We start from the raw sequence: 121,896 nt of genomic DNA on the forward strand, positions 1-121,896 counted from the left end.
AACATCACTAATCATCAGGGAAATGCAAATCAAAACCACGAGGTATCTCCTTCCACCAGTCAGAATAGCTATTATCAGAAAGATAAGAAATAACAAGTGTTGGAGAAGGATGTGGAGAAAAGGGAACCCTCATGTACCACTGGTGGGAATGTCAATTGGTGCAGCCAGTACGGAAAACAATACAGAAGTTCCTCAAATAACTGAAGGTAAAACTACCATACAATCCAGTAATTTCACTCCTGGGTATTTAACCAAAGAAAATGAAAACACTAATTAGAAAAGAGATGTGCACCCTTATGTTCATAGCAGCATTATTTACAATAGTCAAAATATGGAAGCAACCTAAGTGCCCGTTAATAGATGAATGAATAAAGATGTTGTGTATATATACAATGAAATAATTCCTAGCCATAAAAAAGAATGAGATGATGTATTTGTGACAACATGGATAGACGTAGAGGATATTATGCTTAGTGAAATCAGTCAAAGACAAATACTGTATGATTTCATTACACGTGGAATCTAAAAAACAAAAAAAATGAACGAACGTAACAAAACAGAAACGAAGTCATAAATACAGAGGACAAACAGGTGGCTGCCAGAGGGGAGGGAAATAGGGGGAAGAGAGAAATAGGTGAGGGAGATTAAGAGGTACAAACTTCTAGTTGAAATAAAGAAGTGTCACAGGTATAAAATGTATAGTGTGGAGAATATAGTCAATAATTATGTAATATCTTTGCATGGAGACATCGCTAAATGGACTTATTGCTCTTTTTGAAATGCATAGATATATCAAATCACTATATTGTGTAACAGGAACTAACATATGTTGTAGGTCAATTATACTTCAAAAACAAGCAAACTAATTCATAGAAAAAGAGATCAGGTTTATGGTTACCAGAGACAGTGAGTGGGGGAGGAGGAATTGGATGAAGGCAGTCAAAAGGTACAAACTTCTGGTTATAGGATAAATAAGTATACTAGGGATGTAAAGTACAACATGATAAATATAATTAACACTCCTGTATGTTACATATGAGAGTTGTTAAGAATAAATCTTAAGAGTTCTCATCACAAGGAAAAAAATTTTTTCTTCTACATCTTTAATTTTTTATATATATGAGATGATGGATGTTCACTACTCATACTGTGGTAATCATTTCATGATGTATTTAAGTCTAATAATTATGCTGTACACCTTAAACTTATACAGTGATGTATGTCAATTACACCTCAATAAAACTGAAAGAAAAAAAAAGAATAAAGCCAAGACTGGGCAGGATGACAACCTAAGCAAGTTGGAGAAATTTGACTTTGACCACAGATACCCACTAAAATGACATGCAAAGGCAGGTATGATTGAAGGTTAAGAGTGAATTTACCTACCCCAGCAGGAAACTACAGAAACCTATCTTGCTATGATTCTCAACTCTTGACTGAAGCAACAGTCTGCTTCTCACCTCTACCCTCTCCCCCACCCAATCTCAAAAGGCCATCCCAGTTTTGCAAATTCCACATGGACTAGACAACCACTTTTTCAAATTTTACTCAAGACATATTATATTTAAATATGAACCATTCAACCAAATAATTCAGGGAAGTAGGAAAAAACATCTAAGCCTCCAAATTGTCTTATGCTATGTCTAAATGCATAGACTAAAAGAAGTAGAAATTGTATTCCATGATTATGGAAAAAAAAAAAACAGAAAAATTCTCATCCCCACCTAATATTAAAAACTATTCCTTTTCCAATTAGATTTTTCTGATATTTTTTTTTTTTTTTTTTTTTGTTTTTTTTTTTTGTTTGTTTTTTTTTTTTTGATATTTTTAATAATACATTTCTGCTTGTTATTGATAATTGACCTCACAATCATAGTCATTTGTAGTTTAGGCGACATAGAGTCACTGAAATTGATTAAAACTACATGTTTCTTTTCATTCTATGGCAGTATCCCTCCTCATCGCTGCTCTTTGTCTAAGATTTTCTTTGTAAAAATCACAATTTCACTTCCCACCTGCAAAAGTGTACTTAACTGATCTCTAAAGACACAAGTTTGTTTTTTCCTTTTTATTGTGTTTCATTAAAAAAATTAGAGATTTTGTATAAATTTCCATCAAAAATCTTCATTGCAGTTTAGTTTTTTTAATTATTAGTGATGGAAAGTGGTGCCTTCACACTATTATCAAAAATATATTTTAATTAATGCTGGCCATCTGGAATGATCTTGGAAAATATTAAAGTAAGGAATAGGATTCCTTTAATCAGCTCCATCATCTTTCCCCATGTGTTTACGAGAGTTTCTTAATTTTTCTGGTTTATATTTTACTTAAATATTTTCTAATCATTTATTGAACTTTTCTTTTAGGCCTAGTATGTAACATTTGGCATTTAGGGAAAATATTCCATGAATACATGAAATTTGTATTGATTACACCACATAAAATACAACACACATCTAGTGGTTCTGCTTATTTACTGAATTATTTATATCAAACTAATTACATAAAGATTATTTTGGTGCTTATTATATGGCAGGTTCTCATTTAAATTTTATCTACATGACCAGTCACAGATTCAATTTTTTTAGTCTCCAACTACAATTATATACCTGTATAAATTCTTTGTTTTGTTTATAAAAATTTTCATCTTCTATATTTTGATTTTATGTTATTCAACATTAGTACTTCTATTTGTTATTACATAATGATTATTGTTATTGTAGTTTATTACTTGTTATCCATGCTGTCTTTAATTTTAGTCTAATTGAATTCAGTTCACTATATCTTTCATTGGTATCTAATGTTTTTGTCAAGATCTCTAGCTTGCAAATGCCATGTTGTTGAATTACACTGGTTTTAAACAGTCAAATCTGAGATTCTTTACTATCAAGCAAAAAAGTGTGGACCACTTATACTCTCATTACTATAATAATTACATTAAGATTGATTTCAGTTTTCCCATTTGATGCTTTTCCCTTCCATGTTGACGCTTGAAAATTTTTGTTCTCATTGTATGCACTAGCATATATTTATATTTGTTTTTATTTTTCACAAATATTCTAGATTTCTTTACTAGTGATAATTTCAAAACACATAATTCACAAATATTTTAATAAGCTGTATATTTGTAAAAATCTAATAAGAAAAATGACTTTAAATTTACTTTTATAAAGGGCCACTATAAAGAAATGTCTTGACTAAACGTGAAGATGGTGGAGTAGAAGGACGTGCTCTCACTCCCTCTTGCGAAAGCACTGGAATCACAACTAATTGCTGAACAATCATCAACAGGAAGACACTGGAACTCACAAAAAAGATACCCCACATCCAAAGACAAAGGAGAAGCCACAGTGAGATGGTAAGAGGGGCACAATCACAAAAAAATCAAATCCCATAACTGCTGGGTGGGTGACTCACAAACTGGAGAACACTTATACCACAGAAGTCCACCCACTGGAGTGAAGGTTCTGAGCCCCATGTCAGGCTTCCCAACCTGGGGATCTGGCAACGGGAGGAGGAATTCCCAGAGAATCAGACTTTGAAGGCTAGTGGGATTTGACTGCAGGACTTCGACAGGACTGGGGGAAACAGAGACTCCACTCTTGAAGGGCACACACAAAGTAGTGTGCGTATTAGGACACAAGGAAAGGAGCAGTGACCCCATGGGAGACTGAACCAGACCTACCTGCTAGTGTTGGAGGGTCTCCTGCAGAGGTGGAGGGTAGCTGTGTCTCACCATGAGGACAAGGACAGTGGCAGCAGAAGTTCTGGGAAGTACTCCTTGGCGTGACCCCTCCCAGAGTCCGCCATTAGCCCCAACAAAGAGCCCGGACAGGCTCCAGTGTTGGGTTGCCTCAGGCTAAACAACCAACAGGGAGGGAACCCAGCCCCAACCATCAGCAGACAAGCAGATTAAAGTCTTATTGAGCTCTGCCCACCAGAGCAACATCCAGCTCTACCCACCACCAGTCCTTCCCATGAGGAAACTGGCACAAGCCTCTTAGATAGCCTCATCCACCAGAGGGCAGACAGCAGAAGCAAGAAGAACTACAATCCTGCAGCCTGTGGAACAAAAACCACAATCACAGAAAGACAGACAAGATGAAAAGGCAGAGGGCTATGTACCAGATGTAGGAACAAGATAAAACCCCAGAAAAAAAACTAAATGAAGCGGAGATAGGCAATCTTGCAGAAAAAGAATTCAGAATAATGATAGTGAAGATGATCCAGGACCTCGGAAAAAGAATGGAGAAAAAGATCGAGAAGATGCAAGAAATGTTTAACAAAGACCTAGAAGAATTAAAGAACAAATAGAGATGAACAATACAATAACTGAAATGAAAACTACACTAGAAGGAATCAATAGCAGAATAACTGAGGCAGAAGAACGGATAAGTGACCTGGAAGACAGAATGGTGAAATTCACTGCTGCGGAACAGAATAAAGAAAAAAGAATGAAAAGAAATGAAGACAGCCTAAGAGACATCTGGGACAACATTAAACGCAACAACATTCGCATTTTAGGGGTCCCAGAAGGAGAAGAGAGAGAGAAAGGACCCGAGAAAATACTTGAAGAGATTATAGTCGAAAATTTCCCTAACATGGGAAAGGAAATAGTCACCCAAGTCCAGGAAGCGCAGAGAGTCCCATACAGGATAAACCCAAGGAGAAACACGACAAGACACATAGTAATCAAATGGGCAAAACTTAAAGACAAAGAAAAATTATTGAAAGCAGCAAGGGAAAAACGACAAATAACATACAAGGGAACTCCCATAAGGTTAACAGCTGATTTCTCAGCAGAAACTCTACAAGCCAAAAGGGAGTGGCATGACATATTTAAAGTGATGAAAGGGAAGAACCTACAACCAAGATTACTCTACCCCACAAGGATCTCATTAAGATTCGATGGAGAAATCAAAAGCTTTAAAGACAAGCAAAAGCTAAGAGAATTCAACACCACCAAGCCAGCTCTACAACAAATGCTAAAGGAACTTTGCTAAGTGGGAAACACAAGAGAAGAAAAGGACCTGAAAAAACAAACTCAAAACAATTAAGACAATGGCAACAGGAACATACATATCAAATGTGAATGGATTACATGCTCCAACCAAAAGTCACAGGCTCGCTGAATGGATACAAAAACAAGACCCATCTATATGCTGTCTACAAGAGACCAACTTCAGACCTAGGGACACATACAGACTGAAAGTGAGGGAATGGAAAAATATATTCCATGCAAATGGAAATCAAAAGAAAGCTGGAGTAGCAATACTCATATCAGATAAAATAGACTTTAAAATAAAGAATGTTACAAGAGACAAGTAAGGACACTACATAATGATCAAGGGATCAATCTAAGAAGAAGATATAAAAAATATAAATATTTATGCACCCAACATAGGAGCACCTCAATACATAAGGCAACTGCTAACAGCTATAAAAGAGGAAATCGACAGTAACACAATAATAATGGGGGACTTTAACACCTCACTTACACCAATGGACATATCATCCAAACAGAAAATTAATAAGGAAACACAAGCTTTATATGACACAATAGACCAGATAGATTTAATTGATATTTAAAGGACATTCCATCCAAAAACAGCAGATTACACTTTCTTCTCAAGTGCGCATGGAACATTCTCCAGGACACATCACATCTTGGGTCATAAATCAAGCCTCAGTAAATATAAGAAAGTTGAAATCATATCAAGCATCTTTTCTGACCACAACGCTATGAGATTAGAAATCAATTACAGGGAAAAAAACGTAAAAACAGAAACACATGGAGGCTAAACAATACGTTACTAAATAACCAAGAGATCACTGAAGAAATCAAAGAGGAAATCAAAAAATACCTAGAAACAAATGACACTGAAAACACGATGATCCAAAACCTATGAGATGCAACAAAAGCAGTTCTAAGTAGGAAGTTTATAGCAATACAATCCTACCTCAAGAAACAAGAAAAATATCAAATAAACAATCTAACCTTACACCTAAAGGAACTAGAGAAAGAAAAACAAACACAACCCGAAGTTAGCAGAAGGAAAGAAATAAAAATCAGAGCAGAAATAAATGAAATAGAAACAAAGAAAACAATAGCAAAGATCAACAAAACTAAAAGCTGGTTCTTTGAGAAGATAAACAAAATTAATAAACCATTAGCCAGACTCATCAGGAAAAAGAGGCAGAGGAGTCAAATCAATAAAAGTAGAAATTAAAAAGGAAAAGTTACAACAGACACCGCAGAAATACAAAGTATTCTAAGAGACTACTACAAGCAGCTCTATGCCAAAAAAATGGACAACCTGGAAGAAATGGACAAATTCTTAGAAAGGTATAACCTTCCAAGACTGAACCAGGAGGAAACAGAAAATATGAACAGACCCATCACAAGTAATGAAATTGAAACTGTGATTAAAAATCTTCCAACAAACAATAGTCCAGGACCAGATGGCTTCACAGGTGAATTCTATCAAACATTTAGATAAGAACTAACACTCATCCTTCTCAAACTCTTCCAAAAAATTGCAGAGGAAGGAACACTCCCAAACTCATTCTATGAGGCCACCATCACCCAGATACCAAAACCAGACAAAGATACTACAAACAAAGAAAATTACAGGCAAATATCACTGATGAATATAGATGCAAAAATCCTCAACAAAATACTAGCAAACAGAATCCAACAACACATTAAAAGGATCATACACTATGATCAAGTGGGATTTATCCCAGGGATGCAAGGATTCTTCAATATATGCAAATCAATCAATGTGATACACCATATTAACAAATTGAATAAAAAGCATATGATCATCTCAATAGATGCAGAAAAAGCTTTCGGCAAAATTCAACACCCATTTACGACCAAAACTCTCCAGAAAGTGGGCATAGAGGGAACCTACCTCAACATAATAAAGGCCATATATGACAAACCCACAGCCAACATCATTCTCAATGGTGAAAAACTGAAAGCATTTCCTCCAAGATCAGGAACAAGACAAGGCTGCCCACTCTCACCACTATTATTCAACATAGTTTTGGAAGTCCTAGCCACGGCAATCAGAGAAGAAAAAGAAATAAAAGGAATACAAATTGGAAAAGAAGAAGTAAAACTGTCCCTGTTTGCAGATGACATGACACTACAGATAGAGAATCCTAAAGATGCCACCAGAAAACTACTAGAGCTAATCAATGAATCTGGTAAAGTTGCAGGATACAACATTAATGCACAGAAATCTTTTGCATTCCTATACACTAATGATGAAAAATCTGCAAGAGAAATTAAGGAAACACTCCCATTTACCACTGCAACAAAAAGAATAAAATACCTAGGAATAAACCTACCTAAGGAGACAAAAGACCTATATGCAGAAGACTATAAGACACTGATGAAAGAAATTAAAGATGATACCAACAGATGGAGAGATATACCATGTTCTTGGATTGGAAGAATCAACATTGTGAAAATGACTATACTACCCAAAGCAATCCACAGATTCAGTGCAATCCCTATCAAACTACCAATGGTATTTTTCACAGAACTAGAACAAAAAATTTCACAATTTGTATGGAAACACAAAAGACCCTGAATAGCCAAAGCAGTCTTGAGGGAAAAAAACGGAGTGGAGGAATCAGACTCCCTGACTTCAGACTACAGTACAAAGCTACAGTAATCAAGACAATATGGTACTGGCACAAAACAGAAACATAGATCAATGGAACAGGATAGGAAGCCCAGAGATAAACCCACACACCTATGGTCAACTAATCTATGACAAAGGAGGCAAGGATATACAATGGAGAAAAGACAGTCTCTTCAATAAGTGGTGCTGGGAAAACTAGACAGCTACATGTAAAAGAATGAAATTAGAACACTCCCTAACACCATACACAAAAATAAACTCAAAATGGATTAGAGACCTAAATGTAAGGCCAGACACTATAAAGCTGTTAGAGGAAAACATAGGAAGAACACTCTTTGACATAAATCTCAGCAAGATCTTTTTTGATCCACCTCCTAGAGTAATGGAAATAAAAACAAAAATAAACAAATGGGACCTAATGAAACTTAAAAGCTTCTGCACAGCATAGGAAACCATAAAGAAGACAAAAAGACAACCCTCAGAATGGGAGAAAATATTTGCAAACGAATTAACGGACAAAGGATTAACCTCCAAAATATATAAACAGCTCATTCAGCTCCATATTAAAGAAACAAACAACCCAATCCAAAAATGGGAAGAAGACCTAAATAGACATTTCTCCAAAGAAGACATACAGGTGGCCAAGAAGCACATGAAAAGCTGCTCAACATCACTAATTATTAGAGAAATGCAAATCAAAACTACAATGAGGTATCACCTCACACCAGTTAGAATGGGCATCATCAGAAAATCTACAAACAACAAATGCTGGAGAGGGTGTGGAGAAAAGGGAACCCTCTTGCACTGTTGGTGGGAATGTAAATTGATACAGCCACTATGGAGAACAGTATGGAGGGTCCTTAAAAAACTAAAAATAGAATTACCATATGACCCAGCAATCCCACTACTGGACATATACCCAAAGAATACCATAATTCAAAAAGACACATGCACCCCAATGTTCATTGCAGCACTATTTACAATAGCCAGGTCATGGAAGCAACCTAAATGCCCATCGACAGATGAATGGATAAAGAAGATATAGTACATATATACAATGGAATATTACTCAGCCATAAAAAGGAACGAAATTGGGTCATTTGTAGAGATGTGGTTGGATCTAGAGACTGTCATACAAAGTGAAGTAAGTCAGAAAGAGAAAAACAAATATTGTATGTTAACGCATATATGTGGAACCTAGAAAAATGGTACAGATGAACCGGTTTGCAGGGCAGAAATTGAGACACAGAACAAACATATGGACACCAAGGGGGGAAGCGGCGAGGGGCAGTGGTAGTGGTGGGATAAACTGGGAGATTGGATTGACATATATAGACTAATATGTATAAAATGGATATCTAATAAGAACCTGCTGTATAAAAAAATAAATTAAATAAAATTCAAAAATTAAAAAAAAAACAGCTGTCTTGTCACATATTATAAGAAAAATGTCATCAGAAATATAGTGTTGAATTCAGGCTGACTAAATTTAAGACTGTGTGATGTGCATTGTCATTGATCTTTACCCTTAGAAAACAATTCCATTTCAATAGCAAAAGACATGTGCATTAGCATTACAAAGAACTCTACCTCCCCCTTGTGTTTACCATGTTTTTTGATGAGTAAGTTTATTTACTTAGTCATGATGCTGGACACAGATCTATGGCTTCATCGTGATTCCCCATGTATACTCTTTCTCACAATGGTTGCCATATCCTTGTTACTTCTCTATTTCTATCTTGATTAGGCAGCTGTTGCTAAATTATCTTAATTCTCACTGTCATCTTACACAAAGGAAATCAAAAGTGCTCTGAACTTTACTTCAAGCAGTTTATATCATTTACAGTCTTATGATGTAGATGGCTACCTTTTCCACAAGTGCAAATAATCTTTCCACTGTTAAAATCGAAAACAAATGAGACCAGCCTCGAAAATTCCCTGAGCAGACAAAACCAGTTTAGTCATATAAACAGCTTAATTTAGCTTATTTTGCAAGACTACCTTGAACTGGGTCATTACTTGTTTGTCCCTCTGGAAATCATAAGCAAAACTTAAACAGTTTCCCAAGACTGATATGAGGTAACCACTAACCAATTCCCTATCATTTAAGATTCTAATATCATAACCAATCACTGTGAATAATCAAAGTCACAGCCTTCTTACTATGCTGCTTTACAACAATATACCCTTCAGCCTCATTCCAATTTTTAGTTTGCTCCTGGTTCACGAACTGCCTTTCGGTGTGTGCAAAATAAGCTTTGATTAATTACTACTTCGTTGATTCGCTGGTTTTACTGTTGTTTTTTCTGAACTTGTGACACCACCTCCTCCAAAATTCATGCTTTAAAAATATCGTTGTAGGACTTCCACCTCTAACAGAGGATTAAGTTGTATCAGGTCAACCTTCCTATGAGTAAAACATTTCTGACATCAAGGACCTACAATTGCCGGCAAGACTTGGCGTTCTAACATATTTGTGGCAGACCGATGTCAAAAATGCCCCCAGTTTTCCACTCTTCCCGTTTGCACCCACTCCCTTTGCATTTGGACTTTGCAGACCCTCCCATTAAAGGTGGAATCGTGTCCCACACCCTTGGGTATAGAGGTGGATTTGGGACTTGCTTTTGGCCAAGAGAATGCAACTGAAGACGTGCTGTGCCGGTTCCAAGCCTAATCCTCCAGAAACTTTTGAAATTTTCTCTCATGGGTGCCCACCACTGCCACGTTAACGTCTTTAATGAATGACACACACGTAAGATGAGACACGCGGAGAACAGCTAAGGTGCCCAGGCTCTCAGCCAACCAACCTTCAGAAGCACAACTGTCTAGTTACTTGTAACTGTGTAAGATAAACGAGGAAACCCAGCTCAAAGAAAAGAAGTCCTCCGCAGAGTCCAGCCTAAACTGCAAGCCTACAGAACCATCGTTAAATAAATGTTTGGTATTTTAAGCTGCTAATTTGTGGCGTGGTTTGTTTCACAGCAGTTGCTACTAGTGTGATCCTGGAAGAAAGGAAAGTACAAAAACCGAGGTCTAGTGAAACTATCCTTCAACCAGAAAGGAGAAATAAAGATATTCTCAGACAAAGGAAAATTAAAAGAATTTATCGCTAGAAGACCGACCACTGAAGAACGGCGAGGCCTCCCGGACGCCCAGGAGCGACCCTGAGCCCCGCGCCCCGCGCTCTGCGCTCCCGCCCCAGCGCCGCCACCCGCCTCGCCCACCTCCCACCTGTCCTCGCGCCTCTCCGGGGCCAACGGCGCGGTCGCAGTCGCTGTCCCGCTGCAACGTGGCCTCGTCTTTCGGCCTGGCCCGGCCTGCCGCCGGCGTCCATCAGGCTGGATCTGAGCTCTCCGCGCCGCGCACCCACGGGAACGAGCCCATCCGCCGCAACAAGGATCAGCTGCGGGGTCTCCGCCTCCCTTCGCCCGGAGAAGCTGCACCACCTGGAGGTGCTGAACGTTAAAAGTTGCCTCCGAGAAAACCTCCCAGAAAAGAGGAAAGTTTTGAAGACGTATGTACTTAGTACATCTTAGTATGTACTAAGAAAACCGAGAAATCAAATATAGAAGAAAGCACCATTTCAAGTCAAAAAAAAAAAAAAAAAAAATAGAATTCTCTTGCTTAAAAAAAGTTAATGCTTGAGATGGAATGATATGCATTTGACTTGTTAAACAGCCTGTTCCTGAACCAAAACACCTGTCACCACTATGTCGTAAAAGTTTCAGTCTCATAGTTAGCATTGAATACTTACTTTCTCTAATAAGAAAACCACACCTTAGATTGGAGCAAACTGCAGTTCTAGGGCAATCAGAGAAGTTACCTAAGGATACAGCTCTCTCCTCTAAAGCTCAGCTTCACAGCAGCAGATGATTCAGGTACAGGGGAAGTGCAAACTAAGGTGCTTAATCTGTGATCACCATCATTTGCTGTGAATTAAAATTAAAATCTATATTCACTCACTAGACCCAGCCCTTACTCAGCTGTATAATCTCACTACCGAGGATAAACCAATCATCCACGCCTGACACTGTTACTTACCAGGGTTCTTGGCCTCCTTAATCAATAGAAATTGACCAGAGGCTGGGCAAGAAATTCAGGCAAAGCTTTATTGGGGCCCCTGCTGCAGCAGGGGGGAGCAGAGCAAGAAACAGTTTCCCTTGCTCTCTGGCTCCCCGGGGGAGTGGGGGAGCTTATTCCTTATACGGGGTGAGGGTAGGGGTGTGTCCAGGGGGTCAGCCGGAAGGGTGGCTTAGGTGGTCTGCCCACCCCTTAAGTGGTGTTGTGTGCAGGGGGCATGTGCAGTACCCACAGGAGGCATGTCACTTTCAGTCAGTCAACAACTCCAGAAAATATAAAAAAGAAATCTTTCTTTTTAAAATCCTGTAATAAACCATAATGGAAAAGAATATAAAAAAGAATATATATATGTATATGTATAACTCAATCACTTTGCTGTACACCAGAAACAAACACAACGTTGTAAATCAACCATACTTCAATACAAAATAAGAAATCTTTCTCTTTTCTAAGAGTCTTGCCCAACAGTTTTCTCATTGCTACAAAGTTGGTGGAGTGTCTCTTATCTGCTGGAGAGGAAGAGATACTCATACCAGAGAAGAGACACACATGCTCCTACTTGCATGCTAGGAAGTAGATTCTGGACAGCTGACTTTTCATCTGCCCAACTGTGTAACAGCTGCAGTGCCCAGTGTTCCAAGTATGCCAAGTTGACGCAGGATTAATTCTGTCAGAGTCACTTCTACCTGAGCTAAGAGTTGCCATGTCTCTGTCACACATCTCTATTAAAAGTTCTGTGGTGATAAGGTCGTGATACTTTTACTGAACTTTCTCACCCTAGCACATGCTTCAATAGTTCAAGGAACTTGAAAGATACTTTTCACTTCTTCCTTTCCCTTACTCCATTCCCATCTTTATTCCCCACACTTATGTAAAACATTAGTATAATAAGAATTAAAAGTCACAAGAATCCCCCCCACACACAAAAGAATGGCTATAACAGTTCTTCAAAGAGAAAGCAAATGATAAAAGAAAGAATCCTGGAGCATCAGGAAAGAAAGAATAGTGGAAAGAGCAGAAAAATGGGTAAATGCAATAGACTATCTTTCTTCTCATGAGTTTTCTAAATCATATGTGATGACTAAGATACAAATTTTAACACCAACTGATACTCAGGACAGTGATACTTAAAAATGGAAAGAGTAAACATCCTCAGTGGAAGTAAGTTTTCCACACTTCACTTGAAATGGTAGAGCGTTGATACTGGTAAACTCTGATAAGTCACACATGCATACTGTAACACTCAGTGTAACCCCTAAGAAAACTATACAAACTATACACTCAAAAACACTATAAATAAATCAAGATGGAATCCTAAAAAATGTTCAGTTAACTCACAAGAAGGAATGAAAAGAGTAACGGAAGAATGGGAAAAGGAAAACAAATAAATAAATGGCAAACTTAAACCCTAACATATCAATAATTATCTTAAATGTAAATGACTTAAATACACCAATTAAAAGATAGAGACTGGCAGAGTGCATTAAAAATAAAACAAAGAGAAACGTGACAAATAACATTAAGGTAACATCAATTGTAATGTTATCTTAATAAAATGTGAAGTAAATGCCACATTACTTCAGTGGTATTTCTCCCCCAAACCCATAACCCCAGTCTTATCTTGATTTTTAAAAAAATAAACATATCCCAATTGAGAGACATTCTACAAAATATTTGGCCACTAATTCTCAAACCTGTCAAAGTCATCAAAGGAGGAAATTCTGAGAAATTCTGAGAAAATATCACAATCAAGAGGATCCTGCCAACAAACACATGAAAGGATGCTCAACATCACTAATCATCAGAGAAATGCAAATCAAAACTACAATGAGGTATCACCTCACACCAGTCAGAATGGCCATCATCAAAAAATCTACAAACAATAAATGCTGGAGAGGGGGTGGAGAAAAGGGAACCCTCCTGCACTGTTGGTGGGAATGTAAATTGATACAGCCACTATGGAGAACAGTATGAAGGATCCTTAAAAAACTAAAACTAGAACTACCATATGACCCAGCAATCTCACTACTGGGCATATACCCTGAGAAAACCATAATTCAAAAAGAGTCATGTACCACAATGTTCATTGCAGCTCTATTTACAATAGCCAGGACATGGAAGCAACCTAAGTGTCCATCAACAGATGAATGGATAAAGAAGATGTGGCACATATATACAATGGAATATTACTCAGCCATAAAAAGAAACGTAGTTGAGTTATTTGTAGTGAGGTGGATGGACCTAGAGTCTGTCATACAGAGTGAAGTAAGTCAGAGAGAAAATCAAATACCGTATGCTAACACATATATATGGAATGTAAAAAAAAAAAAAAAAGGTCATGAAGAACCTAGGGGCAAGACAGGAATAAAGACGCAGACCTACTAGAGAATGGACTTGAGGACACGGGGAGGGGGAAGGGTAAGCTGGGACAAAGTGAGAGAGTGGTAGTGTATATATGGACATATACACACTACCAAACGTAAAATAGATAGCTAATGGGAAGCAGTCACATAGCACAGGGAGATCAGCTTGGTGCTTTGTGACCAGCTAGAAGGGTGGGATAGGGAGGGTGGGAGGGAGACGAAAGGGGGAGGAGATATGGGGGTATATGTATATGTATAACTGATTCACTTTGTTATAAAGCAGAAACTAACACACCATTGTAAAGCAATTATACTCCAACAAAAATGTTAAAAAAAAAAAAAAGTAGAGGATCCTGAGGAAACATGACTACTGGATGATCCTGGTAAAGAAAACAACATTAGGAGAAAACTGAGAAAGTCTGAGTAAAATATAGATTTTAATAAATAATAATGTCACAATATTAGTTCATTAATTTTGACAAATGTACCTTAATAGTTTCAAATACTAATAGGAAAGAGTGAATGGAGGATCTATGGGAACCCTCTGGTTTACTTGCAAATTTTTTTGTGCAAAATACTGTAAATCTAAAACTGTCCTGAAATTTAAAAATTTTAATAATTGAATAATCAAATGATAATCTATTGAAATAACTGTCTTATATGCTTCCTCCTTAATATCCTAGATCTGACTGTTTTATAGCAGTCCTGAACTAAGCAGTGCTCATGTTTCACAGCAGAATGTTGTAATGCAAACTTCGTTGTAAGCTTCAGCTTGATATTTAGAAAGGAACACTCTGCCAAAAATCTTACTGCAATATGTTTCACTGTACATTTGTACATCATATGTCATCGTCAATATGTCAATAAAGCCAAATGCCACACGACTCCCAGTCTCCTTTCTATGAGGCAACACATTTATAGTTATCGAAACTGAGTTCATATTAACCACCAAATAAGAATGTGTCTACTAGCTTCTCAAAGAACCCACTTATAGTTGGAATGAAGTCAATTAAGTGATGCCTGGCCTCAACCCCTTTGAATGGTTTTGTTGATTTTACAGTTGGGTTAAATTTGAGAGGGATAATTGATTTATATGTTGTCATGTCATATGTATCAGATCTGCAGACCATTTCTTCCTCTTTCTTTGTGGTTTTAAAACCAACAGCACAAAGTGCACTTGGGGTTTTGCTTTTCATAGCTAAGAGAGGTATAAGACTGAGCTGAAGGGGTGGAGTTCATGGCTCATTTCACTACACATTATGAAACACTTATAGGATAATAACCATTTTCAATTACACCCAGTCAAGCAGCAATATTCAAAAATGATTTTAGTAAAATCTCATTCCTATTCTTCCAAATAAGCAATGCTTTTAATCTAAAGTCATATTTTTCAAAATGGAATCAAAACTTCCAGGGACATATAAGTTTTTGCCAAGGTACAGAGCTCTGAGACAGGCATAAATCTTTTTTTTTTTTAATTTATTTATTCATTTATTTATTTTATTTTTGGCTGCATTGGGTCTTCGTTGCTGCGTGCAGGCTTTCTCTAGCTGCGGCGAGCAGGGGCTACTCTTCATTGCGGTGGGTGGGCTTCGCATTGCGGGGGTTTCTCTTGTTGTGGAGCACAGGCTCTAGGCACATGGGCTTCAGTAGTTGTAGCACGCAGGCTCAGTAGTTGTGGCACATGGGCTTAGTTGCTCCATGGCATGTGGGATCTTCCCGGACCAAGGCTCGAACCCATGTCCCCTGCACTGGCAGGCGGATTCTTAACCACTGTGCCACCAGGGAAGCCCGGGGCCTATATCTTGAATCTGTCGACAATTCCTATTTTTTCTCTCTCCGTCATTTCTTTCTTTGCTGCCATGCAATCCTTATTGCTTTATCGGTTCTTTGGTGTTGCCATACTGTCTTTTCTCTCTTTTTTCCTCCTTGCTCTTCTCTCTTCCTCCCTCTACCCCTCAAACACACCCACAGGCATCCTTTACTTCCTCTCTCTCTAAACTATAGCGCATAAAGAAACCAAAGCTGGACTTCAAGAAGAAGTTTGTTCCGCTTACACAGGGTGACCTTAGGGGCAAAGGAAGCTACTCATAAACACGTAATGACACTTGTGCAGCAGCAGGGATTCTTATTGTGCAGATGGTCCGTGGAGGACAGATACGAGCAAGGCACCTCACCCTGCAGTTCACACACAGCCAAGAGTAGGGCAAGGAGCATAAACCAGGTTAAATGGAATCACGCCCTGGTGAATTTTCTGTTGCTGTTGATGGAAAAAAGCTTCTTCCGCTCAGGACGTGCACTAAAAAGACACAAACCCAGGGATGCTTGAGGCCAGGCTTCTCATCCAAGGAAGAAGCCTGAGGGCATGAAGGTGGCACTCTGAGAAAAGAAGTGATGAGATGCAAAGAGAGAACCTTTGTTACATACATTTCCTAATTTGAGTCTATGAAGAAAAAAGGGCTTTGACCTTGCACAGTTCTGGGCAGGAATAACCTGAGACCATGAAAACCTGCAAAAGAAAACATGAGAGGTTCTATGGGAGCTAAAGGATTAAAAATACAAATCATGAGGACCCAAAATAAAACAACTAAAGAAAAAGATCACTAAAGGAAAATGAACATTACTCTTCCATTTTAGGGATGATTTAATGATTGAAAACCTTTCATGGTCTTTACCACTATGTTAAACTCTAAATAATAAAATCTGAATTCACCAAATAGGGTTATTTATATTTTTCTAAAGACTTCTGCACTTTCCATTATAAATTATGATTGAATTACTTTAACAGTGAAATTTTCTTGTGTGTTGAATGATATAAAACAAAATATTAAAGTGAAATAAAATAATGTATAAGTAAGTACTTACTGGACAGATGAAGCGTACAGTACTTTACTACATGGAGGATGATTATAAGCAGCTTCTTAATTGGAAATAATATTAAGATATGAGGTTAAAGTAGTTACTTTTTATAGTACATATGGTAATAGCCACAGGGATGAGCTATTACAATAATGAAATTTCTTCCTCTTTAGTTTTTAGAGCAAAATATGTACTCATTTTTCACAATGTTGGAGATACTGTTTTGTTACCTGCAATTCAGTTCTCAACAGATACTTTGCTTTTCAGTTTTATTTCTTTCATGCTGCTTGCCTCCCACTTTCTAGTCTAAGGAAGTCAAGGAGAAATATATGAGAAGTGAAATAGTTTTAAATGAGTCACATCATTTAAGATTATAGGAGGAAATAAAGTCAAGAAAGAAAATCAGAGTTGTTAGCTCATTGCACTCAGAGCAGACCATATACCTGGAAGGGATTGAGAGTCTTCAGGACATTCTCAGAAGTTCTCCTTCATTGATTTCTCCACCTCTGCCTGGGGCCAGACATCAGGATGATTCACCTCAACAATCCAAAACCTCATCAGAGATCTAGTAAAGAGGGCTTTGTGTTTCTCATTATTTTGATTCATTTCCAGCAGAGAGACAGATCATCCAGAATAAAGTGACATGTGTAAAAGTATGAGGATGTAAGTAGATTGGATCAGAACCATTACTGTCATCAGAGTGAGGGGGCAGCCTAGTATATCAGAGCTTTTCATAAAATGCAGGTATTACACACTGGGTGTAATTGTGTGAAGCTATTCTTTATAGTGGGAAAGTTATCCTAAAAAAGTAGAAATTTATTCATTAAATGCATAGATTGATGGCCCACAATTCATACAAACTTTAAAGTGATAGCCCACTGTTGCATCTTACTTATTATATTTAGGTCTAGAGGTCTTATCTTCCCCAATGTAATGTAGATGAAGTAGTATTTCTTCCCCTCAACTCTACAACTTAAATCACTTAGAACACAGAAAATTATTATTGCATGGAATTGTGGTCTTAAATCCTACTAGGGTTTGTGGTAATACCCAAAAGTTTTCAATCTATAGTCATCCAAGTCATAAAAACAATCTTGTTTGGTGAGTTCTCATATATGTAACATCAGAAGTTAATAAATGTCATCACAAATGACTGTCCCTTCCAAGTTTATTTTCCTGCTTTCACCTCACTCTTTACTCCTCAGTTAGCAGATTTACTTGAAGTTTTTATAGTGAATTAACCAAATTGAGCTGAAATACTGCTCCAGGTGAGAAGCTCTGTTGTGTGGGCCAGGGTGGCAGCAGTGGAAGACTTGAGAGTTAATCAAGTTCAGGGTATATTTTTGAAGATTAAGATTGACAGTATTGCTCGTGGTTTGGACATGGTTTGGTTGTGATGTGGAAGGTGTCATTTACTGAGACTGAGTGACTATCAAGTTTGTGGGAAAAAAGGGGTTTAGGATAATGAAGTTTGATACAGAGGTCTATTAAACATTCAAGTACAGAAGTCAAGAAGGCATTTATAGTTATTGAAGCTTGAGTTCAGCAACACAATGAGTGCCTGAGATATAAAGTGGGGAATTACAGGTATAGAGATGGTATTTGAATGTGTGAGATCAGATCAGGTCATCCAGGACCTGAGTGTAAATTTAAAAAATTAAAAAATAAAGTGCAAGAATGAGTACCAGGTGCTCCAATATTTAATGATTCAGGAGAGGAAGAAATCAGAAAAGGAGTCTGAAAAGGAGCTACTAGTGGGTAAGAAGAAAAGTGTGCAGGGTTCTGAAGAATGTTGTAGCCCAGAAGTCAAGGAAAGAAAATATTTCAAAAATGTGAGATAGATCAATGGTGTTAAATGTTATTAAGAGGTCTAGTAAGGGAATGCTGTGGATGGTCCATTGGCCTTCAAAGATGGAGATCACAGAGCACTTACATAAGAGCAATTTTAGTGGAAAAATGGAAGTGAAACTGATTGGAGGGGACTGAGGAGGGAATAGGAAGTGAGTAAAGGGAGAGAATGAGAATATATAATGTCTTAGGGGGACTTTTGCTATAAATGGATGAAGCAAAAGTAGCTAGAGGGCCATGTGGATCTAGGAGGATTATTTTTAATGGGAAATAATATATTACATATATATATATGCATACGTATAATTGCTGTATAATATATAGCTAATATTTACCCAGTAGAGAAGGAGAAATCAAAAATGCTGAGGAGTTATGAGATAATTACAGAAGGTTCTTGATGTTAGAGTGCATAGTAGCCACTGGTCACATCACGGGCAGACTTGGTTAGGAGCTCGGACTATTCAACCAAAGTAACAAGAGAGAAAGCAGAGTAAATACATAGTGACACAAATAGGTGTGCAGATTTGCAGGTGGAAGATAAGATAGTTTTCTTTGGATTGCTCAGATTTTTTCCAGGGAAATAAGAGATTAAATTAGCTGAGATTAGGAATGGGGAGAGTGAGTAGAGGTTTGGAGTGAGATGAGAATAGGGGAAACAGTTTTCTTGGAAGTAAGAGACAGCATGGATACCCTACCAACTCTTCTGTAAATATGGTTGAGGAATCCATGCTCCTGCCCACATCTTGCCCATCACATGACCAATGGATACCATCTACTCTAATATCAAGAACCTCTACCAATTATACCATAGTTCCTCAACATCTTCAACTTCTCTTTCCCTACTAGGTAATAGTTTTGCTGGACAGTCCCAAGGACTCACTTGAGATTTATGGTCATAAATTAAAAACAAGACCAGTAAGTTGGATATTTTTCCCCAGCTACATTTAGCTGGTTGGGTGCAGGTACTGAGTGGGTAGAAATGTGGATTTAAAAAGGTTGGTATTTGGCTAGATAAGTACAACTGTGAAGAGAAGAACAGGGGAGGAAGGTGGGCTTCTGCTTCAGGGCCTCTCAGTTAATCATCACCAATACTTCTTGCTATCCTTGGAGCTCCCTGCATGTATGCTCCCACACATGCGAGAATGCACACACACACACACACACACACACACACACACACACACGATAAACACAGAATTTAGGGATCATCAGAATCCTCATAAATTTGCTGCACACTCACCCTTACTGAGTACAAACGTCTCAAAGTCTTTAAATCATTGTAAGTTGAATTATCATGAAGGAAACAAAGATACAACATTTGGCTGACAAATTGAAACAGCTCTTGATCAGCCCATGGAAAGTCTAGAAACCAGGTAACACATATAATTTCAAGCATACAAAGAAGATGCTGTGTGAATAATTTCTGAGGCACAAATGATCAAACCCTATGCCTATGAATAAGAATAGAAAATCAGTGAATCCACTTTTGTAGGAAGTATATTAATATATAAATGTTTATGGGAGAATATAAATTACAGATTTTAAAAATATAATGCTACACAAAATTCCTAAGAATTCACTAAAGATGTATTTAGCTAAAGATGTATTTAATTTAAAGAATGTGGCTTAGACCTAATATCTGTGGATGGTGGCTTTGATCTTCACAGTAACGTAAAATTATAGTGAAAAATAAGTACATATCGTGGCTACTAGGAAAACCTAATTCAAATGTTTCCTAAATGTTCTGAGTCAAAAACAAACATGAATAAAGATATTTACTATCCTCTGAGCACTGAGATATATTATATTATTATATAATGACCCTAAATGTTGTTGAATGTCCACTCCCAAAGTGTATGGAACTATAGAATTTAGGGTTGATAGACAGAAATAAATATAGAATAAATATATATCCAAACGTGTGAAGAATGGAAATAAAGGAGCTGATAGAAGTCTATGTGTGGTATAAACAGAGTTTGAGCAGTCTACTTGGTTGCTAATACCACAGTATTATTCTTAATATGTCTTTCTGATTTATTTTTTGCTTATCTAGATCATTCATAATCATAATGTTTTACTTAATTTGAGAAAAAGAGAAATAATTCATGTGAGTATTAGCATTACTAGGAAAAACAATGTAACACTCGACTCTTCAAATGCCTATTTACTGTCATTTATTTATATAAGTAGGAAAAGTGAGCCACGTGAAACAAGTACAATGTTTGTTGAATACCTCCTGATTTACACTCTGCTGTTTGTAAGCTTATTTCTCCCTCCCAAGGCCAACCTGCCGGTAGGATCTCAAGAAAGGAAACAGAATTAAATACGATTACAGAAAGAAGAGACTGATTTAAGAGAATTCCTAGAAGACAAGAAGAGAATGGGAAGTGCCCCCAAGTCCCCTGAGTCCCTTGAGATAAAAAGAGGAGACATGAAGGTGGTAAGAAAGGTCAACCTATGCCCTCATTTTTCCTTTCTGGAAAATTCCTGCTGGGAATGGTAGATCCTGAGAGTAGGAGAGGGGGAGAGAGGATGGTGACATGTTTACCCGGGATACTCAGAGAAAGGCTGCAAGGCTGTAGGGCATGAGTCAACAAATCTTTTCTGTAACGGTCCAGATATTAAATATTTGAAGCTTTGTGGCCTATATCATCTCTGCTGCAATTACTCAACTCTGCCCTTGTAACATGCAGGCAGCCATGGACAGCACATAAATGAATAAGTGTTGTGGACCAATAAAAGTTTCTTTACAGTATCAGGTGGCAGGTGGATTAGACCTAAGGCTGTAGTCTGGATATCTCTGCTCTAGGGAAGCTTTGCATGTGGCCATGTTCAACCTGGCACGTCTGGAATCCTATGTCAGTATTGGCAGAGGGAAGCAGTTAGAGAGATAGCCTAAGGTAGCCCCCCTTCTGGCTCCCCTCCAGCTGGGGTGCTGTGGAGGAACATCAGTTTTGTTACACCCTGGTAAAGAGATAGACACAGGATACCATCAGAAGCATGCACTTGGATGCTTGGATCAAGAGAATGCTATGTGTAGGGACTTCATGGGGCCGTGCACCCAATAGGAAGTTTCAGCACAATGCCGTGTTAAATTAATTAAACAAGAAGGCCATTAGACTGAAGTGGCTCTAATGCCCTGGCCGCCTATGTAAGCAAACCAAAATTTAAGCCTATAAATGCCTCAAGTTTACAAAATTGAAACTTAAGGACAACCAATCACAAACAGACAATAGGCTTTAAGCTACAGATAATCAATAATTTCCTTTCTTTGTGTCCACCTTTACTCCATAAGAATCTTTCCCCAAGCTCCTGTCAGTAGAGCAATCCTAACCACTTCTAGTTTGGAGCTGCCCAATTGGAATCAATTTTTGCTCATATAAACTCTGAAAAATTGTATTATGCCTCAGTTTATCTTTTTAACAGCCCAAACATTCATGGAACCACCACAGCGATCACAAATTCAAGGAATATATATATAGGACTAGTCACTCCACAGCAGAGATCAGAGAAAATCATAAGAAAAATCACTTGTTTCCACAGACCTTGTCTCCTGACATCACCATAAGGTCACATAAGCCCCACGTCTCATGTACCAGAAGGCATCTTGGCAAACAGCTGGGGATGACAAAAATATTTTTTTAAAATATCGAATCATCTCTAAGAGAATGTTACCAAATTATGTAGAGAAACAGTTAAATTGCTGAATTTGAATGAGTTTACTGTCTTGTAAATTAATAATAGTAAGGGAGGAGAGGGAGGACATGAGACTTGTGTTTTACCTTACAGTCAAGGCATTGCAAGCAAAGCCAGACAAATTATAGGAAGTAAAGAGACACTTTAAGTTGAGCAGATCAGTATCAAAAATAAATATTCCACCCTATTATACAATTTCACACGGAGTATTTCTTATTCCTTGAAAATTTATTTTGTGGAAAAAGGATGTTAGTCTAATGCCTACTCCTCGCAATTCTGCATCCTGCCTACGTATCAACATAGAAAAATAATCCCTACGCAACTTTTCATCTTTAGATCAAAGACTGATACAAGGCTTATATAGATACAGGGCTTTTTTCCCTCTAATAGGAGGAGAAAAATTGAACAAACAATGTGAGCCACAGAAGAAGAAAAAATATTCAAACAGCTCGATTTATTTGCAAGCTTAGGAATTTGCTTTACTTTCTCTTAATACTAGCTTCTCCATTCTAAATTTCAAATGATAAAATGCAAACTTAGGAATACTAGGGAAGATCAAATGGATTTGTAAAGTACATGACTCTAATCAAAGCTAGATGATACATTAAACTGAGAGACAAAGTTTGATTTGGTGAAAGTAGCTTTTCCATTTCTCAGCAGGCTTGGTCTTGCTTTTATGACACTGACGTACTGCCTGCTGCACTAAGAAGGCACTTGGCCTTGCTTTAGATTAAGCGAGTCTGGTGCTCACTCCTGATGGCTCTCCCATGTCATCTTTGTACCATTGTGATGTTATGGAAGAAAATACAAAGTTGGTTCATATCATTCTAAAGGCAATCTTTCTTTAATTATTCATCGATGGGCCAGTTTCTAAAATATTATAACTGAAGATGGAAATTAAGATCCATTTTTCCAGATGACTTGTAAAATATCAATGACAGAGATAAGCAACAAGAAACTGGAAGTATGACAATGCTTTATAGCTAGAATTTTGTTTTATTTTTTCATTATTTCTAAAGCTTCTCTATTAAGATGTACCTTTAAAGGCTTAGTCAATGATGTCAAGAACTTCCCAGAAACCCCATGTCCTGTAATTTTATGACTATAACAAACTTTTTGCAAAGACCCCTGCTATTTATTTACTTATTGATTTTTTTTTTTTTTTTTTGCCACAGAAGAGACGGCTCATTCCTGAAAGCAGAGATTCTGACTTGATTTTTCTAAGCCATCAGAATATTATGAAAAATAAAAATAACAGATCCCTGGATCCCTAAACTTACAGGTAACTAACAGTATATGAAAGAACAGGACCAAATATTCAAAACAAAAAATAAATACCGTATTATTATGGCAATTATTATTACAAACAAAAACTTATACTATATTGTTATGATAATACCACATTTAGTTATATAAATCCATATCTCTTCTCATAATTTCAGCCTAATTGAAGGTTGAGTGGCATGCAAGCATCTAGGTTCTGATCTATGGCCACTCTTAACAAATCCTTTAAATCTCACCATTAAATCAAGAATGATGACTGCATTTAAGAATTCCTTTTAGGGACTTCTCTGGTGGCACAAGTGGTTAAGAACCCACCTGCCAATGCAGAACACACAAGTTCGATCCCTGGTCCAGGAAGATCCCACATGCAGCGGAGCAACTAAGCCCGTGCACCACAACTACTGAGCCTGTGCTCTACAGCCTGTGAGCCACAACTACTGAACCTGCGTGCTGCAACTACTGAAGCCTGCACGCCTAGACCCCGTGCTTCACAACAAGAGAAGCCACCGCAATGAGAAGCCCATGCACTGCAACGAAGAGTAGCCCCTGCTCGCTGCAACTAGAGAAAGTCCACGTGCAGCAACAAAGACCCAATGCAGCCAAAAATAAAAAATTAAAATAAAAAAAAGAATTCCTTTTATTTAAGGGCATAGTTAATTAAAAATAAAAGAGTACCCTTAATCAAGATCTCCATTTCCTCATATTTATTCCTCTTAACTACATAATTCCACAGAGTATAATGTGTCTAATCATGAGAAAAGAAAGACAAATCATCAGACCTTTCTTTTCAAGTTTTGAATTTGGAATTTTCAAGCAATTCTGTTCTCAGGGATAAGGAAAACAGATTCTTCTCCAATTTCAAGGCTGTAGCCAGATCTTTAGTATTTTCTTGCTAAGAGAGTTTTGCAGGGTAGGAAGACAAAATCTTGTTGAAGCCAAGCCTTTCCTCTTTCCTTTGAGAAATGTTAGTCTCATAAAGAGACTATTTTAAGTGTGATGAGGTGGGGAGAGAAAGAGCCAAATCTTCCAGAGGGTTACGATCCTCAATATTGGGAAGTAGTATATTGAGAAGTAAACCTAAGGAAAAAGAAGTCAAAGTAATGGAATTTTCTTCTAAGAAGACAACAGTCCTGCAGAGTACCTCTAAGAATTTTCAACATTTTCCAACTCTTCACATTTGTCATATGAAGCAATAAAAGCCAAGAGAATGGACTGAGAGGGTAGGGAAAAGGTCACTTGGAGATTAGGGGAAGATGAAAAGGTTTCTGGCAGAGAAAGTAGCATTCCTATTTCCATTCTAAATTCCCTGTGTGTGGCAATGGCTGGGTTAGTTATCCTTGATGTAATACAACTTCATTTTGGATTAATTTTGTGAAGAGAAGTGAAAGTTATAAAAGGTAAATAGTGATTACAATTGCTGCACCTCATATTGCTATTTCTTTCAGTTTATCAGGAAAAAAATGTCAAATGTGAAATAATCTAAATGATTTCCTGTGGTCTTCTACTTACCCAGGGTTTCTGTTAGTATGCAGTAAAGTTAATGATGTATGCTACTATTTCTAAGTATTAAAACTCATTTCCTGAACTATGCTTAGTTACAGAGCTGTTCAGAACAATTATTTACTGGATTTAAGGCTGCCCCATAAAAGATACCTTTCATGTGTGTTGTGTGCAGGGAAGAGAAAGTGACGTCTTCACGTTACTATGCCGACACAGCTCTAAAGTGTATTCATTCATTCATTTTATAGTGGTTAGTTTGAATAATAGTCATTTAACCTTCTCAAATCTCTGTTTCTTCATTTATTAAACCCATCTCAAAAGGTTCTGTGGACTAAAGGAGTTAATATACGTGAAGACACTTTGATTGGTTTCAGGAGCGTACAGGTTCTGAATTTTTCTAAACTTTACTGATTCATGAAGTAGCAACTATGAGACAAGTGATTTGAATGCATGCAAAGAAATATATGACGTGTTCTCTGCCCTAAGTTTCTGAGGCACATTCATGACTGGGTCAGTTGCAGAACTTAAAGCATGACCAATAAACTTGGCACATACTAGCATTCTGTCCCTGACAATGATTTATGAGGGGCCCCTTACATACTTCCTGCCTGGGCCATGGGGAGACTTTCCACCAGGAACCCAGAACTGTTTCAGCACTGACTGGCCAGCAACAGCAGTGTTCTTTCAGTACAGGAAGACTCAAAGTCACCTGGGCTAGAAGACTGTGTAAGGCACCTGCATCAAGTTCCACCATGCTTCCCTTCTCTCAGCTCATGGTGCTCCATCATCGTTCTAGTCATGACCTTGCTTTATTGCTTAGGGAAAGATTACTAACAGGTCATGGATAAGGTGTATAGAAAATAGCAAGCTCGTAATAAATATGCCGTGGAAGAAAATCACTGGCAGACAATGCCCTGGTATGGGAAGTAGGTGGATAGAGGACCCGTTCACTAGATCTCTGTGACAAGAAATGTAATTTTTATGATTTAAGGCAGGGATTTTCACATCTTCTTTAAAAGAACAAACAGTATGATCAAAGAAATGCATGTTTTATGCTAGCACTATGAGGACACTTTGACATTTAATTTCCTGACAAATGTTTTGCAAATTTCTCTCTAATATTTCCATAAATCAGTAGCTGAGTATATAAAATTGTGATTACATAGTCTCTGCAAAATCAGAGAAAAACTTCTTTAGGTGACTAACTTCAGGATTTTCAAAAGTCTGTATATTTTACACATTTTAGTTTAAATTATAAGCAATCAACTCCCTGGCATTTCCATCCTGCTCCATACCTGGGTCAAACCTGCTTCCATGACCAGAGAATTCCCTCAGGATGCCAGCAAGTAAGACAACGGACTGTGTGTAAGCAACTCGGGGTAAGCTGAGGGAGGTAGCTGGGCACTGACAGTATCCTGGTGCAGTAAGGATGGTAAAGAGTCCAAAGTATTTACGATGGTTTGAATTTGTGTGACTTGAGGCAAGTAATAGAATAAGTATAGTCAGAAAAAGAGCAGTGTGTAGACTCTAAACCCAGTTTTGGTAGCACTGGGTTTGTGATGCTAATGAAACAATCAAAAACGTGTGTCTGGGACTTGAGAACTGATTTGGGTCAGTATTATACAGCATAAACAAGAAGACAGGCTGGGGGGGAACTCCCTGGTGGTCCAGTGGTTAGGAGTCCATGCTTTCGCTGCCAAGGACCCGGGTTCAATCCCTAGTTGGGGAACTAAAAAATCCCATAAGCTGCGCGGTGCAGCCAAAAAAAAAAAAAAAGGCTAGGAACAGGAGAAAAATTGGCATCTAGGAGACAAAAAGAGCTGCCCCCTAAAAAAAGAACAAGCTTAAAGGTTGAGGAGGAACCAGATATTAATGAATTGGGTTTTATTGGCATTAAACTAATAGTATTATGCCAATTCTGCAATATTAGAATTTTTTATCCAAGATAATTTGCTTCTAATATTAATTTGGAGATGTACCAAAAGTTTATGGAATATTTGGTTTTGCAATATTAAGTTTCATCCATCACTGATGTAGGATTGGCTATAAGAGGAAATGTGCAGACTAATTTTTACAAAAGTAGACATTGTTTCCTGAGACTTGAGTTTTCAAAGATTGCTGAATAAATATTTCTTCAACTTTCAGAAAAAATACCCTCTGGAAAGCCTAAGAACAAATGTGAAAAAGTTATGTCAAAACTAAGTTTTATTTTAGTTAATTCCAAGTGATTGAAAATAAGTATTCTGTTGAAAGCTAGTTTGTAAACTTAGTTATTGTATTCATTATCACATACCCCATAGTAACAGTCATTTGGTCCAAATGACTTTCCCTTGCCTTTTTTTAATAAAAATGCTGTTCCAATTGTTCCTTCTTCAAAAATAACCTGTAATAACATTGCCACTGCAAAGTCGGCCACTGTTGGGATTGCAAGGGTTGCTCTCCTGATCAGAATCAAACTTCAAGTCCAGATGCCTTGCATTTCTGTGACTAGAGAAAATATGATGCAATCAAAGCATGTCAGAAATGTACCAGCAGGTAGAAAGAGGAAAAAGACTATGAGGTCCTTTTGGGGAGATTCTTTAGGCTTATTATCTCGCATGATAGTATCTTAGAAGCATAATGAACAGTTTTCTTTTTATTAGTTTAATGATAAATCTTCTGATATCTAGATATTATGTGAATTCAGTGATGATTTTAGTAGATTCTCATTTTCTCAGCCTTAGAGCTTAAGGCTGCTTATCAGTAACGAAGAAAAATGATTACTTTGATTTTCAATTTTAATGTTACTTACACACTTTTTTTATTAACAGAGTTGTGGAGCACATAACTTTAATGCACACATTGAGCTAAAATTTATCCCATGTGAACAAATCACAAAACTTGCCTTTCTCACCAACTCCTGATTATTTTCCTGCCATAAGCTGTCAGTATTCCATCAAATAAATTTAAGGTTGTGCTTCTGAGCATAAAAATGAAGTATTCTATTTCCATGTATTTCTATTACTGTGGTCAAGAAATTTTTTAAAACTCAGGATTTGAATTCTATGAGGGAAAGAAAAAAAGTGTGTGTGTGTACGTGTGTGTGTGTGTGCGCGCGCAGAAGTTTGGAGGTCTATTTAACCATTCCATAGCAAATGCATTTAAAACTCATTAGTATAAATGCTAGAATGCACTTAATTTGTATCTATACAAGATGGAAAACACTTGGCAAAGAGTCAAAAGACTCTTTGCATTCCCTTGACTGACTAAATTCTTCCCTTTTTAGCTAATTATTCTGGCATCCTATGCAGACATAATGTATCTATTCCAAATTTTTAGACAAATAAAAAATTTCAGAAAATCTTCAAACTGTGTGTTTTACTTTGAGATCCATCAGTCTCTGTGCATCTTTTTCATAAACACACAGGAGAAGCAGAATGAGAGGATACAGTATGAAAGTTCTATCAAAGTTTAGGTAATTGTACTGAAGGAAAATTTTAGACATTCCATTGAAAAACCCACAAAACTCTTCGTAGGTCAACTGTTTTTCAAAAGCAATCGGTTTTCCCGTATGAATCAAGAGATTTTTAACTTTAATCTTTGTATACGTAATATATACACAGAGTTTGAAAGGTCAAATAGTGCTGAAAGCTTAATAAAAACAAGAGTTTTTGTGAAATGTCAGAGAAAGACAGAAACTGTATGATTTCAGTTATATGTGGAATCTAAAAAACAAAACAAATGAACAAACATAACAAAACAGAAACAGAGTCATAGATACAGAGAACGAACAGGAGGCTGCCAGAGGGGAGGGAGCTGGGCGGAGGAGAGAAATAGATGAGGGAGATTAAGAGGTACAAACTTCCAGTGACAAAATAAATGAGTCATGGGTAGGAAATGTCCAGTTGGGGAATACAGTCAGTGGCTGTGTAATATCTTTATATGGTGACAGATGATAACTAGACTTACCATGGTGATCATTTTGAAAAGTACAGAAATACCAAACCACTGTGTGTAACAGGAATGAACACAGTGTTGCAGGGCAGTTATACTTCAAAAACAAACAGGCAAACAAACTCAGAAAAAGAGATCAGATTTGTGGTTACCAAAGGCATGGGGTTAGGGGAGGGGGAATTGGAGGAAGGTGGTCAAAAGGTACAAACTTCCAGTTATAAGATAAATAAGTACTGGGGATGTAATGTACAACACGATAAATATAATTAACAAAACTGTTACATTTGAATGTTGTTAAGAGAGTGAATTCTGAGAGTTCTTAACACAAAAACTTGTTTCCTATTTCTTTATTTCTGTTTCTATATGAGATGATGGGCGCTCACTAAACTTACTGTGATAATCACTTCATGATGTATGTAAGTCAAATCATTATGGGGCTCCACCTGTGTTATGTTTTTTAAAATGCTCTGTGGTCAATTTTTGGCAAACACTGTCCTGCAAGGGAGAGTATCTTTCATGCTTTTTCAAAATTAGTATGTTCTTCCGTGATTACTACTGGATGATTTTTAACGCCACTATTTAGTCTTTATTCCAATATAATCTTGTCCTCTTAAGGTTCTGCTCAAAATTTGTTATTCCTTAGGAATTTTTCTAAGATTTCAATCTCAGGTCTATGAAGTTGGATGACATGGTTTCAAAAATATTGGCAAAGAAAACTTTTTATTTTCTTTTGATTTCCTTCATTTTTATGTTCTAAAATCACTTTATGTCCTAAAGTACCACATCTACCAGAAAGACTGTATTGTATACCACCATGTACAATTGTTTATCTCTTGGTAACTGATAGACTCAAATTTATCTCCTATGTCTGATGCATCTTCTACTGCATTCAAACCCATTTAAAGATATTGGCCTGTCATATTATTTTTCATAATATGGAAAGAAAGAGTAAATTAATCATGAGAGTCATACATTAGAAATCTATGAGGTTGTTTAAAAACTAGGTTACATCTATCTAGAGAGGCATTGACGTTGCCCATGATACAGTAAATGAAAGGGGGGAAAATAGTGTAAGATTCATTTTACAGTTTTATAAAATTAAATTGACAAATAAATAAGAAAACCCTCTGTGAATGTGTGTGTGTGTGTGTGTGTGTGTGCCTACATGTAGGAAAAAATTAGAAAGCCTATGCTCTATTACACTAATTAATTAGGGGAGTTAGATTGTGAGGGGTGGGGAAATCGAGAAAAGAATGGTGAAGGGATGGAAAGATTATTTGATTTGTGTCAATAGCCATATAAAAATGTTATAATTTAAACTAGTACAGAACATATCAATAAAGTATAGTCTCCTGAAAGGAAAGTTCCAGGACCTTACTTGAATGTGATTTCTAATGTCTTACAAATTTTAACACACAGGAAGATTTTTTTTCTCATAATTGAACCATATTTCTTCTTTGTTAGTCTTTTTTTTTTTTTTTTTTTTTCTGGCTGGGTTAGAGCTTTATTTATTTATTTATTTAACATCTTTATTGGAGTATAATTACTTTACAATGGTGTGTTAGTTTCTGCTTTATAACAAAGTGAATCAACTATACATATACATATATCCCTGTATCTCCTCCCTCTTGTGTCTCCCTCCCATCCTCCCTATCCCACCCCTCTAGGTGGTCACAAAGCACCGAGCTGATCTCCCTGTGCCATGCGGCTCCTTCCCACTAGCTATCTATTTTACATTTGGTAGTTTATATATGTCCATGCCACTCTCTCACTTCGTCCCAGCTTACCCTTCCCTCTCCGTGTCCTCAAGTCCATTCTCTACATCTGCATCTTTATTCCTGTCTTGCCCCTAGGTTCTTCAGAACCTTTTTTTTTTAGAGTCCATATACATGTGTTAGCATACAGTTTTTGTTTTTCTCTTTCTGACTTACTTCACTCTGTATGACAGACTCTAGGTCCATCCACCTCACTACAAATAACTCAATTTTGTTTCTTTTTATGGCTGAGTAATATTCCATTGTATATATGTGCCACATCTTCTTTATCCATTCATCTGTTGATGGACACTTAGGTTGCTTCCATGTCCTGGCTATTGTAAATAGAGCTGCAATGAACATTGCGGTACATGTTAGTCATTTTTTTTAAAAAAAACCTTCTTTCATGAAGTTGTGGAAAATGTGATGAGATACTGAAATTTAGGTGCTGAATTAGACTCTCAGGTAAACCACATACTCGGAGTTTGTTAAAATAATGTAAAAAAATAGTTGTCATACCCATTCTAGATACTAACCTTGTCCTTTTTCTGGCAACTCACATAATCCTTGTTAGATTCTTCTTTGTCTCTAAAATCAGTTTTTAAAAAGGAGTGTGATATCTGCCTTCTAACTTGTAGAAGGTTGTGGTAATGTTGTGGGATACGAATGATCTCTTCAACATGTAAAAAAGTGAAAATGTCTATAAGTATAAATCTATGATAATCATAACTTGTTTGTAATATTTGAACCAGGTAAAAACATGGAAGACTACAAACTTTGCATCTAGGATCATATTCTGAAACTAAGCCCAAAATCTTAGAGAAATATAATTAAAAATCTCCTCCCTACAGGAGAAGACAGAAGGAAGCTACAAGTTTTCTAAAGTATTAAATGCTCTTAGAAAAGGGAGGGAAAAGAAGTCTCTTTCCTTATTCCCCCAGGGAGAATTAACCATCTAATTTTTAATTTGTATTTGCTCTTTACACCCCAGTATGCCACAGCAAACTCACAAAGGCCCAGTGGGATATTTAAAGTTTTTAAGAAAACAGCTCTACTCAGTATCTGTTGTACTCTGTACAAACTGCCAGCTTGAGAAATTCAAAGTTTTAATATTTGATTGTACTATATTCCTTTAGATGATATTATTTGCAAAGATGGGTTTTCAGCAATCACTATGATAATAAAAGCAAGTACCTGTGAATATCAGTGTAGGAAAGGAAACAAGGATGACAGTGTCCAATCCAATTCCAAGCTTTGAGAAGGTGTGCAGTGTCCAACAGGTGCACACATTAGCAATTGTGATTACTGAAGAATGAAATAAAAATATAATTGTTCTTTAAATTTATGTGTGTTGTGTTTTTCAAATAACTATTAAACTTTTAGGAAATAAATAGTTATTAAATTTTGGACCTATCTTCCTATCTAGTTAATAAACACAGTTGTTAGCTGTTTCTTTGGGTCTAGATGTGCCATGAAAAAAATTACTGAGATGCTAAGTTTGCCGTGAACTAAGAAAGTTTGGGAACCTCTGGATCAGTACCTAATCTCTGCAAAACTACTGTGTAATATAGGAGTACAGTAAACTCACCTCAGTCTATGCCTCTTTTCCTCATAACTTAAATGATAGAAAGGAAGATATTTGCTCCCTCCCACTCTCCGAGAGTTAAGTCCATATTCATTAAAATGGGAATAATTCTAAGATAATCTTAATCTTTTTATCTAGGACAGATCAGAGATGGCACCAAATTTAAGTTTTATTTCCCCTCCCTAATGACAGGGACCACTGTTATCTTTTTTTCTTTTTCTTTTTTTTTTTTTTGTGAATTCTTTTTATATATATATATATATCTCTCCTCTCTTTTTTTTTTTTTTTTTTGGCCACACTGTGCACGTAGCATAGGCATTCAGGATCTTAGTTCCCCACCAGGAATGGAACCTGTGCCCCCTGCAGTGGAAGCACAGAGTCCTAACCACTGGACCACCAGGGAAGTCCCACTGCTATCTTGTCATAGGAATAATAAAGCATATTATTCACATTTATATGTGCATGAGAATGAATTAATGAAAAAATTACTTTCCACCAAAATGGAGACATCCACCCAACAGAGGGCCAGACTTCTTGGGCCTAACAATTCACTGAAAATTGAGAAAAAGCCCTGACAACGCATTATTTCATCAATTAAACAGCTATTAATGTGTAAATCCAGCAGTGTTTTGACTGGTGAAGAGGCTATAACATTGGAAAAGTCTGTCTTCACCTGGATAAGCATAGCCTACTGCATCTCTATTCTTTAAGGTTTCATGTGTACAGATTGTAAACCTGCAATGTAATTAATTATCTAAGCCTTAAAGAAAAAAAAGGAAAAGGAAAGAAACAGAGAAAGACCAAAAAAAAAAAAAAAAAGACTAACCTGTATACCACTCATGTGTATGTGTTCTCTTATAATACTGGATTCATGAACCATTGCCAACCAAGGTCATTCACTTCAACTGGAATGAAACACGATAGCAATGTAATTTTCTTAATCTCCTATGTGACTTTCCTTCCATGTGTTACATTTTCATCCCTCATTTCTTTTGTCTCATTTCATGTCTTCTTTTATAGTGGCTTTAATATGCTTACTCCCCAGTCTCTTACTGGCCCACATTCAAACCACTTACTGTAAGTAATTAGCTTAGTGTCTGAGCCTGTGTTATCTCTGCCTGCTCTGTTCACAGCAGTCTTTTATGTGTATTCTTCTTATATCAGAATTTTAAAGAGTCAAAATAAGCCACAGTGTCCTCAGCAGACATTGGTCCTATTTTTTTCAGTTCCTAGCAACTAACTGCTCTGTTACACTCTTTGAGTAAAAACACAAATCCATTGACAGATGTATTGTTTAATTAAAAAATAAAAGGTTAAGTCAGACTAAAATGTATGAAGGGCTATTATATTACAGAGTCCCTAGGTCCAAAATGAAATACCAAGCAACTATAAAAATATGCTATATAAAATGTGCTCAGAGAGGATTTAAGGAAGATTGAAATGAAGTCAAAGAATCTGTATCCTTTTGACAAATACATCCTCAACATTTCCCTCGCTTGACTGATCTTAAAAAAGCTTCTTCCTGACTCTAGGCCCTGACTTCCCTTTTCCTAGAATATTTACTTTTAGAAAACTGGTGAGTGTAAATTTTCTCTGCCCCTTTGAGATGTAAATTTTTAAAAAAGCTTCTTGCCTATTTTACAACCTTGGGATGTCTTTTTCAAGGACTTAGGAGCCTTTCCTTTGAAATGCATTATCAAGGAAGATAACAGCCCTATTCATCCCTCCCTCACCCATTTCTGTGTAAGGACAGGAGATTAACTTCAGTGGGCTCCTTGCTCTGAGTTGTAAAACTATCTCATTCATGAAGAGAAGAGAAAGTTTACTTTTCCTTGGGTTAAATAAAGCCCATTGGCAAACACAGATGGCCTATATCTTCCCCTCACCCCACCTCTTACAAACCACACCACCTTTTCTTTCTGCAGAGCTGAGTTCAGACTGAGTTTGGTGTCTGTCTCTCTCCTATTGCAACAATCTTGAATAAAGTCTTCCTTTCCTGTTTAACTTTGCTAGAGGAATTTTTGCTTTGATACCCTAATGCCTGATAAAATTATTTTAAAAATATTCAAAATCATTGATTTTGTTTCATAGTTTTTTCCCATCTCTGGCCAACCAGCTGGGCACTGTGGAGCTGGAAAATAAGAATTCAAGAGAATAAGCATTTCCACTGACAGTTTATATCATCAAGTAATTCATATTTCAGATTATTAAATTATACATTCATAAAATGTTTGAAAATAAAAATTAAGCCAAGAAATTAAATTTAGTGTTTAATCATTCTTGATTGTCTAAAATTCAATTGTCTCTTGACAATACATATAGATAATGAAGAAATAAAAATTTACTCTAGATGTAGACATAGCATTTTGTTTTTTCTACTTTCACATAGTATGACCCAATACATATTTATTGAAGAAATCTAAAACTGTGTTTGTATGTTATTCTTTTTCCTCGAAATTATAGTCATATGCACTATTTGTTGCTAGTTTATAATCAGTTGTAGAGATAGGGATTGTTTATGGATTTAGAAAAGGATGCTGACAGGTTTACAATGCAAAGGCAGGTGTCTGGGATTCAGCTGTATCCAGTCATCAATCAAAATAGAGAAAAGGAGAGAGGTAAGAAAAGAGGGAAGGGCAGGGCAGATGGTGAGTTCAGCTGCTGACAAATTGAGTTTATGATGCCTGTGATTTAGCGCAAAAGAGGTGTCCACTAAAACCCTAAATATTTAATGGCTGATCAGGGCTGGACTTGGGCATTTGGAAAGCAGGAGGGAGAAAGATAATGTCCTACAGAAGGGGGAACTCTGAACTCTTTAGATGTGAAAGAAATGGGAACAGAGAGAGATTGATATATTCCACAGAACAGAGGGAAATTGAGCAATGTCCTAAGAAGATCAGGGGGCTTCAGAATAGAATGGACTAGGTTGGTAGATAACTGTTAAAAACGACCTCTTTTCCACTGAAATGGAATGAAAGATAGATAAACGTTAATTTGTAAACAGGGTGTAACGAAATGTAAACAGAAGCTGAGAACAGTCCTATTTAATAGTCTCTGTCTTCTCTGAAAAGCAAAAAGCACTATCACCTGTGGAAAATGAGGTTGGGATGCACAATCAGGGCTTTGAAATGTCTGTTCCATTATGGAGACAGCTCTAACTGACCCAGTTGGGGCACAGAGCGGTGCAAATCATTTGTGATCAGGCATTGCTTTGTAAAGTTACATCAATCCATCACCTTCTGAATCACTAACACAGCGGTCACTGCCCTGCATGACTTGTTGTGTCGCTCCCATTGTGTGTTCTGATAACAGTTTGAACACCGTATTACACTCCCATAGATTTATTAACCGTAAGCACTGGCTTGCGAATGGGGGGTGAGAGGGGAGGGGCTCTGTTTCCACGTTATCCGTGCTATGCTTGACGTCAAACTCCTCTACAAAAAACGCCTGGTGATAACATTGAACTGTATTTTAATATAATTGGTTAAATACAGTTCTATTTACAAAAGTCCACAAGCCCCTAAGGAATACAGACAGAGGGCCTCTCTCTCAATCTCTTTCTCTTTCTCTTTTCCGTTCCACCTCACCCCTCAATTTTTAGAGTTCCTGGCATTAAGTGTCAATAAATGTTTCTGGAAGCTGAATGTTCTGACTTTTTGTTTAAACCTTTAATTGCTTTACTTTTGAGGAGAGAAACTTTAGTCACAAAACTGCATACTAAAGCCCCTACTGGCTTAAAAAGAAAACCTTAAGAGGCAGTTTTGTAAGAAAACTACATATAACATAATGCATTTCTTGGCTAGCCAAAAAAGGCTTGAGAATTATAAATACAACTGATATCTCCTTTAAATAGCAAGTATAAAGTATGAGAGCATATTATTTATGTTCTCATCTCAGATTTATTCTTTTTAATTCAATTTTGAGAAGGTCTTACAGATACTGATGGGATGAAATGCCAGCATAACAGTAAAAGAATGTTAATAATTTCAGGATGTACAGAATTCATGCTTACCAATGGAAAGACAATCTGAACAAAATTTTGAAATTTATTATTTTGGGTTTTTTTTTCTATGCTTTTTAAGGATCAAATTCCTTTTATGAAAGATAATTTAAATAGCTTTTTGGTATTTTAAAATAAAATATAGAATAGTATGAAAAATTCACTCTTGGTCAATATCTGGAGACAAAACCCATGAAATCAGAAATATGTGCCGTCGTATTTCTAACCGGGTGAAGTCAGCATAGTGAAAACCGTTCTGCTGCATTTGCCAAATAATTATCGTTAGTTACTGAATAGTATCACTTCTAACTGGAAGTATTTCCAATGATCTGCATGAGAAAAGAATTCTGGCAAAATTACTAAAAGGATAGGAAATGAAAAAATGAAAATGTAATTTTTACCAAAGAGCCAGAAAGAATCCTCCATCAAGAAAACGTTCACCTCTTGCACTGTTGGTGGGAATGTAAATTGATACAGCCACTATGGAGAACAGTATGTAGGTTCCTTAAAAAACTAAAAGTAGAACTACCATACGACCCAGCAATCTCACTACTGGGCATATACCCTGAGAAAACCATAATTCAAAAAGAGTCATGTACCACAATGTTCATTGCAGCTCTATTTACAACAGCCAGGACCTGGAAGCAACCTAAATACCCATCGACAGATGAATGGATAAAGAAGATGTGGCACATATATACAATGGCATATTACTCAGCCATAAAAAGAAACAAAATTGAATTATTTGTAGTGAGGTGGATGGACCTAGAGTCTGTCATACAGAGTGAAGTAAGTCAGAAAGAGAGAAACAAATACCATATGCTAACACATATATATGGAATTTAAAAAAAAAAAAATGGTTATGAAGAACCTAGGGGCAGGATGGGAATAAAGAAGCAGACCTACTAGAGAATGGACTTGAGGACAAGAGGAGGGGGAAGGGTAAACTGGGACAAAGTGAGAGAGTGGCATGGACATATATACACTACCAAATGTAAAATAGATAGCTAGTGGGAAACAGCCGCATAGCACAGGGAGATGAGATAGGTGCTTTGTGACCACCTAGAGGGGTGGGATAGGGAGTGTGGGAGGAGGGAGATGCAAGAGGGAGGAGATATGGGGACATATATATATGTATAACTGATTCACTTTGTTATGCAGCAGAAACTAACACACCACTGTAAAGCAATTATATTCCAATAAAGATGTTAAAAAAAAAAAGGTTCAAAAAGCAAACCACCTTTACTGTGGTAGCCAAGCCAACACTACCACCTGCTGGTAAAAATATAAATTGCAAGCCTGGAAAGGCTATGAAAGGATTTTAACACTTTTTCTGGAGACCAGCTTATTTTCATGTCTAAGTGCTTTAGATTTGCTTACCGAGTATAACTTCATAAATATAATTTTAGAATTATTATTCTATTATTATATTGGGTAATCACCTAACTAAAATATGTGTTTGAGGTTTTTTGTTTGTTTGTTTTTTAAATCTAAGTTAACCTCAGCATGTTCCAATGAAAAAGAAAAAGCCTAAGCTTTGGAGCCAAAGATACCTGGATTCGAGTTCTAGCTCTGACACTTATTAGCTTTTTGGCCTTGAAAACTTAATTTCCCAGGGCTTTAGTTGTCTCACATGTGAAACAATTGATAGGACTGTAATGAGTATAAAATGTGTAATATGTCCAGCTCATTTCCTCATACCCAAGAGATAAACAAAACTGATATATTCAATAAGCAAGAGCAGCCTCATTTTCACTAGAATTTACCTGATCTTTGCTATATTTTTTTAAAGTGTTTTCATGAGTAGTGTTACCCAACAGTTTTGCTGCTTATAATTTTCAGAACGTCAAATTCCTTGTCAAAGACCTACAGTAGGGGCTTCCCTGGTGGCGCAGTGGTTGAGAATCTGCCTGCTAATGCAGGGGACACGGGTTCGAGCCCTGGTCTGGGAAGATCCCACATGCCGCGGAGCAACTGGGCCCGTGAGCCACAACTGCTGAGCCTGCGCGTCTGGAGCCTGTGCTCCGCAACAAGAGAGGCCGCGACAGTGAAAGGCCCGCGCACCGCGATGAAGAGTGGCCCCCGCTTGCCGCAACTATAGAAAGCCCTAGCACAGAAAGGAAGACCCAACATAGCAATCAATCAATCAATAAATAAAAAAAAAAAAAGACCTACGGTAATTATCATTACACCACTTAATTATAGAAAGAAGAAAGCCAACAATAACCTGATTTAATCTAACCAAGGCAAAAGCAGGATGTATATAAAGCAAGGGAAAGAGAGAGGAGAAGGAAAAAAATCAGATACATTTGAATCGGTGATGTATTTTTTCCTTTCCTTAGGCAAGCTTCTGCTTTGCTGACAAGTAGCAAAGACCAGCCAGTGTCCTGTCATTGGGAAACCAGATGGATCAGTTTTTTCCATATTCTTTGAAAGATCTCAGGAATATTGCTGAGGAGCATGTGCCAGGATGTCTTTGTTTTATGTCTGTCAGTGTCTTTTGCCTCTCCACTTAGTTATGTCAAATCTGCTCTGTTTTACTTTATTTATCAGAATTTCTCATGTCCCATCACCACATGATGCCATGCACTCAACCCCACGATTCTTGGATCCTTCCATGAAATAGGCTGTAGTAAATGTTAGGTCCACATTATTACTGAAGTACCTCGCTAATACAAGAAAAGGAATTCATCAAGTGCTGTCTCTAATTTTTTATTTCTGAAAGGAATAGCCTTAGGAAAAATTTAGAACAGGTAATTTCTCTCCATTGCTTTCCAACTTACTGGCACCCTTTCTTCCTCAATTCACTTTACTGCATCCCAGAGAACACATGCTTCTGTATTTTGAGAAGAAAAATTGCCCAATTATTTCTTCTCTCTCCTTTACTTTCAAACCAAACTTGTATTTTCTTAGAGACCAAAATTAGAAATAAGAAAACATAATTAAATCACTGAGCACAAAATGTGATTCATGCTCTTCCCCCATCTTCCTCAATGTGTTAGTTCATATTCAGAAGTTCCCAGCCCTGATTTCACTTTAACAATCACCTTGGAAATTTTTAACGCATTTAATTGGTCCTGGATGGGGCTTGAACAGTGTTTTAATGTTCCACAGGTGACTTCAATTATAGTCATCTTAGCCAACAACTCAACCCAAACACTAGTTAATGAATTTCAAAAAGTTAAGAAATAAATATTTTCACAGGTTAGAGAGGAAGAAATATACTAAACACATAATGTTTATTTCCTTTGAATAAGTAAAAGGAGGATACAAAAATAGTAATTCAAAAAGGTGAAACTCATGAAAAACAACATTTTAATCCCATTGTTACCTTCAAATACATTCTGCAGGATCTGCTAGCTCTACCCCTTGAAAACATTCTTGGATAGATTCCATAGCTATGTGGCCATTTTTAGGTATCAGAAAGGTTCCATTTCTCTCTGGCCCCCGAATTAGAACTGACTTGTGGAAAAGAGTCCTAATAAGAGCAGTAGGTTAAATTCCTCGCTACAGACGGGCCCCAATTTACGATGGTTCAGCTTACCGTTTTTTCAACTTTAGGATTGAGGTAGGAGATAGATGGGGCCCTGGGCTGGACAGCTGGTGTCTGTCAAGTGGAGTAAAACTGAAGCTGTGTTCTCACCCAGACACTCCAAGACAAAGCTAGTGGCAGAAGCTGAGCTCTGCTCAAGGAAAGAGAGAAGATGACCACTCCTGAGGTCAAGGAAAACTTCCCTGTCTGCACATGCGCAGGAAGGCTCCTTGGGGGTCAAAAAGGGAGGGGGCGCCACCCCATAATAAGTGTGGACATACCCCAGCAAAAATTTGCGCGTGCATGTTGGGGAGGATCCTCGGGCAGGTCAGATGTGGGGAAAAAGAAACAAGATAATTGGCCAAAGTAAACAAAGACCCGGAAGGACTGTCCTATGTAAGTGATTTAAATCACCTCTTTACTGCGCTCCTCCTTCAGGACGCCCACACTCCTCTCCCGGTGTGTATCTCTGCCTGGTTTCTGACTTACTGAGCTCCTCCTCAGTAGAGAGGACGCCCACACCCTTTCCCTCTGGGTGTGTATCTTGCCTAGCTTCAGTCTTAAACTGTTTCTCTGTGTGCTCTCCCATACATTGTGCTGTGTCTCTAATAATAAACTTTGCACCTGTTTTTACAGTTTTTGCCTCCTTGAAACATTCTTGCTTTCAAATGGGGGAAAGAGCCAGGGCCACTTTGCTTCTAGCCTCCAGCCCCTGGCGGTCTAGTGACTAGGATTCCTGCTTTTTATCCAGGCTATCCAGGTTCAATTCCTGGGCAGGGAACTAAGATCTCTCTTCAGGACCGCTCACTGCCGTCTCTCTGAGATCAGGATGGTGGGAAAGTGATACTAATTCAGTAGAAATTGTCCTTCGACTTTTGAATTTTGATCTTTTCCCGGGCCAGCGATATGTTGTAGATACTCTGCTGCCACGTGGGCAGCAGCCGCCGCAGCTCCCAGTCAGTCACGTGGTCACTGAGGTAACCGATACAACCATTTTGTACTCATACAACCATTCTGTTTTCACTTTGTGGAATTCAGAATTCAATAAAATCAACACTTTATTATAAAATAGGCTTCGTGTACATGATGTTGCCCAACTGTAGGCTAATATGTGTTCTGAGTACCTTTAAGATAGGCTAAGTCATGATGTTTGATAGATAGGTGTATTAAACGTATTTTTGGCTTACAATATTTTCAACTTACAGTGGGTTTATCAGGACATAACCCTGTTGCAAGTCAAGGGAGATCTGTAGTCCTTTTCATCTTCTGTATTCTTGTGCACTGAGGAAGGGGTGGAAGGAATAGAGGAAGAGAGGCGAAAACCTGACACCACCAGGACCTACATAATTTTCTCTTGACTAGCCCTGGCTGACCTCCATGCCCTCCATTATGGCAGGTCTACAAAAGCTGGTTTAACAATGGGGTGCAATTGTGGGTCAATACTGACATCTGAAATTATCAATTCCCAGGCAGGAATTCTTACAGACCTTCCCACCTTACTTTCTTCCTGTAGTAGGTCCTCACAGCAGGCAGCTCTTTCGGGCAGAGTCCCATCAGGGCTGCTGGAGAATGTCGCATTTCATGGCGTCTCATGATCTCATGGCATGGGAAATTCTCATCTTCAGATGTTATGAGTGCAGCAAACCCTCTGAGGTTTCCTCTCTTTGCATTGTGATCCCTCAGCTTAAGCCAGGAACCCAATTCTGCGTTCCTGTCCTGCCTTAACATGTTGGGGTACATACTCCATTCTGACGGGAGGGACTGAACTCAGCAAACATCCAAGTAAAGAGGAGATACCAGCCTCCTTTCTTAGAAATACCCTCATCACTAGCGTGATTCTCTTAGGCTTTCTCATTTGACTTCGAAACATCCAGCAATAGTTGTTTTTTTAACATTGTTTCTAATATCATTTCTTCTTTGCAAATCAACTCTTTGGGGGCATAATTTACATATAGCAAAATGCACCATTTTAATGTGCATAGTTCAACAATTCAAAAATAAGACTAATACTGCCATCATAGTAAATAGTTCTGCCATGCCCTTTTGCAGATGTGGTATTAACTGATTTCCCGGTTTAGGTCATTGTTCTATGGATATGTAAAATGTCAACATTAGGGGAAGCTGAGTAAAGCTTATAGGGGAATTGTATTATTTTTACAACTTTTTAAGAGCCTAAAATATTATAAAATAAAACTAAAAAAATAAACTCAGACAAGTTAAATCTAAAAAGAAAAAACTAGAATGTCAATTCTTGATAATCTTTATAAGCTATATTCATTTTAGTTAAAATTCTAAAATGTTTTGATCCAATTTACCAGATCTGTTTTTGATTTCTTAGTTATTTTTCATCACTCACATGTAACATATGTTAATGTTTATTGTTTGGGGTACAAACAAAAAGGCTAAAGGAACCTGAATGTGCTATAGTGAGGGGAAAAGAATATTACATCTCAAATTAATGTCCAATTTGATTTCTTTAAAGATATTGTACTGAGAATTTTGATAACCCAAGATGAATTAAATATAACCTTTCCAAGACACATTACTTTTGGTGTCAGATACTTCACAATAAACCATCTGTAACATATATCCTACTCATATAAATCCTATATATTCATCTGTCTTACATGGAAAATGTTATATGAAAGAATTTTAGACTATATTTCATAATGAATGGCTTATATTGAATTAAATACATCCATTGAGATAGCAGAAATCACTGGATTAATTAAATTAGATTCACCGACTTCAAAAGTACTCTGATTTTCCCTCTCCCAACCATCAAATGTATGTGTATACATAAACAGAGACAAATCATATTTCAAAACCTGTGACATTTAATAAGGTTAAACACTTAAAACAAACTAATACAAACATTTTGATATTTTTTTAAAAATATACATTTTAGATAATTATTTATAATACAGAAAATCTTGAAAAAAAATAAGAGCCACAATTTTACTTGTATTTTCTGTCACTTTACATAGCTAAACAATTATATACAGTTATTTCCATGTATAAGAGTTTTACATTTGTATTTCCTACAATTAAGAAAATCCAAATGTTAAATTTTAAGACATATATCCAATTATGTACAAAAATCACCATAGTCAACTTACAGATTCAAACTTACTTAAAAATCATTATAAATTGTGAAAAATACATATTATGAAAAATTATGTTCTAAAAGTAGCATAATACCAACTCATATAATCTAGGTAAATCCAAAAGTATAAATGTTTATAAATTACAGTAGTGTCTATACTGCCCTATCATAAGAGGAGGTATTCTTTGTAAATATGTGTTATAAATAAAAGTCTGACTTCTTTCAAGTGCCAAAATTATTTTCACTTTAATCATTTTCATTTAAAGCTTTGTAAAAATGATTATCATCTTTAAAATTGAGTATGCTGAATACAATGAAACCCTTGATAACTAAAAATCATTATGAATGCCAATTATTTAGTGACTTATTCATCGAACTATATCTATGAGTGGGGTGATTTTTTTTCTTTCCTCTAAATTAAGTGGCTTTAGACTAATATGTTTTATAATTATTGTTTCCTCTCTTTCTGTTGTTTCATATCTCTAATAATGAGTTCCTGAGGATTTGCCGTTATTTTACAGCTAGAAAATGTTTCAATTCCCTGCTTCCACGTATAGGATATAGAAAGCCTAAAATCTCCTTTTAGCCTTGGCTGGAAGAGGAATTTAAAATGTGTCTGCCTGGGTGGGAGGGAGACTGCTTCTGAATTGAGGTATCACGTGTTTGTTCCCCTGCCTACCTTGAACTGTCTCTTTGGTTGTTAATGAATTTCCTGCTTCTCAAATACCTGGGTTTTTGACCACCAATCTGGCTTCACTCTCTGGTGTTTATATGTTCCTGGTTTAAGTAGGTCTGTCCCTCTGATTCCTGACCCACTGCTCCTATAATTCTCTAATATTCAAGTGTGCTTGCTTGCCTAACTCTAATTCATTCCTTCTTGCATTTCAATTTATAAATGCTACTCATTTCTTGAATCATCACTGGCCACTAATTACCACCAAACATAATCTCCTAAACTCTGTGAAGTACTAATGCTTCTGATCCTGGTCTCCTATCAGGCCTTTACTCTGTTTGTTATTCTGATCACAGTGTATATAAAACACTGCTTGTAGAAAGCTAACCTAGGAAAAAGCTGATAATGAATCTTATTAAATTAGTAGCCTTATTTTATGAAATTTCAAATGGGTATAAACTTCAGCACTTCTCTTAATCAGTAAAATTCTTGACCAGGTAGAAGTTATTTTTATTGATGTTCACTGATCCATCTCCTACACATTCTGAGTAGACAAAGTTGGCCTAAGTCTGATCTGAAAACATGGAATTATAATGTTATCATATATGTGAAATACTTAATCTTTAAATAAGTGGATCAGTTAAAGAGTAGAGTTCAATGTTTTAATCAAACAACAATAATACATGCCTACTATGAGCAAAGCACTACTGAAGTGCTATAAGGAATGTACTAGGTGATCAGTTTTTAAAATGAGAAAAGTTAAAGTACTGAGTATACAAACATTGATCAATAGTTCATTAAGAAATCTTTTCAAAGAATATCAATAAAATGCATATAAGCCATTAAAAAAAAAAGAGATCTTTTCCTAATTGGCACTTTTCTTTACTGAAGCTGGCACATTCCTCTGGAAGACATGTAATTGAATAATACTATCATAGAATAATAAGAGGTAAGTGTTAAAAATCAGCAATATCAACAAATCACTTTCTGGAATTCTTGAGTTAAAGTGAAGATATGTGCATACAATGCTAATATTTCTGAATTCACTATGTACTGGGACACAAAGAAGGTAATTAACCAATATTCTAATAGTTCAGTAGCTTTCTGTAATAAATCAAGGACAGATTAGTATATGTATATTTAAAATCAAATAATATTATTTAGATGGTTTTAAATTCATGGTCATTCAATAACAGTTCTTGAAACTTCGAACATAAACTTGATGAATTTAAATTTTTACACCATAAATTTTCTAAAAAAGCCCAAACTATTGGCAATGATAATTAAGATAAAACAAGTTGTAAGAGGGATAGAAACATCACTTTGTTTTTAAAATGTAAAGTTTAAACTAATCATTGGTTTTATGGTTCTAGTATAGTTTATTAGTTGGGGATTTCGTACCTAGATGTACCTCTGTGTGTATATGTGTGTGTGTGTGTTTTGAGGCTTCTGATGGGCCTTGAAGGCACAGGTCTGTTTCTTATATTAAAACAAAACCAAATTAAGAGTCCATACATATACAGAAAACACATTTAATTATAAAATATCAATTTTTAAAATATGATTGTCCATATTGTATAGTTAATGCTGCAGTGACAATGTGTATTCTTACAAATGGAGGCCAATTTTCAATCTTCTTTTTTGCTGTTTTACCCGTCATGCCCTGCTTTGCTGAGATCACATTCTAATGAAACCGTAGTCACAACTGAATTCTGATTTTGAAATGGCACGTCCGTGCCTAATGGTGGCGGTTTATACAGAAAGACTGCAAGCCCATTGAAGAAAACGGTGATAATTTTACAAGTAACACCTAAATATAGAAACAAATATAAATCATGCATTTGGGCCTTTAATTATTACAAAAATTAATTCTCATTGAAAAATTCTTCATGAGTAGAAACTCACTACTTAAAGAGAAGTATATAAGCAATTAGTTTTATGTTTTAAATTTTTAAAACTTTAGTGAGAAAGTTGATATTCTTCAATAGAACATTTGTCCATAATTCAATGAACTAGTCCTTATTTTCTTTCTAAACAATGAAAATGTACAGTAATTATTCTATTTTTGGTTACAATAATACATTCTTAACCAAGGAAAAATAGCTTACGACATCCTTGAACCTGAATAGTAAGTTGCAACATTTTCATGTCCATGATGAAAAGTAATTCTAAAAATAAAAAAGGCTTTGGAGTTCTTAAAAGAAAGCTTCTATGGGAATATATAACATTCAATACTCTTCACAGGCTTCGATTTGTCTTCAAAGAACTCTGATTTTAAGCTCAGTTATTTGAAGAAAAACTAGTTCTGGTCACAGTACAAGCATCAAAGTGCCAGCCAAATAAATTAAATGACCTCACAATATGGTTTTTGCAGTAGCTAATTTGTGTTAATCATTAATATTTTACTCAAACTGTGTATTTGAAAAACAGGAATACTCACTGCGCTAAGCATTTCTAGATTTATAAGAAGAACAATTACATAGGTACTACTGTTACAATGTTCTTGGAATATTTAAAGGTATGTATGTTTTGGGGAAAAAAATTCTCATATTCACTACAGAGTAGGTAAAGGAACAATTCATTATCTATATTTTTTGGTCAAAAAGTACAAACATAACCAATAAATAAATTTTTAAGCATAAAAATACACTGAATAAAAAATGTTTTTTAACAGGTAAAAGTGATGGGAAGATTAATTTTGCCTATTCTAGTCAATATTTGTCTTCTCATTATTTTTCTAGATTTATATATTTATTTCTTCAGTGGATAATTTATTATTCTGTCATTATAAATTCAGACAGCATACTATGGATTTAAACACATGTAGGAGAAACAAGCTATCTTGATACATGTGCGAAAATAATCACACCACAATCACAATGAAAATCACACATTATTTTAAATACACACACACACACACACACACAGCTGATTCTTGAACAACTCAGGGGTTAGGGGCACCGGCAACCCATGCATCAAAAATCCTCATATAACTTTACAGACTGCCCTCTGTATTTGCGGTTCCAGATGGCGGATTCAACCAACCCGAAGACTGTGCAGTACTGCAGTACATATTTATTGAAAAAAATCTGCTTATAAATTGACCCGAGCAGTTCAAACCCATGTTGTTCAAGGGTCAACTCTGTATGTGTGTGTATTTATATCTAGAATTTCTCTATTTTTAAATACTCTAATTTCTTAGGTTGTTTTTTTAAATTTTAAATTTTATCATACTCTTTCGAACTAGATGCATTGATCTATTTCCTTATTCTTAATTTTCATTGATTGCTTAACCAAGACTATGGAAGACAGACTACCAAAGGCAAAAAGGGTTAAACATCATGGCTAACCTTGTAAATCATAAAAAGGTTTCTTACAACGTGCCTTAGAGCCAAAAAATACTTCCCTACCTCAGCTCTATGTGCTTTCCAAAGCCCAGGTGCCTAAATGACAATCATTTCAGTTTCTTAGAATTCTCTTTTAGCTTTTTGTTATACTTTCCAAAAAAAGTTTGAGAGAAGTTGTTAAAAGAAAATTATATGATATGTGATACAATGAAAGCTAAAATGTTACTCTCTTCTATTTTAGACTGAGCCTTGCAGACTCCAGGTAAGACCTTTTATAATATGCTATGATAAATGATCTCGGCTTCAGGACTATAGGATAATCCAAAAGCATGGACTGAACATTTCAAAACCTAAGTAAGTAACAATAAGATTTTTTTTCTCTTGACATAATCCATTTATTCTAAAGATATCAAAAAGTCACCACTTACTTATGGCCACTAACATATAGGCCATCTTGATGTTATTATAAATCCAGCAAGCTCCTTTAATTCCACATTCGTTGATATCCCAGAGAATACATGTGCTGTCTATTGTGATGCCAAATATAATAGGCCCAGGTATTGTGCCTAGAAGAATTACACGTGAAATACACATAAGTGAAGATTATAGTTTATAGTTACAGATTTTTTTATATATGATTATGTATATATTTTATAAAAATAGGTATTAATCTGCCCATATGCAAATCAATCAGTTCATGTACAAGTAATAGGAATATAAAGAAACACAGATAAAACACTCTAAAATAATTATACATAATTATTATATATTTCTAATTAATTCAAGAAATTATTTTAATAAACATCTCTGTCATATATTGGGTTAATATTTAGTTAAGTAAATATTCTAATTCACTGCTTTTCTAATTTAATAAATGTCTTTGAAATTAGCTATTATACTTTAAAAAAATCAAAATAAATTATTGATGCACAGAATAAGTCTCCTAAACCACAGCATATATATTATGCGTGTGTGTGTGGGTGTGTGTGCATGTGCATGTAAACTAATGTGGGTGTGTGAGTATACATATTTATATATACATACACATACACACAGTGACATGACTGTGCATGGGAATGTACATATGTACATGCACACAAACATTCACACTAACATGCCTAGTTCACCATTAATTGTGCAACTATGGGCAAATCCCTGAATCTCTCAGGTCCTTAATTTACTCATATAAAAAACTGAAAAGTTGGTCTAGGGGATCTCTAATGTTTCCTGCTTTTGATTTTTATTTTTATAAATAATCTTAATATTATGGGTATAATATTATACATAAAATTATACACACATATAATTACGTGTAAGACATGTTTCTGTCTTATTATTCTTCCTACATCTGGAACCTTAAAAATTTTCTGGCATAAATTATTTCTTCCATCAATTCTTAACTAGACACAATATTCACAGCACAGTTTTTACTGAAACATAAATTCATCATTTTTCAATGCTAATGTAACATAATTATGTCCTAAATGGAGTTAAATACAGGGAGGAAAAGGAATTACAATAGTTATAAATAAGATTTTATCATAATTTATGTTAGTCATAGGTTTTATATGAATAGAAAAAAAATCATGTCTTTTACTTGCTCTATTAGAAATGTGTTGATGACCATATGTTATATTTTAAATAAATATAATATACTCTTCAGGGTTATATTTGCAACAGAATTGGAAACAACAGTTAACCAATCAGGTAGGTGAAAAGTAAAGTCATTATTTTCCTATGTGATATATAAATAATACTACATCTTGAATAGTGGAAAACAGCTTTCTTCAATGACAATTGCAGAAACTAATTGCAGTTCCACTGCAGTTAAACTAATTGTTTTCTTGGCACGTACTATAAGTGAATAAATCAATAACAGTAATGAATAAAAATAACCAACAGTTACCAATGCATTAAGAAAAATGGCATACCTAATAATCGAAGCAACATACACTGTATTCCCAATGCTAGAGATCGCTGCTTTTGATTAACACACCTGGATATATTAAATGCATATAAGACAAAAAATGGTTGTAGAGTATATTTACTCTTTGAGCAAATTCATTTTTATAACAGCTTAGCATTTCTAGATTAAAGCAAATACTATACACATGAAATAAACAAATTATTTATAACAGCTTATATACAGTTCAACCTTTCTGGAATTATAAGAGAAGAAAAATGTTATCTCAACTAAAATACTGCAAATAATACCAAAAAAGAGTCAAATGAGTTTTAACAAATGTATTGAATATGTATGAATTTTAGCAAATGTAAAGAAGAGAGGACATTCATTAACAAGACTTCTTTTTGACTGTCCCATAAGTTACAAGTCATATGGCTTAAGTTGCAAGCAAATAATTCTTATTCTCTTATTAACTTTGAGACAGAAATCATACCTGTGAGTTACGGTTACAAATTGGAGGTAGTGTAAAACAATTTCTGATGCTCAATTTGATTCAACAATAATTCTTTAAGTAATAACTCTCAGAGATGAATGAGACATGATGTTGGCACACAAAAGAGTTAGATGGGAGATAGAAGAGATCAAGTAGTCTTTAAAAAATATATATGTAGGTAAAAAGTGACATAGATGTAATAGGTGTTATGTTAACAGACTACTTAATGTTTTTAGACAAAATCTCTGAAGCTTCTGTTTGTCAAAAAGTATGTGAAAAAGCAGTGAGTATCAAGGAACAAAAATTGAAGACGGAAAAAGCTAGTTTGTTAGGAAAGATATCGAAAGGCTGATGAGCTTATGGAAGGGCAAATAGGAAATATTTTTACAAAGTGGTGTGGAAGGAAGAAGAGCCAATGAAAGGCACAAAACACTGAAGAGCCAGGAGACAGCCAGCATATTTTACTGTTTACAGGAAGGTTTAATATCACAGCACCTACTGTATAAGACAGAATGCACATCATTCTGATTCTGACACATGTGGAATGCACTGCCATTTCCATCATACTCAAATGCAAATGATTATAACTCCAGCTTACAACAAAAGCCTCATGAAAGAAGCAGAGAAACTAGCATCGAGTACATGCCAAGTAGGCAATGTTAAGACACTTTCACAACCATGATCTTGTTAAAGCCTCAAATATCTTGGGTTCAATGAGGTAGCTTTCCCAATGCCACAGAACTAATGCTCTTGTAAGGGCTGAATTAGTATTGGAACCAACAGTCAATATAAACCCCCAATAAATCCCTAAGTCCATTTTTTTTTCATTCAACATGTTGGCTTAGGGATGGCAAATTTCACAATATAACACATACCTTAGGATAGACACAGTTATAGGAGTACCAGCCATGAAGGTAAAAACAATTGCAGCAAAGAAAATGCCAAGGAATACAGGCAAGTTTTTACATTGACTTGAACACTTCCCAGCTTGAGCTTCAAAACTAAAACTTGATGGAGTAGGTGTTGCTTCTGTTTTTCTTTCAATACATGAACAGTTATAATATACCTGGAAATATTAGACATAAACATACTAAAAGTGCTTATCTTCAAAACATATTTTATCATCGCAAATTATGTGAGTTTTAGACATGGCAAACACTTACACAATCTTAATTCATAAACAACAAATAGTGATGAGAAACAGTAATAACCCTTAAGAAATCAAGCAAGTGAAAACAAGGGGCCATAGTTACAAAGTAGAATAATCTGTATTTTACTTTTGTGTCCATTATTTTAACTTGTAACCTGTTATTGATTCATGTCTTATAAAACAAATTGACAAGAATATAACAATTAGATGATCTCACACATTCTAGGCTGCTTTCAATAGATCACAATTGTTCAAATAGTTTTCCTGCTAATTTTCTTCTTTTCCATTATTAGGACACAAAGAAAAGCATGCATAGTGACAATCTCACTATCTATGCTAGTTTGAAAGAACTAACACTCTAATTTTAACAATTGCCACAGTAAATTAACTAATACATTACAAGAGTTTGGGGAAAAAAAAAACTACTTTCAACTAAACCTTTTTACTATAATTTTCTGAACTTTTTGAATTGTTTTACCAAAAGCAAACTGGATCCTTCTTAAGATGACATATTTATGATAATCAAAAACTAGAAGTCATTACATTATCCTGAAGGCTATTTTTTATTAACATATTAACTATTTAATATATTTATATACACATATATATGCACATATGTGTATACATATAAATTAATAATATGAAATATTATTATGAAAGTAACATGTTTAAAAATCACAAGTATTACTTTTGTAGGAGAAGAGTTCAGGTATTTGAAAAGTTAGGCATAATCATTTTTTAAAGGCTTTTTACATCTCAACTCCATCCTTACTACAAATCTTTTTATATGTTTAAGGCCTCAATAAAGTCAGAGCAGAGCTAGAGAAGTCAAAGTGAAGTGGTGCTTTTACTGTCCCAAAGGCCAGAGACCACTGGTACTGATTCAGGAAACTCAAAATATGCAGGTGACATTCCTAAAATGAAATATTACATACTCAGCAATCCGATATGTCAAATAATGAAATAAAGTAGCCTTTAAAAAATTTAAGAAGGAAAACTGAAAACAGTATTTTGTATCTTAATGAAGCTTTACAACTCTCTTACATAAAAAAGTATACATTTGCCTATAATATAGCTAGCTGCTAGTCAACATCTGTTTTTGTAGTTCAGATCACTGGTAGGAAATATATTCTATTTCTGTGAACAAATGTGCATATTTATTACATTATTATCAATGCATTTTGCCTATCTGATATATTTCATTAAAAAATCCTGTGAAAAAATGAGTTGTTTCATGGACTAGTTGGACATAAAAAAGCCAGGTCAAATAGAAAATTTGGAAGTCAAAATAACTTGCTTTTCTGAAACAATCCCTAGAAGACAATTTATTGTTTAAAATGGTAATGATAATATTTGGTGCCAAATATAAATATCGAATTAACCATGTCAGAATAACCAATACCATTTCAAGTGTGCTCTGGGTATTAGATTTTTTATTTATTTACTTATTTATTCATTTATTTTGGTTTCCTTCTGCAGGATGGTATTTGTGTCTATACATTTTGTTATGTGAGTAAAACCCTTCCATTAATTTAATTCCTTGTCATAATCTTCTAATTAGAGTTAGTCAATAGCACTTATTGATTGATATTTTATATACAGGAAAATGCTACCCACTCATCTGCCTCTCAAAGGAATAGTTTACCTTCCAGGTAGTTCTGAGTCTATGATATGTATTATGCTCACTTGTGGAATCTGAGTCCTTATAACTGACACAAACACCTAATTTTCTCAACCTGTTTTGAAACTAAAGCAACCCCAGATGTCCACTGGTTTGAAGGTATGGTAACCCTCAGTTTTTGGATCTTAAAAATCTTTCATTAAATTTTCACAGGAACTTTATGGTAGTTATCTAGTTAGTTTTACTCCAAGGATTAAAACTGCACATGTCAACCAAGTCTATTAAGTCTGCTATGATTCACCACATTTTTTCTGGCATATTTTTCAATGTTCTTAGACAACTATTTTTAAATCTATAAGCTAGGTAATATGAAAAAAAATGTATACTGTTTCTCACATTCTGGTTTACCCCCAGCAGAAAGATGAAATCCTACATCTCTGTTGAGATAAATGTTCAATGTATTTATTACACACAATATCATTAAAGATATGTGTACATATGCACAGACATATATTTATGTGTGTATATGAACATATAAATGTGTATAACCACACACACACATACAGACATCTGTGTTGGTTCTAAAAGAAATCTGAAGTACTGTTACAGATTATTTCAATTAATGATTTCTATTTATTTATGTAAAAATCTTTTCTTGCAATCTTAAACTTATCTTTATATAGAAAAAGGAATGCCATTTCACTAATCCATATTTCAAATATCCAAGATTGTGCTGTTTTGTCATATAATTCTTACATACCTTATTCATTGTAGTCTCTTATATCATATTATATATTTCCCTCAGGTCTTTTTAAAGTTATCACATTATCTATTAATGCATAACATTACCTATTATGTACTACTAGTAATGTGAATATTATTTCTTCCCAGGCTATTAAATTTAACAAAGATAAAATCTTTAGAGTGTAGATGTAGTACAACAAAATTCTATTGGATTTTCTTAAACCATTTAATTGTATTAAAAAGAAATCATATTTAGGTAAACTGATATGCATTCTTTTTTTAAAAATTTTATTTATTTTTTGGCAGTGTTGGGTTTTCGTTGCTGCGCGCGGGCTTTCTCTAGTTGCAGCAAGCGGGGGCTACTCTTCATTGCAGTGCGCGTGCTTCTCATTGCGGTGGCTTCTCACATGTGGAGCACGGGCCCTAGAGTGCGCAGGCTTCAGTAGTTGCAGTGCGTGGGCTCAGTAGTTGTGGCGTGCGGGCTCTAGGGCACGTGGGCTTCAGTAGTTGTGGCACACAGGCATAGTTGCTCCGCGGCATGTGGGATCTTCCCGGACCAGGGATAGAACCCGTGTCCCCTGCATTGGCAGGCGGATTCTTAACCACTGCGTCACCAGGGAAGTCCTGATATGCATTCTAATCCACAACTAGAAGTAAACTTGCATTTGAGAACGGTTTAGTGATTTGTATATATTTTTAATGTGTCCATGGTGTATCAATTAAAAGCAACAAATATTTATTGTGTTTTTATTATATACACTGTACTCAGTAAGAATAAGAGAAGTTCCCTGACTTCGAGCGACATAAAGTATAGTTGAGAAAAAATATAACAATGTAAAAAGGTAAATAATATTTCACTTCTATAACAGAAGTGATGTTATAAAGATGTATGTGAGGAACTGCTAAATTGATTTTTCAACAGTAATTGAATGTGAGGTATAAAGGAAGAAGAATCTTTTTCAGTTGGAGTGGTCAGGGGCCTTTTTTTTTCTTTTAAATTAAGGTAAGAACACAACAAATTTTAAGTGTACGATGCATTATTGTTGACATAGGTACAATGTTGTACAGCAGATCTCTCGAACTTATTCATTTTACTTGACTGAAACTTTATGCCTGGCTTCTGAATGGAGGAGGTGGGCCAGGAAGGAAAGACTAGGCACAGCATGACACCACTAGAGGGATAAAGAAGGGCATCCAGAAATACACAAACATACTGCCTCATTAAGGTATGTAAGGAAGTAAGGTAAAGTAAGGTAAAGACACAAGTTACCTTTGGATGTCTTTTGGAAACAGAATTTGTACAACCTGCATAGCAGGGAGAAAAATATTGGATTCCATTTCCTCCACAGATAGGATAATAATATGATCGCAGGCAGTTACAATTGGCATTACAAGGAGCGGTCAAGTTTCCCAGTTCTCCTGTCCTGTCAACAAGAAATAAAAGATGGGTAAATTATCTATGTTCTAACTTTTAATGAACAGTTCAGAAGCATTGTTATATCTTGCCATTCAATCATTTATTCACTCACTCAACACTTCATTTAATTACTGAACAACTAAAACAAACAGAATGTCTGCCTTTTCACATAGAGCTTAATTAACTTCTTGTGGAAGAGACAGGCAGTAGAAACAATAGCTGTATAATATAACGTCTGTCAATGATTTAAAAAACATAGGCAGAGTAAGCAAATAAAGCAGTTTCTCATTTGGTACCAGATAATTCTTTTTTTTTTCTACCTTTCTTTTTTTTTTTTTTTGGTTGGGGGGTGAGGGAGGGCTGGTTCTGTGGATTGTAGGCTATTTAGCAGCATCCCTGGCCTCTACCCACTGGATGCCAATAGCATCCCCTTAGTTGTGACAACCAAAATGTATCCAGACACTGCCAAATTTCCCTGGGATGTGAGTGAAATTTTAAACCTGGAAGGATGAATACAATTGTAATCTTCAGCATACTCACTTTATCAATGGGAAAACTGAGTCCCAGAGAAACTAATTTACTTTTCTTTCTTTTCCAAATATAATACTCCTGGTTGCCAGGCTCGGTGTTGTTCCATGCTGCCTCTTAATAGGAGGAACATCTTTTAAAATATAAAGGGTTACCCTAGGCAAAGATACTTCTCCAATCCCTTATTTATTTATTCATTAAACCAATATATATTGAGCAAGTGCTAGGCCCTATGCTAGGTATTGAGACTACAAAGCTGATAAGACAGTCACCATTCTCAAAGATTTCACAGTCTAGGAGTAGAGTGGACACAAATTTATACACTAATATGGTTATAGACTGTGGTTCTAGATATCAACAAAGTGTATTTTAGATATCTGCACTGAGGAATGACACTTAAAACAAGCCAAAGTTTAGATAAGAGGGTCTGAAGGAGCATCTGCCTGAGATAAGTCTTAAAGAATGAGTAAGAGTTAGCTGAGTAAAGGGGGAAGGTGAAGGGTACTTCAGAGAAGCTGATGAAAGTCAAAAGGTGAGAAATAGCATTCTATATGGAGAAATATGAATGATGTCTGAGGCAGAGAGTGATAGGAAATGTAGTTGGAAAAGAGTCATGGACCAGATTGTTGAAAGCCTCATGGGCCTTGTTAAAAACAATGGGTTTTAACTTATTTTGAAAAGGTAATCAAGTATTTTAGACTGAAAAGTGGCAATGTGAAAAGTACATTTTAAAGAAATAACCCTAGCAGTTATACAGAGTTTGAATTTGGAGGAAGGGGACTAGTTACAATACCCTAGGCAATAAATTATGATAATGTGTAGGAGAACTAAAATAGAATTTTGATTAAAAAAAAACAGATTTGAGAAATATTTTGGATGTAGAATCAGTATGATTTGGTGTTTGGTTGACTGAAGATAGGAACAGGATGGAAAAGTCAAGAGTGACTCCTAGTGTCTAACTTGGCATTTTGGTAGAGAAGAATTAGTTTTGGGGAAGAGGTGATGGGTATGGTTTTATACATATCGAGATTAAGAGTCTCAAATTTGGTGAAGAAATCTGGCCTGGAGCCAGGTATCTTAATATCCATTTGCATATAGAGGTAGCTGAAACTCTGAGAATGATAAGATCAACCATATAAAGAGTGGGAAGAGTACAGAGAGGTCTTGGGAGTTCATTTATTTCATGAATACGTAGTGAGCTCCAATCATGTGCTAGACTCAAAGTGGTGGAAATATATCTAAAATAAATAAAGAAATAGAAATAAAGATAGAGGAAGGAAGGGAGGGAAGGAGGGAGGGAGGAAGGAAGGAAGGAAGGAAGGCAGGGAGGGAGGGAGGGAGAGAGGGAGGCGGGGAGGGGGAAAGCAAGGAAGGGAGGAAGGGAAGATGGAGTGAGGGAGGAATAAAATTCCCTGCAACCATGAAGCCAAGTTTCTTGCACTGGGGATCAAAAACAGTAAATGAAATTAAAAAAAAAAAAAAAAAAAAAACAGTAAATGAGCGATTTAAGTATCAGAAGATAATAACTGCTATGTTGCAAAATGATGATACTTAAGGAGTAAGTGGAGAACAAGAAGCTCATGAAGGAAATAGATTAAAGAGAAGGATATAAAACAAATGGGGAACAAATCAGTAGGGAGTTTGAAGGAAAGGATGATCAAAGAGTAAATTTTAAGTAATTCGTCTCTCTGCTTAGAGTCTCTCTGTCTTCAAATCTACTCCACAGGCTGCTGCTAGATGTCTTTATCAAGCATGATTCCATTCATGAAAGCAATCAGGATAGTCTCTGCCCACATCTAGTTTACAATATAGATGTAGAAATAAGGTGACAGAAAAACTGTCCCTGCAACTCTAGAAATAGCCTCTATACAATAATTTTTAAATTAAAAATTTCCAATATATAATCCCCATATTACTGATAAATGATTACAAAGAACATGAAAGTTTAAGACAGTCTGAGGCAAACTACAGTAGAAACAAAGAAATATAGAATATATTCCTTATTATCAAGGGTTAATCACTTTAGCCTACACATTTTCTAAAGGTTTATTTCATAAAGTAAAGGGGAAGCTATTACCAGGAAAATAGCCAATGCCTGTGAAGTTTATTAAATTTTCTTAACATATACATATTCTTTTTTAAATGTATAAAATATCTTAAATTTTTAAAAATTGAATATTAAAAGTATTTAAAATATATCATTTTGATTATACACAAAATATATTTAATAATTTTAAAAATACACATAAATGTGTGTTTATACATACATATATGTATATATGAGAAACATGTTTATCACCAATAGCTGAATTTAAACATTAATGTCTTATGTGAATCCAAACTATTATTCTATAATTATGTTTCTACAATAAGCAAAGATTTCCCTAAATCTACTGCAACTCCTTGAAAGACATGCCTCTTTAAGGCGCTGTTTCAGATAAGCAATGAAATTCTAGCTATAGGCCAGATAGGGAAAAAATATTGTGTATACTTACTACAAACCCTGCAACTTCACAACCTCTCTTTCTCCCACTTCACTAAGGAGTTATTCCTTGAGCTTCTTAGTCTGTTCTTTCATTGTACTTTTTCTTATACACATGTTTCTTGCATAAGGTTATTATGACTAAGCTGTCCATGATATGGACATTTTTTTTTTTTACCTTTTTTTTTTTAATAACTATATTTTTTCTTCCCTCTCTTTGTTTTTTGCCAAGTGCTATTTAAATTTATTTATTTATTTTTATTTATGGCTGTGTTGGGTCTTCGTTTCTGTGCGAGGGCTTTCTCTAGTTGTGGCAAGCGGGGGCCGCTCTTCATCGCGGTGCGCGGGCCTCTCACCGTCGCGGCCTCTCTTGTTGCGGAGCACAGGCTCCAGACGCGCAGGCTCAGTAATTGTGGCTCACGGGCCTAGTTGCTCCGCGGCATGTGGGATCTTCCCAGACCAGGGCTCGAACCCGTGTCCCCTGCATTGGCAGGCAGATTCTCAACCACTGCGCCAGCAGGGAAGCCCGATATGGACATTTTAATATGCAGGGCACATAGCTAAATCAAGAATCTGGGACCACAGAGAAAAATGATCTGACAATTTCACACCTCCATTGTGACTTCAAGCCTTATCTCTTTATTAATAGAATCTACACACACCCGCACACACATCCCGTGTGTGTGAATGTGCGTGTGTACATGTGTATACTCACTTTCAGTTTTTTCACCACTAAGAATGTGTATGTAATTAAGCTCTGTCTCTATGTCCCAGATCGTGATATCTCTCGATGTCCAGCCCCCACAGGCACCTCGAACTGACACCACCTCACTTGCTTTCCCTCCTGATTAGGCTAAGGCCACTCATCTGGTAGTGACTCTTGTTTAAGGTAGAAAATATCAGATGGATTCACATCCACATCACCTGTGCATCAAGGTGATAGAGTAGTATTAAACTATCCAGAAGTTTCTGTACTTCTAAAAGGAACATACAAAAAAAGTGGTTTCTTGGGGTACATTTGGGTGAAGTTTATAGGTGTCAGTCAGGTTCTGCACAACTTACCTCTATCTATCTTTCGACCTTTCCAGGTATCTTTCTACTATTTCCAGACACATGACCTAAGTGCCATTCAAACTGGTCCCTGAATCTAGCCTTCACTTTCTAGCATTTATGCTTTGGCTTAACATATTCCTTTGCCATTCCCTCTTTCCCAAATCTTTCTCTCTCAAGCTTTTTGTATACTTAGAGGATATTTTAGCCCTATTTCTCTATTATGCCATGAAGCCATTCCTAAATCTAATTAAAGAAACTGAAAAGCTCTTTTTAATTCCATAGCCTTTTATATCTCTCACCACCTAATTCATTGTTCATTCACTGTTTTGTTTCCCAATCTATCCTGCTACCCTGGAAACTCCTTTAGAGTAGGAATTTTGCCATAAAAGTCTGCCAGAGGAAGCAGTCGATGAATTGTTGAACAAATGTAATGGAGCTGGACTAAACACTGCTTTAGAACATTTTTCATTAATATAAAAGAATGACAGACATGAACAGTAGCTACAAATCATGATAAATGTTATTGGCAAACTTTTCAAAACAAACTTTTCCCTTTATTTAGGTTATCTGAATGCCATATTAATACAAAATTAGCGAGTCCTTAACCTGGAGCACCATCCCCTTCAACAGTCTCAAAGACATATATTCAAACAATTAAAGCAGCACCGTAGGCCATAAAATACACTGCTGGGCAATGTCCTACAGCCTGATCCTCTACTTGTGGCTTAGGATTTCAAAGCAAAACAAACAAGGCAAAGAAAGATAAAATGGTCAAACCAGTTATAGGTAGAAATATGTTTACAGGTCATAACAACAAAAAGTTATTTATTTCTCTATAATAAACATGAACTTCTAAAGTAAACACAACAGTGATTAGTATCACCTAGCTCTAGCTTCATTTTAATTTCTCTACTAGCCTATTTTCAATCCATCTAATAAGAGAATTTCACCATAGGGAGTTTTAAAATTTAAATCAATAGGAACATAAAATGTGAAATTCTCCCTAGGATGTTGAATCCATTATGGACAAAGATTCTGTAATATTAATCTTTGTATCCCTGAGAATAGTACTCAGTATAGAATAGTTGTTTCTTAAATTCTTTCTGAAAAAATATCCAACTGTTAATATGATATCAATTACTGAAACTAAAAATAAAAACTACATATTCTTACATAGGAAAAGCAGCCTTCCAACTTTTTTAAAAAAGCCAATTTCTTATCATTTTATTTAAGAAAGCATATACTTGGAAATACACACATAGTTTTTTACTCTGATATTAATATCAAAAAGCAGTGAAATATATTTACCCATTATATGATTCAGATACACCTGCAAATGGCTCATTTTCACAGTTGGCATAAACAAATACAAAAGTCAGTGCAAGTGCAGTTATAGACGTGAGCAAAGCAAACTTCATTATGTTTTTACACGTCATTTTGAATTTCGAAACAAGGATACCACCTAAAATCTGACCAAGAGCAGCTCCGGGAATTAAAACAGTCCCTAATGAGAAAGAAGACACAGTGAGAAAACATACACGTATACTGAGTAACTTATACCAACAATTGGAAAACATCAAAAGCAAGTAGTACTATGGTTTTAACATCTGAAAGCACTCATGTGATTTAGAAACAACATGAGTAAATGAGTTAACGGTTATATTAAGTAAGAGATTAATAAAGTTAATGTTTTGAATATTAAGATTAATATATATTCGCTTTAGCTCTGTATATAGAATTTGTATCTCTCAAATTCATACAATAGATTGTCTAATGTCAGAAAATTGGAAACTTTTATCAAAATCAGTGTAAAGTTTAAACTTCAAGGAGTGGGCTATCCAAAATTTTATGCTATTTTAATAAATATCTAATGTGGTAAAGTAAGATTATTAGATTAAGCTAGAACAAAGAAAATGTTTTACCTGCAAGGGTAGCTGCAGAGCTGGAAGACAATCCAAACTGATTTTCTATAAATTTAGGTAAAAATGTAGCAAATCCAGTAGTAACTAAGGCTTCTGAGCAAGTTGATAGAACTAAACACATAAAGACAGTATTCCTCATCAAATTCTAAAGAAAAAATACAGTTCACCAAATGAATAACTATGATTATACTCCAAAATGCAGCATTAGAATGGTAGATACCATGATGAAATAGCACATTTTAAATACACACAATATAATTATTTGTAAAATTTCAGCATTTTCTTTAGCATAAAAGTATAAATACTGATCACTAATAGTTTTATACATACAATGTTGAGAAAATTTATACATGGAGCACCTAGAAAATTGACAGATGATTAATCAGTAGGGTGAATGTGCCTTGATCATATGCAAGGGACCAGGGAAAGGAGGTAAAAGCTGGCTTGGAAAGTTCTCTTCCCCAGTCTTACTATATATCTCCATACAATAAACCTACCCCATATTCGATTTTTTTTTAATTGTGTTCTGAATTTCTATGTCCAGTAAATGAAGAATTGACTGTGAGGAAAGATGAGAGTGGTCTCTAAATATCAAACTTTTGGTACTGCTCCACAAGTATTGCTCTCGGTAGTTAAGAACCTTAGGTATAGAGTTAAGCAATTTTCAATAAGGGTCTATATTGCTGGAGTTCTCAGAACCTTATTAATCTACCAGAGGGGAGTATAGTGATTCAGTTATTTCACAATATTTAACCATAAAGTGAAAAACCACAAAGTATAGTTCTAGAATATTCAATGCAAAAAAATTTCATAAAACTGAGCAACACACACACAAAGGAGTCACAAAACGGCAAGATAAGACATTTAGAAGTCAGAGCCAGATGATCGAACATAAGAATAACAATAGTGACAAAAGGAAAAAAAGTACCTGAATGAAGAAATGCAATAATTTTTTAAAATAATGAGTAGAAAATATTTAAGTTTTCAGACTGAAAAAGATAATGGACTCCAAGCAAGGATTAATGGAAAAACGATACATATTTAGGAATAAACTAGTGAATTTCCTGAAATCAAAGAGAAATGAAAAAATTTACAAATTTGCAGATAGAAATAACTAAGAATCACATTAGCTTGAAACTTCTCAACTGCAACATATTTAACTAGAAAAGAGCCAAACAACATCTACAGACTACTAAAATTAAAGGAGTATGATCTGAAAGTATCCATCCAGTCAGAAATATCATTCTGACATTCAAGGATACTTAGATGGCATCCTATCTGAGAAAAACCAGCAATAAAATGCTGTATCTTTAGAGATCTGAATCAGAATCAAGATCTCAAAGCACGAGAACATAAGGATAAAAAAAGCCTTGGTCAGTAATGACTCTTGATACATATAAGAATTTATAAAATAAATTAAATAGAAATATATGAAATAGAACAGAACTACTATAAAAGAAAATAACAGTAATTAGAATTAAAAATTATAAACAATTTCAGCAAAATACAAGAATGTGCCTGTATGGAAGAGGAGGAAGGAGAGTTAAAAGTAGGATGAATGGAGTAAAAACATTTTAAGGCTTTCATTTGAGGAGGAAAAAAATAATGAAAAGTAAATAAGTTCAAATCTTGAAAAGGTAAAATTATAAACTCCCTTATGTACAAAACTTTTATGATGCTAAATAGAAAGAATACTTCTCTGCCGAGTTCAATAAAACAGACCATAACACTTTTGTTTCTTTAACCTCAAATTCAAAACAAGTAACCACTAACCGCCACTTCTTTCACAAGGGAAAAATATTGGTTTGGCATTCTCAAAAACATATTTACAATTCAATGATAATTGATCCATCCATTACACAAGGGAAATGGCATGGGATAATGGACTACATGCTAACGAGGAGCCACTGAATATTGAAATTGCCAGTAAGATAACTCATGTTCTTCCAACCAATCTACTCTGGAATAGTTTTCATTTACTCAAAGCACAATACAATTAAATCTGAAGAGGTTTTTATAAGAGCTAGAACTATAGTAAATAAGCAAGCAAGAGTGCATTATGATAATATTTGTGTGTATGGATATACTGTTTACATATATTTGTAATATATACATATATCTACATATATATGTGTGTATAGGGGGGTGTGTGTGTGTGTGTGTGTGTGTGTACAGTGTTATTTTACCTTTAGAGCAGCTGGAAAATCTTTAAAACTTTGTCCAAAATTCCCATCTGTATGTTGTAAAGAATTACTCTGATGAATCTGGGAAGTTTTTCCATCTTGAATTTCTGCTGTACCTAAAAAAATAGTAAATTTACCCGCTCTATCTTCTTGCTTTCTAATGATTCTTTCTCATCCTTTATGCATTAAACAAAGAATGTTTAAAGCTTTTCTCTTCTACTCTAATTCTAACATGTTTTTTAGATGAAATAATATTTACTACCTATTATCATGTCTTTAATTTTTAATAATAGTACCATGAATAAATCTGAGAAAACAGTCAATACATAGACTCATAAGTTGGATGGCCCAGGGTAGAAAGAAATCAACGAGTCCATCTACTTCTACTCTGCCTACTTTTCTTCTGCCCATTTCCAGAAGTTAATCATCTATCCTGTTACATCTATTCTGTTACATATAACAGAAACAACTAAGTGCCTTCAGCCTGGAGAAAAATACTTCTATAGATATGTATATGAACCACATGATTATAAAGAAACAAAATCTCACAGAGAAAGGAATAGATATTCTTTTCTATTCATCTTTTCTTTTTGGACAGATTTTTAGTATTGAAATTTGGTGAAAATAAGTATACAAAAGCATGACCTTGGTGACAATTGAAAAAAAAGTACATGTACTATCATTAACAAATAATTAACATCAATAATTTAAAGCCAATTGGCTCTTGAAGTTACTAACTGAATACAAACTAATAGTTTAAAAGATATTATATCTCACATAAACATAAAGCAAGATTCCAGATAACACATAAGATACAAATTTAGTATTTAATAAAGAGGTGACTATGTACAGTTTATTGGATATTAAATGAAAATAAAGAAAAAACATGAATATTAAGATTGTTACCCAATATTTCCTAAAATAAAGACAGATATTCAAAAGTTTGCATAGGCAGACAACTGAGATTCTATTAAAAAAAATAGTGAATTTTCTAGGGTTCTTAGTAATCATGTAGAAAGCAATACTTGGCCTAGAATTGGAATAAAACTCCCTGGTTTTAAAGAAAATATTTTTACCTGGTAAGTGTTTTGGAAAGCAAGAAAAAGGTATTATCAAAGACCAGGCAAAGATCCAAGACATAAGAAATCCAATCCACCATGCCCCCAGCCATCGCGGATCATCCTCAGCGATATCAATGCTGTATGACAGAAAAACAAGAGGTAAAAGTCAACTCTATCTTGTTAATTAAAACTCAGTCACGATAATTATATAATTTATAATTCAAATGCATATATAGAGAAATATTATTATATTATCCAAAATTTCAAGTGGAGCCATTTTGAAGAATCACAATGGATAGCAGGCATAAATGAGATCTCTAAGAATAATGATTTACAAAGTATTCCACATGGCAAATACAACACAAGTTTTAAATATTTAATAGTAAATATATGTATGTTGACTATTTGAAAGCATGCATGGAATTTCTGAACATTCTTTATCTAACTTTGGCTACATTTTTCTTCTCTGAATATTATAATATTTAGTATATGTATAGAATACTAAATACACCTCACAGCAAATCACTGATTTTTGTTAAAAGCCCATACACTATGCCCCAATTGTGGCATTCATTTGAATGTAAAATTCTTCTGAAAGTGATAATATATTAACAGTTTGTTATAATGGTTGTCATATTTTTATATCAACAGGCTCTTCCCCAAAACACATCATTTCTACAACTCATTTCACTCCACTGAAATTAAAACCCAGCTTTCTGCTGAAGGGCTTTCTCTGTACACCTTTTTATATAGTCTCTAAAAGATTAACCTAGGGCTACAAACATCAGTATCTTTGTATTGTACCACCTTCTGAAATTTTTTATTAACCTATAGTCTCTAAAAGATTAACCTAGTCTCTAAAAGATTAACCTAGGACTAACAGCTAAAGAACAAATCACGTACTGTGACCACATTTTCTTATTCATTGCTCACAGTCATGCAAAGGACTGTGTAGTTACAGTAAAATGAGAAAGTATGGCCTCAGCAAAGGCCACTAACTTCTCTATTCAGGAAAAGGAGAAGGTAACTAAGTGGGTAAGAAGGGGGTTTTGGAGTCAAAAAGATCTACTTCATTTCATGCCTTGGCCACTTACCAAGTTCTGTGTATCAACTACCTTATAAGATTATTAAGAGGATTAAATAAAATGGCATGTAAAATAAAGTTACACACAAAACCTATGTTGTCTAGAACACAGTATGGGATAAATAAATATTACCTATTATTATCCTCCAGTGTTAAAGCTGAACAATTGTGATCTCTATGATATTATCAGCGCTACTATAGCACTTAGTCTGAGAATCATAAACTCTTGAGACTCTTCAGGCTATCTACCTACAGCTAAATATACTGAAAGCACACCTAATTTTAATTAAACTATTATTTTTGAACAATGCACAGGGTACTGGTTATGTATTTTGAAAAATTTCACCATCTAACTATTAAGCATCCTTATTTGTGAATAAATACACTATACCAAGAGATGGTGTGGCATTAATTTGTGAAGCAATGCAGCCAAAACAGTACATAAAAATTGTGTGTGTATTCAGTTTTGTTTCCTGAAAAATCCTTCATGATATTCTGAAGAAATACTATAAAAATATTCCATCTATGGTACTAACATGATTAAAATAATATAAATCTAAATAAAAGAAAAATAGATATTGCCTTGCCTTTGTCCCAAATCAACATCAATGTACATGGCTAGCAACTGTCCTCCCAACACATAGCCAAGAGCAGGGCCTAAAATTGACATGGAATAGCCAATTCCTAGAAAAAGAACAAAGACAATGAAAATGGTCATCTGTGCAACTTTGCTTTGAATGTCTGACAAGTGAAGAAAGAGAAATATTTTACTATAGAAGAACAAAATGATTAGAATTATATGAAAATTACACATATTTTAACTAAAAAATGCCATTTGAGTGGTATCACTTGTCAAGGAGCTTAAAATACATAATTCAAGGTCAAATTTTTTAGACTACAATAATGATGGCAACAAATCCAATAATTATAAATTTATGAAAGTTATATCATGTTAACTCACAGCAGGGGTAGTTCATCTACTATTACCCTTTGTGAACAGTGATAGTAATTACCGGCTACAATTCTTACAGAAGAAAACAAAGTGAAATGAGAAGCCTTTTATACTCTGTACACATTCCAAAAGCATTCTTTATGCTTTAAGCTGATTTAAAACCTGGATCTGGTTCATTAGTCTGTTTCTAAAAGTAAACCATTAAACTCCTTCTCTTAGTGAATCTCCCATTTTAACTTGCAACAGAATTAAACTGACCTTATTTCTCCGATATTTAAAACTTTGTCATATATAACTTTTTACTTTTTGTTAAAAAACTATGCATGCATCAGTATCTTCATATACTACCACCTTCTGAATTTTTTTATTAATTACTGAGATTCTCATTCTCATACACAAAAGAAAAGGAATATACCATACACAAAGTGAAGCATACATCAATGGTAAAAATGACTTATGTACTAGATCAAGGCTCCAAAGTACAGGTCATTCAAGATGATCTGAAAACATATAAGAACTTTTATTTATCTATCAACTACCCTAATTTATATTATAACTATATTTTTAAATGTAAAAAATGTATTGGTAGAAAATTTTAAGTATATAATTTATAAATAAATAAGTGTATATATATATATATATATATATATATATATATATATATATATGATTCATGCTCAAAAAATTTTATGGCTAAAAGTACATGATTAAAAATGCTGGAAATCAATGATTCCCAAATTATCTTTGGTATAGATCTTTTTATAAATTATTTCCAAAACGGTTTAGACTGATACATTTATAAGGATACCTTATAAGTTTTGTGGAAGTATAAAATTGCTATAGGGCTTCCCTGGTGGCACAGTGGTTAAGAATCTGCCTGCCAGTGCAGGGGACACGGGTTCGGGCCCTGGGCCGGGAAGATCCCACATGCCGTGGAGCAACTGGGCCTGTGCACCACAACTGCTGAGCTTGCGCTCTAGAGCCTGTGGGCCACAACTACTGAAGCCCGCGCGCCTAGAGCCCGTGCTCCGCAACAAGGGAGGCCACCACAACGAGAAGCCTGAGCACCACAATGAGGAGTGGCCCCCGCTTGCCGCAACTAGAGAAAGCCCGCGAGCAGCAACGAAGACCCAACACAGCCAGAATAAATAAATAAATAGATCTATTAAAAAAAATTGCTATAAAAGTTTCTAAAAGTTTATTTTCACTTTTTGACGTTCTTCATGTTGGCACGGATCTATGCAATTCACACTGAATAGCACTATCTACATCTCCTGCTTTCTCAGTCCTCAGCAATTACTCCTCGGTTAACAATAAAGAATGCTTTGCATATGTTCACAAATATGTTCATAAAAGAAATATATCAAGAAAGCAAAGAATTTAAAGTTTTCAGTTGATGAAAGGTGAATTTGCTATGACCCCAAAATTAAAAATTGTGGTAATGGTGGATGGACTATGGTAGACTAGTATTTCCAACCAAACTGCCCACTAAGAAAAACTTTTAAAAACTGTAAAAATTATTTTTAAATATAAGGCAGATAAAAATAGTGAAGGACCACTGTTTCACGATTCTTAAGAAGAGAGAGATTTAACAAAAATTGGGACTGATTTTTTTTCCTGGGTATGGTGGCTAATTCTATAAGAGGCACAGGGAGGGTAAACTGTCCTTTGCTAGTCTCTAGGAAGTAGGGAAACAAAAGTTGCAGTTTAGGGAGTAGAGCTTATAAACTTCCCCTGTCCTACATTCTAAGTTGGCACCTACGAGGCTATACTCTAAAAGCAAGGATGAGTTAGAAGTAGACTGGCTCACAGAGTAAGTGCAGTTTAGCTTCAAATAAACTCAGTCCCTGAAATTAGATAAAGGGCATCCCAGATTGTAGTGTTCCCATGTACGACAGAGGTTGGAAAGTTATTAAAAGACACACAGAGTGATTCTGAAAAAAAATTCTAGAACTATAAAATACATTTGTCACAATAAAAATGAAATGGATCCACAGCAGATTACTCAGAACTGAACTGAGTATTAACTAAACTGGAAAATATATTATTAAGTCAGTAAATATTTATCAAAAAGCACAGAAAAAATACAGAAAAGATAGTAAAGGAGAAAGAATACATTAAAAAAACAAAACAAAATCCACAAAGGCCTACCATACATGTAATTGGAGTAACTGGAGTCCCAAGAGAGGAGACAATAGGGCAGAAGTTATATTAATAATCATAGGAAATATTCCAAAACCAATGAAAAATATCAAGCAATATATTCGTGAAGTCATATAAGTTCAAAACAGATGAAATAAATGGAATCTTGCACCTATACACTCAGAGTAAATAAAACAAATGAAAATCAAATATAAGAAAAGAATCTTAAAAATGGTAAACATACATAAGAAACAGTGGAAGTGAATACAGTAGCATAGCACTTTTAAAGTGCTGAAAGAAAATTAATGGCCAACTAATTATTCCCAGTGAAAATATTCATCAGGGAAAAGGGTAAAAAAAAAAAAACTAGATGAAAAACTAAGAGAATTCATCACAAGCAGACTGTTCCAGTAAATTAACTCAAGACTGTTCTTCAAGTTAAAGGAAAATGATCCCAGACTGAAACTCAGAGTAGCAAAGGAAAGAAGAGCAATAAAAAAAGGTAAACATGTTTATAAGAGTGGATCAATATTTTTAAATAAAACAGTAATACTTATTTCAGGAATTTAAATATAGAAGGGATTACAGTACACAGAAATAACTGAATAAATGTTGGGAACGGAATAAATTTAAAGGGTTGTTTTTTGTTTTTTTATTTTTTTAATGCTATTCTTGTCTGCTTACATTCTTTTTATTTATGTATGTATGTATGGCTGTGTTGGGTCTTCGTTTCTGTGCGAGGGCTCTCTCCAGTTGTGGAGAGCGGGGGCCACTCCTCATCGCGGTGCGCGGGCCTCTCACTATCGGGGCCTCTCGTTGCCGAGCACAGGCTCCAGACGCGCAGGCTCAGTGATTGTGACTCACGGGCCAAGTTGCTCCGCGGCATGTGGGATCCTCCCAGACCAGGGCTCGAACCCGCGTCCCCTGCATTGGCAGGCAGATTCTCAACCACTGCGCCACCAGGGAAGCCCCTATTTAAAGGGTTTTAAGACCTATGTGATGATTAGGAATGTGGTAAAAGTATCAATTAACATTAGAATTTCATGAAATCAAGTTTGCATATAAGGTAATTAGCAGATGAACAGTAAAAGAGCATATACCTAGGAAATTAATGGAGGGGAGAAATGAAATAATAAATATTAAATTATCAAAAAGAAAGAAAAAAAGGGCAAGAAATAAGAGTGTAGAGCAGATAGGAAGCACATATTAAGATGAAAGATTTAAACACAAAATAACATTAAATGAAATTAAAAGTTCAATTAAAGGACAAAAATTGTAAACCCCAAAAAAGCATTTAAAGAGGAAAAGGTTGTGAGGCTAGAGATGCTGTGTAACCACTTTTTTCCTTCATTCTAATAGGTAGCAAATTTTGACTGTTTTCATTTTGCCCATTTTTGCCTTGTTACATAAAATTGTTTCACACAGAGGAAGGCATGCTACCAGTAATATATACTATTTTAAAAGAAAGAAAAAGGGAGGAAGATTTTGGAAATGGGGAAATGTATACAAATATAAAAAGCATACGAAAGGATTTCAATCAACAAAACCTAATTACCCAATGAAAAGTATCAGTTATCTGAAATTGAAAAAAATTAAAATGAGGTTCCCAGTTTTGTTACTTTTTGGTTTTTTCCTTTACTCTCAAAAATTACCATTCAATGAATTCCTACAGTACAAGAAAGAGATAAGGTAGCAGGCCTTGTGGCTGCTATCTTTAGAAAGACCTGCTTGCAAGTTTGGCTCTCGTCTGGCATCTGGGATCTTAAATGTCCAGAGGGATGCCACAGTTCCCTAACTAATAAAGGTGGCTCACTGTGCTCAAACTGTTTGTATAAACAATGTGGTTTTGTTGAACACTTGTATTCCTTCTGAGAGTCTAGAAATTTTCTATGTGCAAGGCAGAGGGTTCCTACGTGATCAACTACCAATAAAATCCTTGGGCGTTGAATCTCTAATGAACTTAGCTGGTAGAAAACATTTCATACATGTTGTCACAGCTCCTGGCTGGAGGAATTAATTTCAATCCGTAGGGCTCCATGAGGAGGGAGTGGACTCTTGTGAGCTTGCAGCTGGTTGTCTCTACTTCACCTCATATACCTTTTCCCTCTGCTGATTTTGCTTTGTATCTTTCTGCTGTGATAAATCATAGCCCTGAGAACTGTCAAGTCCTAGAGAATTTCAAATCTGGGATGGTCTCGTGGGCCTTCACCCCACCCTCCCATGCTTAAATAATTTTTGAATAACTTCATATTTTGTGTGTTACTAAAATATAAAGATTGAAATTGTTTTATGAGAAGTACTGATTAGAAGAGGACCTCAGAAAGAAAATCTGTGAACTGGGAAGAGTGAAAAGCATCACTAGTAGCTAACTGAAATAAAAGCACTGTTAAGTTAGTAAATGGAGAAGTTGTACAGATCAGCCAGAACGTGTAAAGAGAGAGCATCAGATCTTGCGGAGAGACCAAAGCAAAGCAAGTAGAGAAAACAGGTAGAAGTGTGGTGGTTTCCATATTAGAGATGAGCCTAAGAGATTAGTACCCTCTATCAGGGTTGCATTGAACACATTTGACTTCCAGTGACTACGGCAATAGGTCTTTGTTATAGACTGAAAGTTTGTGTCATCCCAAAATTCATATGTTGAAACCTAATTCCCAATGTAATTGTATTTGGAGGTGGGGCCTTTGGGAAGTGATTAGGTCATAAGAGTGGAGCCCTCAAAAAGGGATTAGTGTGCCCTTAAAAGAAGGCCCCAGAGAGCTCCCTTGTCCCTTCTGCCACAGCTAAAAGTCAGCTGTCTATGAACCAAGAAATGGGCCCTTACCAGATACTAAATCTATGGGCACCCTGATCTTGTATTTCTCAGCCTCCAGGATTGTGACAAATAAATTTCTCTTGCTTGGAAGCCAAACAGTCTATGGTATGCTGTTATAGTAGTCCAAATGGACTAAGTCCCCTACATTAGAATAATAGACTGATAAAGTGAAAATGCATGTGCAAATAAATTACACATTAATTTGGATGTAGGGCCATGCATGGTCTAGTTAACTCTACCAGGAACTTCAGGGATGGAATTTAAGAGAAACTTGTACTGCTAAGAATTAGTTCACAAAGGAAACAAATTGAGTCATACATAAAAAGCATTAATCTGAAATGGAGAACTCCACAGGAGTTTCTGAGTACCATTGTGTGGTTTCTTTTGTTGACTCTAGTCAAGTCCATGTAGGATGAAGTAAGTCAGTAGAACAGCAGAGCTCTATCCCCACACCTGTGTAAATTAGCCTGGGGTACATTCCAGCAATCTAGACAGCCTACTGCTTGGATGGCACTTCCAGGAAGGCTGGCATGCCCCCCACAGGAAACAGAGCAGGATGTCAATAAAAATCATAACCGCATTCAACTGAAGGATATGATACATCAGCATATAATTAAACAAAAAAAGTAATATTGCATTTATCAAATGTAAATACCTATGAAATCACAACTTCTTAATAAGTGTATGTTACGCTTTACTTATAAATTAAACAAGCAGTAAGATAAAATGACACCGAGACATTTACATTAGAAAGCAAACTTACCTATATAGAGAGAAGATTTGTGGGTGGGCACAGAATCATCAATAAAGGCTGTTCCTAGGGTATAAAGAGGAGTTCCTCCTGTTCCCAGCAATAGTTGTCCCAAAATAAAGACATACAAGTAGTAGAAAAGTGAAGAACTTGAAGCAGTACAACTGGTTTTATTCTTTGGTGTTAAGCATGTATCTTTAGGGGAAAAAAAAATTGTGAATTTATCAAAATTTTACCTAATAATTTAAATATCTTACAAATTATACTTGCCTAACATAACCTTCCTTATTTCTTCCGATCACTTCACTTTGATTATACTTAAAATATTTTTAAATACATACATTATTAAAGAAAATTTATGAAACATTACATCAAAATTTAGAAAATACAGAACAAAACTGAGAAACATCACTTAAGAACCAAAAAATATATTTAGAAGTTATGTGTACTTCTTTTTTACAGGTCAAACTATTTTATTACATTTATATTTCGAAGCAATCTTTGGGCCTATAGGATGTTTTTTTGAATATTTTAAAAGGAAAAATTATCTTTTTTTTTTCTTTTTTTCCTTTTATTGAAGTATAGATTTACAATGTTGTGTTAGTTTCTGGTGTTTAGCAAAGTGACTCAGTTATACATATATATACATATTCTTTTTCATATTCTTTTCCATTATGGTTTATTACAGGATATTGAATGTATTTAGTTCCCTGTGCTATACAGTAGGACCTTTTTGTTTATCTATTTTTATATAGATTGTATCTGCTAATCCCAAACTCTCAATTTATCCCTCCCCCACCTATTTTCCCTAAGGGGGGTAACCCTAAGTTTGTTTTCTATGTCTGTGAGTCTGTTTCTGTTTTATAAATAAGTTCATTTGTATTGTATTTTAGGTTCCACATATAAATGATATCATATGGTGTTTATCTTTCTCGCTCTGGCTTACTGCACTTACTATGATAATCTCTAGGTCCATCCATGTTACTGCAAATGGCATTATTTCATTATTTTTTATGGCTGAGTAGTATTCCATTTTATGTATGGAGTCTTCTTTATCCATTCGTCCATCAATGTACATTTAGGTTGCTTCCATGTCTTGGCTATTGTAAATAGTGCTGCTATTAACATTGGGGTACATGTATCTTTTCAAATTAGAGTTTTCTCTGAATATATGCCCATGACTGGGACTGCTAGATCATGTGGTAACTCTGTTTTTAGTTTTTTAAGGAACCATCATACTGTTTCCACAGTGGCTGCACCAATTTACATTCCCACCAACAGTGTAGGAGGGTTCCCTTTTCTCCACACCCTCTCCAGCACTTGATATTTGTAGATTTTTAAATGATGGCCATTTTAACCAGTGTGAGGTGATACCTCATTGTAGTTTTGATTTGCATTACTCTAATAATTAGTGATATGGAGCATCTTTTCATAAACCTATTGACCATGTGTATGTCTTCTTTGGAGAAATGTGTATTTAGGTCTTCTGCCCATTTTCTGATTGGGTTGTTTTTTCTGTTATTGAGTTGTATGAGCTGTTCGTATATTTTGGAAATTAAGCCCTTGTTGGTCACATCATTTGCAAATATTTTCTCCCAGTCTGTAAGTTGTCTTTTTGTTTTCTTTATGGTTTCCTTTGCTGTGCAAAAGCTTATACGTTTGATTAGGTCCCATTTGTTTATTTCTGCTTTTATTTCTGTTGCCTTGGGAGACTGACCTAAGAAAACATTGCTACAATTTATGTTAGGGAATGTTTTGTCTATGTTCTCTTCTAGGAGTTTTATGGTGTCATGTCTCGTATTTAAGTCTTTAAGCCATTCTGAGTTTATTTTTGTGTATGGTGTGAGGGAGTGTTCTAACTTCATTTATTTACATGTGGCTGTCCAGCTTTCCCAACACCACTTGCCGAAGAGACTCTTTTTCCCATTGTATATTCTTGCCTCCTTTGTCAAAGATTAATTGACCGTAGGTGTGTGGGTTTTTTCCTGGCGTCTCCATTCTGTTCCATTGATCCATGTCTGTTTTTGTGCCAATACAACACTGTTTTCATTACTGTAGCTTTGTAGTATTGTCTGAAGTCTGTGAGGGTTATGCCTCCAGCTTTGTTCTTTTTCCTCAGAATTGCTTTGACAATTCTGGGTCTTTCATGGTTCCATATGAATTTTAGTATTATTTGTTCTAGTTCTGTGAAAAATATCATGCGTAATTTGATAGGGATTGCATTAAATCTATAGACTGCTCTGTGTAATATGGCCACTTTAACAATATTAATTCTTCCAATCCAAGAGCATGGGATATCTTTCCATTTCTTTAAATTATCTTCAGTTTTCTTTATCAATGTGTCATAGTTCTCAGCATATAAGTCTTTCACCTCCTTGGTCAGGTTTATTCCTAAGTATTATATTTTTTTTAATGCAATTTTAAAAGGGATTGTCTTTTTACTTTCCATTTCTGATATTTTATTGTTAGTGTAAAGAAATGCAACAGATTTCTGTATGTTAAACTTGTATCTTGTTACCTTGCTGAATTCTTTTACCAGTTCTAGAAGTTTTTGTGTGGAGTCTTTAGGGTTTTCTATATATCATATCATGTCATCTGCATATAATGATAATTTTACCTCTTCCTTTCCAATTTAGATACCTGAAAAATGGTTATCTTTAGGATTTGATTAAAATCTTTTTAAAAAATCACATTCAAAGCCTGGGTATTAAAGTAAATCCATATTTCCTAAACTCATCATATAATATTAATGAACTAAGAGATTTGTTAAAAATATATTTCCAACCCTCTCCCTTTGAATCTGGTGTAGTATCCAGGAATTTTCATTTTAACAATGGCCTCAGCTAATTCTATTTTCATTTCCTTGATATCAGATCAAGATTTATTATTTCCTGATTGATGAGACATAAGGCCCCTAAAGCACCAATCCTGAATATTCTTTAACTGGTTCACTGTCATCAAATTTTCAGATGCAAATTCTATGCATAAAAATATATTTTTAAAATTTTGTATTTAAAATATACTCTAGGGCTTCCCTGGTGGCGCAGTGGTTGAGAATCTGCCTGCCAGTGCAGAGGACACGGGTTTGAGCCCTGGTCTGGGAAGATCCCACATGCCGCGGAGCAACTGGGCCCGTGAACCACAATTACTGAGCCTGCGCGTCTGTAACCTGTGCTCCGCAACAAGAGAGGCTGCGATAGTGAGGCCCGCGCACCGCGATGAAGAGTGGCCCCCACTTGTCGCAACTAGAGAAAGCCCTGGCACAGAAGCGAAAACCCAACACAGCCAAAAATAAATAAATAAATAAAATATACTCTATAATACTGTATATATTCATGTTATAAGAGGTTGATGGATATTTTGGCAGATAATTTATTTATATTTGTAACTGGGCTAGGTCTGCATTATTTGTGATATTTCCCTGGTCATGTCAAACATTTGAATTATAATTCTTGGTTTCAATATTCACTTTCCTGGAGGTAGTAGATTAGACTAACAATCTCTTATTATTTGCTTTGTTATTTGCAAATTGTTCATTTTGCAAAATTGAACATACGTACATGCATTATTGGTTTACTATTTTTCTCCTATTTCCTTTTTATAATAGGTAAATTGCCTTTAGGAAAATATCTTTCTGTAGTAATCTGGTAGACCTTTAGATTATAAGAGTATTCTGCGGGGTTTTGGTGTTTTTTTGTTTTTCCCAGAGGAAGTAATCAATGGGTTTCAGCCTTCTTGTTTAAATAAATTTTAAATAAAACAGAAGAATACCAAGAAAAAATCCAAGCTCTCCCTTACCTCTGACTGCCTCTATTTACGCTCTGCCATGTCACTAAGATGAAGGCAATAACCCCTGTTAACAGTTCCTTTGATCATTTTTCAGACATTTTCTCACACATTCACATGTTTTATATCCATTTACATTTTTACATATGTATGATCATACTAAACATACTATCCTTATATTCAACAACTTCCAGTTTTCACTTCTTATGTCCTAGAAATCCTTGATGTTGGAACTTAAAGCTGTATTTAAATTTCTTTGTTGGCACTGTTATAATATTCCACAGCATAAATGTGATTTATTTACCAAGTCCACAACTTCTTTTTTTTTTTTAAGTTTGCTTGTATGCTTTTTTTTTTTAACATCTTTATTGGAGTATAATTGCTTTACAGTGTTGTGTTAGTTTCTGCTGTATCACAAAGTGAATCAGCTATATGCATACATATATCCCCATATCCCCTCCCTCGTGCATCTCCCTCCCAACTTCTATTTAATAATTAATAATATATATTATTAATATTATATTATACATACATTTAGGTCAAAACAATGTTGTGATGAATATTTTTAAAATTTATCTTGGCATATTTGTGCAAGCCTATTGTAGGACACGTTCCAAAAAGCGGAACTACCGGGTCAACGTGTATAAATATTTATATTTGATTTGCCAAGTTGCCATAACAAAGAGTTATAAATATATGCATTCCCATTAGCAATGCAGTAACACTCTTGAAAAAATCTTCAGTGAACTTAAGCATTTTTCTATATGTTTATTAGCCACCTGCATGTTTTTCTGTGAACTAACTTCTCAAATTTACTTCAGAGCTTCTGAGTTTGATATCTGACTAATAAAAGTCTTCCCTTTCTCCATGATTACATATAAATTTATTTATGTTGGGTTTTATCCTAGCATTTTTACTACTTTATTTTTTAACTCATATGTAATATATTTTAGTGGGAAAAGACAGGGATTACAGCATTGTGTTGGATTAACCAAAGAGTACATAGTTTGTTAGATTTCCTATGTATGGGTTTATTTCTCGATAATCAGTTTCATGTCACGGATCTTTGCAGTCCCTCTCCACAGATCTGTTTTAAGTACTTCAGCTGTCTAAGGTTTGTGTGTATCAATATTTCAGCCCGGCTGTATCCCATTTTACAGTACTACATGAAAGGCTCTGTAACAGTTAACAGATTTTATTTTATCATTTTTCCCAAATAAACAAGGCCTAAGATCTACTTATGAAAACTACTGTATCCAATATATTACTCTCTCTGCATTACTTCTGAATAATTTCCTTCTTTTACTTTTCCTAGAATTGATAAAAATTGATAATGAGATGTCAAGCCACAGAAAGGCATGGATGTATCTTAAATATTTATTGCTAAGTGAAAGAATCCAGTCCACAAAGGATACATACTTTATAATTCCAAATATATGACAAGCTGGAAAAGTAAAACCATAGCAATAGTTGCCAAGGGAAGAAGGGAGGGAGGGTTGAACAGATGAAGCACCACAGGATTTCTTTTAGGGTAGTGAACTATTCTATATGACGGTTTGATTGTGGATATACGACACTAGTCATATATTTGACTAGTATTTGTCAAAATACATTGAACTTTATAGTACTTTAAAGAGTGAACTTTACACAAATTTTTAAAAATCATTTAAGAGGCCAAAAGTTTCCAGGAGGAAAGGCAGAATGTGACAAAAGGATCTAACTGTAACACAAATGTATGAAACAACCTCACTAAGGAGAGTGGGGGTAAGGGTGCTGACCTAAGTAACTTTGGAATGAGTGGAGTCTGCAAGACTAAAGGCAAAAGTAACTATATATAATCACTGTATTCTAGATGATAAAGTTATTTCCCATTCCACAATTAAAGAAACCAGGGCCCACTGGAGAAATAGCTGATTTTAGGACTTGAGCAGGAAATATATAGGATGAGCCTGCAGCACCTCAGAGTGCAAGAAAATAAAGAAAACAAACAAAAATATCTGCAATGATGGAGGTATGTCAATGGTACACAGGAGCCAACCAAAAAAACTCCAGGTAGACAAAGCTGGAATAATTTGAGCAACAAAATGAAGTTACATTGGATTATAATCTAATGTAAAATATAAATCCATGCAGCCACACTGAAAAAAAATAATTGAATAAATAAATAAATATGGAAGAAGAGACAAATGTCTAATGCAGAATAAGTCCAAGTAATTTATGTAGATACTGCATCCTCAAAAGAGATGGCACATAACACTCCATTTCTGAAATGTTGGGTGCACATAGTGACTTTCTTCCAAATCATATAGTATAGAAAGTAGGAAAAGAGTTACTTCACAATGGATTAACCTGAAAAATACTACCTGAGTCAGATGATCAAGGTTATCATCAAGAGTGATAAGTGATGTTGATAGCATGTACCCTTCATATGATGTGATGAAAATGGCATTTTGCCTGTGTGGTCCTCCCCCTGAAAATCCTATAAAGCCAGTCTAATCACAGGGAAAACATCAGACAAATCCCAGCTGAGGGACATTTTACAAAATATCTGACCGGCACTCCTCAAAACTGCTATGGTCATCAAAAAAAAAAGAGAAAAATCTGAGAAATTATCACAGCCACGAAGAGCCAAAGGGACATGACAACTAAATGTAATAAGGTATACTGGATCAGATCCTAGAATAGAAAAAGGAAACTAGGTAAAACTAAGTAGATCTACATAAATTTTGGACTTCAGTTAACAAGTAGAAAATTTAATAAATGATGTACCAATATTAATTCATTAATCATAAGAAATGTAGCATACAAAGTAAGATGTTAATAATAGGGGAAAATGGTTGTGGTATATATGGAAACTATACTATCTTCATAATTTTTCTGTAAATCTAAAACTGTTCTAAAAAGGCAAGTTTATTAATATTTTTTAAAGTATAGAATAAAACAGCCAATTACAAATAAAGGCTTAAACTTTCATAAAAATTAAAAGTAAATAAATAAATAATATAAATATACAGCAGCAATTTTTATTAAGCAGATACTACCAGAAATGCAAAAATAGATGTAAAAAGTTAAAACAGCAGACTAATTTTCATCTTTCCCAGTCCAAGACAGCAAATTGTTAAAAATAAGCAATGATAGAGCAGGCCTAAACAGTATAATTAGTACCACTGAATTTAGGAAAACATGTCAAATTCTAGTCTCTTATAACATTGTGTCTTCCATTTTTAGGTACCATGGACAATTCTAAAAAAACCTGACCAAATATTATGCAACAAAAATATCTGTATACAATCCAAAGAGTAAATAACAATAATACTCTATGACCAAAATGGAAAAAAAAAAAAAGCTAGAAACTTTTAAGACAACAGAAAATGAAAAGGCCCTTCTATATGGAATTCAAAACTAAAAACTCTATTAAACTATTAAACTCTGTTAAACTCTATTAAACTAAATTAAAAACTCTATTAAACTATTCTTTGATCAAAAAATTATAATTACAAAATTTCTCAGAAATGATACTAGAAACAAACCACATCGAAATTTATACTCTATAACTAAAGTAGTTCTTATAAGAAAACCATGTCATTGAAACAAAAAAAGAAGTCAAAATAAAAAACATATAAAAATAAATTGCACATTAATGAGTTGCCCCCAGCACTAACACCACTGGCACTAGACGAGTTTATCATAGAATATCGATGGAGAAGATAACATGCAAAAGAATATCTAGGTAAAAGAAATACTCAAAAAAGCAAGCAATTAAGAGGCATCTCTAATAAAAAGCAATAAAGAATTAACAAAGGGGGGACTTCCCTGGTGGCGCAGTGGTTAAGAATCCGCCTGCCAATGCAGGGGACTCGGGTTCGAGCCCTGGTCCAGGAAGATCCCACATGCCACAGAGCAACTAAGCCCGTGTGCCACAACTACTGATCCTGCGCTCTAGAGCCCACGAGCCACAACTACTGAAGCCCGCACGCCTAGAGCCCGTGCTCCACAACAAGAGAAGCCACCGCAATGAGAAGCCACCGCAATGAGAAGCCCGTGCACTGCAACGGAAGAGTAGCCCCCGCTCGCCGCAACTAGAGAAAGCCTGCGTGCAGCAATGAAGACCCAGTGAAGCCAAAAATAAATAACAAAATAAATTTATATAAAAAAAGAATTAACAAAGCAATAGAAATCTGATTAATAAAATGTAATAATACAATTCACACAAAAATAAATCCTTTTAAATAATCAGTAAAATAAAACACTGGCTAACATAATGAGAAGGAGAAATTACATATATACAAATAATACATGAAAAAAGGAAATAAACTATGAAGAGAAGAAATTTTTTAAAGATCACAAGAGACTACTTTAGAACAAATTACTAGCATATTAATTTGAAAATGTAAAATGGTTAATTACCAAGCCCAGATAGTTTCAGAGATGAATTTTACCAAAACTTTATATATAAATAATAATCATGACAATAATAATAAATGATAAACTTAATACTACTTAATCTATTCCAGAACATAGAAACAAGATAAAAATTACCAAAATATTTTTACTGATTACAAATTGATAATAACATGTGAAAAAGATTAACAACACCAAAGAAAACCATAGACCAATCTCATATCTGAATATCAACGCAAAAAAATCATAAACAAAATATTAGCAACAAAATCCAACAACATATATAAAAAATACAGCATGTCTTTTTAAAGAAGCACATTAGGAAGTCTATTAAGATTTAACATATTAGATCTAATTAGAAAAATCAAATGATCAGTTTCATAGATTTCAAGTAGACAACTGACAAATTGACAAATGTCAACATAAAATAGGAATAGACATTTCTTTAACATGATCAAACATATAAAAGTATATAAGTGTGTATACATACACGTGTATGTATATGCACACATACAGACTGCTAAAATCAGGAGTAAGACAAGGATGTGCCCTAACTCTGCAACTTTTCATATTGTATTGGAAGGAAAGAGAAAGGAACTAGAGGCCTATGAATTGGAAATCAAGAGGTAAAACAATTTCTATTTGCAGAAATTATAATTGTCTTTTTGGAACACTTAAGTGGTTCCAGAACCAATGGAAAAACTACTAAAAACAATAAAGGAATTTAGTAAAGTAGTAAAACATAAAATTAATTTTGAAAGAGATAAAAAAAGAATATACAAAAAAATAAATAAGCTTCACATGCATAAGTTAGATGACATGATGGAAGAAATACCAATGTATAGTAAGAAAGATCAACTAAATACACTTAGAAATAAATGTGAACATCCTATATGAAGAATGCTTGTCTACCTAGCATCATCGAGAAGCAAGCAAGGTGGGACAGAACAAGGAACAGTATGTTATAGAGGCATGGTGCCAGAGAAAAATTCTAAATCTGAACAGCAATTTTTCTATGTGGGGAAGAAATAAAAGCTAAATAATTTATTCAGAAGGAACATCTGTCTCAACCAGAGAAAATCCCCACTTGTCCAGACAGAGTTCCAGTCCCTCTCCTGCATGCATACTATGTTAGGCAGGACTCTAAAATGGTCCCCAAGATTCCCCATCCTAATTCCTGGGACTGTGAATTTGACACCATCACACCTGATTCTGTTACAGTGGCAAAAGGGATTCTGCAGAGTAAGTTCGCCTTACTAATTAACTAACTTAAGTTACTAATCGGTTGATTTTGAATTAGTCAGAAAGGAGATTATCTGGCTGTGCTCAACAATCTAATCACATGAGCACTTTAAAAGCAGAAAGCTTTCTGTGGCTGGCAGAAGCAACGAGAGAAATTTAAAGCAAAAGGGCTCTGTGAACCTTTGCTGCCTTTGAAGATGGAATGTGGGGAGCTTCTAGGAGCTGAGAGCAACCCCCACTGACAATCTTCAAGGAAATGGGGATCTCGGTTCAACAATTCCAAGAAACTGATATTTCACGACAGTTTAATAAGCTTGGAAAAGAATTCTCTAGAGCCTCAAATGAGAATGCAGCCAGCTGACACCCTGAGTTTGAGACTCTAAGCAGAGAACCCAGAGCTGTGCCAGACTCTTGAACTATGGAAAGTGTAAGATAATATATTTGTGCTTTTTCAAGTTGGTAAGTTTGTGTAATATGCTATGCAGCAATAGAAAGTTAATACAAACATCTTACAAAAAGCTGGCCAAGGAATAATTCACTTCATTCAAAGGTAAATAATAACCAAAAAAGAAAAGCAAATGCATAGCAGAACAATTACCATATTGCCATCCTTTAAAGTGATGAGAACAATTGCTTCCTAAAATCAAAAGGTGAAAACAGGGATTTAATAAACTCATGAATGTGGTGAGATAAGAGATTTTAAAAAACGGAAAAAAAATGGGCTGAAAGAACTCTGGAAAAACATCCCCAAACAGAAATAAAAGTCACATTGCAATGGACAAAAGAGAGACTAGAGACTGTGAGAATTACAAGGACAGACAGAAAAGCCTTGAGAAATACAAACAAAATTAAATGAACAAAACCTAAGACTTAAAAGATTAGAGAGAAAATTATAGAAATGATATTCAGACAAAGAAAATAAACATGCATAATCAATCAGAATAGAAAATATATATATATATATATATATATATATATATATTCAAAGGTAAAACTTAATAAATGAAGACTGATCTACAATTTTAAAAGGCATAGAAAAACCCTGGAAATTTTGATGCAGAACTTTCAACACTAAAAGTCACTGAATTTTAAAGATGAAGAAAGGCTTCTTTGAACAGTCAGGAAAAAAGATAGTCACTTAGGCAGAGGAAAAAAAAAAAAAAAAAGCCTTAGCTGGCATCAGGCTTCTTTAAAGCAACATTAATCCCATAAAGGCAGTAAAGGAATGACAAAAAAAATCAGTGAAAGATAATGTGACTCAGAAATTTTACACTCAGCCACACTGTTATCCAAATATAAAGGCAAAAGACAAATATTTAACATATTTAAAATCTCATGGAATTAACCTTTCCTTTAAAAACAAACAAAAAAAAAAAACACTTACTACAGGGTACATTTCAGCTTACCACGAAATACGTCATTCAGAGATGCATCATGGGGACCTAAAGAAGACTATTCATCTTAAGTAATATTAAATAATTTATTAAATTGTGTCTGTTATAATACAGCTTTACAAGATAGATTTACCCACTATGTGAATTCTGCGGTATTATTGCTTAAGGAAACTATCTGAACCTCGAATTTCAACTTCTAACGTGAAATCAAAAAATTTCTGACAAAATACTTAACAACGCTAAATTAAAGGCATGTGATTTGACAATACACCACAAGAGGGAGCTTCTATGTTGTTTATGAACACAGAGGAGTGTTGCCAATAAAATTAAGGCTTAGAATTTTACTTAATGAACAAACCAGTGTCTAGTCCTGCCCAGTAACATGCGCAGGAACTAAAGGCAAAAAGGCAAAAGGGCAAAAGAAAATCCATATACCAGAATATTTAGAAGTTAAATATCAAGCTCAGTGCAGCCCTCACCCTCACATAGAGGTCCACAGCCTGCTCCCCGCCAAGCATTTACCTTCAACACCTATAAGTTTAAAGATACCACCTTTTCCTCTGGTCCATCCTGCTGCCAGGGGCAGGGAAGGATGTTGCAGTCTTGAGATGGTATTCCACTCCCCTAGCCACACTTTTCTGACAGTATTTCCAGGAGGTGCCCGTGCCTCCTGAGAAGCACAGTTTTCTGGGGAACCCGGTCTGCCTAATTACCTGCCTCAGGTACTTTGAGGTGGCTAACTTTAATGAAAAGCAACCTCTCTTTCTCTCTTCCCAGGAAGTGATTGTAATTTTCTTCCCCTGGCTCCACTTCCCATATTCTAACCACTGCCCTGAAAAGGGAGAAGGAGCTGCTGCTTTTGTTTAAACTTGACCGTCCCCAAGTCTGCGTAGCAGCTTCTGGCCTGGAGATGGTAGCTCATCCCTACCTCCCTCTCCTATAACCTCTGTTCACTTATCCTGTGTACCAATCTTGCAAAAATCTTTCTCACAAAACTTTAAGAGAAGAACAAATTATCTTTGAGTTTCAGTGTCTGGGATATGGGTCCCTCTAAGCACAGGGCTCAGGGCAAGACCCTTCTTGTCCGGACCTAAGGGCAGGCAGCTGGTGGCAGGTTTGAGAAAGAGGGGGAAAAAACACTCTTCTTGAAGGTGGGGAGCAACACTCACAAGTCCAGACTTCCCTTGCCTGAGACAACTGATACAGGAACAGGAGATAGGCCAGGTGGCAGCAGGGAATTCTAGGGCTGCTTTGGTTCATAAAAATAGAGAGCGTGGGTGGGAAGAGGCAGCACAAGGAATCTCACAGACAATTTAGGACTCTATATTTATGGGTACTGAAAAGTTGAGAGAGCCTTTGCCTGTGCAGCTAACCCACCTGGATGCTGACCTGATCGCTCACCTCCCATGGGAACCTAACTCAACCAATAAAGTGATTTTTCAAAAAGAAACTATCACGGCATCCATACAAAGATGTTGTAAGAAAAAAGACCAACATGCTTTCATTAAAATTAAGATTAGGACACGGACCACAAAAATATTTTCATGGAGCAGGTGAAAAATGTGAACACATCATCATGGCAAAGCAGAAATGAAATAACTTAGAAAAGAAGTGGTGAGAGGAAGAAAGAGGATATGAAGCTTGCACTGGTAGAACTCAGAGAAGAAAGTAAAAGGGAAAAACTAAAATCTCATGGAAAGGAAGATAAAACTGAAAGGGGTACAAGGGTGAATGAATTGAGAAAACACAGTAACAGGCATGTAATACAGAAATTAGAAAAGTGAGTAAAATGAATGATAAAGAAAAAAAGCAGAGGAAATGCTAAGGATACAAGGTGGCCAAAGAAGATCATACATACACATAATTGAAGTATCTGAGAGAAAAAAAAAAAACTAACATCATGGAACAAAATACTCAGATATGTAGTTTAAGAAAATGTCCCTAAAATGTTAATATGCATGTAAATCTATATACTTCAATCTGCATAACTGGGTGCCAGGGAAACATGACATCAACAGTCATCACCAAGATAGAGCTTCAACTGGACTTTGAAGAGACTCCAAATTTCATAGACATATGGACTCTTGAGAATATTCTTGGTAGAAAATATGAGCAGTATATTATATATCCAGTGTCACGAGCACTTCTAAATGATTTCAGAATACACAGGTGGAAAAAGGCCACTGAGAACTTAAATAACATAAGAATGGATAAGAAATTCCCTAAAAGGCAATGATCAAATTACAAAAGTAAAAAAGAGAAACTGTGAAGTCACAAAAATGAATAACACCTTGTGCCAATTAACATATTAATCTTTAACTACAATGAAATCTACCCTATTTTACTCACATTGTATTGTTCCAGAGGAAAAAAACTATAAGCTTTCACATACACTTCCTAGCCTAATCTTTACAACTTTCTGCAATCATTTTACCAGTGAAGAAACTGAAGCCCAAAATCACATGCTCTGCATAATCGGATTTTGCAACACAGCCTAATAATCTGATTCCTATTCTTCTGATCCTCCAATATATACTCCATGATCTTTGAGCTATAATTTAATGAGCTGAACCATCATCTAAAGAGGTACAAAGGAAGATTTCCCCAAGTATTATTTATAGAACCCTAGGCTTCTGAGAATTTCCATAAACAAAAGGATGCTTTGGTCAAATTAGTTTGGGAAACACTCTATTACAGCACTTCTCCTCTTAGATTAATAAGCATGCATTTATATGTAATATGATAAAGTTTTATACATTATTTATTGTATATTCAAGTTGCTTTTTTTCTCCACTGATGTCTAACAGCTCACAGAACTAGTGTTCCATAAAACACACTTTGAAAAATACTGGTTTGAAGTATGACAAAGGTGTCAAGTAAAACAAAACAATCCTAGGTAATTAAAAAATTTAAATGTAACCCCTGTATAGACAGACATAAATCTTAAAGGGTTAGTGTTATCAGTGATCGCTTAATGATTCATAGTGCCAAGATTCAGGATTTTGCTTCCCACCTTTTCTATTACTACCCATCTCCTTTGGAGTGAACATATACCTTCACAGATGTAGAAACTGTGAGGATGGCTCCAAATCTCAATTTTGAACGTCCAGTGTCTTATGATCCGGTGTTATATTTCTAATGCCAAATTTCTACCTCAAAATCTAAAACAAAATTCACAATCTTCACCACAAAACCAACTTCTCTACCTGATTTTCCCATATGTGTTCATAACATTCACTTTCTAGTCATCAAGTTTAAAACACAAAAAGCATTCAATAATATATTCCTTGTCTATAATGACCATATCATATGCTTTTCCTACTGATACCATACCCATTTTTCAAGTCTAGCTAAAACTCCACTTCCTATTAAAAGCTCTCACCTGAGTTGTCCAAAGGAAACCCTTTCTTCATTTACTAGTATCTTTCTTCATTCAGTGACAATAAGCCTGTATGACTCACTAGGTTCTTGATTACCATACCTTACTTTTATCTTATCCTCATTTATGTTAATAGCAATAATAATAGTAGTAATACTTATGGGGTGCTTATCTTATGCAAGGTCCTTCACTGGCATACATTATCTTCTCTAATCCCCAGAAAAAATCCTATGAAAGAGATACCATTATTTTCCTCATTTACAGATGAGTAAAGTCAGGATTGGATTAACTTCAAAATCTCTAAGATTTAAGAGCCTATGTATTTAAGAGATTCATCTCATGGTTAACGGTGACATAAAGTAAAATTAATCAGTTGCTTAAATAATTTGGGATGTGAATTCAAAACATTTCTGTAAGAGCTTCTGACTATCAAGATAGACAAAAACTTTTGATATAAGATCTAACAGTCAACCTCCTTATGGCCTCTAAAATACAAACTCCTGACCTACCAGGCTATTAACTCATTAAAAGATATGAAAACCAGAATCCAACATCATGAATATAATAGGAATGACCACAGATGCATATAAAATATTTTGAACATTAGAAAATTCTATGTACAATCATATACCAAGAAATTTGAAAATCTCTTCAAATAAAAATATTGACTATAAATGATATAAAATTTGAATGAAGCTATGATTCTGGAATAAATTGAAATGGGAATCAAAAGTGTACCTCTAAAATCAACATATCCAAAATTGTTTTTCTGGAGAATTTATATCAAAGCTCCATCAAAAACAATCAATCCTTGTGTGTTATTTAAATTGTTCCAATATAGAGAAGAAAATAAAAAGTTTCCCAATTTGTTATGAAGTATTAGCACAATTTCACTTCAAAACAGCAGTCATTTGTAAGGAGGAACTTACTTAAATCAAAATATTTGTTAAAAGACTCAAGTTAGAATATGTGTATGGATATTTTTACGTATTAGTTAAGGTTGCAGTAGTTAAGTACAGACAAAAGAGATAACTGAAGCAAATTTAAAATTTTTGTATGGATGTGGATTGTTTTATGCGTGGATTTTTTACAAAGGCAGAGTTAAGGGAACAAACAGTGGGTGCTACTAGGCAGTTACCGAAACCCTGCAGCAACGTGGCCTTAGGTAGAGACACACAGCAACTCCCACACTAGGTCTTGTGGGGAGCACACCAGGGAAATAAGCACAAGAACCTCCTTCTTCCCCACATGCAAACTCCCACTGGCTGAACCCAGCTAGAAGCCGGAAGGCAAAAGTGCAGGGCAATACAGTCCGTGAGGCTTATTCTAATAAAGCAGTAAGACAACTGACAAGCTTGATAATTCTCCTGTCTGTAATCACTTCTTTTTCTATCATCCAGATCATGTTTCCTTTACCTCCTGCCTATCCCTTAGTTGGTGAGGGATTTTACAAAGTCCTTACAAGTCTTCAGCTATTCTGTCTCTATTGGGTTGCCACAGTTTTCTTTTCAACAAGTACTATTGGGTTGGGGATATTAAGAGGCACCGCAGTGAATTCCCTCAGTCCAAAATACACTCCTCCTTGCCTCTGATTAGAAACAACCCAATTTCCCCTTTGTAACGAGGATCCATCACTTCTGTCAGTTCAGTGACCATCTTCTCTTCCTGTTGATTATTTAGTATGAAGACCAAGGCAGGAAACAAAAATTCTGTAGGTGGATTTTTAGGTACAGTAGCAAGAGGCTCCAATCCATTGCCACGCCCTAGTTCACTACCCTGTGTATGCTGGCTATGGAGGACCCAGCAACGCAGAATGGTTTCTGCCTTATTTAATGCATATACCATATTCTGTAGAGAAGGAAATCTTATTCTGCAAGTTATAACACAACAGACACTATTCTACCGAGTCAGCGGCTTCTGGGTGTTGAGGTACATAGTAAGACACACAAGTGAATTTCATGAGCAGAAGTTTGTTACCATAATTCTGCTGCAAATGAATTTCTTCATCAGAAGTGATGCTGTATAGGTTATAATAATGAATAAGGCATTTTGTAAGTCAAACAACACTGAGTATTGGTAGAAGTATTGCAGGCAGTGAAAATAAATTCATATTTAGAATATTTACTTGTCTTAGGAGGACAAACTGCAACCAGGATATATATTTTTTCGTTGCCCTGGGGTATAGTGGTTGCCCTAGGGAATGTTACCAAATCACTGCTCTTAGGACTGGCCCCTGCAATTGGTAAACTGAGCAATCAATCTGCAGTACAGGTAGTTAGACCAGCCATTATGAGGGAAAGGGCATTTTTGGAACCCATGTTTAGCTTCCTTTAATGTTATATGGCCATTTTTTTTACATGGGACAATTCCACAAGCACCACAGTGGCTGGGGAAAAACACTGATTGACACTCACTGGACAGACCATCTTTTCTTCCTGATTGAGAGCCTCTTCTACAAAGGATGCCCTCAAGTGAGTATTAACATGTGGCAAAAATAGCTTTACATTCTAGGCCCATGCCCAGAAGCATACTACAAATCTCTTGGCTGGAACTCCTCCTACCTTGTAAACAACTTTCATTTTTGTTTTCTTCCAAGCTTCTGACTGGCCAGCTTATCTATTAGTGTTGTGCGTGAATCAATATAAATCTGTACCTCAGGGCTTCCCTTCTATCAAGAAAATTTCCACTGACCATTGCCTTTTAGGGACATGCCTGACTGGGGTTTTTCTTCAAAATGTTCATCTTTGGTGGGTGCCAGCAAAAACCTACTGTAAACCAGGCTACATCTCTTCCTCCTCTGTTAGCCAGCCACAAGGAACTCTGTGAGATCCTTTTAATAAGGACATCTAGGTTTTTGTAGTAAGACCATGCTAACATCTGCCTATAATAACCTTTCTCCATTGAAAAAGAAGAAAGTGAAAGTCAATAAAAACAAGTAGGCTAGTAGTATGAGATACCTGCCTATATAGTTATTTGTGCCTTCCAAATCTGCTTGCATCTACCAATTCATTTAACAATGAGATGTCTAATTTTCACATGTCTAATTTTATGATTTGTTACAGTAGATAACATACACTGCATGATGGGGAGTCCAGGTTGAACAGTGTTCATAATCCTGTTTACCAGCATTAAGGAGCAAACCAATAGCTGCTTCTCAAAAGGGAGAATAGGTAGGCAGAAAAGCTTGGTCTTACTACAAAAACCCAGGGGTCCTCACTGGGATTTCCCTATTGGAGACTTGCCCGAGGCTTCCTACATCTTCCCTGTCTGCCATAAACACTGTCATAAACACTGTCCATACCTGCTGCAAGAACTTTATCTTGTTCCAGAACTCAGAACTCAGAAAGCCTTTGAGCAACAAAGGTTAACTAAAACAGCCTGTGGAGTAGATAAAATCAAGGCTATGGCCCCACTCCCCTTTAATGCCATTGAATGGATTAAGGTGGCCCCAAACAAATACTTTTAATTGGAAAATATGGCTCAAGGAAAAGTACCTAAGGGTATGACTCTCCCATTAGTCTGATAAACTTAATTAAGTCCAGAGAGACAGGAGGTTAAGAAAGACAAGACATAATGCAAAACTATGAGTGTGATTATTGGCATATATACCCGAATCAATTAGTTTTTGAAACATCTGCACTATCAGATGAACCATTAACCTCTTCTAGGAGAGATTATGACAGAATGAGTGTTAAAATGACCCTTAGTTCCCAAATTTCTACAGGCAAGAAACAGGTTGATAACAGCTTCTAAGCATCTAAGTAATATATTCTCCATTTGCCCTCTTTAAATATAGCCAAGGATAATTTTTAAAAAAGACCAACAGAGAACAATGAACTATGAAGCCCCTCCCAAGAAGCAGAAGGAGAGTTTACTCAAGGAACAAGCATGACAGCTTCCCAGTGGGATTTCAGGATTTCTCCGAAGCAGTGACTCCTGTGTATTTTCCCCTTTCCAACCGGTAATGATTATTGTGACAAATACATTAGTTATACATTTCTGTTTTTAAAAGGAGTAAACAGAGAATGTTATTTGGAAATACAAAGAGAGTCAAATAAACTCAAAGTGTATCACAGATTTAAATGGAAAATGGAAAACTATAAACTTTTTGAAGAAAAGAAATAGAAAATCTTTGGGATCTAGGACTAGGGAAAGAATTCTTAGACTCGACAACAAAAGGAAAAAAGTGATAAATTGAACTTCACCCAAATTAAAATCTTTTGCTCTGTGAAAAACCCTGTTACGAGGTTGAAAAGGACAAGCTACAAACGAGATGAAAATATCTGCAAACCATCTACCTGACAAAGATCTAGTACTTAGAATACATAAGTAACTTTCAAAACTCAACAGTAAAAGGTAAACAATATAGTTAGAACATGGGCAAAAAACACGAAAAGATATTACAAGAAGGACAAACAGATGGCAAATGAGCACAAGCAAAGATTCTCAACGTCATTAGCCATTAGGGAAATGCAGATTAAAAGCATAATAAGATTTTACTACAACCTATCAAAGTGGCTAAAATAAAAAATAATGACAGCACCAAATGCTGGCAAGGGTGCAGATAAACTGGATCATTCATACATTGCTGATGGGAATATAAATTGGTACACTCTGGAAAACAGTAGTTTCTCAAAAAACTAAGTAGAGAACTAGCACATGACCCATTGGTTTTACTCCTAGGCATCCATCCCAGAGAACTGAAAAGTATGTTCACACAAAAATCTGTACACAAATGTTCATAACTTTATCTGTAATAGCCAAAAAACCGGGATCAATCCAAATGTCCTTTAGCAGGTGAATGGTTGAACAAACTATGGTAAATCCATACCATGGAATACTTACTAGTTAGCAATAAAAAGGAATGAGCAACTGATAAATTCAACCCTGATGAGTCTTCACAGAATTATTCTGAATGAAAAAAGCCAACTCCAAAACGTTAAATACTGTATAACTCCCAAAATATAGTAAAATCTTGAAACATAAAAATGTTATCATGAGGTGACTTATAATGGAAAACTTTTAAAATGTAAATATTTATGAGAATCATTAAAATATAAAATGGAATGCTATGCAAGAATAAGAATGCTCACATGCTGCAAACTATGAAAAATATTATACTAACTCTACAAGAAATAGGCACAATAAAAATATTAAGACAATCCCAAAGTTGTTCTCCTTGAGAAAAGAATAATAATGAATTGGGTTTTTTTCTCTTTGTACTTCTTAGTATTATTCAAATTGTCTGCAATGACCAGAACTTTTCTAATCAGAAAAATAAAATGTATTAATAAAAATCACAGCAAAGGAGGGTTGATTAAATGGATTATCTATAAAATGAAATAAAATAAAAATATTCCGTAGTTGTCTTTTTTAATATTTACAATATCCAATATATATTCTAAGTTAAAAAAAAAAGTAGATAACCGTAAGTTCAAAATCTTGTTTCTTTAAAATGTGCATTTGAACATATATGTGAAAATGTGATGTAAAGATGTATGAATATGTATAAAGGTTAGTAAGAGGATGTGAGAATGTGTGTGCATGAGTGTGTGTTAATGACTATGTAATGTAAAAGTGTAATTATGCATAACTATTTGTGAATACATGTATGAATGTGTGTATACATTAAAAAGGCTGAACAATAATGACAGTGTTATCTAGGCGCTGTTATAAAAAATTTTTATTTCCTTACTTTTTTATTCCATATATTCCATTTTTTTCCCTTCTATTCCATTTTTGTTTGTATTTTTCTATCTTCTGATTGGCTTGCAAAGGGACATATCATGTTTAAAATTAGGAAAAAAATTTAAAATATTTAGAAAGAGGCAACTTGGCTATTTAAAAGGCAATATTTAATATGTCATACTGAGTGGCTCCAATTAATCTGAGCTACAGCAAATAAATTTATTTTCTTATCTCATAAAAAGAATACAATCCTGGAAACATAGCTAATTAAAACCTTTTCTAATATATTACTTTGAAAGTGTTTAGCCAGACTTTTGAGATATGTCATATCAAGTGGCACCTAAAAAAATATATGTATCACATTGAAAGATTTTTAGTTGTTCCTGTTATCTTGTAACTACCCTTGACAATAAGTAAACAAACCAAGAAAGGCAGTTTTTTTACACTAATATAGCTGTTACTTAATTATCATGAACATCATTTTTATTCATTGCTACTATTTAATGAGCACTTACCCACACCAGGCACTGCCTTATCACTATTTGTGTATAATTTCCTATGAACTAGCAGTTACTATCCCCATCATGATTTACAGTTGAAGAAACTTGTCCAGGGTCACAAAGCTCTATCATACAGTGCTTGAGCAAAAATTTAAATTGTTTTGTCTGATCTTAATATTCCTGCTATATTGCTGCATACTTTCATCAATGTAATGTGCTAACAGCATTAAAATAAAAGAGAAAAAATACATTAAAACACACATTGGCTATTTGTGCGTTTTTAAGAACAGTGACTAAGCAAAAAGAATTTCCTCATTTCTTTCTTACCACAAACCACATTTTTACCAACCTTTCTGAGGTAAGCAAAAAGCATTGCTTAATCATTACCTCCCATACATTATACCTGGTTAGACACAACTTTGCCTATGGTCCACTTGAATGTCCTACCAGAGCCATTTCCTTTTATTTCATACATGAAGACAAATAAGGGTAATCACTACTAACACTCTATCAAAAAATAACTCTGACATTTTATCACCACTTTAGAAGTACAGTAGATACATAGTGAAATCAATATTTTAGCAAGTAATTAAGATGAAAACCAAAAATAGAATATCACTGCATTTTGCTTCTATTTCTGAATATGCTTCTCATTTTAGCTTCCTTTTTCATACTGCAAATTTTTCAGATCCAAAATCTTACACATAAAGATCATTTAGGGCAAATAATTTTTGCCTCTGATAACTTACAATTCTTCCCAAGTCAGTGGCCAAAAGAAAATTATTCTTTATGGAATATGTTTATTCCATAAAGCCAAGTTTATGGAAAATGTGAACAGAGAATCCCAGATCGCCTTTATCTGCCATTACCTACTCTTACTGCCTTCTACAGAAGGACAATTCATCAGACTCCTAATATGCCTCCGTTGAAGGGATCCAGTCGTTCATTTATATATTTGACAACTCAACAAACATTCCTCAGGTACCTACTATCTATCACACGCTGTTCTAGGTGCTGGCCATAAGGAAGTTTCTAAATTCAACAAGGGCTTCAAAATCACATACTTAGACATAAGACAGCATTGAGCAGATTTTCCCAAAGCCTGTTCACTGAAACACTAATCTGGAGGAGAAAATGTAAAGTAAGCAATGGAAGCAGGGTAAAAGGGACAAGCATATCAATGGAGTTCCTGGTCAATAAGTTCAGAACTATACATATCATATTCCCTAACTAAAGAGGCACACAATGCATTCACTTTTACAGTGATGCAATAGAGACGCCTCTTTAACTTTCATCTTTTCCCAAACTCATTGAACTACGGAACCCGTGTTTAACATACTCTTTTTTTTTATTAGTAATTTTTATTGGAGTATAGTTGCTTTACAACGTTGTGTTAGCCTCCATTGCACAACAAAATGAATCAGCCATACACATACATATATCCCCTCCCTTTTGGACTTCCCTTCCATTTAGGTTACCACAGTGCATTAGGTAGAGTTTCCTGTGCTATACAGTATGTTCCCATCATTTGTCTACTTTATACATAGTATCAATAATGTATATGTGTCAATCCCAGTCTCCCAATTCCTCCCTCCCCACTCCTTTCCCCCTTGGTATCCATACATTTGTTCTGTATGTCTATGTCTCTATTTCTGCTTTGCAAATAAGATGATCTATACCATTTTTTCTAGATTCCACACATATGCGTTATCGTACGACATTTGCTTTTCTCTTTCTGACTTACTTCACTCTGTATGATACTCTCTAGGTCCATCCACGTCTCTACAAATGACCCAAGTTCGTTCCTTTTTATGGCTGAGTAATATTCCATTGTATATTTTAATACCTTCAGAAACTCTGCTTGGCAGATTGTATTTTGAGAAATGTTGGGACATTACTTTCTCTTGTTCAAGGCCACTCATTTTAAAATTTATACCTATCTGCAAATTATAACTGTGGGCAGAACAGAGTTTGTGCTAACATCTCATTGACACATGCTTTCGTACTTATTTTTCTCAGTGAGTTTCCTCTATTTCAAAAGTTAGGTCATTTGAATTTCAACAAAACTGGCTACGTTAAGGTATGTAGTATTTCATGATGGTTGTGAAACTCCTATTTTAAAGGAAAATATAAAGCAATAATCCTGAAATGAAAAGAAACCTTTCTCTCTATGCCCACAACTGACTTTACAAAATAAGTAAACAATAAACTGGACACATATTTCCCAGAGGCCAAGCAAAATTAAAGCAACCTGTATTGAACTGGTGGTTGAAAAACTCTAAGATTCTTGGCCCTATGTCTTCTCCAATCTAGGCAAGCATTCCATATTAAACAACAACAACAAAAAACCCTTAAGAATACAAGACAAAGACAAAACACTAACTAAAAATTAAGTCTGACTTTGAGTCCCACTCTAATCATTTTCCTAGTCCAACATTTTTAGGTAGTCAGCCTGCGTAACCAAAGTCCTTTAATGCAGAATTCTCCCTGAAATACCATTTCTAAAATATTAGAAATTCAGTGATGAAGCAAAAGGGAAGTGTTGAGAGCTAATTCTTTCGAGAGAAAGGGATGGAAAAGAGAAACAAGAAAATAATACAACTTAGGAAAATTTATCCAACTATTGGTCAATAAAGAAAAAGAGCTTTACTGGATTTAGTAATTACTTCTCTACAATTCCTAAGTATTGCTATTTACTAATGGCCCCTGTCGCAAAGTTTCAAAGAGAAGAAAAGGTTATTTTGTTTACCAACATTAAATTAACTCATCCAAAGGAAATTAAAAAGTGCTTGGATGAAAACAAAATGTTATGTGGTAAAGATTTATTTATTCATTTATTACATTTTTTAAAATATTTAAAAGTTATATTAAAATATGATGTGTTATGTTAATGGTCTATTAAAATATATCAAAAGTGAGTGGCAAATATGATTTACTTGAAAATGTTTTATGACATTATTCTATCTTCAGGTTAACACATACCAAAATTAGCCCTTAGAAGCATTTTTCTCCCTTAAATTTAATTCTTCCTTTTTCGTGTGTTTGTCCGATAACAAGCAAAACTTCTCTTTGATAAATGTTATCTCCATTCAAAGATAGATAATCACGTCTAAACCTTATGTGTCCATTAAAACTTCCCTTAAGAAAATACTTTCCCAAACCTACTTAATTTATTTTTTATAGAACAATAGAAAATTCAAGTTGATTCCAAACACATTTTTCTACCTGTTTGCTAACTCTTAACCTCCTTCTGTGCAATTCTCACACCTGTGGAAATTATACATGCTTATCATATTTCATATTTTGTTTTCTTCTACTTACAAACTATATTACATTACTTTAATCTCCTCTTACAGAGATTATTTCATCCAAACTGAGCCTGAGTTTGGTTTACCTCAAGTTCAAAAAAACAACAGCAACAAAAAAAAGCACACAAGGGAATATGTTAATTCTCTCAATGTCAGTTTCAAATTAAATTACATGTATGACTTCAATTAATAATATGATTTCTTAATGTTATGCTCTTTAGGTTATTTGTGTAATGTTACCTAAGAAGATTATACATTTCCTTGCTTCTAATTTATTTACAAAAAGCTTTCAACTAATTTGTTTTCCTTTTCTCACTTAAATCTCCAGTTTTCCTCTATATTCTCCTTAGAGTTGGATAAATAACTCAGATTTTTGGTTACAGGATCCCCTATTTGCAAAAGTGGGTTAATTCACTTGAGCAGACAAGTATAAAAAATAATGTAAAAATTTCAAAATAGCAACCAGACATTTTCATATATTGACTGTGGGAGAGTAACTGGTAAATCCCTTCCTAAAAGTCAGTGTGCCATTATCTATCAAAAATTAGAATGAGGAAACCCTTCAAATCAGTATTTTCATTTCAAGGAATGAAGACTAAAGAATGACTTGCACATTTACATAAACGTACATGTCCAAAAATATACACTGCAACATTGGATATATAGTATGCAGCTCACACTTAAGTCTAAACCTGAATTCTTGATTTTCACTCCCAATTCTTTTCTAACCCAGTCTTCCACATTAGAGTAAATGGCTCCAGTTGGTCAAACCAAATATGAAGGAGTCATTCCTTCTTCACAATCAATCCACTAGAAAGACCCATCTCTTTTTCCTTTAAAATACATTGAAACCCAAAGTTAGCAGAAGGAAAGAAATCATAAAGATCAGAGCAGAAATAAATGAAATAGAAACAAAGAAAACAATAGCAAAGATCAATAAAACTAAAAGCTGGTTCTTTAAGAAGATAAACAAAATTGATAAACCATTAGCCAGACACATCAAGAAAAAGAGGAAAAGGACTCAAATCAATAAAATTAGAAATGAAAAAGGAGAAGTTACAACAGACACTGCAGAAATACAAAGCATCCTAAGAGACTACTACAAGCAACTCTATGCCAATAAAATGGACAACCTGGAAGAAATGGACAAATTCTTAGAAAGGTATAACCTTCCAAGACTGAACCAGGAAGAAATAGAAAATATGAACAGACCAATCACAAGTAATGAATTGAAACTGTGATTAAAAATCTTCCAACAAACAAAAGTCCAGGACCAGATGGCTTCACAGGTGAATTCTATCAAACATTTAGAGAAGAGCTAACACCCATCCTTCTCAAGCTCTTCCAAAAAATTGCAGAGGAAGGAAAACTCCCAAACTCATGCTATGAGGCCACCATCACCCTGATACCAAAACCACACAAAGATACTACAAAAAAAGAAAATTACAGACCGATATCACGGATGAATATAGATGCAAAAACCCTCAACAAAATACTAGCAAACAGAATCCAGCAACACATTAAAAGGATCATACACCATGATCAAGTGAGATTTATCCCAGGGATGCAAGGATTCTTCAATATATGCAAATCAATCAATGTGATACACCATATTAACAAATAGAAGAATAAAAACCATATGATCATCTCAATAGATGCAGAAAAAGCTTTTGACAAAATTCAACACCCATTTATGAAAAAAACTCTCCAGAAAGTGGGCATAGAGGGAACCTACTTCAACATAATAAACGTCATATATGACAAACCCACAGCCAACATCATTCTCAATGGTGAAAAAGAGAAAGCATTTCCTCTAAGATCAGGCACAAGACAAGGATGTCCACTCTCACCAGTATTATTCAACATAGTTCTGGAAGTCCTAGCCACAGCAATCAGGGAAGAAAAAGAAATAAAAGGAATACAAATTGGAAAAGAAGAAGTAAAACTGTCACTGTTTTCAGATGACATGATACTATACATAGAGAATCCTAAAGATGCCACCTGAAAACTACTAGAGCTAATCAATGAATTTGGTAAAGTTGCAGGATACAAAATTAATGCACACAAATCTCTTGCATTCCTACACACTAATGATGAAAAAATCTGAAAGAGAAATTAAGGAAACACTCCCATTTACCATTGCAACAAAAAGAATTAAATACCTAGGAATAAACCTACCTAGGGAGACAAAAGACCTGTATGCAGAGAACTATAAGACACTGATGAAAGAAATTAAAGATGATACCAACAGATGGAGAGATATACCATGTTCTTGGATTGGAAGAATCAACATTGTGAAAATGACTATACTACCCAAAGCAATCTACAGATTCAATGCAATCCCTATCAAATTACCAATGGCATTTTTTACAGAAATAGAACAAACAATCTAAAAATTTGTATGGAGACACAAAAGACCCTGAATAGCCAAAGCAGTCTTGAGGGAAAAAAATGGAGCTGGAGGAATCAGACTCCCTGACTTCAGACTATACTACAAAGCTACAGTAATCAAGACAATATGGTACTGGCACAAAAACAGAAATATAGATCAATGGAACAGGATAGAAAGGCCAGAGATAAACCCACACACCTATGGTCAACTAATCTATGACAAAGGAGGCAAGGATATATAATGGAGAAAAGACAGTCTCTTCAATAAGTGGTGCTGGGAAAACTGGACAGCTACATGAAAAAGAATGAAATTAGAACACTCCCTAACACCATACACAAAAATAAACTCAAAATGGATTAGAGACCTAAATGCAAGACCGGACACTATAAAACTCTTAGAGGAAAACATAGGAAGAACACTCTTTGACGTAAATCACAGCAAGGTATTTTTTGATCCACCTCCTAGAGTAATGGAAATAAAAACAAAAATAAACAAATGGGACCTAATGAAACTTCAAAGCTTTTGCACAGCAAAGGAAACCATAAACAAGACGAAAAGACAACCCTCAGAATGGGAGAAAATATTTGCAAATGAATCATCAGACAAAGGATTAATCTCCAAAATATATAAACAGCTCATGCAGCTCAATATTAAAAAAACAAACACCCCAATCCAAAAATGGGCAGAAGACCTAAATAGATATTTCTCCAAAGAAGACATACAGATGACCAAGAAGCACATGAAAAGCTGCTCAACACTAATTATTAGAGAAATGCAAATCAAAACTACAATGAGGTATCACCTCACACCAGTTAGAATGGGCATCATCAGAAAATCTACAAACAACAAATGCTGGAGAGGGTGTGGAGAAAAGGGAACCCTCTTGCACTGTTGGTGGGAATGTAAATTGAGACAGCCACTATGGAGAACAGTATGGAAGTTCCTTAAAGAACTAAAAATAGAACTACCATATGACCTAGCAATTCCACTACTGGGCATATACCTAGAGAAAACCATAATTCAAAAAGACACATGCACCCCAACGTTCATTGCAGCACTATTTACAATAGCCAGGTCATGGAAGCAACCTAAATGCCCATCAACAGACGAATGGATAAAGAAGATGTGGTACATATATACAATGGAATATTACTCAGCCACAAAAAGGGACGAAATTGGGTCATTTGTAGAGACGTGGATGCATCTAGAGACGTCATACAGAGTGAAGTAAGTCAGAAAGAGAAAAACAAATATCATATATTAACGCATATATGTGGAAGCTAGAAAATGGTACAGATGAACCGGTTTGCAGGGCAGAAATTGAGACACAGATGTAGAGAACAAACGTATGGATACCAAGGTGGGTGGTGGGGTGGTGGTGTGATGAATTGGGAGATTGGGATTGACATGTATACACTGATGTGTATAAAATGGATGACTGGGCTTCCCTGGTGGCGCAGTGGTTGAGGGTCTGCCTGCCAATGCAGGGGACACGGGTTCAGGCCCTGGTCTGGGAAGATCCCACATGCCACGGAGCAACTAAGCCCGTGAGCCACAACTACTGAGCCTGCGCGTCTGGAGCTTGTGCTCCGCAACAAGAGAGGCCGCGACAGTGAGAGGCCCGCGCACCGCGATGAAGAGTGGCCCCCGCTCACCGCAACTAGAGAAAGCCCTCGCACAGAAACGAAGACCCAACACAACCAAAAATAAATAAATAAAAAATTAAAAAAAAAAAGGATGACTAATAAGAAATAAATAAATAAATAAACATTAAAAAATAAAAATAAAATACATTGAAAATCAATCACTCCTCTAGATCTCTACTGCTATCAACCCCATCCCAACCACCTTTATTGCTCACCTGAACTACAGTAAAAACCTCCTGGGTGATTTCCTCCTACCTACTCTTGTCCCTCAGAACAACAGAAGCCAAATGATCAATTAAAAACATAAATAGGGCTTCCCTGGTGGCGCAGTGGTTGAGAATCTGCCTGCTAATGCAGGGGACACGGGTTCGAGCCCTGGTCTGGGAAGATCCCACATACCGCGGAGCAACTAGGCCCGTGAGCCACAACTACTGAGCCTGCGCGTCTGGAGCCTGTGCTTCGCAACAAGAGAGGCCGCGATAGTGAGAGGCCCGCGCACCACGATGAAGAGTGGCCCCCGCTTGCCACAACTAGAGAAAGCCCTCGCACAGAAACGAAGACCCAACACAGCAAAAATAAAATAAATTAAAAAAAAAAAAAAACATAAATAAGATCATGTACCTACCTCCCTGTGTAAAACTCTCATGAATTCCCATTGCACTTGAAGGAAAATCCAAATGCCTCACACTGCAGTCTACCTGCCTCTCAAATTCATCTCACGCCACATTCTCCCTCGCTTTGATCATGCTGGCCAAAACTGACAATTCCGAAAACCAGCCAAGCTGTTTCCTGCTCCAAAGCCCGTGATCATTTTTTCTCCTGCCTGGATATCATCTTCCTTGGCTGGGTCCTCATTATCCAGTTTTTAATCACAATGGCCTTTCCTTGCCCACAAATTTTCCCTTTTGTACACTATTACTTCACACTACTTGTTCTGTTATACACTCACCTCAATCTTCAGTTATCTTGTTTGTTTATTTTGTGTTTCCTTCCACTAGTATATAAAATCCAGAGGGCATGAAACAGTTTCACTGCTATTATTTCAGCATCATGTATAGTCCATATCAATAAATATTCATCATAACAAATGGCAGAATAATGTAAGGGCAACCTGAGTTTTTGCTTTTATTTGCCACAGATAAACTATTATTTAAATTATGAGTCTTAATTTAGTGTAAAAATTTTACAGATCAGCCAATTCCTCTACCTAATCTACCTCAACTAAAATAATGAAAAATATCAATATGAATTTGGTGAAAACCTGCACAATATACAATAATGTACTAAAAGTCGATAACCTGGCTTCAGCAACCTTCTTGGCTTCATCTCTGGCCACAAACACACCTTAATTTGTGGCCATTTCCCTTTAGTAAATATAAATTATTCAGACTGGCTGCAACTCAACACACGTATGGCAAGAGAAGAAGCTAAGAAGACGGCTGAGGACGAATCAGGCTTCTGCACTGGACTAAGTGTTTATGTTTTAGTTTAGAGAGTCAAAGATTTTTTTTAACAAAGTCTGTATACTTTAAGAACAAACAGGGCATCTGATCAACTGGAAAAATGAGGGATTAGATTCAGTACAAAGATCAACACCTAAATACTACAGACACAATAATATTTTTGCTATCATAGACTCAGTTTCGTATTTCTCGTGTGACAGGCTAAAATTCAGCTTTTCCCTTTCCTCTTTGAAATTAAGATTTCAAAGGTATTATACTAAAGCCTACATGTGTTTTTCCCAAATCTACCCCCAGAGAAAGTATGTGAAGTTGGCCTGATAAAATCCTGTGGAATCTTAGATAATATACTAGAATCTAGTAACTGTTCTTTCTACTGATAACACATTCACCGTATCCAATTCATTCCAAACTGTATCACATTTTTAAAACATCCTCTCTTGGGCCATATGCTTGCATATTCTATTTTTATTCCCAAAATGAAGTCTGCTTTCTAAATAAGTGCACTCCTAAAACCATGCTGCATGATATATACTTTGTTATTGAAAATATTTTCCCATTTGTTGTCATTCTATAATTGGGAAATAGATTTAGGGAAATGTTAACACTTTAATATGAATTTTCAAAATTAATACAAATATAACAATCTTAACTTCTTAAAAATAATGCCTATTGTGCAGGAGGCCCCAGTTCTCCTTTCTTCTTACTATAAGCCTTTTCTTCATTTACCTAACCTATCAAAACTTCAGATTTTGTAGCCCTCTGATTTTATTTCAATACTTGCTATTAAAAGTCTCAGGAAGGACAAAAAATGTTAAGGTCTACTTTCATTAGCACATTTCTTGGGCTCTACCATAATCGTTTTTCCATTAAAAAGGATTCTTTGGGGGAAAGAAAAGGGAAGAAATATAAATAATCAAACTTCCTTTCTGAGCCTTTAAATAATGTACTGACCAGAGCAACACTTTAGGTAACTCGTGAAGTTCTGTGTCTCTAAACTAGAGTCAAAAGTAAAGCTAGTTTCAGTTCTCAGGAAAAGCCCCACTCCTATAAGTTTTACCTCTCTTTCTCAAATCAGGAGTCAACATGTCCAGGGTGCAGAGCTATAAGCACAGTAAATAAAACCATAAAGGGAAAAACTAGATCTTAGAACCCCAGTGAAGTCACACCACCTGTAAACCAAAACAAGTCATGTCTTTTCTGAGGAAGATTGTGTATAATATGGGGAATGAGTATTCGAGGATTAAAAACTTGGAGAGCCACTGAAGGGATGAATAATGTGCTATCTGTCTCAGTAATCTCCTAACACAATTCACATCATAACAAAGCAGTGAGCAGTGGAAGAGACTAGCCCTTACCCTATTTACCCATACAAGTGAGCTTCAATATAGAGTTGCAGTATAACATAGTTTCATACTACTTCTTAAAATAAGCAAAACACAACAGAAACTTACCTTCAAAAAGGGACCCGAATTGGTATTTTCCACTAAAAAATTTTGGCAATGAATATACAAGTGCTCCCAATCCTATCATAAAGGATGCAAATGCAAGCCATCTTGGTTGGTGTCCTCTTTCACCAATGAATGATACAAATAAAGACAACAAACAGAATGCGATATCATAGCTTGATGATATCAAGCCAGTCAGGGAACTCTTCAATTCATAGCGCTTCTCAATAGTGGAAATGCTAATATTTACTAGGCCATTTACCACCATACCTAAAAGAGAGAAGAGGAAATTTAAGTGCATTATTACAACTTTACCATATAGATTATGATTATTAACGACATACTAAAATTTGATTGTTTGTTTCTTTTGATATTTTTAAATGTACCAATTTTAAAAATCTCAAAGTTTCAAAGCTAAGCAAGCCAAACATATTTCCTTTACAAATCAGTTCGCTTTTAAATTATACACTTGTGAATTTTCAGATGTTAAATAAAATTGATGCTTATCACATACTGAATTATAACTAACTTCATTTTTCTTTAAGTGACAAAAAGACTGGTAAAGTTTCATGAGGCTGGTTTGCTAGAGAGTTTCGAGGTGTAGCATAGTCCCATGGACCTCGCTTGAAAGAGTACAAAATGTACAGGTGATTGAGAGGTCAAATACTAAAACTGCTCAAATTACTCAATCTTTAAACATATTTATAACATGAGATCCTTGACTTAGTCTTAAGAAAGGTGAAATTGAGTTCTCAAACCTCTATTTTCTTCTAGCACTCTTTAAAGTTATATTTAAAAGTTCCTGGGGCAAAAATAACAAACTAAAAGTCTTATTTTAACCCCTGGCATTCTAAATAATAGGCAAAGTAACAGAAAAAAGAAAAATAAAAAACCCTTATACTTCATCTGCTCATTATAACCATGATGAAGGAATACAAGATAAACAAGGAAAAGCTGAAAATCCAATTTTGACTGACAACAAAAATGTTCTGTTTGGATATAGATTAAATACACAGAAGTTTAAACATTACTATAAAGTGAAAATAAAAAGCATCTGATCAAATTACAAAGTTTTTAACTGATTATTCCTTTTACTTGAGAGGCTACCATGAATTGTTTTCATTCATTAATTAATAGAAAGAGTATATCCAAGTCATGATCTCTATAATCTCTTCAAATTTTGCTTTATCAAGGCTGTAACTAGGAATGTATTTCAAGAAAATTTATATAAGTTTTAAAAGTCCTAACATGATTTTTACTTTTATGCCAGTTTAATAAATTTATAAGCCAATTTATAATTCTTGATGTTTTAAGATAAAATTTCTAAGGTACCTAGGAATGACACATTTATAAGGAGATAAGGTTGTCTGAGAATTTGAAAATTTCCCATCTAAAATCAACTTTCCGACACACTTGCCATACTGATTAAAAGTCAGTCATTAGAACTCACTGTTTTTATGGTAAAAAATTTTCTAAGAAAGCAAATTTGCAAACTCTTATGGAAATATAGCACTTTAAGCCTATGATCTCAATGTGAATTGTATGCTACACAAGTTCCAAGAACTTTGCTTTTAAAAAAAAGAAATTTCATGAAACATTGCATACTATGTTGTCTCTTGTAAATGCATGAAGCTATGAGGTACCTTAGGCAATTAAGTGCTAAGAGAAATCCTGTTTATCTTTGAGAAGTGCTGGGTTAAGTAAACTCACTTGACAAGTTTTGGGTCTTTTTTACCAATTAATCACCTATTACTATATCATGGAAATGGTCTTCCGAAGGATCTTGTTTGAAAAACACAAAAATAATGTTTTCAGTCATTCAGACTTAAACCAAAATAAGAATTTACTGGGTCACTTTCATCTCAGATTATGCTTCTGAAATTGGAGATTTCTAGGTAGAGTAGCTCCAGGCTAAACTTGACACATTTCTCTAAGAATTTCAATTATATTCGATAATAATTTTAAACAATATTTTATATTAAATGCAAAATTATATATTCTGGAATCATATTGAAATTTCAGAATACGTTTAAGATAATACACAAGACAAGGAATTTTTTACTTGTGTCCAATTTCTTTGAACTTTGCATTCCCTTGACACTAAGATGCTTCACAATCACTGATTTTGGACAACTGAGATCAAGATGTTGAGAGAAGGCCAACTTTGGTGGGGACAAGAAAGGTGGAAAAGGAAGTAACTCTTTAGCACAAAACTGTTGCTAGTAGAAGAGCTGCAGACTCACAATCAACAAATATTTACTCAGCACCTAACCTGTGCAAGGGACACTGAGTTGCTTTAGGACAGTGGAGCAGGAATAAGAACAGGAAGAATATATTTAGATATAGTCTTCTGTTAATCTTAAAAAAGAGCAATTTCAACCCACCTCCTCCCCCAATTTTTTTTTTATTACATTTCTTTCAATCAGTCCTTGATTGCCTCTTTACAAAATATTTTTTAAACTATGACTCAAGTGACCAAAAAATATCTACATACCATCAAATTCTAGCTAACCATCAGCATGTCCTTGAAGATGCTGCACTTTAATGACCCCCTCCTTAATTTGTCGCCTTAGTGTAACTTCCCATTTCTTTCATTCCCCGCATGCTTTCTTTCAGGAGAGTCATTGTCCCTCGGCCCTTCTACTCACTCCTCCAAATCAGGCTTAGATTGCAAACTCCTGAGGGTATAAACCTGGACTTTATCAGTAACTCCCGAGAGAATCTAAAAGAGATCCTTGAACAAACTGCCTTACCAGTTAACAACGCCTGAAGCCTTTGCGGATTTACTCACTGGGCTCCACGTGTGCATCCAATACACTCAAACTATACTCACAAAACACGAATGCCTAGATCTAACCGATACCATATATTTTCAACAAGTTTCTCCTTCGAGAACCACCCTACCTCAACTGCAAATTTATTAATTCTTCTCTTCCAGAAACAACGTAAAAAAAAAAAATCCTTTTAATAAGGGGGTTTAGCAAAATGCATGTTTTTGTAACGTACAGTGGATCTCCCCCGCCCCACCCCCCAGCAAAAGGTTCCCGAAGGAAGGCTCCACTCATCTTCTTTGTAGGAATCGAATCGGCTAGACTGAGGTAGAACACTAAAGAGAAAAAGCTTGTATGGCAAGTTTTAAATGTTTCCATAAAAGAGAAGCTAAAATGTAGATACCTGAACCTCGTAGGTTGACGTCGGTGCGAGCGCTTCCAAGTCCCAAGCCTGGGGCCACCTAGCTCGGCGCGTCGACCCCTCGGGCTCGCGGCGCACCTGCCCTCTCCTCCCCGCCGGCCCCCCGCTGGCCCCCCGCCCTCTCGAGCCGGCCCTGGACCTTACCTTGCGTGAGGGCCAAAAGGCAATAGTGAAACAGAAAGCCCTGGGGCGTGTTGCAGCACTGGAGACACTGGGGTTGGAAGTTCCCCCACCCGCAGGGCCCCTCCTCATACTCTGACAGTGACTCTGGCCCGGACCGCTCCTGGGAGCCAGGAGGAGTTACTGAAGAAAGAGGTGGCTCCGGGGACTTCTGGGGCTCCTGAGGCTCCTGCGGCGGCGAACCCTCTCTCAGGGGATTGGTGGACGAGACAGAGACCTCGACGGAAGAGGACGATGGACACAAACGGCGCGGGCTGTACGGACTGGAGGCGACGAAAGCCGGGTTCTCGATGCCTTTGCAGCCCTTCATGATCAGGGTGGGTTCTCCCGACTCCCGTGCGCCGGAGCCGCAAAAAACTAGGTCCCGCTCTGGCTCCTCCTCCGGGCAGGTGGCAGCGCCCCCGTGCGGGAAGAGTTCCCGCCTGCCGGGCGTCCGTCTGCAGGGGCTCTCGCCGCCGCCGGGACCCTCCTCAGCCAACTCGCGGCCGCCGGCGGCGCAGAACGCGAGCGTCTGGCCCCGCCGTTGTGTAGTTGGCGCTCCGCCGCGCCTCACCTGTCGCGTGGGCGTGCGGCCCGGCGGCCGCCAAGTGAAGGGGAGAGGGCCCTCAGCCCACCTCGCTGCTTCCCAGAGCCCAGGGACTGAGAACCAAATAAAGGCTGTGAGAGTCTCCTGGCCCTAAAGTTCCCCCTGGGTGCTGCCGGGAAGGCGGTAAACACAGTTGCATCAGGAGATCGTTCAAGAAAATATCCGGCGGTTTTCTTCCCTTGCTGCTTACCAAACCAGGCTAGGTCTGAACTCCAAGAATCAAGCAGCCACAGGTACAATACTTTGGATTCCATGAGCAACGTGGTAAGACTTTCACCTGTAACCCTCCCTAGAAACGAAATCCCCAGCCGCCCTTCAACACCGCAGCCATTAGCACCACGACAGAACCCCTTTTTTTAGCTTTCACTTCCCCCAAACTGAAGGAATAGGAACTCAGAAACTTTAAAGCCATATATATAATATTCTTTCTGCTGTACATTGCCTATCTTAAGATTAACAATAGTGATAGTCGTGTAAATAATTTCTACCTGTGGAATAAATAAGAAAAACACTTTGAAGAACTGAAACCATTATGCTAATTGTAGTTACAATTCATTCATTCATCCTTTCATTCATTCATCAAAACATATTTATTTCCTGAGTGCCGAACACTGTTCTAAGCTCTGGGGGTACAATAGTGCACAAAAACTGACAAACACCCCTACCCTTATGGTGCTTTCATTCTAATGGGAGACAGACAATAAGTAATAAATATGTAGTACATCTCTACATATGCTATGGAGAAAAGTAAAGCAAGGACAGGCTGGAAAGTGTGCGTGTGTGTTAAGGGAAGGGGGAGAATTTGATGCAATATTTTAAAGAGGGTGGTCAGGGAAGGCCTCGCTGAGAAGGTGATATTTGAGCAAAGAACTGAAGAAAGTTAAGGGAGGGAGCCTGGTATATTGGGGAAGTAGTGTGACTGCGGTGGAATGAGATGGTTGGAGAGCAGTTGGAGTTGAAGGCAGGTAAAGGGGTGCAGGTGGGGTGGGGGAGAAGTGATTGGGGCCAGACCCTGTAGGCTATTATAAGGACTTTAGCTTTTATTGTGATTAAAATAAGAAGGTTTGGAGCTAAGGAGTGACATGATCATGGTATGATTAAATTTTCAAAGGACCCATTCTCTGTCCCCTTCTGAAGGTATACTAATACATCCCAAAGTAATATATTTTAAACAGAGACGTTTTTAAAACTATATATCATGGTCCTGGAATGTTTATCTTTCCCTAAATGAACTATTTATTCCAATAAGGAACATAATAAAAACCACAAATATTTTCTTTTTGCTATGTAATCAGGACTACATAACACAAAGCTGTTATGCTTCATAAGACTGCAGATTGTTAAGGAAACTACTTCCTCAAATCTAATTGTTGGTTGTAAAACTTCTCAAACAATATGTCTGAACTACCTTTAGCAAAGTTAATAGAGGTCTCAGATATTACTGGATACTATATGGTATATGATATTTTCAGTACGTTAGTACTATTATTTATAAGGGTCCTTTCATCGAAAGTTAGAGTACTTCACTAAATATTAATTAATCATGCTATCAAGTTCTAGAGATAGTTTTCAAGTCTTCCTATCCTCATTTAACACCTGGCTGGTTGCCTGCCCAAGAAGCTACTTCTAGATTCAGTGCTAATACCTCTCAAATAGCAATGATTTGGTAGCATATGATGATCATATCCAAGTGTAGCCTTAAACCCAGAGAAAAGAGTATAGTGATGGAAGGTTTACCTCTCATCCTGAAACAAGATGTTTTTATTTATAACTGTAGACAGTAGGCTCACTTAAAGTGGCCTAGAGGAATATTTTCCAAACACTATTACCTTTTAATGAAATAAAGTAGAATTCAGAAGAAAAAAAATACACAGTGCATGACACAGTACATTTTCACAAGTACTATTTTGTGAAAATTTTGTTTCACTTATATACACCTATTTTACTGAGTTGAGGGATTAAGATATAAAACATTTATCTTATTTTGAACAGACATACATTCTGTTCTTTATTCCCTCACAGTCAAAAAAAGTCTAGACTGGCCTAGAACCTAAGGAAAGAGCAGAAGTAGGAGCTAACATTTTTTAAATGTCTGCTATATATCCCATTATTAATCCTTACAAGAGCAGTATCTATTATCATCTTCATTTTACATATTAAAGAAACTACATTCCAGAGAGGATTAGCAACTCTTCCAATGTCATATAGCTAATAAATAGCCAACCTTATTAAGGATTTGAACTTAGTTCTCTCAGTTAGGTATCTTCCCTGGACATTGCATTTTCTCTCTTATAATTGTTACAGCCTGTCTTCGTGGTTAGGATTATTGCATAGCAATTCTGAGAGATCAAAACTCCTATTTATCTCGTATTGATGAGATTTAGAAGACTAATGCTGCTCTGAATTCCCCAGATTTGGCAGATATTCAAATTAGGCTTGGTATGTAATCCTCCTAGGCCTTCTATTGAAAAAAGTTTAGACAAAAATAAACTTACAGTAGTGTTTAAATGTGTAAATAGATATGATCACCATTTTATCTATGAAATATGAATTAATTTAACCAATCAGCAAAGTTTGCTTTGATGAGATGTAAATACATTCATGGTTTAAGACTACTTTGCAGCTTTGAGTGAACAAATTCAGACTATCGAAATCAAAGTAGCATAATCTTTATGCACTTAAATCCATACTGTCTAAGAAGAAATCTCCACTGTTGCAGTGAGGAAGAGTAGAATTTTGTTAAAAGATTAGCAAAAGCGCTATTTCTTCGTGCTGAGTACTTTTTTTTTTTTTAATTTATTTATTTTTGGCTGTGTTGGGTCTGTTGCTGCACGCGGGCTTCCTCTAGTTGCAGCAAGAGGGGGCTACTCTTCTTTGCGGTGCAGGCTTCTCACTGCGGTAGCTTCTCTCGTTGTGGAACATGGGCTCTAGGCGCGCGGGCTTCAGTAGTTGCAGCACGTGGGCTCAGTAGTTGTGGCTCACAGGCTCTACAGCACAGGCTCAGCAGTTGTGGCGCAAGGGCTTAGTTGCTCCGTGGCATGTGGGATCTTCCCAGACCAGGGATCAAACCCATGTCCCCTGCATTGGCAGGCAGATTCTCAACCACTGGGCCACCAGAGAAGCCCCGTGCTGAGTACTTCTTGGTCTTCATGAAATTGTTATCAACACTACTTTCCTGTTCCCTTAAGTTCAGGTTTGCAACAAAGACAAAACAAAACAACTTTATGGATTTTGTCTGTGATAATTCTGTGGAAAATTGTCATTTTAAAATTCTTTGTTCAACCTAGGGTAAATCTAATGAGCATAGTCAAAATACCATCTTAAGTTTCAGGAAGTAATTAATAAATTGCTATTTTTTTAGCAAATTTCATTTGCTATATTTTTAAACTATGGAGAATGGGAGAAAGAACAGTATCCAGATTTTAAAGTAGAACTCCACCAATGTACACAGAAGCAGATGTCCCTGCCTATGGGTTTCATTTTCTGGGATGTGCAGTAGGTCTGCCCTATCAGGAACTGGATGAACCTAGGTAAAGTGGCTTAATGACAGAAGCTTTCAAGATTATCCCACCAACTCCCCTTGCTCTGACTCCATGCTTAAAAGCATTCTAAGGATTATATTTTTGCCTTCCAAGTAGGTATGCCTATAGGGTGAAAATGTACTTATATGCCTATTTGAGTATTTTATCATATTCTTTTCTGTTTGCTTTTAATACTTTATTAGTTCCCTTCCAGTTTCAGACTGATGTGAAATCTTTAGCAGTATAACACTATGAGGCTCATAGAATATTAAAATTGGAGGGATCTTGAGGAAGCCTGAATAGAAAGATGGTCAAACGCAGATATTTTTGAGATAATTTAAAATTTCAGCATTCATATACACAATACTATATATATAATGGATAACTAATAAGGACCTACTGTATAGTCCAAGAACTCTTCTCAATACTCTGTAATGACCTATATGGGAAGAGTGGATATATGTATATGTATAACTGATTTACTTTGCTGTACAGCAGAAACTAACACAACATTATAAATCAACTATACTCCAATAAAAATTTTTTTAAAAAGAAAAAAACAAAGCAAAACAAACAAAAAAGAAGGAAGCAACACCAGAAAAAATTTTTTTAAAAATCCCAACATTAAATATTTATTAACACCACTAGATCTTATATTAACTAAATAAAAGCAGAAAAGCAATGAAGCAATCTAAGTGATCCTCCTAGTATTCTTCACTTTAAATGCTCTAGAAAATGTATAATTAAAAATAAATTGGGCTTCCCTGGTGGCGCAGTGGTTGACAGTCTGCCTGCCACTGCAGGAGACACGGGTTCGGGCCCTGGTCTGGGAAGATCCCATATGCCCCGGAGCAACTAGGCCCATGAGCCACAACTACTGAGCCTGCGCGTCTGGAGCTTGTGCTCCACAGCAAGAGAGGCCGCGATAGTGAGAGGCCCGCACACCGCGATGAAGAGTGGCCCCCGCTCACTGCAACTGGAGAAAGCCCTCGCACAGAAACAAAGACCCAACACAGCCATAAATTAATTAATTAATTAATTTTTTAAAAAAAAGGGCTTCCCTGGTGGCGCAGTGGTTGAGAATCAGCCTGCTAATGCAGGAGACACGGGTTCGAGCCCTGGTCTGGGAAGATCCCACATGCCGCAGAGCAACTAGGCCCGTGAGCCACAACTACTGAGCCTGCGCGTCTGGAGCCTGTGCTCCACAACAAGAGAGGCCACGACAGTGAAAGGCCTGCACACAGCGATGAAGAGTGGCCCCCACTTGCCACAACTAGAGAAAACCCTCGCACAGAAATGAAGACCCAACACAGCCATAAATAAATAAATTTTTTTAAAAAATAAAAAAAATAAAAAAATTAAAATTAAAATTAAAATTAAAAAAAAGTAAATAAATTATAGGGACTTCCCCGGTGGCGCAGTGGATAACACTCTGCTCCCAGTGCAGGGGGCCTGGGTTTGATCCCTGGTCAGGGAACTAGATCCCACATGCATGCCTCAACTAAGAGTTTGCATGCCACAACTAAGGAGCCCACCTGCTGCAACTAAGGAGCCCACGTGCTGCAACTAAGGAGCTGGCAAGCCACAACTAAGGAGCTTCCCTGCAGCAACCAAGACCTGGCGCAACCAAACAAAAATAAATAAATACTTTAAAAAAACACAAATTATATCTTAAGAAAAAATTTAATGCTGATAGATTTTTTTAATACTGCTTTGAATTGCAGTTTCACAGAAAAATATATTTATATTGAGGAGAAATGCACCTGCATTTTTCTTTTAGTAATACTGATCATAAATCATTAAGAGATACATCCATAAACATGACTGATCATGATTTTTAAAAAGAAAACATGTAAACATTTAATACAATAATCCCATAAGAAAGCAAACTCAGTAGGAAGTGAAAAATGAACTACTAGTATAAAATTTACTGTATAGTACCAAGTTAAGCTTTTCACTAAGTGATTGTTATTATAATTCACTCAAAACACTATGAACTCTATAAAGCATACTTATGATCAAATATCACAACAGTAGATATAGTGAAGAAAGCATAATTGGATTTATATTTCAAGAAATGCTTTAAACTAGAAGAAATTAACCTACTATAAATTAGTAATTAGGATATTATTTCTAAAACATATTTCTTTTCTACTCAAGGTCTGATTTTGATGCCTGGAAACAGTCTTCAACATGCTATGATTCTATAGGATATACACAATCACAATGTCATAATCATAACAAAATGCCATCTTTACTGAATAGAGAAATAGCCATCCTGCCACTCTTGATAGTCCCATCACATCCACAATTTAACCACTATCCATTTCTTAACAAAGGAAAGGAGATAATGAAGGTTACTAAAATTTAGATTTATAAAACTATACAAGACAGCGATTTCATTTGTTCCAGCAGTCCGCTTCTAGCAAGATTAATGTCAAATACACCCAAAAACTCAATGCAGTCAGAAGCAGAAAATAGGCCAATAACAGATAAAGCGATAGCGGTGAGTGAGGAATTTTCATAAATTCTTTCACAATAATCTTTTCACAATTTACTGGGAGTTGGGAGAAGTCTGGTGTGAGGCTGACGGAGCTAGCAGGCTGCTATTAATTAGCAAAATAATTTACTTGTAAATAAGAGCTTTAATGAACAAAGTTCAAGGCAGTAGACATAGGTAAAACAAAACAAAACGTTTACATTTCTACTTTACAACTTGTGAAAGCTCTCAGAGTATGCTCTTATAGGACAAGGACAAATGTTTTATACTCTACAAAAGAGATATGAAAATAGAGAATTGCTTAAGTGAGTATCAGAGAAAATTCACAGAATCAACTGTCTATTCTTTGATGAAGAGGTACAAGGATCTCCATACTCCAGCTTATCAGGGGAGATGAAAATTTGCTAGACTAGAAAAAGAAAATAATACTGAAGAACTATAAGAACTATAAGAACTATAAGAAGTAAAAACTTCTGAGGCAATGGTGAAATAAAGACAAATTTTTTTAACTATGAAAAATGGAATACAAAAAACTGGCATTAAAAGAACAGTCAGTGAAGGGACTTTCACTTCCAGGCAGGATGGAGTAACAGAGACTGGATTTAACCTCAACTTGAAACACCCAAAAGAAAAAGAAAAATAGAAAAAATATATGAAGGAAAAAAAAAAGGTTTTCAAGACACTGGATACCAGGTAATGAAGGACAATCATCTCAGAGAAATGGGAAACAAACTAGGTGAGCAGTTTATTGCCTTGAGAGAGTTTTCAACTGATGGTGCGGGTAGGGTGGGGCAGGATGTGAGATCCATAAAAAACCCATCAGACTCTCTTGGGTTGAGGAGACACAGCTGAAGGTCCAAGACAACTAGAATGTGTAGGACAGAGTACTGGAGAGGAGAAAGCTGGACAGAGTTGATATGCAGAGGGTTCCCTCTAGTATTCAGCAGAGAGCACATGTATGGGAAGAAACTATCCTAGTCCAGGGAAAGAACCATCTGAAGGGATTAGAGGGACAGTGGCCAGTAAGACAACATGAAGGTGAAATAAAGAAGTTTTCAGACATTAAAAAAAAAAACCCAGAAATAAATCATCACCCAGAGCACCTGCACACATGTTATGGAAGTCCTTCAGGCTAAAGGAAAATGATAACAAGTGAAAATAATGACTTATGCAAAACAATAAAGAACACCAGAAATAAGGAGATGGAGCTCAAGACCCATGGAGAAATATGTGTGATTTTTTAAAAATTATTTCAGTCGCTTTAAAAGATAATTCACTGTTTAAACAAAAATAAAGAAGTATTGTGGAATTCATAAGTTGTGTAGAGGCAAAATGTATGCCAACAATAATGCAAAGAACAGGTAAAGAGAAATGGAAGTATGCTATTGTAAATGTCTTATATGTGAAGTGATATCATGTCAAAGGTAGAATATGATAATGACTTACACCATGAGCCCTAGAGCAGCCTCCTAAATAGCAACAACAATAAAAAAGCCAAGAAAAAAAATAAAGTGGAATCATAGAAAATATTCAATTAATCTAAAAGAAGGCAGGAAAAGAGATCAAAGGGAACAAAAATAGATAAGAGAAAAAGAAAACAAGTAACAAGGTGATGATTTACACCTAGCTATATTAATAATCACACTAAATATAAATAGGATAAACATTGCAAATAAAAGGAAAAGATGATCAGGTCGAATACAAAAAGCAAAAACCAATTAAATACTGCCTACAAGAAACACAGTTTAAATATAAACACTAATAGGCTAAAAGTAGAAGATTGAAAACGATATATTATGCCCATACTAATCAAAGGATAGCTGGAATGGATACATGAATAACAGTGCAAATAGATTTCACAGTGAAGAATATTATCTGAGATAAAGAAGGTTATTTCTTAGTGATAATGGGGTAAATTCATCAACAGCACTTAAGAATCTCAAATAATTAATCACTTAAAAATAGAGTATCAAAATGCCTGAAATAAAAACTGATAGAACTGCAAGGAAAAATACACAAATCCACAATTATGCTCAGAATAATTAATATGCTCTCAATTATGCTCTCAATAATTAATAGAATAGAAAATCAAGAGTATTGCAGACTTAAACAACACTATCAACAAACTTGACCTAATTGAAATTTATAGAACTCCTTGCCAATAACAGTAGGCTACACACTCTTTCAAAGTTCACATGGAACATTTATCATGATAGACCAGATCCTGAGCCATGAAAAAAGTTTCAATAATTTTTAAAAGATTCAAGTCATACAAAATATGTTCTCTGATCACAATGGAATTAAATCAGAAATCAATAACAAAGATATCTGGAAAATTTCCAAATGTGTGAAAACCAAATAACACAGCTCAAATAACCCATAGGTCAAAAACAAAATCAAAAGGAAAATAAGAAAATACTTTGAACTGAATGAAAAACAAAACATCAGAATTTGTAGGATACTACTAAAGCAGTGCTTATAACATGCTTGTATTAAAAAGAAGAAAGGTCTCGAATCAGTGACTTCAAGTTCTACCGTAAGAAACTGAAAAATAAAGAACAAATTAAATGCAAAGTAAATAAAGGAACTAATAAAGACCAGAGAGGAAATTAATGAAATAGATAACAGGAAAACAATAGAGAAATTAATAAGACCAAAACTGATTTTTTTTAGAAGATTAAAAAAATTGATAAATCTCTAGCCAGACTGACCAGAGGAAAGGCACAAATCACCAATATCTGGAACAAGAGAGGTGATATTACAGATTCTACAGATATTAAAAGGATACAGTTATAAATAACCTTATGCCTACAAATTTGACATTTGGATGAAATGAACAAAATACCTATAAGACAAATTACAAGAGAACTCTTAAGAGGTAATAAATAGATACTCTAAACAAGCCTAGGTCTATTAAAGAAATTCAATTTGTAGTTAAAAATCTTCCCACAAAGAAAACCTCAGGCCCATTGACTTCCCTAGTGAATTCTACTGAGCATTTAAGGGAGAACTAATACCAATTCTACATAAACCCTTTCAGAAAATCAAAGATAAGGAAATACATCCCAACTTAGTCTATGATGCCAGCATCACTCATCATTTATCTAAATTTCACTGTACCATCTACCAAAAATTATCTTATATTCATGTGGATATGATAAATATGGGGTAAATGACAGTACAGTTAGTACTCTTAGTATTGTTGAGGTAGTACAGTCCTTTTTGATTGAATGACTATGGCAAAACAGTGATTGAATAACAGACTAATGTCAACCATAGAGAATTTTAATAGAAGATGAGAACATGTAGGCTATCAAACAATTCAATGAGCGTAGAGCAATAAATAACAGTTTCTTTCTGACTCATGGAAGGTTCAGTGTGAATTTTCCTCTTTAGGAGGCTCTCCTGGAATGTCTCCTTCAAATGATGGACTCAGGGATCCACTTTTTGTTTTCTCTGAGGTCTTTTTTTGCAACAAGTCAATTAGAGAGAGAGTACACCTTTGCACTGCATGTCTCTGGCCAGCAATGAAACAGATCATAGGGCACTTCTGCCTATATCCCACTGACCAAAACTCAGTCCTATGCCTAGATGCAACAGGAGCTCAGTATGTAGTTGTGCTGTATGCCCAGGAAGAAAATAAAACAATTTGGTGAACACGTCACATTATATCTGCCATAAATATTATGAATACTTTGTATAACAGCATCAGGATCCACAAACTAAAACCATGATCCATATCTAACAAGATGACATAGGTTTAAAAAATTCTATAAATCCACTTAAATCAAAATTGTAAAATAAAGATTTGACTAAACATCAGCTAGTTAAAATATGGATCAAATATGTATTAATTTGAGACATTAATTGAAGTATGAAATCCAGGTTAAGATTTCCTCTCTGCACCATTCAGGCTATCCTGAAATATTGTATTCAACCCTAATTGATGCACGAAGAGAACAACTGACTAATGGGAGTAGGCCCAAGGATAATATTGGGTTGGCCAAAAAGTTCATATGGGGTTTTCCAGAAGATGTTTCAGAAAACCCAAATGAACTTTTTGGCCAACTCAATATAACTAAGGTGGAAAATTGAAAATTTTCACACGATAATTAGTTGAAAGAACTATGAAAGTTTATCCTGAAGGAAAGATACAGGGATAACAAGATAGCTGTCATAAATTATTTGAGTGAGGGGATCCTTTGAAACAGAGATCACACTTATTCTTTATGATTCTTGAGATTAGTACAAGGACCTTTCAAATAGAAGGATAATATGAGCTCAAAATAAAGAAAATCCTTTATAAATAATTGGAGCAATGGTTCTCAAAATGTGATCTGGAGTCCCAGCACAATCTGAGACCTTTTCAGGGGGTCTGCTAGTTTACAACTATATTTAAATAATACTAGGATGTTATTTGCCGTTTAGATTCCCATTTTCATGCAAGTGAACAGTGAAGTTTTCCAAAGGCTACTTGATGTGTCATATCACAAAAAAGAAGACATAAGAACCCCTTATTAAGCTAGACATTAAAGAGATTTGAAAAGAGATAAAACCATTTCATTCTTCTCACTATAATTTTTTAAAAATATAATTATTTTTTTCAACTTTATCGAGGTATGATTGACAAATAAAAATGGTATATATTTAAGGTGTACAACATAATATATATATATATATATATATATATATATATATATATACACATTGTGAAATGATTACCACAATCAAGCTAACTAACAAACCCATCACCTTACACAGTTAGTGTGTGTGTGTGTGTGTGTGTGTGTGTGTTGTGTGTGAGAACACTGTAGATCTATTCTCTTAGCAAATTTCAAGTACACAATGCATTATTATTAGCTGTAGTCACTATGCTGTACATTAGGTCTCCAGAATTTATTCATCCTATAACTGAAAGTTTGTACTCTTTGGCCAGCATCTCCTCTTTTCCCCCACCTCTTCCAGTCCCTGGTCCCATACTACTCTCTGTCTCCATGAATTAAACTTTTTAAAAAATTCCACATATAAGTGAGATCATGTAGTAGCTGTTTTTCTGTGCCTAGCTCAAAATTATTAAAATTTTAAAACATTTATGCTAATATCTAATGGGCTTATTGTTGCTATTTTAAATGAACTAATTATTTAAATGCCTCATTTTAATTCCTAATATCACTATCAATAGATATACCCCATATAAACAAAAAGCTCTTTGTGATGTTTAGTTAGTTCTAACAGTATAAATGGGTCCTGAGACAAAAAAGTTTAAGACCCATTGAATTAGAGCTATACAAAATGGGATAGATTGCCTCAGTAGGTACTGAATTCTCTTTCACTGAAGGAGCTAGCTGGTCAGTTATTAGGGATATTGTGGGAGGCATTCATACTACAGATTTGGATTAGCCAACCACTGAACCCCTTTCCAAATCTGAAATTTAATGATGGTAAAACTCAGTATCCAGTAATTTCATAAAATACTGATAAGAATATAAACTTAATTAAAATTCGTTTCATCTAACATCTATTTAGTGTCAGAGCCATACTTAGAATTCTGTCGTCTTTCTACTAAACCACTTTTATTCCTTCCCCTTATCCTGTTCCCATACCTAGCAACCTTATGTTTACTTCCAGGCCTTGGCCAGGCAAATAAATGGACTGTTTTCTATTCTAACTAGAACCATTCATGAGCTCACCAGCTAAGATGTTTGTTGGTTGTGACCACCTTCCTTTCTTAGCACTCCTTGACTGAATAGACAATAGATTTCTTGGACTTCCGGTGTGCTGTTTACCATGACTCTTGTTTTCTATTTGTGTCTAAGGCATTCAAAGTACATGTTAGCAAAGAAAGAAAGATTCAGTTGTGAGATATGGGTGGGAAGAAAACAAGAAAGAAGCCAGATGAAATACAACCTAGTTTTGAGGTCATCCATGGAGTGGGATGAGTCATAAAACAGTAAAGCACATACAATTGTACACCAACAAATACTTTCCCAAATAATGAACCTGAATATAAAAGGTATATTGAATGAATGCCATGCAACACTTTCTAAAGCAAGTGTAAAAAATCAGTAAGAATGGCATGCTATGAGCATGGAGATACTGTAGGCACAAGTGTTAATTAGGTACTACCATGTATGTGCCATAATATTCAAGCATCCTTGTTGGTGTCAAAGTTTTGGATCAGTTACACATTCCTTTAAAATGTCCATGGTTCAGAAACTTGTACCTATATTATATTTCCTTGCCAGAAAAAAAAAAAAAATGTCAAGAGTAAAGGCAAAAATCCTAAGGTGAAATTCAAACAGTAAAATAAAGTTGCCCACGGGATACTTGCAATGACACCAGACTGATCTGAAAAATAGTTTCCTACCAGTCAGTAGGTGCCATTTTATGACTGTCCCAAACTTAAACACTAGTGATAATTTCAATAGTCTCCAAACATTTTTGCACTTATTATCTGAATATTTAAAGAGAAAATAACCTAATTATAATGATTCTTTGTCCTTATATAGTAGGTACAGAAATGTTGTCTTCTTTGAATACTAGAAAAGTAAAGGCCAGTATACCATTTTAGATGTTTTGAAGACAATAGATTCAATCAGAGAGAGCTGGCATTGTTATAATTTTCACCACACATATACAGAACTTCTTTACACTATTCTTGCAAGTTTTCTATAATTTGTAGAAATATAAATTTAGAATAAATTTAGAATAAAAGTTTAAAAATAAGATTTTATCATTATCTTTCATAAAACACTACAATCCTTTCCATCATACTTAGAATAAAATAACATCCTTCCCACAGCCTACAAGGTCCTATATAATTTAGCCCCTGTTTACTTCACCAACATTGTAACACTTTACCCCTTGCTGAGTATACTTTAGTCATAAGGTTCTCCTATTTCCTTCACATGACAGACTCTTCTCTGCCTCATTGTCCTTGAACTTGCTAATCTCTGCCTACAATATTACTTTTCAGAATCTTGTAAAGCTGATATTTTCTCAACATTCAATCTCAGCATAAGTATCATATCAAGTAGGCTTTCTCTGTCTTGATTGAAACAATCATCACACACACACACACACACACACACACACAATCACTTTGTCCTGATTGCTTTCCTTATATCATTCATCAAAATTCATAAATATTGGGCTTCCCTGGTGGTGCAGTGGTTAAGAATCTGCCTGCCAATGCAGGGGACACAGGGTTGAGCCCTGGTCCGCGAAGATCCCACATGCCGCAGAGCAACTAAGCCCGTGCACCACAAGTACTGAGGCTGCGCTCTAGAGCCTGAAAGCCACAACTACTGAGCCCACGTGCCACAACTACTAAAGCCTGCGTGCCTAGAGCCTGTGCTCCACATCAAGAGAAGCCACCGCAATGAGAAGCCTGCGCACCGCAATGAAGAGTAGCCCCGGCTCACTGCAACTAGAGAAAGCCTGCACGCAGCAACAAAGACCCAACTCAGCCATAAATAAATAACTAAATAACTAAATAAATTTATTTTAAAAAAATTCACAAATATTTTCTTTACCTGTTTATTATTATTTCTCCCCTAAACCAAATAGTTTTGTATTTCCATTTCTAACATTATAAGCATCCAATAAACATTTGTCAAATGAATCAATTTGAAAGAGAGCCACAAAATAATTATCATAATTATCATTATGATAGCTACCATTTACACAGTAACATGCTAAGTCCTTTATGTGCATTATTGTATCCTTACCTTACCTACTATATCCTTACCTTACCTTTCTTTTTTATTATTATTATTTTTTAAAGTTTTATTTTATATTGGAGTATACTTGATTAACAATGATGTGTTAGTTACAGGTATACAGCAAAGTGATTCAGTTATACCCATACAAGTATCCATTCTTTTTCAAATTCTTTTCTCATTTAAGTTATTACAGAATATTGAGCCAAGTTCCTTGTGCTATACAGTAGGTCCTTGTTGGTTATCTATTTTGAATATAGTAGTGTGTACTTGTCAATCCCAAACTCCCAATTTATCCCTCCCCTCCCCATGCCCTTTCCCCATGCCCTGGTAACCATAAGTTTGTTCTCTAAGTCTGTGTTTCTGTTTTGTAAATAAGTTCATTTGTATCATTTTTTTTTTTTTAGATTCCACATATAAGCAATATCATATATTTGTCTTTCTCTGTCTGACTTACTTCACTTAGTATGATAATCTCCAGGTCCATCCATGTTGCTGCAAATGGCATTATTTCATTCTTCTTAATGGCTGAGTAATATTCCATTGTGTATATATATATATACACCACATCTTCTTTATACATTCATCTGTTGATGGACATTTACTTACCTTACCTTTCATAGTATGATGAGCAACTTCTGAAATGACTCCCAAAGAACCCTACCTCCTGATACTTATGCCATTATATCATCTCCTTCCTTGTGTGTACTGGCTGGACTTAGCGACTTGTCTCTAACAAATAGAATATGTCAAAAGTGGTGGTGGTTCTGGGTTGATAAAAAAAAATAGTAACTTCATTGAAGTGAAGCCTGATGCATACAACCTTGACCAATTTATCAAAGTTAATAACACTGCCAATATATACTGACATCATGTACCCATGATATGATACAATGGAAAGGGAAAATCACTTTTGTGTTATCCTTCTAATAATGTAAAACCTCAACAAAATCATGAGAAAATACCAACAAATCCAAATTGAGGGGCAGTCCTACAAAATAACAAAATAACTAGAAGTTCTTCCAAAAAAATGTCAAGATCATGAAACACAAGGAAATACTGAGGAATGATTACAGATCAAAGAGACTAAGGAGACATGACAACCCTGAATAGGATCCAGGGTGGAAAAATTGTTGAAATATGAATAAAGTTGTAGTTTAGTTTTTTTTTTTAAAAGTGATGAGCTGTCAATTCTGAGACTACGCTATAGACCACTGCGACTTCCATCTGGCTTGCACTTACTCTTGGGCCCTTCCTGCTTGATGCTCTGATGAAGCTAGTTTCATGATATGAGCCACATGGAGAGGCCCACATGCCAAAGAACTTCTGCTCAAAAGCTGGTGGAGTCACTGAGGCCCTTGGTCCAACATACCTTTAGAAGCTGAATCCTACCAACAACAGTATGATTATCATATGATTGAACTTGGAAGAAGATTCTTCTCTATGTAAGACTTGAGATGACTGAAGCCACACCTGACAGATTGATTCCAGCCCTGTGAAACCCTGAGCCACAGATCCCAGGTGAACTGCACCCAGATTCCTGACCCACAGAAACTGGATGATAAATATTTTAAGCCATTAAATTTTAGATTAATTTATTACACATTAATAGATAACTAAGACCCATGGTTCTATACAATTATTATTCCTGTTTTTGCAAAGAGAAAAGTTGCTTAAAGAAGTTAGGTAACTTGCCCAAATTTACATAATTAAGTGACAAAACTGGAATTCAAACCCTGCTCTATCAGAGACAAAGACTATGATCTTAATCACTGCATTATAATGTGCTCACAAGGTCCCTTAGAGTAGCAGTTATATTTCTGTTAATGAAATTGGTCTAAAACAAAATAAAGTTTTAAAAAGCATCTGAGCCTATTGCCAAATAAAGAAAAAAATAGGCTTTAATATCTAATAGTGTCAAAGTAAAACAATGAGTTTTTGAGAGTGATTACTCACCATAATACAAATGGATAATATTAAGTAATCCCATTTAACTAGTGAATTCTCACAGCTACTTGGAGGTACTTTTGGCA

The 121,896-nt window shown here is 35.5% G+C and overlaps 1 protein-coding gene across 4 annotated transcripts; it reads right to left on the reverse strand.

Moving 5' to 3' along the window:
- Positions 1-45,387: 45,387 nt before the first annotated feature.
- On the reverse strand, positions 45,388-116,830 carry SLCO4C1 (solute carrier organic anion transporter family member 4C1). Of its 4 annotated transcripts, none has more exons than XM_082376710.1 (13): positions 105,500-116,830; positions 102,170-102,433; positions 71,532-71,714; positions 65,450-65,546; positions 63,794-63,915; positions 62,721-62,833; positions 60,535-60,679; positions 59,921-60,116; positions 54,403-54,556; positions 50,493-50,683; positions 49,150-49,214; positions 47,647-47,784; positions 45,388-45,681 (listed from the first exon to the last, which is right to left on the reverse strand). In XM_082376710.1, the coding sequence occupies exons 1-13, from the start codon at positions 105,843-105,845 to the stop codon at positions 45,521-45,523; spliced, it is 2,175 nt and encodes a 724-aa protein (XP_082232836.1). In that variant the 5' UTR covers positions 105,846-116,830; the 3' UTR covers positions 45,388-45,520. The 4 variants fall into 4 exon arrangements, 3 of the variants coding, with proteins under 3 accessions (XP_082232836.1, XP_082232838.1, XP_082232837.1); XM_082376712.1 differs by lacking the exon at positions 105,500-116,830 and adding an exon at positions 105,338-105,493; XR_014239524.1 differs by lacking the exon at positions 49,150-49,214 and having other exon boundaries at positions 45,591-45,681.
- Between the last annotated feature and the right edge of the window lie 5,066 nt (positions 116,831-121,896).

Source organism: Balaenoptera borealis, assembly GCF_965194805.1.
Source record: "Balaenoptera borealis genome assembly, chromosome: 2".
Lineage (NCBI taxonomy): Eukaryota > Metazoa > Chordata > Mammalia > Artiodactyla > Balaenopteridae > Balaenoptera > Balaenoptera borealis.

Coding starts and splice junctions, on each gene's coding strand:
- SLCO4C1 (XM_082376710.1), bottom strand. CDS start 105,845: ATGAAGGGCTGCAAAGGCATCGAGAACCCGGCTTTCGTCGCCTCCAGT. Junction 60,117..60,534: donor CTCTGCAGCTACCCTTGCAG/GTAAAACATTTT, acceptor CTTTCTCATTAG/GGACTGTTTTAATTCCCGGA. Junction 49,215..50,492: donor ATAACTGTGTCTATCCTAAG/GTATGTGTTATA, acceptor TAATATATCCAG/GTGTGTTAATCAAAAGCAGC.